Source organism: Euleptes europaea, chromosome 2 (genome assembly GCF_029931775.1).
Source record: "Euleptes europaea isolate rEulEur1 chromosome 2, rEulEur1.hap1, whole genome shotgun sequence".
NCBI classification, from domain to species: Eukaryota; Metazoa; Chordata; class Lepidosauria; order Squamata; family Sphaerodactylidae; genus Euleptes; species Euleptes europaea.
The window spans coordinates 103136501-103249020 of NC_079313.1; the positions used below are offsets into that span (position 1 = coordinate 103136501).

General features: G+C 40.6%; 2 protein-coding genes across 3 annotated transcripts; both read left to right on the top strand.

Moving 5' to 3' along the window:
* Positions 1 to 10398: 10398 nt before the first annotated feature.
* On the top strand, positions 10399 to 57885 carry IPO9 (importin 9). Its single transcript, XM_056844433.1, has 24 exons — positions 10399 to 10563; positions 25209 to 25270; positions 26221 to 26307; positions 26757 to 26958; positions 28256 to 28344; positions 29907 to 29993; positions 31161 to 31280; positions 32045 to 32145; positions 35759 to 35817; positions 36260 to 36411; positions 37819 to 37917; positions 39674 to 39780; positions 41743 to 41882; positions 42784 to 42943; positions 43102 to 43328; positions 44838 to 44986; positions 46078 to 46206; positions 49236 to 49511; positions 50200 to 50366; positions 53072 to 53205; positions 55125 to 55244; positions 55572 to 55676; positions 56835 to 56911; positions 57764 to 57885. Exons 1-24 carry the CDS (start codon positions 10425 to 10427, stop codon positions 57872 to 57874), a joined length of 3099 nt encoding a protein of 1032 aa, XP_056700411.1. The 5' UTR covers positions 10399 to 10424; the 3' UTR covers positions 57875 to 57885.
* A 6395-nt stretch (positions 57886 to 64280) lies between these two features.
* On the top strand, positions 64281 to 100518 carry LZTR1 (leucine zipper like post translational regulator 1). Of its 2 annotated transcripts, none has more exons than XM_056867493.1 (20): positions 64281 to 64474; positions 64593 to 64655; positions 69853 to 69909; positions 70459 to 70538; positions 71702 to 71810; positions 72256 to 72339; positions 73638 to 73695; positions 74503 to 74642; positions 75912 to 76113; positions 76815 to 76925; positions 78194 to 78286; positions 80111 to 80206; positions 81149 to 81332; positions 84629 to 84798; positions 86237 to 86393; positions 88344 to 88470; positions 90298 to 90447; positions 91415 to 91520; positions 96183 to 96263; positions 100346 to 100518. In XM_056867493.1, the coding sequence occupies exons 1-20, from the start codon at positions 64308 to 64310 to the stop codon at positions 100460 to 100462; spliced, it is 2352 nt and encodes a 783-aa protein (XP_056723471.1). In that variant the 5' UTR covers positions 64281 to 64307; the 3' UTR covers positions 100463 to 100518. The 2 variants fall into 2 exon arrangements, with proteins under 2 accessions (XP_056723471.1, XP_056723472.1); XM_056867494.1 differs by having other exon boundaries at positions 96183 to 96336; positions 100346 to 100473.
* The last annotated feature ends 12002 nt before the right edge of the window (positions 100519 to 112520 follow it).

The window sequence follows — 112520 nt, forward strand, 5'->3', positions numbered from 1 at the left end:
CAGGAAGTTTAACACAAACAGTATTCAGACATCATTAAAAAAACACACCTTGATTTGTTCGTGATGAGAATGAGCTAAGAAGTCCTCACTAGCATGCTTATTACCTCTTCCAAACAGCTGAAGAACTGAAGACTTCCTGGTTCAGAATGAACCAAAGTTCATTGTGACATCTGAACTGGGTTTGTTTCCTTCTCAGTAACTAGGATTCTAAAACTCAGTTTTATCCTGAGTACTGAGAAAGAAACACAATCCAGTTTGGCACCCAAATGAAGTGGAGTTAGATTGAAGACATCTTATATCGGAATGTCTTCAATCCATAATGTACAAAGAGAAGACAGTCTTGTTCACAGCACAAACAAATTATGGTTTCTTTGACATCCAAATGCAGCCCGGGATTCTGTTCGAAGATTTAAACTAGTACCCTGCACATAAGTGGCATGAGGGTGTTGACCCTACCCTCCTATCTCCATGCAATTGCTGGCTTGTAAACACTGTATTTACATGTAGATGAAGTTCGTGTATATGCTTCCATCCTGTGACCTGGGACACTGCTTTCCAAATATTCCTGATCACAGAGAGGAAGTGTATGAACACTTCTACACCATGTAGGTGTTGTATTCACCAGCTTGTGATTGCATGGAAGCAGGGGAGCATAGACAGTGCAGTTATGCCTGCTATTCAGACATTCAGTCAACACAGGTTGGGGGTTATGTGTGGAGGAATACTGTGATTTAGAATCTTGGTTTGTGGGCAGGAGAACAAACCACAGTTTGTTGTTTCACGCAATTGGGAGCAGATTTGACACTGAGAGACACTGTCCTTCAGTGTTACTACTCTGAAGATGCCTGCCACAGCTGCTGGCGAAACGTCAGGAAAGAAAATTCCAAGACCGCAGTTACACAGCCCGGATAACCTACAAGAACCAATGGGAGCAGATTGTTCAATCGTACATACTCTCTCACATTATCTTCACATTACTGTTAGCTTTTCAGTTAACAGTATACCCAAACTGCATTTTAATCTAGGTTGGCAACAGTCATACAATTAGATGAAGTTCACTTGGAGGTTTGAACTGGCCTAAGAAATTAAGACTAAACACTTGATTCATATTTGTATGAAACAACACTACCCCTTTCCCCAATTACTATACTGTAGGTAATTGATTCTTACCAAAGCTATAGAGCACTAAAAATTAGACATAGTTAACCAGCTTGTTGATAACTAGAATTAATTGAACACCTAGTCTTCACTTTTATAGCATTTAATTTGAAATATACTTTTGCCTTGTTCTGCATTATACGTTAATTCTCTGTATATTTTTACTGCAACAAAGACCCTTTAGTACCTGATTTGAAAAGTGGACATCCAGAATTGGCTTTCTAGGGGTGATCGTCTCTGGGAAATGTCTCTAGCTCTGTTTAATTATTAAAAGGTTATATCAACCCTTGTGCAGCATTGTAGAGCTAATGTTCACTTGCTTGTTCTGTTAGGAGTATCAGTGTTCTTTTGTGTGTTATCTCCTGGGATATAGTTGCCCATCCTTTCTTTCTCTAATGGACAATCTTCACAATTAAATTATTTTTCTCTATCCACTCACCCACCAAGGGACAAGACAGGCCAATTGTTCATATCTCTCCCATCAGTCAAGAGTGCCCATCTTCTGAGCAATACTTGCCTTTGCGCTTAACAGGCTATTATATTATTTACAGTTCTAACATGACTGATCTACATTTTCTTAGGTACAGGACCAATATCTGATTTTTTCTAAAAAATTGTTCCAATGTTATCTACTAGAATACAAGTAACTCTGGTTAGTTCCTTTCTTATCTAAATCTCTGGCCAATTTTTCCCTGATAATTTAAAAGCTTAGAACATCTGAGATACTCTGTCAAACACATCCTGATGGAGGTGACTTTCCTGTTGGACAGAAGCATTTGTATGAGATAGGATCCACTCAAATATTCTGGTTCTACAAATTTTGCAGCCCTTAAGGTGACACAACATCTTGTACTATATAGCTAGAAACCAGTATTACAGAATTAGGGTAATGATTACCAACTTACTAGGCTGTGTAACTCTTTTTAGGTCTACCTTAATGTACCCTCTCTTTAAAGCAAGAAATACCCAAGAACCACATTAATGTGATCAAAATCCACATTCCCCTTTTGTTCTTGCTAGGTCTTCGTTTCTCACTGCGTAGCTGGGAACTAAGAAACGAGACGCGTGTTTCTTTGACTTGTGTTTTTTTTTGGGGGGGGGAGCACAAGTTGGTGTGGAGGAGCTGGAGAAAGAGCAGCTACTGTTACAGGTTTTTCCTGTTGTAGAATACATTCAAAGCTCAGTTTTAGAAGTATTGTGGGATGAAAAAAAACTTAGTTGGTAGCTACCAGAAAACCCAAAGCTTGCCTCAGTTTGGGTTGTATACTGTGGTCTCCTTTGCTCCTACAAGAAAAAAGTCAGTTAGAACAAGGAGAATAGTATCATGATGGGATTATAAAAGATTTGTGGAATTATAGAACACAAGTGTGCCAGTGTAACGAATTGTGTTATCTTACATGAAAATTTCAAAGGAACTGTTTTGTCTGTACAAAACAGTGTCCTCTCAAAAACAAAAACAGTGTCCTCTCCAGCATTCACTTTTCTGAATGTTATTGCCAAAATAATGGCCAAATAGTACAAATGTAGGTACCGACCAAATTCTTTCATTCTGGAATCACCATCTACATGACCTGTTTCTCTCACACACACCCTACCTGATCATCTGATCCTAATGTATATATTTCATTCTGCCTTCTGTTTTACTCTGCAGCCTGACAACCTATTTTACCTCGTTCACTGAAAATTAACTTTGCTGTAGGGGAGTGTGTTGTAGTACAAATATTTTCCAGGAACAACTGGCTGCTTTTTTTCAATATTCCTGCTACTGAAACCACTCATTTCTCTTACCATTCAGAAAAATCTGTAGCATACTGACCAAAGAGGAGCCTCTGATACATAACAAGAACCAGGACTTCAAACACGTAGTGGAGTGCAATATTTGGGGGGTGCAGTAGTGGATGGAAATGGTGACACATTGCTAGCATTTGTCACATTATAGAGGTTGGTGTAATGGAAGCAACTCATCTGGATCCACAAGACTCAGGTCCCTAACACTTGCCATCTGTAATCAGTAAAGCAGAGAGTACTTTTGGGCAAGATCTGCAGCCAGGGTTTGCAACACTCACTTGATTTTGTGTGTAAGGACAATTTATATAAACCTTACCATCATTTCCTCAGGGTTGTACTTGGAAATAGCAGCTACCATCCCCCATGCTTAGTAAGGCCCCTTTTTCCTATGACACCCAGAATGTTTTAGGTGGTGTCACAGCAATTACCACTGTGCTTTGCAACTAAGCAAGAACTTCTTGGCAGTGTTATCCACAAATGCAGGCTGCAAGTGTGGACAGATGCCGAGAAAGCAAAACCCTTTATGTGAGATCACAACAGGGCCGGGTTGATCTTGGGGCTAGGGACATCTCTATGAGTCTGACATCCATATTTATTACATGGTTGAATGGTCTTTATTACATATACAACTATAGACTATCAGTTATGGGTTTAATTGTGGGCATTCTGACCCAATAAGAGCTGAACAGAAGAGAAACAGAACTGCGAAGTATTGTGATAATCTTGGATCAAGCTGTATATATAAAAACCACACAAAAACTCTTTGGGTGAAAGGAAGACACCAACGTTAGCAAATGGGAAGATTCCATACTGTCTGCAATGCCCTACCTATTCTAGAAAAATGATTTCAGGAAACTAGACTTGAAGACATAGAGAGTTAGAGAGACTGGTATTCCTGTGGAAGGATCTATCAGCTCTTAATGGAAAACAACTATGGTGGCAGATTACATAAGTACAGAAAAAGCAAATATGGACTGGTGCGGACAGAGTTTATTCCTGTGACACAAGGAAAGTCACATTGACACAGTTTTGAAGGAAGTGAGCAGCATGGCTGAATGCACCAAAGCAACTCTGGCAGCCTAATTCACAGACAAACGTTTTTTGACTGGATGGGTCTATGTAAAAAATAGCCTGGAGGGCCCTGATGTCACCAGGAAGACTCTTCCACCAGGCCAGGGCCAAAAAAAACCTGGCCCTTGTTGAGGGCAGCCACACATTCTTCGGGCCAGGGACCACCAGCAAATTTTTACTAGTAGAACACAAAGCTCTTTGGGGGGCATACAAGGAGAGGAGGTCCTGCAAGATATCTGCCAACATACATATACTATGCACAAATTGCCACTCTTACAGAGGAATATTTAGATGTCTACAAAGCTGCTCTGTTCTCTGCCAGTAATTCCCCTTGGGCACACCCATGTACATGAAGCAACTGAAGTTAAGCCGCCTAAGTCAGTATGATCTACAGTAATTTAACTGCACCAGACTTCCACTGTCTCCTGGAGTTTATGTGTGCTTTTTAAACTCCAGGAAACAGTGCTAGTGTGGTGCGGTTAAATTACAGTAGAACATACTGACCTAGGTGGCCCAGGGTAGCCCAATCTCATCAAATCTTGGAAGTTAAGCAGGGTCAGCCCCTGGTTTACTATATGGATGGGAGACCACCAAGGAAGGCAAGGGTTGCTATGCAGAGGCAGGCAATGGCAAGTCACCTCTGGAGCATTCCTTGTTTTGAAAATCCTACAGGGCCGCCATAAGTCGGCTGTGACTTGACTGCACTTTCCACTACCACCACTACCAGGACACACTAATGCTTTTATAGGGTCTAGCCTGTTTGATAAGGACATAAGAAGAATACTGCTGAATCAGGACAGTGATCCATTTAATCCAGAGACCTGTTTCACACTGTGGCTGACTAGTTGCCCTGGTGGCCAACAAATAGGTTACAAAGGCCAAGGCCTTCTGATGTTGCCTCCTTGCACTGGGTATTCAGAAGCTTACTGCCTTTGGATATGGAACTTTCATTTAGTCGTCATCATAGCTAGTAGCTATGGACTGTATTGTCTATGAATCCGTTGAATTCCACAATTTACTTACTCAGTGAGAAAAGAAGCACTTTCTTTTGTCTGTCCTGAATCTATTGCCCATCAACTTCATTCAATGGCCCCAAGTTCTAGTTTTATGGGAAAGGGAGAAAAAGTTCTCTCCATCCATTCCCACACCGTGCATAATTTATACACCTGAATTACATCTCCCCTTAGTTTTTAACTGAAAAGCCCCAGACTCTCTAGCCTTTCCTCATAGGAAAGCTACTCTAACCCATCTGGGTTGCCCTCTTCTGCACTCTGTCCCACTCAGTCTCATTCATTTCAGACCCATCATCATATATTATTTTTATTTTTTTGTTCCAATGTGTATCTCTTTACACTTACCTACACTGAGCTTCTCTTTAGACTTACCTACACTGAGCTTCATTTGCCATGTTGTTGCCTACTAACCCAATTTACAGAGATCCTCCTGAAGCTCTTCATAGTCTGCTGGGGAAAATGTCCCCATTGAAAACAGCTGGGCTGCGACACCCAAAAAGGTTCTCAGAGACGCTGCACTGGCGTGGGAGCCCAGCGTGGCCCTGCAGCACCCAGGCGCCGACAGGAATACCCCCCATGCCTGTGTAAGTGCCCCTTATTTCGTGATAAGTGGGCACTTACACTGGTGCGGGGTCACACCGCCCCCAAACAACTTTCTCCCCCCACTTAGGAATGCGCTCTTGATCTGCATTCTGAATAAGTTTGTATCATCCACAAACATGCACCACTACACTACATCTTGCATGTATTTATGCAATATGAGCCCATTACAAGCATTCATCTATATTCTCTCAGTACTTTTAGTACAATAACAGAAGTGGTACTTATTCTGCCTATTATTAATCAGTTAAAGAGGGACTGTCTTGTAATAAACCTGGCAACCTGTGTACAAACTAAAAAGCTTTGGTGCTTCTGAAAAGATGCTCAGATAAACTTGATGTCAGGATTTTCTAGACTTGCTCATATCAACTAGCATTACTAAAATTTGCCTTTGACAACCATTCACAATCCCATAAAAGTATTAAAACATCCACAGAGATTGTTGTGCTTCATATGAGTTAGGGTGTTGGACTGGGATCTGGAAGATCAGGTTCAAATCCTCACATTCCTAAAGAAGCTTACTAGGTGACCTTGGGACAGTCGCACACTTTCAGCCTCACTTAACTGATAGGGTTGCTGTGAGGATAAAATGGAAGAGTGGAGAATGTTCTAAACCACTTTGTGTCTCTATTGGGGAGAAAAGTGAAATATAAATGAAATAAATACATACATATGATTTTTAGGTGAACTGAGGATGGGGCTTCTCTACTGTGATACCTTGAGTATGGAACTTTCTCCCCACATCAGTTGCTCTGGCACCTAGCCTTCAGAGCTTTAACATCAGATGAAAAACATCAGATGAAAAACATTCTTCAGGCTTTGTCAGATTGGTATTGATTTGTGTGATTGTTCTCTCTCCACTAGTTTGACTGATTTTCTTGTCCTCCTTGTTCATATTATTCTTGTATTATATTTCAGGCTCTATGACTGGTTTATGGGTTCATAAAGGATAATAAGTGGGTTCACCTTCCTTTTTTAGCTGCCAGGCTTGCTGGCTATAGTGTTCTTTAATAATGTTACTTATATATGTCATAAACCGATGGGTTGGGAGCTTATTCAGGTGATCACTAGGTAGATCACCATAATCATAAAGTGGCTGGCCTCTATGCTAATCATGCAAGCAGCAAAATCAGACTAACACAGACTGCATACTCAGCAGACTCCTTCAGTTTGCAGGAAAATATGAACCCAAAGAGGGAGAAATGGAGGAAAAACCAGTCTGATGAGGAGTGAATATACTCTAGGAAGTGAAATTGGAAAGCAATTGAAAGTTAGTTACAGGGAAAGGGAAGCAGAAAGAATTAGTCTGTTCAAGTCTTGGAGAGTAAACACATGAACATACGTGAATCTCTCTTATGTGGAATCAGACCATCATGGTCAGTATTGTCTATTTAGACTGGCAGCAGCTCTCCAGGATCTCAGGCAGAGATCTTTCACATCAACTACTGCCTGGTCTTTTTTAACTGGAGATGCTGGGGACTGAACCTGGGAACTTGTGCAGGCAAAGCAGAGGTATTCCCACTGATCCACAGCCCCGGGGGGACGGACATTTTTCCTTTGGCTTCTTGCTAACTCCCAATTTGTAAAGTCTTAACTTGGAAGTGTCTTTGGGTTTTTCCAATGAACTGAAATATTTGCCTGACTCATCTTTATTGATTTGTTTACCACACGAGTAGTGATGATATGGAGGTATATATTCTGTCCTGAATAAGCCCTCTGGAGCCCTAACCAGGCTAGCCTGATCTCATCAGATCTCAGACCTCTGTTAGACTCTTGCCTTGAAAACCCTACTGGGTTGTCATAAGTCAGCTGAGACTTGATGGTACTTTACACAAGCCCTCTGGAATTTGCAAACTAGCCCTTGGTTGCAGCTCTTCTCCTAGGGCTTGTCCCTTGCAAGAACTTCTTTAAGACCTCACAAAGACAACCACTTGCTGCATCTTCTGGGCATGGAGTAGGGGTCACTGGGGTGTGTGTGTGTGGGGGAGTAGTTGTGAATTTCCTGCATTGTGCAGGGGGCTGGAATAGATGACCCTGGTGGTCCCTTCCAACTCTATGATTCTATGAATTTATTTATCTGAAAATGGGCTGCCATTCCCTCCCCCATTAGCAGAGTAAAAATAACAATTGAACATATTTCTTGTCCACCTCTGTATGTCTTGTTTTTTAGTTTGAAAGTCTGAGGGCAAGAGGTGTTTTATTTACATTAATTGTAGTGTGCAACTAGTGTGTCAAATTTTCATTGAAGGGAGATTTTGTTTGTCTAAAAAGTGGGGGTGACAGTGAAGAAATCCAGGACTTTTATTGTGACTATGATATAATAATAGCATGCCATTATCCTACCTGGCTACCGAAATAAAAGCAGGACATGAGTCCATGCTTTCAAACTTAAATCTTATGTCTGAAAAATGTGGTAAAAAAAAAAACTAAAGAAAACTTGCCTTGTCAATTACAAACATAAATATGGCCCATGGTTGTCCTGGATTTGTGAGGACTCTGTGCTATGGTGAGAGAGATTGACTCGTGACAAACTTGCAATGTAGCCCATTGTTGACATGCAGGTTGGAGCTGGACCTGAGGCTGAAAGAGCATAGTTTACAGCAACCCTATGGTATTATTCAGTGTTCTTATCCTGATGTGGCAGGCTGCTTGGGGCGGAGGAGAGGTACCTAAAGAAGACAGTGGTATAAAATAACCTTGCAAAGTACTTTAGTGTCATATCCCTTCACTGAAAATTGCAGAAGTGATCACAACCACTATACTTCACTACCTATCACATGGGAATAGGGATGCCAGCCTCCAGGCGGGACCTGGAAACCCCCCCCCCCCAAGAATTACCTCTCATCTTCAGACTACAGAGATCAGTTCTCCTGGAGAAAACTGATTTTGAGGGTGGATTCTATGGCATTGTAACCACTGAGATCTCTATCCTCCCCTGGCTCCATCCCCAAATCTCCAGGAGTTTGCCAGCCTGGAACTGGCAACCCTATCACCCCTATCCCCTGCCAGTGGCAAGGGGAGACCTGGAAACCTTATTTGGGAGCTAAGATTGTTGGCAACTCTCTAATAAAGGCTACTAAACTGTCACAATATTTGTCTTTATTGGCACTTTACATCACAGCTCCACATTAGCCTTACTGCAGAGATAAATTGTACTCCTTCAGAAGAGCAGGTCAAGCAATAACGATATATTTACCAACAATATTTATTTAGACAGGTGCTTTCACTATTAATCTGTTTTGTGCCTTTCTATCATATACTTCCAGACAATATAGTAGTACCTAACTTACTGCGCCAAGTACACAATGTATTTGCCTGCCAGTTCTCATCAATTATTTGTGACTCTCATTTTCATTTGCTTTGAGTACACCACTAAAGATCAATGTGGATATCACGTCTATTTGCATTTGTAATATCAGATCGCCTCTTGACAATTTGCTATGATTCAGAGAGGTACTTAAGGAATTCCTCAGCGAAGGCGAGCACCTTCATTACATCACTCGAGGAAACAGCGACACCCCGCTTAGGTTATATGATCAATGAAGACTGCAACACAGGAAGAGAACAATGGAAGAGGCAAGGACACTAGAACGCCCCTGCCAAAGGCGGCACACATCTGGCACAGCTGCACTGTGGTTTAAGACAACGCAGTGCAGGCTGTTTAGGCACTTCGAACACAATGCAGCCACCACCCTTTTGTACAATAATCCGGGTTTCTAAGTAGTGCTTAAGAACGCTGCCTCTTTGTTTCAGGTTTCCAGTAAGAGAAACCTGTCACAGTCAAAGACAGCTCGGGGTGCAGCCAGAATAGGCCTAGCCAAGCGATCCCTCTCCGCTCCTTCCTCTGTCATAAACCTACTCCATTCATTTTCAGGAAGGACGTGCTTCTCTCTCTAAACAGCGTAAAAATGGAGCTTCCCGAATCAAAGCTGAATCCAGGAAGTGTGTGTGTGAGTGTCGCTCTAGTCCCTTTCTCTCTATGGCTAAGAGGTCGCACGTGGAGAAGTCCTGTGTTGCTAGAGCTACAGGAAGAAAGCCGCAGGAGGGCCGTTTTCTTTTCTCATGCTGTATCATTTCCGGGTGTGAAAGCTGGACAGTGAAGAATAGGAAGAAAATAGATTCCTTTGAAATGTGGTGTTGGAGGAGAGGGTTACGGATGCCGTGGACTGCCAAAAAAACAAATCAGTGGGTTATAGATCAAATCAAGCCTGAACTGACCCTAGAAGCTAAAATGACTCAACTGAGGCTGTCGTATTTTGGTCACGTTATGAGACGTCAAGAGTCACTGGAAAAGACCGTCATGCTAGGAAAAGTGGAGGGCAGCAGGAAAAGAGGAAGACCCAACAAGAGATGGATGGACTCAATAAAGGAAGCCACAGCCTGCAGTTTGCAGGATCTGAGCAAGGTTGTCAAAGATAGGACATTTTGGAGGACTTTCATTCATAGGGTCGCCATGAGTCGGAAGCGACTTGACGGCACTGAACACACACACATCATTTCCTCCGAGGGGAGAAGAAAGACTCGTTTCCCCATAACGCTGGCGCCTAATTTCCCGTGCAGCCTGTAGGGGCCGCTGTTCGGAAACCTCCCCTCGCTCGACTCTCGCCGGCGTCGCTCTGGGTACGCCTGCGCGTCGTTTGGCGCGCGGTGGCGGCCGCCGTAGCCCGCTCAGCGCCGCCTTCCCGCCCCACCCCCCTCGTTTCCCTCTCGCGCCCGCCGGCGGACTCCTTCGGGTTCCCCCCCCGTCCTCCTCCTCCTCCTCTCGGCGCGACGCTGCCTGGAAGGCGAGGCGGGATGTCGGGAGCGGGGCCGGGCCCCGTGGCTCAGGGGCTGAAAGAGGCGCTGGTGGAGACCCTGAACGGGATCCTGTGCCCGGTGCAGGGGGTGCGCGCCGCCGCCGAGGAGCAGGTGAAGGTGCTGGAGGTGACTGAGGGTGAGTGTGGGGGAGCCGCCGCTGGGGTCGGGAAGGGAAGGGTCAGTTCACCCCCCCACCCCACCCCACCCCACCCCACCCCCCGTTGTACTGGATTTTGGCCTCCTGCATCTCGGGTCTCTCTAGATGGGGCTAAAAGGCGAGTCGGTGCGGTTCTTGATCAGCCTGCCCCGCCTCGGCAAGGGGGATGGAGGCTGAAGCGAGCAGGACGAAGGGAGGAAAAACTCACGGCTTGCGTTGGTCGTGGCCGGCTCCGTATTTCTTTCAGGGGGTCAGGACGGCTTCCTCCCTCGCCGATGATCCCCAGACTAACTTTCCAGGAAGCTAATTCACAGTGGGTCGCCGTGTTAGTCTGTCTGCAGTAGTAGAGAAGGGCAGGAGCCCAGTAGCACCTCAAAGACTAGCAAAAGCACCTTAAAGACTAACAAAAATATTTTCTGGCAGGGTATGAGCTTTCGTGAGCCACAGCGTATCTTGTTAGTCTTTAAGGTGCTACTGGACTCTTGCTCTTTTCTACTACTATAAATTACAAGGATGCACAGTAATGTTTAACATCGCATATAACCTTATATATCTCTCTCTGAAGAAGTGAGCTGTGGCTCACGAAAGCTCCTACCCTGCCAGAAAATATTTTTGTTAGTCTTTAAGGTGCTATTGGACTCTTGCTCTTTTCTACTACTATAAATTACAAGTATGCACAGTAATGTTTAACATCACATATAACCTTATATATCTCTCTCTGAAGAAGTGAGCTGTGGCTCACAAAAGCTCCTACCCTGCCAGAAAATATTTTTGTTAGTCTTTAAGGTGCTACTGGACTCTTGCTCTTTTCTACTACTATAAATTATAAGGATGCACAGTAATGTTTAACATCGCATATAACCTTATATATATATCTCTCTCTGAAGAAGTGAGCTGTGGCTCACAAAAGCTCCTACCCTGCCAGAAAATATTTTTGTTAGTCTTTAAGGTGCTACTGGACTCTTGCTCTTTCCTTTCCAGGTCCTGTTGGCCTCTCAAGGGGTACACGCTGTATCTCTGTCCGTGGCTGTGTTTCTTGTCCTTCCGCCTACCTTGTATGGGTTGACACCTTGGACTGTGCAGTTCCTGGTTCCCTGAGCTGGGGGTTCCTTGCGGTGATAGAGGATGCTGGGCCTCCTTGAGTAAATGGTGGGAGTCACCCATCCTAAGAGTCCTTCTTATCTTCAGAGTACAAGGAACTCTCATGGATTGTCATTATGGCAACAGTGAGCTTTTTCTGTGGTAGGTCCATTCCCCTGGAATAGCCTATGAGGGTGATTGTGGAGGGGGCCTTCACTTGCTGCTTTTATTAAGAGGTAGAAGACTTGTTTTATTCCAGATGGCATTTGGTGGAAGTAAACAGTTTAGGCAATTTGGCTACTTCATTATCTGTGTAATGTTTTCATCTTGTTGATGGATGGTAATTATGCTTTTGTGTCCTTGCAGCTGTTGCTGCTTTGTTAGTCACCTAGAGTCTGGGGAGATAAGGCAGGATATACATATTTTAAGTAAAGTAAAACTGGAATGAACTTTGTTTTACACTTAGCACACACTTACCTCCAACTAGGGAGCCAACAAATCCTGGCACATTTCTGACTGATCCAAAGTGGCCAAGTCATGTAGATGCTCCCAGCTCCAGGAGAAACTATTCAGACTTAGTAGTAGTAGCCATGAGAAGTTGATTTCTGCTCAGAAGATCTGAGAACAGTATTCCTGTTAAACAATAGCTGAGGTTTGCTCATTCTGGGAGTGGCTTCTTGAGGAGCTTGGAGACACATCACCTTTCCAGTTTCAGTAGCATGCCCAAGCTGTGTTCCATGAGGTAATGTTATAGTGTGGAGGTCACTGTGAAGTACTCCGATCTGACTAGCCTTTACTTTGCTTGCTTAAGAGTCCTCACAGGTTCATTCAGATGCTTCTGGATAGGTGACCAGCTTAGCCTCTGAGATCTGACGAGATTAGACTATCCAGGTCAAGTCTGATTTTCTCAGTAGCAGAACCAAAATTGTGATGCTCTATAGTCTTGCCTGAACTGACCCTAGAAGCTAAAATGACTAAACTGAGGCTATCATGTTTTGGTCACGTCATGAGACGACAAGAGTCACTGGAAAAGACAGTCATGCTAGGAAAAGTTGAGGGCAGCAGGAAAAGAGGAAGACCCAGCAAGAGATGGATTGACTCAATAAAGGAAGCCACAGCCTTCAGTTTTCAAGATCTGAGCAAGGCTGTCAAAGATAGGACATTTTGGAGGACTTTCATTCATAGGGTCGCCATGAGTTGGAAGCGACTTGACGGCACTTAACACACACACACACACACAGTCTTGCAGACTTGCAGAGTCCAAGCTATCTTTTTCATAAAAGTTTACTTGTTTTTAAGTTGGCTTTTACTGACTATATGTACAGTATGTTATTAATTATACAGTAGTATATTAAAGCTATTTTATTGGTTTTGTTTGTTCAAGAAATCCTTAACTGGCTAGAAATCTAAATAAATACATAATGTTGTCGAAGGCAACATAATGCTCCCCATTGGAGTGTGCTAAGTCTGAGGATGGAATAACTGGCTGTAAAGAAGGAGTGTTGTTTTAAGGGGGCAACTGTGTTGCTATGGCAGCATCTGCACACCATTTGTGAAGGCAGTTTGCATTCCCTGCACAGAGTTAAATCTACCTTTTTACCTACCTGGTACCATTAGAATGCAGTAATAGGCCTGGAAGTTTTGATAGGGGAGGTGCTGAAAGAGAAATGAACTAATTCTCCCAAATCTTAGTTGCGTTTCTGACTCATTTAAATAGAACAATGTGAAAGCTGTCTACCTCCATCCTGCAAATCTTTTACATTTGAAGGGAAACCAATTCCAAATATCTCTGTATATAAGAAAAATAACAAAAGGAAGAATTGGGCAATAGATAACCCCCCCCCCCCAAAATAAGACTCATTTCCCCTCCATCTAATATTAAGAATGCTACTTGATTTGAAAGATACAGGTTGTTCTGATGCCTGTCTTCCCAAAGGCAGAAGAGACTATGTTTGTGAGACTGGATATCATTTTTTAAGGTAAGACAATATTTATATAGTGCTTGCTGAATATTGAAAGCACTTAATTTTGACATATGCTGTCAGCAGTCCTCACAATGACCCTGTAAGGTGGACCATTATTCTTATCTTCATATTGCAGATGGGTGTTGAAGTTGAAAGAATATGGCTTTATTTATTTATTTATTTTATTGACATTATTTATAGTCTGCCTTTCTCACAGGGACTCAAGAGGGATTACCCATAGTGAGTCAGTACAGTTAACAAAATGGGACATTCAATAATACGCTAGGATTGTAGAAGTCTAGAACCAACCAGAAAGAACTGAAGCATAGCGTAAGTATTAACATGACACATTAAGTGGTGCAAAAATTACATAATAGGATCCTATTTACAGTAAGGTGTACACGGCCGTATAGACCAAAGTCCCTAATCATGTAACTAAGTAGTCAACCATTTTGTACAGTGCATCCCTACAACCTGTGCTGAAAAGCCCTCTTGAATAGTTTTGTTTTGCATAGTTTGGGAAAAGCCAGGAGAGTGGGAGCCTTCCTGACCTCCTCCGGCAGACCATTTCATAAGGTGGGAGCCACAGTGGAGAAAGCCTGTGTATGGGCAGTTGTTAGCCCCTGTAGAAGCCCTCCTGACATGAGTAAAGCTGTCATGGGGGAGTGTAGGGGGAAAGGGGGAGAGGTGGTCCCTCAGATAAGAGGGATCAAGGCCATGATTGTTTGTGATAGCCAGTACCTTAAATTGAGCCCGGTAACAAATGGGCAGCTAATGAAGTGTCTGCAGAATGGGAATAATATGCATGCTTCATCCATCTCCCGATAATAGCCAAGCCATGACATTCTGCACCAGTTGGAGTTTCTGAGTTGATTTTGAGGGGAGAGCAATGTACAATGTGTTACAGTAGTCTAGTCTCGATGTTACTGTGGCATGGATCCAGGTGGCCAGATCAGCCATATCAAGGTAAGGGGCCATCTGACAGGCTAGGCTGAGTTGGTAAAAAGCCATTTTTGCAGCTGCATTAACCTACTTCTCCAATAATAAGGTTGGATCCAGTATAACCTCAAGGCTTTTAACTGAGTCAGCAAGGGTCAGTTGAACTCTTTATCAAAAGTGGGAAGAACAATGTCCTTCATGACCGCCACCTTCCCAGCCAGCATTACATCTGTCTGTTCAGAGTTTAGTTTCACTTTGTTCACTCTTAGCCAGTTAACCACAACAGCCAAGCATCTATTTAGGACCTCTATCGCATCATCAGGAGATTTGGATAAAGATATATAGAGCAGGGTATATTTAACATATTGATGACAACCAACCCTCAAACTGCAAATTAATCTAAGGGCCTTAGAGATTGAAAAGCATGGGGGATAGAATTGCACCCTGTGGAACTCCACAAGATAGGTCTCACACGAATGACAACTGGTTTCTAATAGCAACATTTTGGAATGATTTGAACCAGTTCAAAGCACATGCCCTATACCTATTTCTGCCTCCAACCACCTCAACAGAATGGCTTAATCTTCTGTATCAAAGATAAATCCAATAAGAGCAACAGAGAGGCATGGCCTTTGTCTACACTCAGATGGAGGTAATCAACTAAAGCTAACAGAGCTGTCTCTGTCCCATAGCCTAGCCTGAAGCCAGACTCAGAAGAGTCTAGAGCAAATGAGTTATCCAAGAAGACTTGGAGCTGGTCTGTGCCTGCTCTCCCAATTGCTTTGCCCAGAAAGGGTAGATTAGAGACTGGTCAATAATTTGCCACGCCATTTTTCTGAAGGGATGGTTTTTAAAGTAGTGGATGGATGACTGCATTTTTGAGTGGCTGAGGGAAGGTGACCTGAGTTAGTGACCAATTTATAATAGTTGCTAAGGGTTTGTTGATGTGGTCCTTACATGATTTTAGCAGCCAGGATGGGCAAGGGTCTTTGGTACAAGTAGCGGCCTTCACAGATCCCACGATCTTGTCAACGTCTATCAAGGAAACTGGGTTAAAATGATCCATAAATAGACCTTATGATGTATTAGGCCTTTCTTCTGGTGTATCTATGTACACCATAGTGGCCTAAAGTAACCTAATGAATTTGTGTCTCAGATGAGATTTGAACAGTAGATTACTGGCCACTAATAACTATATTACACTAGCTCTTATAATCAAGGAGGGGGATTCTCTCAAATAATGGACTACAGAGAACTTTAGAGCACCAATTTCAGTTTTTTGTGCTCAGTTAGAATCTCAACCGTTTGCCAGTTCATGCTCAGGATCTCTTAAGGTGTAACTAATGGGTGATCCTAAGAGTGTTTCCTCTTGTTTTATAAATTTAAAACCTTTTTGGGTCAATTGGTTTAGCGTTGTTTACAAGAATCTCAGCAGTCAGAAGGCACTAAGTGATCCACCAGAAATCGTTTGGCCCGTGATCTGTTCTCTGCCTGCCCTTATTTAGACCAATGCCTGAAGTTACAGTCCTAGTTATGCAGTGAAGTTATAGTGCTTGGCATGATTTAAAACAGTTTGGAAGCAGTGTCAGTTCTCATCAGTAATACACATTTTGCTTGTTGCAGATGTTTGTTGCTTTTGCTATGATAACAATTGTTTGACCTTAGCTTAGCAGTAAATTATATTATCTTGTTTTTTGAGAGCCATTTTGCACATTATATTTTTAGATGTGTACCTAAGACAGTTTAAAGTATACAGTTAAAATGTCTTAATGGTGACTGTGAAATTTGTTTCATACCGAAATGTCGACCTGGCTGCTGTTCCCAGTTTGAAGGCACCTGGTAGCATCAGACCAAATCAGGTTCCATGGCAAGCCCAAAGTGGCTACCATATAATGGGTGAATTATTTATTGTTGCTGGAAAAGAAAGAAGTTCAAGGATAATTTTGGTTTGCTTTGAAGGACCCAAGATATAAAAGGCTATTCTTAATGATATAGCTATGGACTTATTATGGGCTGTGTCCTGTACCAGGTGCAGTGAAAGGTGATGTGTTCTGTCAATTGAATGCCGTCCTTATCTGCACGTGGTGGTAAGAGTTCACTCTAGAACTTGGGGAAGCTACCCACAATTATTCTCATGTTCTGTTTCTTTGTGAAGATAGTGGCATTCATTGGTTGAATATATCTGGTTTATGTAGCTTTCTGTTATTAATGGTGCTTTTTTGGGAGTAAACGCCTTGGTGGTTATTTTCAAACAAGTCAGTAATATAGTCTTGTGTCTATAATAAGGAGAAAATTTGGCTTTGGAGATAGTTTTGCATTTTATAACTACCCTATGTACTTTGTATTCAGAATATGTAGTGACCTGTCATCGATGCTGGAAATATTATTGAATATCATGTTTTACGTGCTACCATAAACTTTACCTAGGACATCATAATCCTCTGCTAAACTTTTTGTGTCGATATTTGTGCTGAATAAGTGTGTTTCCAAGTACAGGTTGGCTTGTAGACCAGCTAATTTGACAGTCTGCTTGTAGTAGAGGGTCAAGGTAGATAGATTTATCTGTTATTAAGAACTGTGAACTGTACTACCATCATAGGTATCTGTTATTCCATAATCTAGGGTTGTATCCACTGTCATATAATTATTCCATTAACTTGGAAGCTGACAGAGAAAGATTATTGCTTTCTAATTCTTACCTGAGGTTTTCTGGATCTTTTCCAGTATAGCCTAGACATGGTTCTTCTGCGAAGGGGGAGCCCTCGGGGGACCAAGACTCAGTCCTGAGCATGTGGTGTTCACTGAGCCTAGCTGATGGAGCCCGCATTCAAATAAAGGCCAGTTGTGCAGTTTGTTTGTTTTTACTAATGGTCTTGGCTTTGATTCCACAAGTAGCTTGACTAAGTATGAGCCATTTTGAACCTTCTAGATATTTCATAGTGAGAGAAACTTTAATGCTGCTTGGTATATGGTCATGCTTCTGCAAGGAATAGTGTCCCATCATAATTCAGGAGCATTTTAAGGAAGAAAACAAAAGGTTTTAAATTGCATTCTTTATATTGTACCTCATCAGCGTTATACACTGTGTGCTTCATTTGTTGTATTTCTAATGAAGTGAAGTAGAGAGGTTCATGAGAAGAATATAAATATGGGTTTAGTTGGCAAGAAAGTTCAAAATTTTGACTGATTGTACAAACTGGCAGTTCAGGTCCATTATAGTGCCAAAGAGCGAATTTACAAGGTTTTTGCATAATAATTTGCTAGTTGAAATTTGGCACAGGTTTTTGTGGCATTTGACCCCTTACTCCTAAAATTATTCAGTTATACCACCAGTTGAATTAAAGCTAAATATGTATAGTCTCGGCCTGATCAACAGATGGCACTTATGAATTAATGTGTAATTACTATGTGGATTAAATTGAAAATGCTTGAAAAATTAATCTTCTTCAACTCCACTGAGCTATATGTAAACTGTTGACTCTGTAGGAATCCTAAGCTGTTTCTGTAAGATGGCTTGTAAGTAAAAGGACGGACTTTCTGCAGCGACATCTACTACATCGTGCGGCTTTAGTAAAGGGCAGCCTCCAAAAGTCAGTTGTCTCACAGAGCTCTTTCTTTGAATTTTTTTAGGACAGCTCCACATTTTGTGGCAAATGTGGTTGCTGCATGTACAGTGTTGTTGTATCTTTTGACACAGAAACACAAAAACTACTAATGTCATAACACACTTGTCTGTAAACGCTTGTGTACATTTGCCTGAGAGCTCCGATTGGCTCAGTATTCCCAGACACATAGTAGTACTTCTTTGGTTTGGAACGCCCAAGAATGTCTACATTCAACATTATTACACAGTCAACTATGAGAGGACTACACTGTCAAGAAGTCAATATTGTATGATTGTAGAGATTGTCAAGTGGCATAAGGATAACAACTGTCTCCAAAATATGTAGAGCCCAAGTTATTAGGCTTTAAATTGGCAGTTTGAATAATGTTGAACAGTCTACCAAGCTAATGTGGACACTGGAACGTTAGTATGTGCTTGCAGTAGCTTGTAATGGAGGCAGTAGCTTGTAATGTAATGTAATGCTCTATACTACATTAAGCTTCAGAACAACCCTGCATAGAGTGTTGTACAATAACCAAGTCTCAAGGCTATGAAGGCATGAATAATGGTTGCTAGTTCTGAACTGTATGGCAATAGAGGACATTGCTTCTGGGAACCAAGTGTGCATGTGGTACACTAGAGAGAGGTGAACTGTAACACTGAGGTAATGGAAACATTTGTCAGGGTCACAGGGCGAACCAGCTATCATTATATTGGCATTGTCTTTGGATATCTTACCTGGTTCTGTTCTCTTGCTGTAAGAATCCACTGAGTAAGAACAAACACAGGTTGAGTATCCCTTACCCGGATATCCAATATCCAGACTGATCCGAAAACCAGACCTTTTGAGGTGGCATGCGGGCATTACTCACAGGTCCTCAGCAGTGCCATTGATGGTTCAGTAAGCACAAAATTATTAAAATATTGTTTAAAATTACATTCAGGCTATGTGTATAAATTATATATAAAACATAAATGAATTTAGTGTTTAGACTTGGGTTCCATGCCCAAGATATCTCATTATCTATATGCAAAAATTCCAGAATATTCCAAAATATGGACCACTTCTGGTCCCAAGCAGTCTGGATAAGGGATACTCAACCTGTAACTCAAAGCCAGATCAAATGAAAACGATTGTGTTGGACATTAGTGCACTGGAAGCACCTTACTCCAGACCTTGCACAGTGAATTTAGCTGAAAATTAAATAAATCAAGGCAAACTTGTCAGACTTCAAAGGGTGTTTTAATGTGATGAAAAGGTGTTCCCTCATAAATTTGCACAAGTGAGCACAACTGTAATCAGTGTTTTTCCTAACTTAGGAGTCTGTATCACTGTATTAATTGTGGGAAAGCATTTTCCATTAAAATTTAACGTCTGTTCCTTTTAACACATCTTTGTACCTTATTGCTTGCTCCCTTCTCTCTCTGGTCTGCCATGGCTCTTTTGGCATCCCTTTCTTTTGTCCCTCCCTTTTTACTCTTTCCCTAACCTGCTAGTTTCTCTGCACCCCATCTTTACCCCCTTTTTGCTCTATTCCCATCTTTAAGTCTCCCCTTCTTCCTTTCCTTTTTGTTTTCTTTCTGCTCTTCCCTTCCCCACCATCTGTATTCTGCCCCTCTGCCTTCAGTTTAGGAAAATGCTACAAGTCAATGCAAAAACAGTTTGTATTGGAAGAACCAACCAAACAACAACAGTGAAGTACTATATACATGGGAGAATGATCACTTCAGTGAAGTGCTATGTACATAAATTGCTGTCAATGTGTACAACAATATTAGTTCTTATTTTGTATCCTAAATACAGTTAGATGTCCAATGGATGTTCATCTTGCTGAAGAACAAGGTGGAATGCTGGGATACGATTGTTTCGGAGTCTTCTTCAGTCCCACATAATTCACCATAAGTGTATGCATTCACTTCAATAAAAAATTGATAAGTTCCTCATGTGGATACATGGTGTTGCTGCATTCAGTTTTTTTTTACAAAAATCAGTAGTTCAATAGACTCAAAAGATTCAAAGGCGGATTAGATGCACAGCTTCTTACAATGGCTGTAACAAGTTCCCCGAGGGATACAAAGTATTGCAGCTGCCTGAAGTGATCATTCACCCATGTATATAGCACTTCACTGTTGTTTGTTTGGTTCTTCCAATACAAACTGTTTTTGCATTGACTTGTAGCATTTTCCTGTACTAATTTCCTAACCTATGGTAACGGTACAGAGGTGTTTGTTGTTTTGGCCTCTGCCTTCAGTGGCCGTAACACCCAAGGCTTTCACTTTCTCAGTAATACATACATGAAAGGGTTATTGAGTACTAGACAGCTGTACAGCATAGCTGTTCAACTGCAGCAAACTGGAAAAGCAGGCGCACCATGCACTTTTTGAATCCATGGAAAGGAAAAGCAATGTGGACATAAAAGGTTCTTTTGTCTCAACCCACACTTAAGTGTATTTTGATGGGCTTTAGACATTCTCATAAATGGATGGCAAATGGCTGCAAATGATAAGTATTTGGAATTAATGGGGGGAGGCACAAAGCCAGAGAGGGGGCTACAGTTGACCTTTTGGCCTGCTTTTGCATATTTTTGGTGGGAATACAAGCTGCTTAAATGGTCCCTTGAGTGCCTGCTAAGTACCACATTATGTCAACGTGAATTAACTACTGAAAAACTAACAGAGTGAACTTTTGAATGAGAGAGTTTGCCGGGTGGATTTCAAGATAGAGATTATTGACCTGGGCTACAGATACAGTCTCAATAGAAGTCTTTGCTTGAAAACTGAACTACTTGGGTCTGAAGCACTGGACTACTGAAGGTCCTGTACAGTCTGCCAGTTAAGATCCTCTTCACAAGCCCTATTCTGTGTGCCTCCACCTGCAGAGGTGAGGCAGATGGTGACCAGAGAAAGGGCTTTGAGTGGTGGTACCTCATTTTTGGAATGTCCTTCCCTTGAGGCTTGCCTTGCACCTACCTTACTCTCCTTTAAGGTTTTTAACTGAGGGGTTTTAGCTGTTTTATGGTTTGCTGAGAGTCTGAGAACTGTTTTATGTCTATCTTTTTAGGCTGTTTTGTGCAGTTTTTATGTCATGGCTTGTTTTATGTCTAATTATTGATAATTTTATGCTGTTTTATTACCTTTTGTATTGCTTTGTAAGCCACATCAAGCAGATCTGTGGAGAGGTGACAAATGCGTTTTCTAAATAAATAAGCAAGCTGCATGCCAGCTGCCCATTCTACAGCCTTCCCCTAAAGACAAGAGAAAACTAAAGAGGTCATCTGCTGTCCTGGAAATCTGACTAGGAAACAGAAATGTAAAGCTGTCCAGTAGTGTGGCGACAAAGGGGCTGAGGGAAGTGAGGGTTGCTGGAGATGGAAATACATTATAGGTGTCTGTATGCCAGTGCTAGAAGTCTTCAAGCCAAGATGGGGGGAGCTGAAGTGCTTGGTGCTCAATGACAATTTAGATATAGTAGGTATCTGAGAAACATGGACTAGATGGATCACTAGACTGGCCAGCAGGGCTCTTCTGATGTTCTTATATCCGTATGCTCAGTCTGTCATTGACAGTCCCAGCTCTGACAATTTGCAAGTGGTTGCACATATGCCACAGGGTGGATAATATCATTTGCAACTGATCTATTAAAAATGGCTAGGGTAAATCATACATAATATTACAGTATAATGCATGAAGCCAAATAGTTATGTAAGTCTTTGCTTTAGAAGACTTGCAGTTGTTAAACAAAGCACTTGTTTGAGTATAACAATTAGTTTGCCCTTGATAAATAACTATTATGTGTTTGATTACAAACCTTGAGGAACCAGCTTTCAACATAAACTTGATATCCATCTTTGTAACATGAATTGCTACTGTTAATGATTTTTGCACTTGAAGCTGTTGATCGCACTTTCTCATTTACCACCATTATATTTAGGTTTCATGCTACTGACAGCACTTAAATGTAACACTTGCCATAGCAAACTTCCTAAATTTGGTAAGCATGTGATAAGCACAGCAGCGAAAGTTATCTACCCATTTACTCAGTGCACACAATTTAAAATGCCAAGTGTTAGAGATGTAAAATTTCTGGAAATTTTGAAGCCATGGGGAAAAAACATGTTTTTTTTTGGGGGGGGGGTTGTTGTTTTTTAAGAAAAAACAAATTTTGCAGGAAATTGAAATATATGCAATGCTTACTGTTCTATCAAACCTAAACTAATTTTACTGCTTTAACAACTTAAAATGCATAATTTACAACTTGCTTAACATATAAAATGGCAATATTTGACATATTTATAGGATGTAAATGTTATAAATGCCTTAGGTTTGTACAAGCAAAACTGCAGATATACCCTATGCTTGAGAGAAAACTGCAAGGTGATGCTGCCTGTGCTGTCTTAGGCTATGTACCTAAATTTTTGCTATTTGGTTATAGAGAGCTACGTTCTGGTTGAAACTTTCAGTTTTCCTCTGAGGAGTTGATGCAGTTTCTGCCCCATCTCCTTCTGATCAGTTTTTGACCCTCCTGCAGGGTAGGGCACTGAGCTACTTTTTACCCAGCCTGGAGTAAGTGTGTTAGAGTGGTTTGAAGGAGAGGTGAAAAGGTCAACCACATCAGGTCAAAAGAACAACAGAAGGCATGCAACTGTTGAGAAGCAATGAAAACCCTTCATGCTCCCCTCATGAAGATTTAGATTATCCCTCTAGGTGCAGAAATGCATTTGGATTTAAGAGCTGTATATGTCTGCAGCATGCCCACCTTGTCTTTAAAAGCATTTGATTCATTCATTCTAAAAGTATTCCCCAACATTTCCAGTTTTTCAGTTACAAAAATTGGGGGGGGGGAAGGCTTTGGGGGGGGAAAACAAAAATCAGTTGTTTTTTGTCCCCAGGCCTTCACCTCTCTACCAAAAGTTAGTAATTATAGGGGAGGGTGGAGCAGAGAGAGAATAGTCTCAAGGCTGTGTGATTGTACTATGATGAGTCTGAAAACACATTTCCCGTTTTTGGCTGTAGAGAGTCTTGAAAAGAAGAAGAATCTTCTAAAGAATAAGTAATTACATTGGAGTGGTAGTCGCTTAAGATTGTCAGCTCAGGTTTTGTCTCCAGTAGATAATGCAACCCGATGTTCCTTTCCTTGATCCAACTTTGTTCCTATAAAAAAGTGCAAATATAGAATTAATCTGGGGCTGGTGACAGAAAGAGAAGTTGTAGAGGTCATTAGGAGATGTCACTGTGGGAGAAAAGTAATATAATAAGGGTTCTGGTATTGACCTTTAAAGCCTTAAATGGTTGAGGCCTGCATATGAACCTACCTGGCCATTTTAGTCATCTTCAGAAGCCCTGCTACAGGTGCCTCCTCCATCTGAGGCTAGATGAGTAGCAACCTGTGATATGCCTGTATTATTGTATTAATTCCCAATGACAATAACACAGTAGGAGGTTGAATGTTCAGAGCAGTTTGTTTATTAGGCCCAATATACATACCGGGTGAGAACTGCCCCAAATGCGCAGGACAATTCACACACCAGAACAAAGGACTGCAACAAAGTTTATAACTTCTGGTCAGGGGTGTTACACATACGTAGATTCACAAAGACCCAATAATGGACACATTTAGATTAGCATAACCTATCAGTGTGGTTTTGAGGTGTGGATCTAGGTGGCTATATGATCTGTAATGGAGAAATGAAACTTAACATTCCTATCTGACACCCCTAAATCACTGCCTTGGGCCTCATTAGGGCTGCTAGCTGTACCAGGCCTGCAAGGATGATCTCACTGGCACCTGATTCATAGTGTATGCCAGTTTATGCTAACTCAGTGATCACACAGGAGTGAATAGGAACCAAAGAATAATACTTGACCCCTTATACATGGGGTATTGCCATTTACATATGTGTGCAGAATATGGTATTGTGCTAGATGCTAACCCTTACACCCCGGGCTTAGCATCTTTATAAGTGTGAGTATGCGGACTGAGTATAAAAGCATACATTTCCAATAATAATGAAGATTATAGGCATTTCTCAATTGTGGCACCAAAACTTTGGAACTCCCCAGGCAGATGAATCGGTCTCCCTCTGTCGTTGTGTTCTGCCAAGTGGGTAAAGACTCTTTGTGTTTTGTTTGGCATTCCCCCACTAACTCTCATTAACCCTCTGCCCTGTTGGTGTGTTTTTATGTGTTTATATTTTTATGTGTTTGTATTCTGCTTTAATCGTTTTAAATATTTTATATATAGATGTATTTTAAATAACTTTAAATTTCTTAAACGTTTTAACGTTTGTTACCTTTAAAGACCCTGAATAGGGTGGAAAGGCAGCATAGAAATGTTGTTTTTTTTAAATAGTATGCTAACTCTGGAAGGATGAGCAACAGACAGATGTTTTCATCCTGCTATATGTACATTTATTCTCTAGTATCTTCAAAGTAAATGTATGTAGGATTGCATCCATAAAGTCTAAGTTTATTAGCTGCTTAACAGTTGTGAATGTCTTATTTTTAAAATTGTTTTGTTTAAATATCTAACACTTTAAATGCATTAATAGATTTTACTTTGCTGTCCTTATGTGGTATTGCTTCTGTCTTCTTGATGAACTGAGTGTGTAGTTAGAGCTCACTAAAGTCCTTAGTATGATATCTGTCTCACTGGAGATGTACATTTCTTACTAACTTGGGATAGTGTATTTAAATAACCTTCTTATGGGTTTTAGTTAGAAACATGGAACAGGAGAATGATGTGAGTTGTAGTCTGGGGAATTAAATTATTAATCCATGACAGTAATTTTTATAAATCACATTACACCCATGGGTGTCTTGAATCTCCATAGATAATCTGTGACACTTTCTTATTTTTTAATGACTGTTACCAATTACTGAATTGAAAAATCGTTTTTGACCATACAGATGTTTTCAGTTAGTTGATGAACATTGTAGGAATGCATTGTGCACCATATTGTCACTTGTTGTCTGTTTTCACTGTGATCTTTTATACTGGTATCCGTCTTATTGGCTTGTTATTTTTTTTCCCCTTTCAGAATTTGGTGTTCACTTGGCAGAACTGACTGTAGACCCTCAAGGAGCACTAGCCATTCGTCAGGTGACTGTTTTTCAACTGAAGTGACCAAAGGGAGTTACAATAATAGCTTGGGTTACAGCATACTCTCATGTTTTCCTTACAAAAGACTGGTCAGCCAATTTAGTGCGGACTACGCTCTCTTGAACTACAAGTTCTCCCTCACCCCTTTCAGAATTTTTAAAGAGGCTAGGTTGTTGCTTTGAGCCAGTAGATGTCCAGGCACTGTAAAGGTTATGATGCTCCTCACCCATTTGCTCTAGTGCAGTCGACAAAGTTTTGTTGTTTTTATTGCTATAATGTTTTAAAGCATTTGAGAACAACATGGCAATAATGGAAGCTATTAGTGACATTTCTAAACTTAAGGGTGAGCTTCTAACTTTGAGAAGATAGCATAAGCTTAGGTCAGTAGACTGGTTTTGGTTTGCTGAGGTAAGAAAAACAACAAACTCCTAGCCCCCTCCTTTTCAGAGATAACATCCATTAAATTTCCCTGTGTGTGGAAGTTGGAAGTTGCTTCTGAACTTGCATGTTTCTATAACTTTTGAGAGTTTTGTTTGTCATATAACCCAGGGGTCTCCAACCTTTTTGACCCTTTGGGCACCTTTGGAATTTTGATACAGCATGGTGGGCGCAGCCACAAAATGCCTCTCATAGGAGGCAAAGCCAGCCACAAAATGGCTGCTATAGCTTATCTTCAGTCATGCAGTGAAGATCCTTGTGCTGTGTAGGCAGTTGCTGCCAAAGCAACATATTTAAAAATCTGCACAGCCAATCAGAAGTCTTGCTGGACAAAAGCTCACCTGGCCCCGCTCACTTTCTAAAAATACTTGGTGAATGCCGGGAAAGGTGTTGGTGGGTTCTGTGGCACCCACGGGCACCACATTGGGGACCCCTGGTTCATACTATTAAGAATGCTTGGAATGTATCCTGAACTTGAGCACCTTTTCCTTCTTTCTTATCTCTGTCCACAGCTGGCGTCTGTGATTTTGAAACAATATGTAGAAACCCACTGGTGTTCCCAATCAGACAAGTTTAGACCTCCTGAGACTACAGAAAGGGTAAATCTTTTTTTTGATATTTGGTTTCACGCTGTCTCAGTTTAGAAGCTACTTTTATCTGCTTGCTTTTCCAGGTAAACTTTATTTAAATGCTCAGGCTTGGATCCAGACCTTGTTTTCTGATAGTGGAAATGCCCTTCAACCAGTAGAGGAACTGGAGGCAATTTTTGCTGATTTTCTGCTCCCACTTCGGACCCTCATATTGCTCTGAATGTTGTTCTTGGGAGTCCCTTGACATCTGGATGGGCGGGTGGGTGGGTTTGTGCAGAGAGAGGCAAAATTCTACTTTTTATAAGTTCTGCTTGCACAATGTTGGATCCAACCATAGTATTTTCGTTAGGACTTACCTTTTTGGCATTTTCTAGTATGTGACTAGAGACATTAGCATTTGCAAATAGAGTACTGTAATGTTCAGAAGTGTTTCTTGCTAAGGACATCTTTCTCCACAGGCAAAAGCTGCCATTAGGGAACTGCTTCCCAATGGATTGAGAGAATCAATTAGCAAAGTGCGCTCAAGTGTTGCTTATGCAGTTTCAGCAATAGCTCATTGGGATTGGCCTGAAGCTTGGCCTGAACTCTTCAATCTGTTGATGGAGATGCTGGTTAGTGGGGATCTGAATGCAGTGCATGGAGCCATGCGAGTCCTTACAGGTATGTGTATGGTACAGTCTTAATTGAGGGGTTTTGCTTTAATATGAGCTTGTGGGGAAATTTGGTGCTCTACTTGTTCTATTTCCTTCAGCTCATGCTGAGATTTGCAATGTAGAAATAGTTTGAAGGTCTCTATTCTTACCCTTGTACAAGATTATGGAATAATTTGGATGTAGTAATGAATGAGGACACAGTTTTTTCTAGTAAATCTGCAATAAATGGTTCACTTTAGCCATTTCCCTTTCAGATATTATAATTTCTTAAGATTATCATGCATTTTACTCAGTGGTTCAGTTTTTGGCAGTAGGTGTGCAGGTGTAAGACTGTTGTGTTTATAATGCTAAATGAAAACAGAAAAAGTATGTTTAGCTGGGACAGAAAAGAAACTGAATCTTACTCTGGAAAATGTTTGACTTCATAGAACCAGGTAACTATGTCTCACTTGTTCAGATAATTTTAAAGCAGGATCAGACCGACTAAATTTCTCCAGGGTTAGAATCTCAAATGAAATGTTGCAGTCCACAGTACCTCTTCTCGGAAAAACCCTTGATTACTTGTGTCTCTTTGGGGGTGAGATGAGAGCATTAGTCATACGAGACGTTTTTGAAATGGGAGTGGCATATGTTGTTAAGAGACAACGTAGAAGGTAACTAGCATCTGATGGCTGTGTTCATGTACTCCACTATCCTGGATGTTGGGTTATTCACCATGATATCTCCAGTGTCCGTTAGTCTGTCAAGCTTCTGCCAGGCAAGCAGAGAAGTGGGATGTTGAGTAGAGTGACGGTTTCACTGCCAACGCCCAGAGTTTTATTTGGGCCAGTCATTCCCTTTCAATTATGTCTGTATTAGATACAGGCCCAGTTTTCACTGAGGATGCAAACTTATATTTGGGTTGTATCAGCAGTGTGCAAGTTAAGGCCCGATTGACTGAATTCTCCTTGCACATCAAAAACTAGATGTCAAGGAAAAGGGTTTCATCTTGCCTTCTCATTGACTTCTAATTTTCTGTGTGCTGGGGATTATTTTATATAGAAGAGGTTTTATTCTTGAGAGGCTCTACTTGCAAGCTGAAGTGGTACAACTAAAATTCAGGTCTTCCCCCCCAGAGAGGACTAGGCCTTTTGATGCATATGATTCTGAGGAAACACTTAACTCTTCTCATGTCTATTTGTAAGTGTGTGTGTGTGCTATCTGAATGGGGGGAACAGTGTGGAACTGCTATCCGTGAATAATCTCTGCAAAATATGTTATGATTATATGACCATAATGTAGTTACTTAGACTGTTGTTTCCTAGAGTTCACTCGGGAGGTGACAGACACACAGATGCCCCTTGTTGCTCCTGTTATTCTTCCGGAAATGTACAAGATTTTTACGATGGCAGAGGTATGGGGGGAGCAGGGGCAAGGATTGCCTTCCCTTTGTCAGGAATAAAATAAATAAGTCTATGTTGGGGGACCCTATCCTACCAAATATCAGTATCCTTAGGCATTTCTGTGCTCTTGCTATGTTTTTAGTTCATACTTGTCACTGAAAACAGATACTTTTTTAGTTTCTTTCCTGAGTATTTCCTTGGAGCTTATGCAGAAAAATTTAAACATGATAGTGTAGCGAAAACATTTACTAGGACCTCCTGGCTACAGATAGCGGGTGATCTCTGTATGGATTCTGTTAGATCCCAACCTAAAGAAGAGTAATTAGTGTTGGAGACATCGCCTTCTAGTTCCATGCCTAGAGTAGAATGTAAACTGCTCCATTAGCTGTGTGCTATACAGGAGTCTGTGAGCAACTGTCCATGTGCTCTGAGGGATAGAGCAGGTATCACAGCTCAAGATGTGCAAGAGGAAAAGAGAATGAGGTGGAAGCATAGGAAAGAACCAGAACCAGTAGTGAAAGTCAAATGCACTCTAATGTACCATAAGGATATCACCCATTGGGTAGTTTTGTCATAATGGTAAAATAAGTTAGCTTACCTGCAGTGCTTGTGAAGTTCTCTATGCAGTTACCATCTTATCCCTTTCTTCTCTAAACCTTAGCAGTCACCAGGGTATTTTAGAATGCATTTCCTACCATTAGAACTTCTGTTCATGGTCAATTAGAAACTGAAGAAGAAGGTACTGATTCTACCCTTCACTGTGGAACATGTGAGAGGGGAGAAAGAATTGATCACCTTTCTTCAGAGCTTTTTAGATTTTTCTCACCTGTGACCTGCACAGTGACAATCCTGTGTATGAATGCGCAGAAAGCAGTTTGAAGAACAATAGGGTTAGCAACCCTGCACTGTAATGACTGTCAAAACTCTGTCTACCTCCTTGGCTCATACTACTGCTTCTGGAATCTGTATTTCTGCCCCCCCCCCCAGTCCCTCAGCAGCCCCTAAACTAACATGTGTGCTGGGGCAGGGAAAGACAGTGCGCATCAGATGGAGCAGATACAATTAAACATGTTTTTCAATAACTTAGCAAATGTCAGAACATTTCAAGTAGAGTTAAGAATGTGCTTTGAGAGTCCATTATGTAAGTATGTACCTAGACTAGAAATGCTATTGTGAAAATATATCTAAGTCTGTCTTTTGACGTCATTATTTACCATTTTTCCTCTGTGCCCATCTGCTAGTCCAGGACATGCTTCATGCTTATGGAATTTGCTACAATAAATCACTTTGTCAGTAAGGTGCCACAAGACTCCTTTTTGGTTGGCTAACATGATTACTTCTGTGGAATTCATACATTTCTTTTTTGTTCTTGTGCCTTAAACATTAAAATACTGATATCCTGAAACAGAAATATTGGGTTAATTTAGATTCTCTGTGCAGAGGAAAACTTGGCTTTCCATTTTACACAGACTTGTGGAATCATTATTCAGGAAAAAATGCTAATGGGGATGGCAACTGTTGATAAGAACAAATACCAGCCTCTGTCATATTTTAACAAGGTATTTCTTACTAGGTGTATGGTATTCGTACAAGGTCACGCGCTGTGGAAATCTTTACCACATGTGCCCACATGATCTGTAATATGGAGGAGTTGGAAAAGGTATGCTGTACCATTGATTTCCGGTCTGTGAATTTATTGTTGTGCCGGTATGAAGGTATAAAGACTTCATACCTCATCAGTCACTGTTGTATTATATGTTGTTTTTTGTATGTAGAAAATGCATGTACTGTGCAACGGGAAGAAGAGTTGTATAGTAGACACTGGTAATTAATTTTGCTATTTTACCCTGATCTGGATGGCCCAGGCAGTGGCAAACCACCTCTGTTAGTCTCTTGCCTTGAAAACCCTACAGGGTTGCCATAAATCAGCTGCAACTTGACGGCTCTTTACACACACATTGCTATTTTAATGTTACTTGAAAGGGTTTTAAGGACTTTTGAGTTGCAGCATGTGGCAAGGAAACACTCTGAGCAGCCTCCATTTTCCATCCTGCTTTAGAGCATTGGTCAGTAGGTACCTGTGGAGGCTGGCTAAAACAGACCTACTGATATATCATTAGAGGCAATTTCTGTTGGAGGGGAAAGCCAGTTTCACTAAGGGGCTACAGAGATAGCTTTGTATCAAGAAGAACACAGAGAAAAGAGCAAGTCCAGTAGCACTTTAAAAACTAACAAAATTTCTAGCAGGGTATGAGCTTTCATGAGTCACAGCTCATGTCTTGCTCTTTTCTACTGCTACAGGTAGTCTAACACGGCTACCCATCATGATCTAATACAGAGAAAGGTGCAGGTTGAGCAGCTTACTGGCTATTAGTGGGAGTGAGAGTTGTATACCCATACCCATTTGAAGATGACCTCATTGTTTTGAAACCTGAGCCTACTGAAACTCAGCTTTGAAAATGTCGGTCTTTTAATTTGGGATATGATCTACAAACTGAAAGCTGTATATCAGAATGGTTCTTATTAGAAACTACCTATTATTTATGAAAGCGTGTTCACTAATGAGTAGCTGGAGTCCAACAAGACATTTACTGCTGAACTGATTGCAAGACAGCTAGTGTAAACACTCATTTAAAGGTTGTGTGTGACATTGAAGTTGATAGCAGCTGTAATCAGCTGGTTCTTTTTTAGGAGCAGGTGAGAAAATGAATCTGTATTAGTAGATACATGGCTTCTTAGATATTTCTTCTAATGACAAGCAATTTACAAGGTGCCACATCTATAGCCCTAAGGACAACTGTTGTTGTTGTTTTTTAAATTCTGATAGGGAGCGGCTAAAGTTCTGATTTACCCTGTGGTGCAGCAGTTTACTGAAGCCTTTGTTCAGGCCTTGCAGATGCCTGATGGCCCTACATCAGACAGTGGTCTTAAAATGGAAGTTTTAAAGGTAAGAGTGCAGAATGCATCACCATATTAGCATGTAAAGATATATTGTTTTCTGTTAACAAAAAGAGAACTCTTAATCATAATATCTGTCTACATGGTATCTCCCATTTCTCCCCTTAGCAACTACTCATTCTGATATTACCGTATCTTCCAAGCAAAGAGAGAACTGCTGGTAATAAAATGCAGATACCTTTGATTTGGCTGAAACGGAGCTCCAGAAACTTTGAAGGAAGTATTTTCTTTCGGAGCCCGTTAATAAGAGAAAAATAGGTCTTTGGGAATCGAAAGACACTCTTTTCACAAAATTATATTAGTCTGGAAATGGTATATATGCTTTGTAACAAATTGCTCCAGGACGTTTTATTGTATGGTAAATTATCTCTGATGAGTTCAGGTAGTGCAAGGCTAGAAGTGCAAGCCTAAAAGTGCTTTTGCATATCCTTCAAGGTTGTCAGACTCCCATGAATTAAAGGTGTTTATTTTTTTAAAATCCATCTTTCCAGTATAGTTCTCAAAGGTAAATGAGGATTTATATCTTACATTCACCTGTGTTAGCTGCTAGCTGTAATACAGATAAGTATATAGATTATGTGTTTGTGGAGATACATTTAATCAGCAGTATTATTATTGCTACTCACTGGTTAATATAAGAGTATTCTGCAGAAGAAGAAATATTAATGTATCAGTACCTAAGTGAAAATGATGTATTTTGTGAATGCAAGTATGTTAAATGATTCTAAAGGTATTTTTATTTTCCTCTTCTAGGCAGTGACGGCCTTAGTAAAGAATTACCCAAGACACATGATTTCTTCCATGCAGCAGATTCTTCCCATTGTTTGGAATACCCTCACAGAAAGTGCAGCATTATATCCTTTTTTATAGCATTGGAATAACAGAGGTTTCCTACAAAGAACATACTTATGGCAGCAAAAAGGAAAAAAAAACCCAGTAGAGGTATAGGTTCTAACACCTTAAAACAGATATTTGCAGCTGAAAAAAATTGTTGTCTGGTTTTTCTGCATTATGACTGTAGCCAGAATGCAGAAAACACTGTAGACATGCACAAAGCATTTCCACATGGTCAGGGTTTGCTAACTTTCTTTGCTGGCTTCAGCCCCTCCTGTGTTATGAATGCTGACCCGGAGGGTTCCCAAACTTTGGGGGGCTCTGATGCCAGAAGAAGAAGCCTGTATGTGTTTGAATGACGTTATAACCATTATTCTAAACCTTGCTTTAATCTCTGTGTGGCAGGAAACGAGCTGCATTTTGCTCAGGTGCTTGCTTCTTGACATCTTTCCAAATTGGAACTTGATTCAAGGCCTCCCAAAATTAGGAAGTCTTTGATTGTACTTCACATGCAAGGGGAGGAGAGGTTGGAGAGAGCATATGAACCTGAGAACAACCTTTATTTATATCCATCAGATAAACAGAGATTTATTTTGATGTATGGAGCCGGCCTTTATATTTCACTAGTTTGAAAACTACACGTTCTTCAGCATAGGTATTCGAAGGAAATAATGGAAATACATTTCTTATATGTCCAGGTATTTGGTTGTAGGGATAAAATTTCAGTTAGTTGAGTAAAGTGGGTGGTGTGATGTGAAGAATGTATAATTGTCAAATTCTTCTACCTTTTTTTTAATAGACCGGGTTTACCCTCCTGTCAAAATGGAATGTATTCCAAGATGGAAAAAGGAAATAGTATTTCCTTCAGTGTAAAGAATACTGTAGTTACCTTTCTTTTGAACACATTGTTGCATTTAGATGTTTAGTTAAATAAAAATGTGCAGGGGGGTGGCATGTGAGGCTGGCTCCTCCCTCTTCCCTTGCACAGGGTCTCATTCAGGAATGGTGCTTTAAGGCTAACTTCTGGGATCAGCAAAGTAGCTGCATGACTTAGCCAGAGTTACTTTTCCATCCACTAACTGGGATCCTAAACCGGGATTAAACCCTAGTTAAGAACCTTGACTTGTGGTTGGAGGACTTCCGCTAGGGACGCTGAGCTGAGCACCACGTCTCTTGGGGACTCCCAAGGGAACCTAGATTCGTTTGAATCTGGGGTATAATCTTGCACCCCTACCCGATCCTAAATAGTGGATTGGGAAACAGGATCTCTCCTGCTGCCCACGAAGTGCGGTTTGACCCCCAGTTTTGCCGAGAGAGCCATCGGGCGACTCTTGGAATCCTGGATGAGGTCCCATCTGGCCTGAGGGGAAACCATTGCCGTGAACGTCTCTTTGGAACTAGGCTCATCTCTTCCCTACCTATTACCATCTAAGCAACGATACAGAAGCAAGAATACCTACTCTTCTAAAATCTGAGTAATTAACAAGAACTCTTTCGTTTTACCTGGAATTGGAAGTTCCGAAGGAGTGGAAAAAATATCTGTAGAATCTGTATCTCCCATCTGAGGTTTGGATGACTCTTTGACATTTAAAAACATTGGATAAGCCGGCAGGATCTTAATCAAATTGATCAGTGGATAGACATAACAATTGGGACTTTTTGAATGACGTTATAGCCACCAATCAGAAATCTAGAAGTGTAAAGGGGAGGGACGAGCAGATTCCCCCCCACTTCCGGGAGGAGGCTTTTCTGAGTAAACAAATTCCTAAGCCACGTCTTATCCGGAAGTATCAGCTATTGTCTGCCAACGCGAGAATACTACGGGATTTGAGACTGGATGTGTGGCACCACTGTGTAACTGGCATATACTTCCCAAGTTCCTAGGCAAAAGGAAGGAACAGCAGACGTGCAACCTCTTATCCTGCCCCCCGTAATACCATTTTACAACTTACAACGTATACCTGTCCGGATTTTACAAATTAAACTTCAACAAACTACCAGAAGTAGCAACCATGGAAAGTGAAACTAAATTCACGGATCGACTAGTCTCTCTGACAAACAATATCTACGAACTTGTTAATCGGAAATTGGATGTAATTTCGGGAGATCTCAAGGATATAAAAGACCGAATTATGACAATGAGATCTGAGATGAGAGAAGGAAGCTCCCCAAATGATAAACCATTAAAAGAAGAATTAAACTCGGCAAAGGAGATGGAGAGCTACGAAGGACTACCAAAGGATACACATCTGCAAGAAGAAATTGAACCAACCCAGTTGACAACCATGGATATGAATGTAAGAGACTTTGATTTTTGGCTGTATGATTTACCTGATGAACTTTTCAAAGTCAACTGGGAGAATTTAAAAGGGCAAAAAGCTGGAAATACCGGGATTTTTCTTCTCACCTTAGGGATGGAAGAAAACATGTTGCAGATTCACTATCTCCCATCAATTTTCACAGAGGGAATTGCACTAACAACTTCCATGGATGACCTTCGACGTTTAAAGCTACTGGGAAAAAGAGGAAGATGCTGGAAATTTAAGATAAAGAGACTGGGTCAAAGGGTTTAGTTTTTCTCGGGATTTAATCAAAAAGGACTGATCAAATGGCTTGGCTTTGATAAAAATAGAATAATTAATGGCATTAACATGACTGATACTTATTAGATATGTGGGAGAAATGGAGGAATTAGAATATTCATTCTTAAAGGAAGTTAAAAATGATACTTACTATCTAATCCATTTTTTATTATAAAAATAATGCTTTTTATATCTGTTCTTTCTTTTTTCTTTTTCTTTTCTTTTTCTTTCAATATAGGTAAATGAAATAGCAAACATTATAAACGTTTGTAACAATATTAGGATTAGAATCTTAAACAGGAGATTACAAATAAATGACAAGATTGAGGGAGGTGTAGGGGAAGTCTATATTTTATTTTTTATATATGTATGTATTTTCAACAATTATTAACTAGAATTTATACTCCGGTGTTTACTTATATTGATTGTTGAATACTTTGTCTAATCAGTATAGAAAAATAATAAAAAAATTATTAAAAAAAAAAGACTTGTACTTGGAAAACTAACTCTGGTTAATCGGTTTGGCTGTATTTGTATGGTAGTGAGTAAATGGAGTTAATCTTAAACTACCGTCATTTCATCACAGTCCAAGCAGGAAGGGAAGAGGGAAGAACCAGGTGTAGACATGGACCTAGCATTTGTGCATATCTTTATTGAACTACTGTTTCTGAATGCAGTCTGATATCACCTGCAGAGCCTGATTTTGACCTTGCACTAGCTGTGCACTCTCTGTAGATATACAAAGACCTCTGTGTCTCACATTTTTACTAGATACTAGATCCAAAATCAGATGTTCGCATCCTTTTAAGGTGGGTAATTTGTCAAAAAAATTTTTAGAATTTACAAGTGGTTGTGGATTGGTTGTTCCAGTGAGTATTAGTCTGCACTGTTAATTTTGTATCTTAGTTCAGAGATAATTTTGTATCTTAGTTCAGTGATTTTCTTTCTTTTTTATCCTCACTGAAATGCATCAGAGGATTTGAGCTTAAGCTAAGGCACTGTTATCTGTGAGTATTTTGATAAAACACATTTCCTTAACTTGTTTTTATACCTATGTGAGAACAGAAGTAAATTACACAGAAGAGGTAGAGGACCCAGTGGATTCTGATGGTAAGAAACAGTCCTGTTGCTTTTTAGTTATTGCTGTAGGTGTGACTGAAAATCTATGTGAGCAAATGCAAGAAAATTAATAGCATATGGCTAACTATAAGCAAAATAATGTTCTTGGAAAACATGCTGTGAGAATATTACAGGATTCAGTGTTATCTGCTGAAATAAGACAGGTTTCATTGGACAGATTCAAGGACTGTATCGTCCCTTTAACAAGATTTAGAGCTCTTCTTTTAAAAGAACGTATAAGTTCCTTTTAATGTAAATGCAGGGGTAAAACAGCAACAAAAATCTTCCTGCTATAGAAGGCTTTGCAGAATTTCATTTGGCGGACTAGTTCTTGCCTTCTCTTTTGCTTGCATGATAAAATAACAGTACAGCTGTCATTCATTACACTAAAATAACTATTTTAAGACTGTGATTTTCTTTTTTCTAAATTTAGGTGAAGTTTTGGGCTTTGAAAACCTAGTATTCAGCATATTTGAGTTTGTTCATGCACTGTTAGAAAACCCCAGATTTAAAAGCACAGTAAAAAAAGCTTTGCCAGAGCTAATATATTACATCATTCTCTATATGCAGATCACAGAAGAGCAGGTAAGTGAATTTTATGTGCTCTTTTGCATAGGAAATTTTGTTAAAACTTTATCTCCTATACCTATTGAGTCTAAAAGTTATAGAAAACTTTAGATCCACCAGTTATTGTGACAGTCTCCAGTGATTTTTATAGCCCATGTAGGATAAAGTGTACCATATGGTGAAATATTTATACACACACACACACGCCTTTTGTTGTAATATAGAGATGGCAGAATATTGGCATTAAAATAGTTCTCTTTCTGAGAAACATTTCTAATGGGAATGGTATGTGATACTGTGGGAGATGCTTGCAAGCACTGGATTTTTATTTGATGTTCATTTACTGTCCATATCAGCTGCATCACTGAAGTAGAACTGTTCAGTTAATACTTTAGTTGTTTAGGACTGTAAGAGAAAAATCTTGATGGGTGGAAAAAAGTGTTCTGCCCATGCAGTCCTAAGGACATATCCCCTCACTCTTTGCACCCAGAACAGAGAAGACACAATGGTTTCATCTAGAATGAGTAGATTCTGCAACAAAGGAAAACAAAATAGGACACTATTGTCAAATAGTACCAGTGATAAAAGATGAATCTTCCAGAAGCAATATTAATCAAAATAGCCCAAAATTCCACTGGGATTTCACACGAAGTATAATTGTTTAATCCTGGTATAACAGTAGAAGACTGCATTGTAGACTAGCTGGTAACCGGGACAGTTTTTAAAAGCTGTTTTTTAAATCATCTGTAATTAGTTTTGTGAATCAAGAATATGATCCTAGTCAGCATCTCTATGTCCTTCATCAGCAGATATTTATCTGTGGGCCATCTTGAGTTGGGGTTTAAAAATCCAGGTTCCTGCACTTCAAAGGAACCCATTGCTCCTTGGGTGTACATAACCCATACTAATAGGTATTAGTGGTGATGGGGAGACCACTGGCAAGTAGGGGAGGTTCTAACCAGCATGATCTGATCTTAAAGTGAGCTGGAACAAAGTTTGACAACAGTGGAAATCTTCCTTTATCTAGATCACTTTGATTATTTCCCAGGAGTAATTCAGATGAAAATGCAGATCAGATTCAAACAGCACCTGGGGGATCTGGCATGATTGCTTTTTGAATAGCAAATTACATATGTACATCTCCCTTCTGAAAATTCTTACACCAGCAGTTTTGAGTGCTTTTGAGTTTAGCTTTTGTATAATGGGGAAACAGACAAGAAGCTTCTTGGAAAAACTTAAGCTGTATGTACACCCTGTGTATGCAGCAGTGTATAAACATTTTTCACTGATCAAGTGTGGGGAAAACAAAATTGGAACTGTTCTGTATATTACAGTTCTTTGGTTTAGTTAGTTACCTTTAGTAGTCCAGGCTGGACAGAGATTTTTTACAAGTTACTGATCTGTTGTGATTTCATTACTTTTCAGATAAAAGTCTGGAGTGCAAACCCACAACAGTTTGTTGAGGATGAAGATGATGACACATTTTCTTATACAGTTAGAATTGCTGCACAGGATTTATTGTTGGTAAGAAAAAATGCAGTGTTTGAATCTAAATAGCAATAGTGAATGGGGTTTGTCTTTTACACACAGCTTCCCAAAATTACAGGACTTTTGGTTACTATATATGCGTTTTGCTCTTGAGAGCCGGTATGACAGTGGTTAGAATGCATCATTTATAAACCAGTTAGTGTATTAAATCATACTATTTAGCATGTTTATGGAAATTAGAAGTATAAATATCTTCATTTTGTATAAAAAAAATTGCAAGTCTTAAGGCTGAGCCCTAGGATTTGTTGGGGTGCAGGGGAATACAAGTATTTTGGAGGGGTTCTTAAGGGAATGGTTCCAGGATAGAGATGCTGCAAATCTCTCCACGAATATGTTCAAAAGTCGAACTTTACCACGTTCATGTCACTGAAATGTGAGCTGATCATGCAGTCTCTTGCATTTATGCCAAAGAGCTATAAACGCTTGCTGAGCAGATTTGCATCAGGTTTTTGCAAAGGTGCACATGTGCAAAGCTGTTACTGATTAGCAGCAATCAGCATCACTAGGAAGTACTTAGACAAACATTAAAGAGTAGGATTTTATTAAAATACAGCATTTATGATTGCTTCGTCTGTGCCAATTGCCTGCTGAGTGAGCAGTTAAACAGGAAGGATGGGGGTAGTAGAACTCAATTGGGCTGAGTAAGAATGCATGTGCAAAAATCCGGTTGTTCTCTACTGCATGGTCAGGAAAGAATACCATGAAGCAACATTTTGAATGACCATCAACAGGTCAACAAACAGTCGAATGATCATAAAAAACCCAGCTCCTATTCGTGACTGGCAAATCAGGACTTAAACCAGCAGGTGTTTACATATACTTAGTCAGGGGTCATAAAGGCATGGGGAGGTTCAGCCTACCTGTTAGCCTGACCTAGGTGATTGTCTAGGGCACCAGAAGGGTGTGGGACAGCAAGTTGGCAACCCTGAGCACTCCTCTGGCTCCAGCACTGCCCCCCATGAGGGAGGGATGGAGGATAAAGAACCAGGTGGCCATCAGTCAGACTGCCCATCCACCTGGCTCCTAGGGTAGACACTGGCAATGGCTCCTTTTCCCTGCCCAGGTCCGGGCGCAGTGGCTTGGGGTTCACCTGGGTCCAGGCACACCCAGGCCATGGCAAGGGGGGCACTTAGCTGCTGTAGGGTGCCTAAAGCTCTTGAGCTGGCCCTGGAGGTGGAGTACTGAGACATCCCCTGAAATTGCCTCGTCTTATCTAAAGATGCAGCCGCTTATTTGGAAATCATGAATTTTTATTCAAGATATGATTTCTGGAAGTATGTCCATGGGCTGGGGCCTACTCTTAACGAGACATGGGGGGTGGAGCTTGTGGCTGTTCCAAATCTTTCTGTTTGGTTGCATGGAGTAAAAGCGATTCATGATGGGTCATGTTGTGCTCAGCTTTTTCCTGCATCCTTGCAAGCAACAACCACTGAATTGGGGTGGGGAGACTCTGAATGTAATGTAATACATTTGTTTTGCTAGGCCTTATTGGAAAGATGTAGGTCAGCAGCAGTCACATGTACCCTGTAACGTCTAAATACTCCTTATCTGAAATGCAAATAGAAGAGAAGAGTGAGGGGACTTCTCTTCTGATTTCTGGCCAGATTTTCTATGCTCTGGAGTCAAATGTTATGTAATTTCTAATCGGAATTATTTGTAAAATAGGATTATATGAAGCTTTTGTTTTTTTGTCTTGTCTGAAATTGCCAGCTATTGTCATACTTCTACCTAGGCTGTGGCAGCTGATTTTCAGAATGAGAGTGCAACAGCTTTGGCCGCAGCAGCTACAAGACACTTGCAGGAAGCTGAGCAAGCTAAGAACAGCGGCACTGAGCATTGGTAAGACATTCACTGAAAAAGAGAACACATTTACCATGAATAATATCTCACTATATCTAACACAGTAAAACTAAATTGGTTTATTTTCATTGTTGATTTATCGGGTTGGAAATGGAATGTAGATAAATGAGTTTAGGTAGATAAAACGAGCCCTTGAAAGTATGGGTTAGATTAAAGGGTCCCATAATACATTGTAGTCAGATGTCACAAAAATGCACAATTTGTTTGTGATCTGAATGACCCTGGAATCTTTGGGTTTGTGCATTTCCTCCCTACAAGTGCCAAGCCTGAAGACTTGTTTTGTGAAGTGTTCTCACATCTGAGTTTGGGCATATTAAGAAATTGAGCTTTCTTACTTGCCCACAAACTGGGATCTTAAACCAATGTTTCATCTTAATCTGTTGCTAAAATATAGTATAATACATGTAACAGAGGAAGAGTACTATTTTTAATTAATCGATCATTTGGCCAGTCAAATATTGTCAGATATTACATGAAGTCAAAAATTGCCTTTTGTACATGTTTATTGCATTATAGCACCAGTTGATAATACTTACAGAACTGAGAGTCTAACATTGTTTGGCTCGATAAGAGTCAGGGTCAAAGAACAACTTCATTTAGAAACACACACCATGCCCTACAGATCTCTGCAGAGAACTTCTGTCTCTTTCCTATCAGTTAAGCCATTGAGCCAAAATTTTACTCTCTGTGTGCTGTAAATATAAGCAAGTAACAGGTACACAGGCTGTAAGAAGAAGCAGTCATCACCATGACATAGGCCTGGAGTCAAGACTGCAATTAAATCTGCTCTTTCACACACACTGAATAGTGTACTTTCAAACCACTTTCAATGCACTTTGCAACTGGATTGTACCATGTGAAGTGGCAAAAGTGGATCACTAAAGAGAAGTGCATCGAAAGTGCATTATTCAGCACGTGTGAATTTGCTGTGGAGAAGAGCCTTTATGTAATCTGGCATGGTACTTAAAGCACCTGAGAGGAACTAAATAAGTCATCTATATGACAGTTTCCTCTAATAGTAAAAATCTCTCTTTTGTAGTAAACACTTTACATATCTGACAATATTTAGCTAGTTAGCTGACAGGTTTTCTGCTTTTGACTTACCAAATGCCAAGCCTATTTGAAACATGTATAAATGACCAACGGTGAGATACTTACAACACTTGTAAGATTCAGAACATATAAGGTTCAGCTAAGGGTCAGCATCTTGTCTATTTCAATAGATTATAATTGATTTCTGTTATATAAGTATTAGCTTTAGGAATAAGAAATGGGCTCAAAGAACGGCAGGGGAAGGAGGAATTCAGAAATGTATTTATTTATTTAAATTATGTATATCCTACCACTTTACTATTAGCAATCATGATAACTTGGCCCACAACAAAATGTTGCAGAGTATTATACAATCCTACCCTTGTTTAAACTGTGATTGAAGCTTACTTCCAATTAAGTATGCATAGGTTTGTGATAGCAGCTGTCCTGTCAAACCTTAATTTTCAGCTGAGTAGTTTGAAAAGGACTTTTCCCCATTGTGATTCTTCTGGAGAAGGTGCGTGTGTGAGGGGTGGGGGAGGAGGAAGTCAGGAGCTTGCCGCTTACCCTGCTTGATCCTCCCCAATGGCCTCCCTATGGGAAGAATGGCCCTTGAAATTAAAGATTGAGGTTTAGAAGGCAGCTGTTGTTAAAACAGAATCTGCATGCGAATGTCATCTCAAAGAAACATTGGAATAATTGAAGTAGACTTAAGCTTATAAGAGGTAAAATGCCAGATTTACAGCTTTTCATAAGTTCTCTCTCCTGCTTTAATTTGAAACATACAATACCCCATGTTTGCAAATATTCACCTTTTGTGTTCATGATGATGACACAACTGTGTTCATCATTTCCCCTGGAAGTTAATAAAAAAAGTAAATTCTGAAGTCATTTATTGGTATATTGCAGGTGGAAGATACATGAAGCTTGCATGCTGGCTTTAGGTTCAGTCAAATCTCTTATCACAGATAGTGTGAAGAATGGCAGAATACACTTTGACATGCATGGATTCCTAACAAATGTTGTTCTTGCAGACCTCAACTTGTCAGGTACTTAATTTTCTTCTTTACTGATCAGTGCCCCCAGATAATAAATAACAGAAATTCAAGAGCCTTCTGGGAAGGGAGGGACAACCATATAGGAACCTTTATTATGCCCATGGCAGTATTGTGGCTGCGAATTTTCTGAATGTATGGGATAAAACATGTAGTAAACATTCAGCACCTACATCACCTCTGTCTCTGATAGCAAGGGAGTTGAGGTCCAAGTGGCCTTTAATTCAAGAACTGTAATGTTAATTCTTGGGCTGAAAGCCGGTTGGTTAGATATAAAGATCTAGTAAGGAAGGATAAAAAGGAGTTTTTTCTCCTCAGTCATTTTTCATTCATGTGGCAAATAAAATTGTCATATGATAACTGCTGTTAGACTGGTTTTTGCAATGGTGTGGCAGCAAAGAATTACTCCGAGAAAGAAAGAATGGTTGGCTAAAATGAAGGATTTTTATATTTTGTTTAAACTCATGGGATTATGGCAGTCAGTACCTTCAGAGTGGGAGAGGCAGTGGATTGCATCTGTCCTTCATCCCTCCCTTCCCCCAGTTTTCCTGCAACTTCTGGAAGCATTATACTTCTTCCTCCTTCTTAGCCAGCCTGGAAATATAAAGGGGCGTATAAAAGTTGGAGAAGAAGTCTGGCTATCAAGCTGTTTTGTGTAACCATTATTCCCTTCCCTCTTCCTGCCCAGAGGGAAAAGTCTTTCAGGTGCTGTCCATCATTAGTTTATTTTAACTGTCCGGGATAGTTTCAAGGGAGCAGACTACAAATCCAAATGCCTAAATAGTGAAGCATCTTATATGTTCCCTGTATCCCAGAAAACAACTCCTTCCCCTTTTATATATAGGACCATGTACCATAATAGGAATTGCAATAATAGTAACTCGGTTTTTCCCAGTGTCGCCTTTCCTGCTCGGTCGTGCTCTTTGGGCTGCCAGTCGCTTTACAGTTGCCATGTCTCCAGAGCTCATCCAGCAGTTTCTGCAAGCCACAGTTAGTGGTCTTCATGAAACCCAGCCCCCTTCTGTGCGGATTTCTGCAGTAAGGGCTATTTGGGGGTAAGTACATTGGGAATTAAGGCTGGTTATGCGCCAGTATGAAGGAATGTCTAATAATCAGACAGCTTCTTGGTAAAACAGAAAAAAAGAAAAGTTTTAGTAAAATAAGTATTGCATTCTTACTAACTTACTGACCCTGTTAAAACTTCTTTTTCTAGTTACTGTGACCAGCTGAAGATCTCTGAGAGTACACATGTCTTACAGCCTTTCCTTCCCAGTATCCTAGATGGACTAATCCACTTAGCAGCCCAGTTCAGTTCAGAGGTCCTCAATCTTGTGATGGAAACACTTTGCATTGTCTGTACGGTAGATCCGGCTTTTACAGCAAGCGTAGAAAACAAGATCTGCCCCTTCACCATTGCCATCTTCCTCAAGTATAGTAATGGTATGTGCTCAGATGCAGATTCATATTCAACTACAGACTAATTTTACAGTTGGCTTTTTCAGTATTCTTTTGTGAAAGACAATAATGATGCCCAGTTTGGGTGGGAGAATTTAATATATTGAATAACTATGCCATTTCTTAATCTAACCCCCTAGGGAAGGGTACAACCAAAGTAAAGTGGACTCTTAATCATAGGAAGAGGAGTCTTAGTTTGACCCACAGCAAATCTGTAAGCCACTGTCTGCATTTTTTACACCTAGGCTGGCTGTGGATGTAATTATATACTAACTTAATGTTAAATAGGTTCTGTGCAACCAATTCACTTGCATAATTTAAACACATGCTTAGGATCAGGGCTAGAATAACTGGTTTTGAAAGGTGTGCAGATCTGAGCTATCAACATTTCAAAGACTTTGAAATATAGTCACAGAGGTCAATAAAAGTGAGAACATAGACTTAATCATTTCCAGATTTGTTATAGTCATAAAGTATTTTTTTACCATACAGTCTTGTTCCTTATGTAAGTAGGATGGTATTTGTTAAGTTTGGGGCTGATCCTGCTCACGTGGCTAGGAAGTAGGGTCACCTAATTGCCTTAATGTTTATGGCTTTAATTCCTTACATGCTAATTTATTTCCCCATAATTCAGACTTCTTACCCAGACTCTAGTATGGGTTCCTACATTTATCCCCCCATCCAACCTATAGCTAAGTGCCATGCAAGAAATTTACTCTTGAAGGTTTTCCTGATGACTGTCACTCCAGCCCACAGTATCTCAGAGCTAGAGACTATCATCCAACCCAGAATTCTGTACTAGCTAGATAAGATGGCTGGTTTTCATAAGTTACAAGAATAACCCTAGTGGTATGGGGGAAGGGTCCGCCTGAAAATTCAGAGAACCTCTGGCCTACTAAAGTGAACTTCAGTTCCCATGACTCTGAGTCCATCCTACTCAGATTCTCATTTTTGTACTATCCCTGATTGTTGCAACAGAACTGGCCATACATTTTTCAGCATAATGAATGTGTCTCCAACTTCCCTTTTCAGGCACTCATAAATTTTTCAGTTTTCTGGATTTCCAAAGTGAAGCCTAAATGTCACATTTAAACAAAACATTGAATATAAACATACTTTCTCCACCATTTAGTCCTTATTTTTAAGCTCTTGGTCTGTACTTTTAGATAACCCTCTGGATCTAGAGTCATACAGATTACTTAAATATTTTGTGGGGTTTCTTCCTGTCTGCATAAGAGATGAAATACATTTTAGATAGAAGTTTGAAGTTCTCATTGTAAGTGTGTGTTTTATCCAGCATGGAACACTAAAGAAGAGAATCAGCCTTTGGAGTTGTCTTTTCTTCCTAACCCTTTAAACTAAAAATTTGTTATACTGAAGTGGAAAGGAGACATTGTCAATCCAGTTTAAAATCAACCTACTGAATTGTATTATTATTGAAATGGTGCAACTTTGATCTAAATATCCTTAGTAATTGTTGTTTTCTTGCGTTAGATCCTGTAGTTGCCTCTCTTGCCCAAGACATCTTCAAGGAATTAGCACAGATAGAAGCATGCCAGCATGCAATGCAGATGAGATTAATCCCAACTCTGGTCAGCATTATGCAGGCTCCTGCGGATAAGATACCAGCAGGGCTTTGTGCAGTAAGTATGAGGGCACCTTCTCAAATTGGGAAAGCGTTCATATAGTTCCCTATTTCTATGTGTAGAGAACAAAAACATTTATTCCTAACTTATTTTGAAACGTCTACTAAATTTTAAAGGGAGATTATGTTTTGGGCCTCATGGTAAACTTCATTTCACTGACTGTTCCCTGACTAAACTGAGCTTGTCCATCAGAGCTTGTTTCCAGTTTAAGAGGCTTATATAGACCTAGAACATTTTTCTACTACTGAAGTGATCATCTTGAAGTCCTGCGTTGGTACTTTGAGGGTGACAACTGGCCAATCAATTCCTTACCTCCTCTGAAGGATTGTTTCTGTTACAACAAAGATTTTAGGAATAATTTTTCCATTATGCTAACTTTCACTTGCTTAACACAGGGATAATGCTCCAAATAGAGAAATAAAACCAGCTACTCTTTCTATCCTTGTTTTAGTAAATATGGGATAAATTCGCATAAAACAGGCAAAGGGCTGTGGTAGAGCATCTGCTTTGCATTCAGAAGATCTCAGGTTCAATTTCTGGTATCTCCAGTTAAAAGGATCTGCTAGCAGGTGATGTCTCTATCTGAGATGGTGGATAGCTGTTGCCAGTCAGAGTAGATGGTACTGACCTTGAGACACCAATTTTTGGATTTAGTATATAACAGCTTTGTATGTTCATGTGGTTTAGATGGAATGCTAAACCACTGTTCAGGATTGCTTCTCCCCTTACATGCTGTAAGCTAATTAGCTACTTTCATGACAAACCTTAGTTTGCCATTCCATCTGCCAATTATGGTTTGGCCTGATCTATAAATCAGGGTTACAAATTTGGGGGAAAAGCAACTCTTTGGAATCCTGATCTGCAGGGCAAACACAAACCATAGTTCGCCAATTAAGATATAGCAGCAAACTGGAGTTTACCACAGAAATAGTGACATGTGAGGGGAAGGAAGAAATTTTATGTAAACTTCAAGCTTCTTATTCTCATTGTGCAAAAATACTGTCGGTGTTGCACCTGAACCAAGCCACTGTTGTTATTCTACGCCCTTACTCCAAAACGACTCACATCCTGTCTCTATTTTGTTTCAGACTTCAATAGATATATTAACAACTGTTGTGAGACATACTAAACCACCTCTTTCAGAGCTCTTAATCTGCCAAGCTTTTCCTGCTGTGGCTCAGTGTAGCCTGCATACAGATGACCATGCAACCATGCAGGTAATCTTCACTGGGAACAGGAGAGGGTGGTTAAAGGTCAAATGCTGTTTGTAAACTTTTAAATTTAACGTAATCCAGAGATCAATTGAACTGTATATTACAGTTTGAGATTTTTAGATAATTTGTCTGCTTTATCTATAATAGATGAAATAGAAACAAAAGCAAAAGACTGTTTGGAGAGAGAGTGTTGCCTTGGTAATCTCAAAGAGAAATTTGGGACAAATGTCACTGCCTTTACTGATCTCAGAAAAGTGGCTTATGTTCAGATAAAAAGAACTGCCCATAAAGCTACATAAATGTACAAGTAATTTATGTGGAATCCTTTAAAATGTGTTTTTGTCTCTCCTAGGTGGTGTTAATACTGCCATGCAGTTATTTTAGAGTAGCTCAATGTTTAAGTAAAAATTCCCCAGTGAAGTCCTTGGCTGGCTGGCTAGCTAGCTTATCTATTTATCTATCACACCCATATCCTGTTCTTCCTTTAAAGACCCGAATGCCAAACTATGGTTCCAGATGCAGCTTACAGGGCCAGAACCATGTTTAAAGCATGAGTTCAAAACACTATAATAACTACTCCCTAAGTGTAAGTCATCACCAAATGGTACCCATGTGCTTTACAGAGATAAAATCATTCATGCCTACTCCAGCTAGTATACTACTGTTGTGGCACGATGATCTCCAATTTTATCAGAACCTGTCCTAGTCACAGTTGTCTGGATAAAATTCAGCTGCTGTGGCTTGAGGATGTGGATGAATATTTTAGAGGGGTGCAGCACACCACAGCTATACCTGCCCTAGTTAATTACAGTTCATGGGAAGAGATTGCTCTGTTGGGTCCATAGGGACAGGTAATGCTTCATTAAAGATGGGGGTGGTTGTAACTACCTTGAAAAAGCAGTTTGTGAAACCACTGCTGAAGAAGCTGTTCCTGGGCCCAATTGACATGAACTATTTGCAGCTGGTTGATAATACCCCATTTGGGGGCAGATTGAGCAGATGGTGGCCATTTAACTCCAGAAGTTTTTGGATGAGATAGATTATCTAGACCCATTTCAATCCAATTTTCAGCCTGATATAACTGAATCTGCCTTGGTTGCTAGGAGAGAAACAAGGGAGTGCAGTCTGGTTGATTATCCTGCACCTCTTTTCAGCATTTGCTACTGTCAACCATGGTATCTTGCTGTACCGATTGGCTGAGATGGAGATTGGGAGACATGCTTTGCTGATTTCATTCCTTTCTGGCCTCCCTTTACCAGAAAGTGGTGCTGCTTGACCTCTTGGCACTTATGCAATTCCCTCTTGTCCCCCATGCTCTTTAACGGGGAGGGTCCATGGCTCAGTGGTAGAGCATCTGGTTTGCCTTCAGAAGGTCCTAGGTTCATTTCCCAGGTTCTCCAATTAGAAGGATCTGGTAATAGGTGATGTGAAAGGCCTACTGGAGAGCTCCTGCCAGTTGGAGTAGACAGTGTGACTTCGATAGACCAATGGTCTGACTTTTGCTGGGAGAGGTCTTCCAGAGTTTTGGAGTGAAGTGTCACTGATATATACTGGTGACATACAGCTCTGTCTCTCCTTTCAGCAGAGTTGGGTAAGGCAGCAAACCTGAACTGAACAGGTGTCTGAGGGTGGTACTGCCTGGATGAGGGCCAGTATTGAAACTAAGTCCAGACAGGAGTGATATCCTGTTGTTTGATGTAGCTAACCGGTTAGCCTGGTCTATATGGTGTTGTGCTGTTAGATGTGTGTCTTCAGATGGACATTCAGGTATCACCTATAGCACATAAGCGCCTTTAATCAACTTGTGTGCCATCTGTAGCCCTTCCTTGAAAACTGAGATTTGGCCACATATCCATGTACTAATTGCATCAGGTTAGACTACTGCATTGTGTTTTATGTGGGGTTGCCCTAAAGACTGTTCAGAAACTTAAATTGGTTCAAGATGCAACTGCAAGATTGTTAGCTGGTGAAGACTATAAGGGATGTATCTCACCACTATTGAAAGAAATATTCTGGTGAACAATTTGCTTCTAGACACAATACAGTGCTTGTTCTTACCTTTTAAGCCATAAATAAGTGAAGTCATTATTTACTTATTTCTTTTGTACCCTGCCTTTCTCCCCAATAGGGACCCAAAAGGGCTTACATTGTTCTCTCATTCATTTTATTCTCACAACATCCCTGTGAGATAGGTTAGGCTGAATGTGTGTGACTGGCCCAAGGTCACCCAGCAAGCTTCCATGGCAGAGTGGGAATTCGAATCGAGGTCTCCCAGATCCTACTCCAATACTCTTAAGTACTATACCATACTAGCTCAAAATAAGTGTGCCTATATTTTGTTGATTGAAAGTTTTGCCCTTTGAATAGGCAGGTCTATTCTCTTAATTCAGAACAAATAAAAAGAGGCGTAAGTATATACTAGGATTTATTACAGTTAAGGCTACCTTAAGGAAGCTTTCTTTGCCCTTTAGCAAATATGGCTCCAATTAGCTACTGCTGTGAAGTTTTGTGTACTAGCTATACTGACTTAAAAAGGTAAAGGTCCCCTGTGCAAGCACTGGGTCATTCCTGACCCATGAGGTGACATCACATCCTGACATTTACTAGGCAGAGTTTGTTTACGGGGTGGTTTGCCAGTGCCTTCCCCAGTCATCTTCCCTTTACCCCCAACAACCTGGGTACTCATTTGACTGACCTTGGAAGGATGGAAGGCTGAGTCAACCTTGAGCCGGCTGCCTGAAACCAACTTCTGTCGGGATCGAACTCAGGTCGTGAGCAGAGCTTGGACACTCTGCGCCATGGGGCTCTTTCTGTTACCATAGTTCTAAAAGGCAGATAAACAAAATAGCTGGTGCTTTGCAAATATTTTAATTTTTGAACTCTTATCACAGAAAGACTTTTGGAGTTTATTTGTTGGCTGCTTCTATAGTCTCACTAATTTAATTTTTTCCTTATTATGCTACTTGAATGAAATGTACAGAACTCTCAGTAGGTTGAAGAAGAGTTTTTAAAAATTGTTTTTGTCTGTTCAGAATGGTGGTGAATGTCTGCGTGCATACATCTCGGTAGCCCTGGAACAAATTGCACAGTGGCATGATGAGCAAGGCCACAATGGACTGTGGTACGTGATGCAGGTGGTGAGCCAGCTTCTAGATCCACGCACCTCAGAATTCACAGCTGCCTTTGTAGGCAGATTAGTTTCCACGTTGATTTCCAAAGCAGGGAGTGAATTGGGAGAGAATCTGGACCAGATTCTGAGAGCAATTCTTAGTAAAATGCAGCAAGCAGAAACACTCACTGTAATGCAGGTAAGGAAGTTGGAAGCTAGAAGAAACCTTGATTGTCATTTGATGGAATAAGAAGCCATATCCTTGTCACTTCATGTTTTTCTGTAGTTTTACACCTGAAATAAGCCATAGAATTAGGTCAAATTTGGCCTGTTTGGTAGTGATTGCGTTCATTAAATATAGAGCAAGATAGCACTGTGGTTGTAAGCAGGTGATCTCTCTGAATTGAATTGCTTCTGAATTGAATTCATTGCTTCTGTGTAATATTCCCTGTGTTTCCCAATAATATTAGCATGCAGAATAGTGTGCCCTTTAATGCTTAGAAATGCCCTTAGGACAATTGAGAATATATAAAATGTATTCATTATTACTCTTACTGAATAACTGGCGAATACCTGAGGAGTACATGTAGTAAAATTAAAATTGGGATGCACCATAAGAGGTGGCTAGGACACTTGCTTAGTTATTCAGCAGGAAGATGATCTTCAGAAGAACAAAGTGGTATAAGGAGACTGGATACTTCATAATGAAGATATAATTTCCCCCCTTTATATGTGTGTTTGTGTTAAGTCCTGCACTCACTTGGTCATTTATTTTTTAATTAAAGAATACTATGTGTTTAATTCAGTTTTATGCATTGGTAAAGCTGTTAAGCCACCAAAATACAAGCATGCATAAAAGTATCTCCATTATTTTGTCCCTCTTGCAGTCTTTGATCATGGTGTTTGCTCATCTAGTTCATTCTCAGCTGGAACCACTACTAGAATTTCTTTGTAGTCTCCCTGGACCAACAGGCAAACCTGCTCTGGAGTTTGTAATGTCGGAGTGGATGAGTCGACAACATTTGTTCTATGGACAATATGAAGGCAAGGTCAGGTAAGGAATTCCTTGATCACACTAGGTTCCCTAGAGACACAATCATGCACATTCCTTCCTTCTTAAAAATAATGATGTGTTGCTCTAGAGAAATCTGGGAATGTATCTGCATTTATCATTAGTATTCCACAAGACTTTTAATGTTAACTCATTTGACAGCTTGAAAATATCTCTTGTACTTGATTTGTAATGGTGTAAAATAGGGTCAGTCAACTGGTGGTGTTAGATAAAACCAAGTTCCCTGTAGGTTTTTGACAGTTCCCTTGCCCACTGCCAACCTAGAGACAAAAGGACCATGACATCTGAGACAACAGAACTCCTGGCAAGTTACTTTAGGGTGTGATAGATAGTGGCCCCTCACTCATCTTTTGCTTCTCTATTACTGAACAGTTGTTTAAAGCCTCTATGCACCAGGGATGTTTCATGAGGAAAAGTGGATTAAGTAGCCATTAAGATACAGAAATTAGATAATATCTTAAGTACCTTAATCATCATCTGCTTGATAATTTTCACATTTTCAAGGCTTAAACCCTTGAAGTTTGGTGGAAAGCTGAGAGAATTAGTATTGTGTTTCAACTACACGGACTTAAAACTCCCAGAGGAATATATTCTGCCTTTCTCCACAATGAGGACCTAACACAGCTTACATCATTCTCCTCCATTTTATCCTCACAACAACCCTGTGAGGTAAGCAAGGCTGAGAATTTGCGTTTGGCCCTAGGTCATCCAGTGAGTTTCCACAGCAGAATGGGGATTCGAGGTCCCAGTCTGAAACGTATCATCTACCCACTACACTGCAGTGGCTTTCATGGGGTGGCTGCTGTTGAACAGTAGCAAGCAGCCAGGCCTAGGTGAGTCATGCAAGTCAGGTGATATCAAATTGCCTGGTGGTTGCTGCCAAGCCTGGCCCCAATTAATCCCTCAAAGGCCTAAACACCCCAGAAAATCCCTGTCTCCTCCCCCTGCCTTTTACTGACAGAAACCAAGGCTGGAAATAAACCAAGGCTGGAAATGACTGGCAGTACAGTTGTTTTGCCTATCAGTGGCCACTGAGGGCATCTGCTTCTTAAAGCTAAAGGTACTCCTGATATAATTTTGCGTTTTTTTAACTCCCAGAATATTTTTTTAAATTTCAGATTTTTCTGCAAATTGTTGGTGTTTATTAGGCTTGTTGAAAGATCTATTTTGTATGTTTACCACTTCAGTCTCCGGATTTAAGTATCATCAGAATTGGCTGGGTTGATTATTAGAATATACAAGTGGAGACCTTTGAGAATTGGGGGGGAGGGATTCTATCCTGCAGCTCCCTCACCCATCTGCAATTTGCCACCAATGTGGGGATAACTCCCCCGCCCTCCTACAGCTGCTTATCCACTTCATCGGTGGCTGGCACAGCTCACTTGCCTACCTGCAGTTAGCTGCCACTGTGGGGATGGCTCCTCTGCCCCTGCAGCTTCACCAATTCCGCAGCGAGGGTGGTTTCTTGGCCTTGGTGGCAGCAGCTCATATCCCCTGCCTGCTTGCAGTTTCATCTCTTGAAGGAGTGTTGGAGCATTGCAGACAACACTCTTGGGGGAGGGTTTAAATCCCCCCTCCATATTTTAAGTTTTTAGATTTTTCTGCCAACCTGAAGGGTTAATTATCTGTTTACAGTCAGCGTGGCCCCAAGCTGCAGATTGAAAGATTCACAGATAAGGCCGCACTTCACTATTAGATATAAGATGATGATATGCTACAATATCAATATGCCAAAACACCCTGTGCAGCTGAGCCCTGCTTCATGTTTTTGTTAAAATTCTCTTTCTTTGAAAGATCCTAGCTGAAAGAAGTTACTTTAATTAATGGTCGTTGCTTTTGGCTATCTCATTCATATAATTCTTCAGCATTTGTATAGCCAATTTACAAGTTTGGCCAGTTACACTATTCTCCTATTATGGATGGGGAGGGTCATGTAGTTGGTTCATAGCAAAAGATGGATTTAAATCTAGGACCTTTTGGACTACAACTGTTTATCTTAGCCACTGCTCTATACCAGCTCTCATCCTTAAGGGATTGGATCCAGTGATAGATGTTGGCTAACTGAGGGGGGGGATCACCTATTTCACCCCCTCGTTGCAGATCACCAATTTTTCCTCATGCTGATCATGGGGATCCCCTGTCCCTCAGGAGTAGCATTTCAGGGATCATTTAGAAATGCAGCTGGACAGGGGAAGCACAAAAATTCTGCTCCAGGGACAGAATGGATTCCTGTCCGTGGAAGCCACCACCAGATCCAACCTAATGACTTAGTTCCACTCTTTTCAGTCAATAATGTCTTTAAAGCAGTGGTTCCCAACCTTTTTTTGACCAGGGACCACTAGGACTTTTTTGTTCGGTGCAGGGACCCCAACGTTCAAAATAAAAATTCTGAGAATTTGAAAATAAACTTTAATCATAACTGTTAGTTAAACATTAAACTTAGAATAATATTTGAATATATATTTTTATAATAGATAACTTTTAATTGAAAATATTAATTTATTATGGGTTTATAACTTTGTTTCGCGGACCTTAATTTAGTTCCCGTGGGCCCCTGGTTGGGAACCAGTGCTTTAAAGAGAATGATGTTCCCAAAATGGTTACAAGAGATCTTGATGGAATTCTCCTTGGAGACAACACTAGGCTATGAATGAAAGTGATCTTCAAGTAAACTTATTTTCCTTCAGTTCTGTTGCCCTATGCAAACTCCTTCAATATGGCATCAACACAGATGACAAGCGGCTACAGGATATTAGAGTAAAAGGAGAAGAAATATTTAATATGGAAGAAGGAATACGTACACGATCAAAAGCAGTCAAAAGTAAGTAATCAAGGCAGAATCAGCCAGGTCTAAGAGATATAAGAATTCCCTTAAAATAGATTTTGAAGGTTGTAACCCTGTACACACAAGCCAAACCAGTGGTACTTAATATGCATGTAATTTTGTAGAGAATTAAGTTGTGGCACTATGTACTTGTTCGTAATACTCCCTGATCGTTTTGGCTTAGTTCAGGCTAATGGACAATAAGAATAGCAGTGGCCAATTAAAATATTATACATAAAAATTGAAATTATGATAAATGTGAATGTATGGCAAAAGCTTAGTCAGGTTCAATAAACAATTTCCAAGGTCTAAATACACACATAGTACAAAGCTACCTCTTTATATAAACATAAGATCCTTGCTGCATCACAGTGGTCCATTTAGTCCAACATCTTGTTTCACACAGTGGCCAAAATCAGTTGTCCTGGAGGGCCAACAACAGGGCACGGAGGCTAAGGCCTCTCCCTGATGTTGCCTTCCAGGATTCAAAGGTTTACTGCCTCTGAATATGGAGGTTCTCTATACTCACCATGGCTAGTAGCTATTGATGCACCTATCCTCCATGAATCTGTCAACCTCCTTTTGTCTCTATGTGTGTTAAGCGCTGTCAAATCACTTCCGGCTTAGGACTACCCTATGAATTAATGTCCTCTAAACGTCCTGTCACTAACAGCCTTGCTTAGGTCTTGCAAACAGAGAGCAGTGGCTTCTTTGATAGAGTCAATCTATCTCGTGTTGGGTCTTCCTCTTTTCTTGCTGCCTTCGACTTTTCATAGCATTGTTATTGTCTTTTCCAGTGACTCTTGTCTTATCATGTGACCAAAGTATGATAGCCTCAGTTTAGCTATTTTAGCTTCTAGGGAGAGTTCAGGCTTGATTTGATCTAGAACCCACTGCTTTGTCTTTTTGGCAGCCCACGGTCTCCATAAAACTCTCCTCCAACACCACATTTCAAATGAATCAATATTCTTCCTGTCCGCTTTCTTCATTAACCAACTTTCACACCCATACATAGTATAAGGGAATACTATAGCATGAATTCTCTTGATCTTGGTTGTTTTCTTCATTGTTCATCTTTCATACCCATGCACAGTAGGTGGTCAGTGACACATCCTTACACTTAAGGATCTTTTCTAGCTCCTTTGTGGCTGCCCTTCCCAGTCTCAAATCTCCTTCTGATTTCTTGGTTGCCGTATCCCTTTTGGTTAATGATGGAGCCAAGGAATAGAAAATCCTGAACAATTTCAGTTTCTTCATTGTCAACCTTAGAATTGTGTAATTCCCCAGTAGTCATTACATTTGTTTTCTTGATGTTCAGCTGTAATCCTGCTTTAGCACTTTCTGGTTTAATCTTCATCAATAGTCATTTCAAGTCTTCACTATTTAAACTCCTTTTAAAACTACCTATGCTTGTGCCCATCACTACCTCCACTGTCAGTTGATTCCTCAATTTAATTACTTGTTGAGTAAAGAACAATTTCCTTTTGTCTGTTCTGTATCTGTTGCCTATCAACTTCGTTGGGTGCTCCCAAGTCCTCGTATTATGGGAAGGGGAGGAAAAGCTCCCTGTATCCACTTTCTCCACCACCTGCATAATTTTCTAAGCCTCTATCATATTCCCCTCTTAGACTTCTTTTTTCTAAACTAAAATGGCCCAGTCTGTTAAGCCTTTCACCATAGGAAGTCATAAATACACACACATAGTACAAAGCTATCTCCTCATAACAGGACACAATAAGGAATGTACAGAGGATCCACATAGTCAAATTATCTAACTTCTGCAAGCACAAGGCCTCAATATGTTTTAATTATAAGCACATGGAATATATCTTCAAATCAGCTATTGGAGTACTCTGTATTACACTAATTTTTCTGAGTTTTTAACAGTTAAAAAAAACTTCTTCTATACCTTACAGATCCTGAGCGCTGGACAAACATTCCCTTGTTAATTAAAATCTTAAAACTGATAATAAATGAACTTTCCAATGCAATGGAAGCAAATGCTTCCCGCCAAACTGCTGCAGACTGGAGCCAAGGTATTATGTTGGTGTGACTTTCTACTTTTGGTGCTGGTAACCTTTCAATAATATGTTATTGCTGCTTTTTGAACAAAACTTTTATCGAGATAGTATATTCCTTTGTCAATGTCTGGAATATCTTTTCATATATTTTGTACAGGAATTGTAGCTTCATGGGTAATATGATTCTTGCTTAAAAAAAAAACACCCTCTGGTCAAATTGAAATATTTTTACTGTACCTCTGTGCTAAAAAAACTAAAATATAAAGTATTTGTGGCGAACATTAAAGAAAAAATTGTTGTAGTCCTTGTAACATAACACTGTTTGTCTATTTTAATTAATAGATGAATCCAATGACATGTGGGAAGATCAGGAAGAGGAGGATGAAGAAGAGGATGAAGGTTTAACAGGACAGCTACTGTCAGATATTCTTGCCACAAACAAATATGGTGAGCAAAGCATTTCTAATATGGAATTCCTTCCCCATGGAGATTTGTCTGTCCTCTTCTATCTCACCAGCAGGTGAAGACTTTTCCATTTTGGCTGGAGTTCCTTCACTTTGGCTGGAGTTGATCCTCATTGACCTTTCCTTCTGTTTATGTGTTCTGCTTTCATTGTTTTAATATATGTATGTGTGTTTTTAATCTTGTTTTAATGTTTTCATTTTTCACTTCCTTGGGGACCCTACATTTTGTGGAAAGGCAATTTTAAGATGTTTAAAATAAAAATAAATAACTGAATTTATGAAAATTATCTCAAAGGATACCTATACAATAACACTTTTTATAAGTACAGGTTGAGTATCCCTTATCCAGACTGCTTAGGACCAGAAGTGGTCGGTATTTTGGATCTTTCTGTATTTTGGAATATTTTAGAATTTTTGCATATACATAATGAGATATCTTGGGGATGGGACCCAAATCACTTTATACACCTAGCCTGAATGTAATTTTAAGCAATATTTTTAATAATTTGGTGTACATTGAACCATCAATGGCACTACTGAGGGCCTGTGAGTAATGCCTGCACGCTGGCTCAAAAGGTCTGGTTTTTGGATCAGTCTGGATATTGGATGTCTGGATAAGTGATACTCAACCTGTACTGTACAAATATTAGTAGCCAGTAGATGGATTCTCAGTGTGGCAAACCAGGCAAACTTAATGGCAAACCATGGTTTCCTGTCACATGAACATAACGGGATGGGGGTGTCCTCAGATTTGTGCCTTCCTTCTCCCTTGCCCTTGTTTGTGGGTTCCTGGTTTGCAATTCTAGTTTGCAAAGCAGATGCAAAACACAGTTTGCTGCTCCAAACATAACGGCAAATTTTGTTGTGATGTGAACCTGACAATAATCTAGTTATCTGGCTGCACATTAGAGGAGGAGGTTGAGGTTACAAACCCTTAAACTTAAAAAGAGTTGGCTAACACTTACACATCACAATAAAGTGAGGAATGGATGAACTTTATGAACACAAGAATATACAAACGTGCATTTTCAGTATAGTTTTCAAAAGCTGGAATATACCAGCATTTGGTGTTTCACTCTTTTGTTGTCCACTGTTCTCTTTCACGTGAAAATAAAAATATGGCAATTCATTTCAATAATAGATGATGATTACTATGAAGATGATGATGAGGATGATCCTGATGCACTGAAGGACCCTCTGTATCAGATAGACCTACAGGTAGTGTTAATGTTCTCTCTCTGTGTGTGTTGCAACCTACATCCCATTGCCTATTTTCTTGCTTTTTACTAATTTTATTTACATTAATGGCTAAAATAGTAGTATTAAAGATTTTTTCTGTTTTAAAAAACTCCTCACAACAATAATTGAAAATTGAAATTAATTTAAATTATTACAGATAATACTGAATAAAATTACATGGTAGTCATCAATAAATAAGAGGATCCAGATGGGAAAATACTTCAATAATATACAGCTGGATGATTGCAAGATAGTTGACTCTGATCTGTATTCTGAATAATGCCAGTACTCCTGATGGGAAGGGGGAGTGTACATCTACAACAACAAGAAGAAACTTGGCTGACTAGATGCTAATGCATACAGCATGTTGGATTTTCAGACAGTGTAGCAGCCTGAGAGGGTGAATTCCAGATACGTGTACCTTTTATCGTTCTGCTTCTGGATCTCCACATTGGAACAGCTGAGGGTTGGGATGTGGGGACAGTGGTAATTTTGAGCAGAAAAAAAAGTGCAGAGAGGAGATGCAAGAAAATGTTATATTTTATAGAAGACCAGATAGCAGTAAGGAAACTAAGCTTCTGAATTTGAGTTCATTTAAAAGTTTAATAATGTTCAGAGTAGTTAAAAATATTAACGCCGAAGTAGGTAAAACGAATGGAACATTTTGATCATTTAAATGGAATTCTTGGAATCCTGCATCATGCAAACTAAACACACACCTCATGACTATCGTGGTTGTCAACTATTAATCTTTTTGGTGTTATAGAATCTTTGTATGTATAGAGAATCTCGTGGAAGTGAAACAAACCAATTTTTCCCTTTTTCTTTTAGGCTTACCTTACAGACTTCCTGTGTCAATTTGCACAGCAGCCTTGTTATGCAGTGTTCTCAGACCACCTCAATGAGAATGAAAGAAGAGTGCTTCATGCCATTGGCATATAACGCGAGATCATATCTAGACAACATTTTTCTGGTTTGCTTCATGTTTTGTGACTTAACATGAAACATCTTCCATTGTTCACCAGATATTATAGATGTGATCATCTTTATTTTGAAGTATTGCTCCTTATCACGATGTGGGTTAACAGAAGGATTGTTCAGAAGGCAACAAAAGTTGTGCATTAAGTTATGCACACTGGATTCGCACAAGGGGAACATTTTATTCTTCAGAACAACTTTCCAATAAACATTAAAACAATGTGTCCTAACATCAACTTTCTGTCCACCCTTGAAAAGGCACTGCACTGACTTTTCACAGCACAACGTAATGGAACGAGGAAGGCATTGTGGTTCTCTGTAGTTTGTTTGGAAGTGTATAGAGTGGGTGGTGGGTTGTCCCACTTTGCACTTGTGTAACACAGGGTAAATTATCTCAGTCTTACCATATCACATCTTTTTACAGAACTATGGATCTTTTTAACGAAGAGACTCTTGAATGAAATGGAATCCTCTTACAAAACAAGTGTTTGGATTAAAACCTGAAAAACAAAATTAATTTTTTCCAGTCGTAAATGGAAGTAAATGACTTCCACCTGGGTTCGGTCACTTTCCCAATTCTTCACTAAATCTGTCATTGCAGAACTTGCTACGTAAAACTCAGTTCCTGTGGTTACTGATGTCTTTGGTTTTGCAACCAAACAAACTTTTTTATATAGAATCCTGGTGGTATTTAACATGTCTGTTTACTTCATGAATACAGTTCTCTAATACCTTTGCTTCCTTCTCACATAGGAATTATTTAAAACAGCTCAACTCATAAATTAGTATGTGTATTTTTATAGGGGAGTAAAATTAACATTTACTGACTAATCTGCAGGTAATGTTTAATGCATCTCACAACACCTCTTTGCCTTTTTCTCCCTTTTTGGGAAAACTGAAATAAAACTATTCAAATATATGTTATCCTTCTGGACTGAAGGGAGTTTCTGCATCTTTCATTTGTTCTTCTCAGGCAGGACAAGGACCACTGGATATGTACAGTGACTTCTGTTTTTTTTCATTACATGCTTTAAAATTTAAACTTTTTATCCATCAAGGGTGTGGAAGTAAAAGTTCTATCAATCAAGCTGTACTTCAGTATGATGGCTATTTATAACCTTTCATTAATGCTTATGGTGTCTTGGGGGCCTAGAATGCCCATCTCCTCCTCCCTTCTTAATTTAAGCAATGCTTGGCATTTTTTTTTTATCTTGGAGTAAACCGTATTACAACGTTTCTATTTCACTGGTGTTCTGTGTGAGAGGGTGTCATATAGGTGTCTTGCAAAAACAGGCACAGAAGCTTAGACTTCATGAGCCACCCAGTTTAACTGTGATAAACTCCACAGATAAAATCAACTTGGGTTTGATGCTGCATGCTACAGTAGATTCATTGCTGTAAAATCTGAAACTTGTATCCATACTTTTTCAAGTCAGTTTAGCTACATATAATGGCTGCACAATTAACACATGAAGGTGTTAATTGTGTTAGCACAAAGGAAGGTGGAGGTTTTTAGTAACTTTAAGTACATCTTCGTGGCCTCAGTGCAGTCCCACATGGGATCTGCGCAGGCCAGCTGCTGAGATTTTTTTATGTAAAAAGCTTCTAGAAGGGACGACTCCCCCTCCTTTTCGCCCCGTTTTCCGCCCAGCAACAGCTGGCAATCATTTCAGTTTTGCACTCTGGAGACTTGGACTGGGCCAAGCATTTCTGTAAGAACTGGAAAAAGGAAAAGTGTGGGGGTGAGGCTTAACTTTAGGGGGTGGTGTCTGTGAGTATGAGAAAAACACTGTTAATTGATGGACCAAATAAATGTGTGTGTGCATTTCCCCCCCCCCATACTTATTTTAACTGTTGGCCCAGATTAATGGATATTTACAGGCCCTTTGGAGTATGCCAACAGGCAGTTCTGAGTTGAGAAATTCCTGGAGAATTCCTGGGTGGACTTTGGAGAGGGACCTCACTGAGATATAATGCCATAGAGTCCTCCCTTCAAAGCAGCAATTTTCTCCATGGGAACTGGTCTATATCGTCTGATCAACTGTAATTCTGAGAAATATCCAGGCTCCACCTGGAGGTTGGCTACCCTATGTTGCCAAGAGACCCGGCATCTCAACGTTTTCTTGTTTTTGATATTTGACTCTTAAAAGGCATGTTTACAAAAATTTAGGCTTCGTGCTTGAAGAGAAACATCACACACAAATACCTCTGGATGTTAGCATGCTGGAACCCTTTTTAGTGTGATGATGGCCTCTTGGATCCCTTATATGCACTTGCCAGACACAAAGCCTCACGAGCTGAATTTTTTTAGTTAGCTTTTAATGTTTTTTTAGATAGGTTTTTTTTTATGCTTTAAAGGCTGTTGCTGGAGTTGTGGGAATTCAGCCATTTTAAATTCTGGTACAAGTCACCATTGTCCAAATACAAATCCATGACCTTTGTAATTCTCTCTGCTGTGTAAGAAACCAGTTTCACTCCTAACCCAGTCTATTACCATTGTGGTGTTTCACTCCTAACTCAGTCTATTACCATTGTGGTGTTTAAGGCCATCATATAATTACAAAACAATCTCCTATTAAACTTCTATTGTATGAAAATGTTTACAGTTTTGACTAACTCTGGTCCTTAGTCTGTGGCAGAAGATTTCAACTTGTTGTAGAACAGCAGTTGGCTACATATTGGTCTTCATTTATATATTTGCCTTGCCTTGGGCAAAGAAGCTGAAGAGACAAAACATGTGAATCACCCCCTTCTGTTGGGTAATATAAAACCCATTGCAGTTTTGTAGCTTTCACAAATGCTTTATGCAAGTTCTTATAGATCAAGATCTTATAGACTGGACTTTGTAAGCCATTTATGTTAAATGTACCTATACAACAGGTTATTAAAGCATTAAGTACCCCTCTTAAAAGGCTTTTTTGCTAGGAAAAATATTTACGTATGTTAGATGTAATAAGAGGAGTATTGCTACCAGTTGTTCCTGTCATTACAGCCCATATACTAGGTTGGAGGAAGGCAATACCAAGATTTGATAGTTTAAAATTGTAGCTGAACTTGGAGTATTTTGTGGAAATTATGGCTTATCTGTAAAATTGACATCCTTTTGAAACTTTGATTTTTTTTATGAAATATTGCACCTGTTGAAATGAAATTTTGTTCTGTCAAAAATGTTTGGGTAAATTGTCAACATAAATGCCTTGAGGACTATTTTTGCTCACAGTGGGCAAATTTTAAAAAGGCAGTTAGGCTGCATCACAAAACAGGGATTTCAGGTTATCAGTTTTAAGACTGAGGCTTGGTTCAGGTGTAACAGCAGACCCATGGTGTAAGAAGCTTTAGGGTTGTTTATCCCTCTTTGTTTGCATACTGCAAGATAAATCATCTTTTGGGGCAAATCATAAGCTTGAGTATATTTCTGCAGTTCAAGAAGCCTTCCAACAATGTAAGAGGTGCTTCGCATGGCAGAGGAGGCTCTTGCATTGGAGGAATGCACCAGCCGAGGAAACTGGTAGGAACTAAGCCATGTTTCCTGGAGTTGGAGTACAGTTTGCACATCTGGTTGCACTAAAGTGCAAACCAGGATTCCAAAATAAGATTCCGCCATTGCTGAGAATCATGGTTTGCAGGGAAAGAGAAAATTATAGTTTGCTCATGTAAATTTAACAGCCAGCTATGTTTTCTATGAAAATGGAAGTAACTAAGACAAGAGGGTTCAAGCACATGAGTCTGAAGCGCCTTTATAATCGTGGGAAACCATGGCTTGGTCTTGCATGTTAAGTAATTAAATTTTTTCACATTACAGTTTCCTGTTAGAATTTCTAACACATCTGTACCCTACCAGAAAATATTTTTGTTAAGTCTTTAAGGTGCTACTGGACTCTTGCCCTTTTCTACATCTGTACTGTGTGACCAATGTTTTACTAAAAATTAAAAATCACAGTAGCTTGTCATCTTGTGTTTTGAAGTACATGAAATGAAGGCACACAACTTAGGAGACAAAAGCTCTGGATAGCATATTAATATATTATTTAGGGTACACATTTAGGGCACCTGTCCAATATTACAGATGTTTTGGTTCTGTTTAATTGAACATTACAAATATGAGAAATTCTCTTTGCACACCAAAGAGTGGATTTAGAGTACCACACTACTTAAAACGGATGCCTGATATACCTATGACAGACTTCTTTACACAACACATGGTTAAATTGTGGAACTCCCTGCCCCAGGATGTGGTGCTGGCTGCCAGCTTGGAAGGCTTTAAGAGAGGAGTGGACATGTTCATGAAGGATAGGACTATCCATGGCTACTAATCAAAATGAATACTAATCATGATGCAGACCCATTCTCTCTAGCATCAGAGGAGCATGCCTATTAAGTGCCGTGTAACAGACAGGATGCTGCTGCAGTCATTTTGTTTGTGGGCTTCCTAGAGGCACCTGGTTGGCCACTGTGTGAACAGACTGCTGGACTTGATGGGCCTTGGTCTGATCCAGCATGGCTTTTTTATGTTCTTATGTTCTCTTTAGCAAAGGAAAATATCAGTAACACTCCTAATTTTTATGGATTTAACGCAGTTTTAGAATTTGAGCTATAGATCCATAATATTTCTTCTGTATATAAATTAATAAAGCTTTATAAATATATAAGTAGTATGCTTAAATACATAAAGGCATTTGTTTAAATAATGCAAGAATTGTTTCCTTTCAAAGTGCTGCAAATGACTGACTTGGCCACTCAGTGACTAGGCATAAATCTCCATCAAGGGTTCATCTACTAAATGTGTATGTACCACTGTATGCTTATCATAAGCAGGCTATTGATAAACCATAATACATTATTAATTTATAAAAATTAATTGTTTATAAGTTGCTTTCATGCTTGCTAACCACATGCTTGTAAAAAGAACGAGATTTTCATTATAAAGAGGCATCTCAGTATTAACTGCTAAAACTGAGTCTCCGTATTTAGGGGCAGATTTCAAACACTGTCGGTAAAGATGGCTGTTGTGCTGTTTATGTTAGAAACAAGGCTGGAATGCTGTTTTTTTTTGAGGGGGGGAGGTTCTTCCTAGACTTGATTCTTCCTTTGGAATTTGTAGTAAAATCTGCAGGTAACATGGGTGAGTGTAGCAGAGGAACTGCCAACTATCACTTGCACTTTAAAGGTTCTCATTGGACTAATTCTTCTTTACCACCCTGATAACAGGCTGTTTCTTGTGTGCTGTTGACTAAAGAAATCTACAGTCCACCTAGCACATTTAATTCTTTTGTGAAAGTTTTCCCTACAGCTAGATTCGAGTCCAGTACCATCTTAGAGAGCAACAAGATTTTCAGCGTATAAATGTTTGAGAGTCAAAGCTCCCTTTGTCAAATTCAGCATCCCTACAGCATCGAGGTGCTCTCATGCACCTCTCAGATTTCCTACTATGATTGCAGCAAATGCAGGGTTACTGCCATGTGTATTAGGATGCTGGAATCTTCTGAGATTCGTTCACATCGGAGCCCTTTTCTATGCTCCAGTACCCTGCAGCTGCCATTCTCCATCCCACCAGGGATCTTTGGTTTTTTAAAAACAAAATTGGTAATTTACATATTGATAACATATTTCTATATCAATTGCCAACCATTAAAAGCCCCCCTGATGGTGAGGGTTTTTTGAAAATGGTAGCAGGGGACAAGGGCATGGAAAATGTAGGGAACCCGTGGAGAGGCAATGAGGAAACTACTGAAAATCATGAAAGTGCATAACAGGTCTTTGTTCCTTTTTTTAAAAAAAAGCAATAATTTGGTATATTCTGAAGCCTCTGTAAACTAGATATCCAAGTCTGGCCCAGAAAACTGGGCCTAATACGGGAAGGGGCTGAAGCTCAGTGGTAGAACATCTGCTTGGCGTGCAGAAGGTCCCGGGCATCTCCAGTTGAAGGGACTAGGCAAGTAGGGGATGGGAAAGACCCCTGCCTGAGACCCTGGATAGCCGCTGCCGGTCTGAGTAGGCAATACTGACTTTGATGGACCAAGGGTCTGATTCAGTAAAAGGCAGCTTCATGTGTTAATTGTGCAGTCCAATTAGGAGTTCTGAGATTTTCAATTCCATTATTTTAAAATTCTGCATTTTCTTCTGGTGGGCAGATTTCTGGACAGTTACTACATCTCTTCAATGCGGTATCTGCAAAGAGACAAAAGGTGACATCGCACACTAGCTAAGCGATCGTCGTCCTCAATCGATCTAGCGGCAGCCGCGGAAACGTCCTTCAGGGCGAAGCATGTCGGGATTTGTAGTCCGAGCTCCCGGCCAGAGGCGTCAGTGCCTCAGAGCCGGAAGGGAATGCTGGGAGTTGTAGTTGGCATTGGGCCCCGGCGTTGGCTTCTCCCTTTCCTCCACTCAAGCCTGGACCATGGCGGCTGCGGCCGGCGCGGGCGGGCGCTCCAAGGTGGCCCCCAGCGTGGATTTCGACCACAGCTGCTCGGATAGCGTCGAGTACCTGACTTTGAACTTCGGGCCTTTCGAGACGGTGCATCGGTGGCGCCGCCTCCCGCCCTGCGACGAGTTCGTCGGGGCCCGGTGAGGAGGCTGGAGCGGCTGGGCAGGGGGGCGAGGAGGGGCCGGCCCTGTGGGCGAGCCCCGTGCTGGTAAGCGGAGGGTGTGAATCCGTCTGTTTTCTCGCCCCTTTTGCTCCCAGCCGCAGCAAACACACCGTGGTCGCCTACAGAGATGCTATCTACGTGTTCGGTGGAGATAATGGGTGAGTCCCCAGTGGCTTCCTTTAGAGTGCGCCTGCGCAGAACGAAGTTGTCATTCCTCTTTCCATCACAGTACATCCAATACCAGGAAAGCCTCACTTGATGAAATTCTGCTTATCCCTTTGTTAAAGACGCAAGAACCCTGTTCAGAGTAGGGCAGAGAGGGTGGGTAGGAAAAAGTAGTAACGTTACTCTTTAGTAACGTTTTAAGAGAAAACATAGATATAGTGAGCATTAGAGAAACCTGGTGGAGGGGAGAGAACCAGTGGGATACAGTCATCCCTGGTTACAAACTGTATAGAAATGACAGGGAAGGGCGTATTGGAGGGGGTGTTGCTATGTATATCAAGGAAGGCATAGTGTCTAATAAGCTAGAGACCATAGAAAGGGCAGACTCGTCCACAAAGTCCTTATGGGTGACGATTCCAGGCCCCAAAGGAGATTTAGTACTGGGGACGTTCTACCGGCCCCCTGACCAAATGGCTCAGGGTGATCTTGAGATGGAGAATGAAATTAGGGAAGCATGTAAAGGTAACGAAGTAGTAATAATGGGAGACTTCAACTTCCCTCATATTGATTGGATAAATGTATGCTCCAGACAAGCCAAAGAGATAAAATTTTTAGACATCCTAAATGACTGTGCCCTCGAACAGTTGGTCATAGACCCAGCCAGAGGGGAAGCAATCCTGGATTTAATATTCTGTGGTGCTGCCGGTGACTTAGTGCGGGATGTGGATGTAGTTGAGCCAGTTGGCAATAGTGATCACAATGGCATCAAATTTAATTTAGATGTAAGTGGGAAAGTGACTGAGAAATCTCATACAATTACCTTTGACTTTAAAAGAGGAAACTTCTCTAAAACGAGAAAACTGGTAAAGAGGAAGTTGAAAGGAACAGTTAAGAGGGTTAAATCTATTGAAAAGGCTTGGGGGTTACTCAAGTCCACATTACTAGAGGCTCAGCTAGCTTGTATACCACAGTTCAGGAAAGGTAGTAATAAGTCCAAGAGGTCACCACCATGGCTAACGGGTAAGGTGAAGGAAGCAATTAGAGAAAAAAAGTCTTCCTTCAGAGACTGGAAGGTTTGCCCAAACGAGGCGAACAGAAGCAAACACAAACTTGCACAAAGGAAATGCAAGCAGATAATTAGAGATGCAAAAAAAGATTTTGAGGGGCTTATTGCTAAACACATCAAAACAAACAATAAGAAATTCTTTAAGTATATTAGGAGTAGGAAACCAGCTAGGGAAACGGTTGGACCATTGGATGACAATGGGAGTAAAGGAACTCTAAGGGAGGATAAAGCGCTTGCTGAAAAACGAAATGAATTCTTCTCATCTGTCTTCACTGTTGAAGATACAGGGCAGATTCCTTCTCCAGAACAGAGATTTTGGAGAGGGGAAAATGAGGAACTGAGGCAAATAGTGGTAACAAGGCAGGAAGTCCAAGAACGTCTAGACAAACTGCAAACTAACAAGTCACAGGGACCAGACGGTATTCATCCTAGAGTTCTTCAAGAACTCAGATGGGAAATTGCTGAACTTCTAACAAATATATGTAATATGTCCCTTCTATCAGCCTCTGTACCAGAGGACTGGAGAATGGCCAATGTAACACCCATTTATAAAAAAGGTTCCAGGGGGGACCCAGGAAATTACAGGCCAGTTAGCTTAACGTCTGTTCCGGGTAAATTAGTGGAAAGCATTATTAAAGATAGAATTGTCAAGCATATAGAAGGGCAAGGTCTGCTGGGCAAAACCCAACATGGCTTCTGTAAGGGTAGGTCCTGTCTCACTAACCTATTAGAGTTTTTTGAAAGCGTCAATAAGCATGTGGACAGGAATGAGCCTGTGGATATTGTGTATTTGGATTTCCAAAAAGCTTTTGACAAAGTCCCCCACCAAAGACTGCTAAGCAAACTTCATAGTCATGGGATAAGAGGACAAGTCCTCTTATGGATTGAGAGCTGGCTGAAAAATAGGAAGCAGAGAGTAGGAATCAATGGTCAGTTCTCCCAATGGCGGGATGTGAGCAGTGGGGTGCCCCAGAGATCTGTGTTGGGACCGGTGCTTTTCAAGCTGTTCATCAATGACCTGGAGTTGGGGTTAAACAGTGCAGTAGCCAAGTTTGCAGATGACACTAAATTATTTAGGGTGGTTAAAACAAAATCGGACTGTGAAGAGCTCCAAAAGGATCTCTACATACTGGAAGAATGGGCATTAAAATGGCAAATGAGTTTCAATGTGGGCAAGTGTAAAGTGATGCATATTGGGGCAAAAAATCCCAACTTCACATATACACTGATGGGATCTGTGCTGGCAGCGACAGACCAAGAAAGGGATCTTGAGGTGGTGGTGGATAGCTCAATGAAGATGTCAACCCAGTGTGTGGCTGCTGTAAAAAAGGCAAATTCCATGCTGGCCATAATTAGACGAGGAACAGAGAATAAAACTGCTGATATCATACTGCCCTTGTACAAATCTATGGTGAGACCACACTTGGAATACTGTGTACAGTTCTGGTCACCACACCTAAAAAAGGATATTACAGAGCTTGAGAAGGTGCAGAAAAGAGCAACCAAAATGATCAGGGGACTAGAGCAAGTGTCCTATGGGGAGCGGTTAGGACGCTTAGGGCTGTTTAGCTTGGAAAGAAGGCGGCTGAGGGGAGACATGATAGAGGTCTATAAAATTATGCATGGTTTGGAGAGAGTGGACAGGGAGAAGTTTTTCTCCCTCTCCCATAATACTAGAACACGGGGTCATCTGCTAAAGCTGGAGAGTGAGAGATTCAAAACAGATAAAAGGAAATATTTTTTCACACAACGCATAGTTAAAATGTGGAACTCCCTGCCCCAGGATGTGGTGATGGCTGCCAGCTTGGAGGGCTTTAAGCGGGGAGTAGACATATTCATGGAGGAGAGGGGTATTCATGACTATTAGTTAGAATGGATACTGGTCATGATGCATACCTATTCTCTCTAGTATCAGAGGAGCATGCCTATTATTTTGGGTGCGGTGGAACACACGTAGGATGGTGCTGCTGCAGTCGTCTTGTTTGTGGCTTCCTAAACGCACCTGGTTGGCCACTGTGTGAACAGACTGCTGGACTTGATGGGCCTTGGTCTGATCCAGCAGGGCCTTTCTTATGTTCTTATTAATAACTGATGTCAGCCTCTAGTTTTGATTTTTGCTGAAAGTGAGGATTCAGTTCTGACAGTTGAGAAACTGAAGAAAAGGAGTAACAGTCTGCCTCTCCCTAGATTGTGGTATTGCTTCGATCTTCACTGATCTTGGAGTGATCTTAAAGCACAAGTTGTTAGAGCAAGGGTGGCTAAAGCCCCTTCAATTTGATCCTCAGCACTGGCAATTTGGGGAATAAAGTGGTATTTCAGATCTTACTTTTTTTCAGCCTTATCACTTCTCTACTGTGGGGGGAATTCCCCTTCCCCCCTTCTTGGTTCTTTGTGACTGGTTTCTCTGCCTGCTCACTTACCACAAGCAAAACTCAGAGAATGTGATAGAAAAGATAGACGCTCACAAGATATCTTTTAAACAGCACACCAAACATATATCAGTAAACCATGCAGTTTTATTTGGACTTACAAGAGAATATAAGGCAAAGAAAGAAGCAAATATTTGACTAAATATATATGACAGAGTTTAACAATCCCACATACAAGTTGACAGACAACAAACAGCTAACAGAGTACTCTGGGTCTTTCCAAAGAAGAGACAGAGATGGCAACCACAAATTGTGGAGCCTGGTCTCTCCTTGAGAAGGACAAAGGACTGGACAACTGGACTAGCCTTTTATAGGCTAAACCGTGAGAAGGGGGTCCCAACCGGACACCTCCTTTCAAATTCTTCAGGAGATGGGTTTTCACAAATCATGCCTAATCTTGTTTGGAAAATATCCTGTTCCAAAATAAGTTTCTCATATCCAGAGTCCCTGACAACTGTTTGTTCGTCAGTCAGCCCGTGTACAAAAATAATTTCCCCCCTGTGTAAGCAGACAACTTGCTGCCTGTCTAAATGACCTTGCTATCCCTAAACATGATTTGGGGCACCTAATGTGCTTTGGTTGACTAACTCTTAGCAATGCAATCTCCTGTACCTTTTAAGGTCAGGGGCCTAGTTGAAGCTGGGGTCAGCGGAAGGTCTCCCCCCTTGAAAGCCATAGTCAGGCCTGTATGTGGTTTCTAAGCTACAGGTTATAATATTAAGGTATAAAGATGGTTCTTCTTAAGCCAAACTAATGTTTAATATAAAAATTCTCACCACATCTACTCCAGTCTAAAATATGCAGTTATTACCATTAGGCTGCATTACAGTCTCATTGCCTCGGCCCCCCATCCTGAAAAATGGGTATAATGGGTTGTTCACCCTTGTACCCACACTTGTCTGCAATACGGATCTAAGGAAGCTGGATATTTTATTTCTTTTTTATTAGCTTGCAAATGGCTTAAAACACATTTAACAAAAAACTCAAAATATCTTTATTCCACAAAGGTTTTCTGAATCTGACAGAATAAGGACTTTTCTATTAGTTTCTCCTCAGTGGGGAGAAGGAGACATGCTGTCAAATCATTACACTGATAACTCTTAGATTTTCAAATGGTCTGTGAGCAGCTGTCATTGTTACTGCTGTAATAAGATATTAAAAAAGAAACAGGAAAGCTGGTCTGTAAACAAAATAACTGTCTCTTGACCCACTCCTGTGAAGTTCAGATGCTGGTGGAGAAAGTTCTAGCAGAAAATGATGTTAATAAGACATTAGACCTTCATGATAGACTTGAAGCAGATGATGGAGTTACTGGCAAAGGGTATGTTTTTAAATTGAATCTGTACAGAGAGATGGCAGATATTTGTTCACTAATATTGACAACCAGTGTGAGGCCAATAAATCAATAATAATACCATTTCAACGAAGGTAAATGTTTAATCTTGGAACAAATCAACATAATTGTCGGTGTGTATGTGTATTAAGACATACATATACCTTATACAAATACTATAGCCAATGTGAATTAAGGTTTTAGCTGTCTTTCATTCTGGTTTCAAAACATTTCCTTTCACTCTCTGTCACTTGTCTTCATTAAAGGCAAGATGCACTTTAGTGCCTGTAAGAAAACTTGTAAATAAATCTGTGTTCATATTGTAGCTGAATATAACGTGTCTTCTTTACTTTCTCCTGTAGAAAAACAATGTTGAATGACCTGTTGAGATTTGATGTGAAGGACTGTTCTTGGTGCAGGTAAAATAGGGTTTTCAGTACCTATATATGTTAAGATTTATTGGGAAACAGAACAACGGTATTGAAATCCCCCCCTTTTAAACATCAGCAGGCAAGCCAATGGAAATAATTTCCTTCTGCTGAGCTCCAGAGCTGGGAGCAGCCAGTCATTTTGCTGTTTAGCAGAAAGGCAGAAAGCAAGGTCTTTCTACTGGCCTGATTGTCCTGGCTGCCACCAAATTCTTCCTTCAGTGGGTAGCCACTCTGCTGCAGGGAGAAACAGTGAAGCCCTTTCTGCTGGTCTGCTATTTGTATCATATATTTTCTTGTTAGCTCCTTTGATTTGTTTTTTGTAACACTGATGCACTCTGCATGTCTACTATTGCAACATGGGCTCATACAAAATATTCAAGATGTCTGTAGGTTGTATATGCCTGAAATAGTGCGTAACTTACTCCTTAGTCAAGAATAGTAGGACCAATAGAATAGTGGAAAATACTATTTAAAAAAACCTCACCCAAATAGCAATATTTGTGTCCCTACAAATAAAATATTATAACTACTACACAGGGCTTTTACTACAGGGACCCCTCCAGCACCCAGGTATCATCATTCAGCAGTGGTCTATGGAAGCAGCATGTTTGTATTTGGTAAGTTATCAGAAAGCTACCTAATTTTCAAAGAATATCTTCAATGTCCTACCAGACTGTGCAAGAGTCCCCATCAAACATAACCCGAACAGTGTAAGATTTGTCACCTTCAGTGACAGAAAGGTTCCAGTTAGAGAACACTATTATTGTCATTCATTATTATTTTAATATTGTGCCTTCTGATGTCAGATTTGATGGGTGTGTGCCTATCAGTGGGGTGGAAAAACAGTGCTAGTCATAGACAATGTAAACGTTTCTGTTTATTTGAGCGGCTCCCAAGATGCAGAAAAATACTGCTTCATAATTTAAAATAACAAAAAAGGATTACACCACCCCCAATGCAACATACCACATTGTCCTTATGAGGACTGTGCCTGCTTTAGAAAGCTCAGAACACTGAGGGCCCTTGAGCATCGGTTAAAGGGGGGGGGGCAAGAAACAGAGAGATAGAGTAATTTGCCAGCTCAATACTTTGAAATGTTATGGCATCCTGAGAAGAAATTCTGGATCAGGGCAAATCTGATATGGAGCAAGCATCTCATTTCTTTTAAAATGCTGAGAGCAGGAGTCAGTTGAGAGAAGAAAATCAGAGGGATATGGAGTAATTGGCCTGCTCCTTATCCTGTGGTGGGGGTTTCCTAATTATTTAGGAATTCCATGACTCCTTGCAGACACCCAGCTTGTTTACCTACTAATAATCTGTATAGAAAATAGTGTTATTCAAGGCCTTGAGTCAGTTCATATTGGAGTACCCACAAATTGCCTTCAGTAAAATGTATGATTCCCCTAGGAAGTCTAAGCAAGTTTGCACCTTTCCCACTCACTAGGGCTTTGAGCATTCATGATATTCAGAGTCTCCAGCTCCCAGCTTGATTAATCCAAGGCTGAGCTGGGTGGCTAGCAAAGAAGCGTTGCTTTGATTCCTGCCCGGTGGCTTCTGGCATGTAGGGCTTGGGGGAACCTTGTCTTGGTGATCTGCTCCCTGCAAATATTGAAAGTGAAGTGCATCTTTTTGACTGCACCTAGAGGTGCCAGTTGGAGAACATGTCTTGGAGTTTGATCAGTGGCTGTTCTACCTGCTCCATTTTATAGGTGCAAAAAATAGAACTTCCTTTTCCCTCTGAATTCTGCCAAATATCCCATGTTCTGCTGTTGTTATCCAGGTGGCTACACTGGAGACATTTATTCCAATTCCAATTTGAAGAACAAAAATGATCTTTTTGAATATAAGCTTGCAACTGGTCAGTGGACTGAATGGAAGATTGAAGGAAGGTAAGAACATAAACCTTTTTAAAGAAAAGAGATGGATTAAAACGGCATCCTGGTAGTAACTGTTTATATGATCGTCCAGACCTTTTGCCATATCCTGTTCTCAGCTGTTAAACCAGTCGCTATCAAATGTTGATGACACTGCTTTCTCCTCACAGTGGCTTGATGAGGACTGAGTGTGCTCCAAGAAGTACAGAATGTTGAGTTGTTAGCGGTAAAAAATTGGTATGGTTGGAAGGCAACCAGGGTGTGTTCATGATATGGAATGACTTTATTAAAGTTAAAGAGGTACTGATCTGGTTGAACCTGGATGAAAAAATTCCTTGGTTATTCAGTATGCATTGTTTTGAGTTTCATGATGGAAGAAAGTTTGGATATCAATGTAATAAGCCGGTAAAGAAATGTCCATCATCAAGTGAGGTGATTGGTTGGTCTGTTCTTGTTTCAGGCTGCCAGTTGCTCGGTCAGCTCATGGTGCAACAGTGTATAGTGATAAACTGTGGATCTTTGCAGGATATGATGGGAATGCACGGTAGGTAGCTTTCTTGTGGTTATTATCCTAATTGCTTTGCTGTTGTCAAAACTAAAATTTCAGGTTTGTTAAATACAACATAAGTGTTTTTCTTAGAGAGGAAAATATAAATTGTTATAATACCCACCTACCCCCATTCTCTCAATACATCTTGAGTCCTATAAATATAGCATTTGGTTTGGTAATGGAGATTACAGTTCTCCCGATCATCTTAGTCGTTTTTTTAGTTCAATATCAGACCATGATGACATTTAGAAACTCCAGAAGTACTTAATTTAAAATGTTTATCATTTATTAAGTAGCTGAAATGAATGTGGAAAAGCACAAAATCAACCCAAGTTTAAAAGAGTTCACTGGGGAAAAGATAACACAGTTTTTGCACTCCAGCATGCATTGAGAGGGCAGCTCTAATAAATTTTAGAACACAGGTATTGGCTGCTAATTTTCTCCACTGTTCTGATAGCTTAAGTGCAGGAATTTTTAACATAGAATGTCAGATAGATATGTATCTAAAATCTGTCAATTTTACCTTGCGAACACAAAATATAGAGCTGACACTAGAGAGCTGTTTTCAAGAAGATCATTTTGAACTAGTTTGTAATGGAGATAATCTCAGATACTCGTGGCCTTGCACGTCTCTTTTATCGGGGGGGGAACTCTTTCGGAGGAACTTGAAGTTCTTTGGGAGTGGACATGGACACATCTTTCTGTTTCATCTGCAACTCGCTTTGTCAGTATGGAAAGCAGAGATGAGTGGATTATCTCACATGCTTCCTTGGAGAAGGGTGTAGGCCAGTTTTCTATGGTGAAGATTTAGAGGCAAATCTTTGGCAAGGAAATACAACAAAAGAGTGCAGTAGTAAAAAAAAAATCTGTAGAGCTGTTTTGTGGATATTTATTGTCTTACTGGATACGTTTTTCACTTCGTAGAGAGCAATGCATAAGAACTTCCCACAGTAGCCCTACTTTTGGGGGCAGTCTCTTTTACATAGCTTGCTTGTTGCATTTGTGGTATGATGTGTTTGGAATCTCATGGGGAGGAAGCAGTGGGGGGTAGCATTATTTGGAGAGGGGAAATGACAGGCAGGAAAAAGATTAATCATTTTCCTTGCTTCTTTTTTGTGGAGAGGGAAAGGGGGGGATTTTGCATACAGATGTGTGTAATCTTGAGATCAGCATTCATTCATTTACCAGTGGGAAGAAGTCTTCTTGCGTATATGGATTGCAGTGTGATTCCTGGTTGGCTGTTATAAAAATCCAAAATATTTTTAATGTGTTGTCCTTTTTTGCTTTACTAGGTTAAATGACATGTGGACCATTAGTTTACAAGACAGAGAGTTAACTTGCTGGGAAGAGGTAAGAGTAGCCTGATGTATTTGTTTTTAAAATGCAACCTTCTATAGTATGTACCGTATTTGATCTAGAAATGTAGTCAAACAAAATTCCCTGGTTCTTGCAGGGGTTATTAACCAGTTTTACTTGATAAAGTAAGAAATATTTGGGTAATTAAAAAAAAATTAAAGAGAAGCTTCTTACCAGTGAAATATTGACTGGTAAGATCTTTACTACTTGGAGGGCTCCTATTATATAATGATTATTCCATTCCTATTTGTAGTCAAAGGCCAGGATTCATTGAGTTCCTTCAGCCATGTTTGTGCTTATGGGAGGATTTGGGGGGCTTTGTAACCTCAGTAGCAGGTCCCTACGGTAAATCACAAGATGTTTTCAAACCCTCTCATGTTTCAAAGGTCATGTGGTGCTGCACTTTAAGAAACATTAGCCCAATTAACCTAATTAACCTAATTTACAGGGCTGTTGTGAGGCTAGAATAGAGGAGAGGAGAAAGATGTAAGCTGCTTTGGTTCCTCATTGGGGAGAACGGTGGCATATAAATAATGTAAATTAAATAAAGCTACTAGTATTCTAGGTGAGTTGTACTGTAAATAAAATAAGATATTGGTTAACTAAGAGTTTGGGCACATTTCTAATTGTGTGGTTTGGTAAGAGCATGGTCTTGGTATGGATTCAGGTAATATGGACAAGATGCAATGGATTTCAAATTTAGATTGAAATTAGCAATTTTTCACCTATCCACAAGTGCATGTCTAGGTTTTTTGCCTTTCAAAATGAAATTTTTGTAATTTTTTTATTGCTGCTTTTCAGATTAAACAGAGTGGCGAGATTCCTCCTTCATGCTGTAATTTTCCTGTAGCTGTTTGCAAAGAGAAGATGTTTGTGTTTTCTGGCCAGAGCGGAGCAAAGATCACCAATAATCTCTTTCAGTTTGAATTCAAGGAAAAAATGTGTGTGCCAGAAATAATTAAGCAAAACAAAATTGTTGATAAATGGCAAAAAATTAACCCCACAATAGTTTGAAATACGGGCAGCGCAATCCTAAGGGAGGGTAGTTGCGGCAGGTCTGGAGACAGTGCAGCCATACCGCCTCCGAAAATGTAATTTTCTTCAAACCCTGTGATATTGCTCCATGCAGTTTCATAGGGCTGTGCCACCATTTTTGCAAGCACAAGTCCGCGCCGGCAAAAGGGGCATACCTTGGGTGAAAGGGCTCAGGGAGCTGACTAAAGTCAGCCCTTACCCGGGAACGCCGCCTTTGGTGCCAGCACAAGTCCTTGCACCGGAGAAATACTGCCACCATAGCTGCACCCGTGCGTGGTACTGCCGCATGGCTCCCCAGCACCAGCGGCTCTGCACCAGTGTTAGTGCCCATTTAGCAGGCGCAAGTGAAACTAACGCTGGCGCAGGGGTCATGTTGGCTCCTAAGGCCATTTGGGCCCCCCTTCAGGATTGCACTGTTAATATGATTTTCATAAGGTGGCCAGGAAACTTTTAAAATTTAGTAGAAAAAACAATGAAATTCTAAAAAATGTGAAAAGATGGGGAGAGCAGGCTACAGCAATAAGTTGTAGTATTATTGCTGGTTGTTCATGCTGCTGCAGTGTATGCCATGTATCTCATATGCATCTACTGTAGTCAGCAGACTAGACCAGAAAAGGTCTTGCAGTTGTTTCCCATATATTGCAATATCTACTTTACTTTGTTTACAAAACCTGTTGTACCAATTCATCCAATGTAGAAGGGGCATAAAATATTGTATGAAAATTATAGTTTTAACTAAAAAAAATTAAAGTACTTTATCTGCACAAATCATAGAGATGATGAATGAAACTGCTTCTTGCAGCCCATGTATGTAAGGAGTATTTATATAGGTTCTTGTAGGTTATCCGGGCTGTGTGACCGTGGTCTTGGTATTTTCTTTCCTGACGTTTCGCCAGCAGCTGTGGCAGGCATCTTCAGAGGAGTAACACTGAAGGACACTGAGAGACACTGTCCTTCAGTGTTACTCCTCTGAAGATGCCTGCCACAGCTGCTGGTGAAACGTCAGGAAAGAAAATACCAAGACCACGGTCACACAGCCCGGATAACCTACAAGAACCGATGAACTCTGACCCTGAAAGCCTTCGACAGTATTTATATAGTTGGATATATTCTGATTTGTACATTTGTGTTGAGTAACTGAAAACTCATTTGTGGCTATTCATTTTCTGTGTTAGTTGGACTCGAATTCCTACTGAGCATTTACTGCGGGGCTCCCCTCCCCCTCCACAGCGGAGATATGGTCACACAATGGTTGCCTTTGATCGCCATCTTTATGTGTTCGGTGGGGCTGCAGACAACACGTTGCCTAATGAACTTCACTGTTATGATGTGGACTCTCAGACCTGGGAAGTTATCCACCCCAGTCCAGACAGTGAGGTAAAGAGTGTAGACTTTGAGTAATTCTTCATTTCCTTTCAAATATCACTTATCTGTTATACATGAAAACAAAAAAGGCAGTTTCATGTATTTACGTGGGTGGAGGAGCATGTGTGGATACTGTTTCATATAATCTATAATATAATAGATTGCTTTTGCATGAGTTGGTCTGGACAAACAGGTGGATTGTCAGTGCAATCCTATGCAGAGTTATTCCAGTCTAAGCTCAGTGAAATGAATGGGCTTAGACTTCAATAACTCTCCTTAGGATTGCACTGTGTGTCTTGATCGAGAGCAGCTCTGTCACTCTTTGTGTTGCTTAATTTTCTTAGGCAAAGAAAGACAGGATGACCAGATTCTCCCTTACCTTTGATAGATGTGCTCAAGAGAGAATATGAAGGGACTATCCTTGCTTACATTGGGTCACCTGTTCTTTTTTCTCTGCTGTTTTCTTTTTTAAAATTACTATCTAAAGTTATGGTTATGTTTTGTAGATTTCTGCACTTGGATAAAATTATTCCTTGTGTCATTTTCTAGATGCAAAGCACTGGAGTAATTTTTTTCTCTCTAGGCACAAAGCCTGTCATTTTTCTGGATCAGTGTTAACAATCACTAAGGGAGGAAAGAAGAGAACACAACATATTTCCCTTTATTTGGTGGATGTAATTTTAGTTTTAGTGTTCTTTCCTTTTGATTTCTAGTTGCCCACTGGACGGCTCTTCCATGCTGCAGCTGTCATCTGTGATGCGATGTACATCTTTGGCGGGACAGTGGACAATAACATTAGAAGTGGAGAAATGTATAGATTTCAGGTAAGCTAAAAGTTTGGTATTTTAAAACGTTGTAGATTTAAATATTTGTATTTACTCGTTTCTTTAAAATATTTATGACCCACCTTATCTCGTCTGAGTGAAGTCAGCTAACAAAATAGTGAATGCCACAAGGACGGAGGCACCCTAAGCATCCAGCAACAAGTTAAAAACCAATTCACACTGTTAAAAACAGTTATGTGACAAAACCTTGTTGCTAAAACTTGAACACTTGCCTTTTTAAAGTTCTGCTTGGTGCTGCATTGCAGTGAAAAGGGTTAATCAAAATAAATCCAGAAATTATAACAGTATTTTGAACACTGTTCTTAAAGAACTTTTTTGAAGCATTGTCCTGTGATCGTGAAAATTGTGTTATGAGTGTGTCAAATTCCGCTTCGTGTGGAAAGCCCCACAGAAGAGAGTGTTAGAGCTTGATTTATAAGGCTGGAATGAGCTTGTCCTACATGACTGGACCTTCCACAGGTGACAGAGTTGCTCACAGCAGTAGTACTCACTGCCTCTTTTTAAGTGTGATAGGAACTTCATGTTCATTTCTGCTGTAACTGACTGACTCATCTGAACATTATGAGCAGTGGATCTAACCTTCTACCTAAGCCTGTGGCATCTCATCATGGATCTTTGAGTGGAAGTGCTTAGAGGCCTGATTCGCAATCACAAGAAGTGTTGTGGGTGGCTGTTCGAATAGAGCTGTTTTAAGGCAGCTTGCTGTGTCTAGCTGTTTTTGTCAAGTGCCTCTGTTCAGTTTCATCTGTTGTTACCAAAGTGGCATTACTCTTGTTTTAATGTGTGAGGAAAATTACTAGCATTATATGTACTTCACACAAACATTTAGAGTTGTTCCATTCAGTTGTGTTTCAAGCAGCCATCCAGATCTCTACTGGCATAGACCAGTATGGCTGTTGAGAACTTTTTCTTTTTTGAAAATTAATATTTTTTATTTTTAATACATAATGATAGATGTAAAGAAAAAAATACAAAAAATATAAAGACTACAAAACATATAGAAAATACAAAAATTGGGAAGATAACTTTTTCCATGTATGCATTAGGCTTCAATATTTCACACCACTCCTGCCTATGCAAATGTTATATTGCAGAGTGTTTTTCTACACCTGATTGCCATATACTGGAACAACCCCATCACTGCTTCTAAGAACTGTGCTTCTGTTATCTGGCAGTGCAAAGTTACAGCTGACTGCAACATGACTTTTTCAGTTCCATAGTACAACAGTTTTAATTCTTGGTTTCAGTTTTCCTGTTATCCAAAATGCACTTTACATGACGACTATGGAAGACTGTGGGAAAACAGACAATTCAGTGACCTGGCGTTTGTCCTTGGTGAGGTGGGTAGTTCAAATTAAAACACCCAAACAGAAGTTGTCTTTAGTTCTTGTAGGTTATCCGGGCTGTATAACCGTGGGCTTGGTATTTTCTTTCCTGACGTTTCGCCAACAGTTGTGGCAGGCATCATCAGAGGAGTAACACTGAAGGACAGTGTCTTGAAGGAAGTTGTCTTGCTGCCTGCTAAAAAGATGTGGTTCTGTTATTGCTAACCTTTCTTTTTAGTAATGAGATCATCCATTGATGTCCAGATGGTTCTATTTTTTAAGATTAGGTTGGTGGCAGTGAGTGAGAATGCTTTGGAAGTGCCTCAATTATGGAACAACCTTCCCAGAAAACATTATTTGGGGACCTGTCATTTACCTTTAAGTTGCTAAATAAATACTTTATTTTCCATTCAGTTGCCTTTCTGAGTGATACAATGTTCATGTATTTTACTACAACTGTTGATCCATTTCAATTTAATTTTAATTGTATGTATTTGTATTGTTTCTATGTTATTTTAATTATTTTATTTTATATTATAAACTGCCTTGCAGACTGTGGGACAGAAAGTTGGGAAGCAGATGTTTTAAATACATACCTCTACAGACACTTAGTTCAAACTGCCTGCTTAAGTCCTGTCTGATGTGATGAGAAGGGGGAGAAATAGAAGTTACAAACTGGCTTTTTGTTTGTTTTTATTTATATAATTTAAGTGATTAAAAATAATGCCAGTCACGTGCAGTTTTCACTGCTTTCTGGTTGAGCCTTTTAAAATTATAATCATTGATAAAAACATCGTTTTTGTCATAGTATATTGTCCTGAATTCTTCATCTCAATAGATATTGGGGGTGACATTGGTAAGGAAAAGATCTGTTACACCTACTCCATACAAGCTTGAGGTAGAACTACAAAGGAGGCCCAGTCTTTACTGGTGGGTAGAATCCAGAAGGTGGTTCTGGTGGACTGCTTTATCCTATGGCCTCTTCACCTATGGGATTCTGAAAGATTCCATCTCCTCTCCTATGTTGTTTAACATCCATGTGAAACTGCTGAATGAGGATGTCCTGGGGTTGGGACTACAGTGTCATCAATAAGTAGTTGATTCCCAGCTCTGTCTTTTCCCCCCTTCAGTTGAGACCCTGAATTTACCCACCAAAATACGTGCCTGTGGTTGAAGTGTCATTTCATCACAGTTGCCTACTGTACTGTGATTTTAAAAGAGTGGAAGTGGAGAAATAAATTTTACGCGGTGTCATCCCTTTTCATTTTTCCTATCTCTGGTTTCACAGTCTTTAAGATATCAACAAGATTATGTTTTAGTCAGGCTTGTAAATTGTGAACATGGCTGGTACAATAGTATTAATGGTTTATTAATACAGTAGTATTAATTACTGAATTAAGACCATGCTGAATTTGTACTGGCCATTCTGCGTAAGCCATATCGCCCACCCAGAACAGCAACAATTGGCCAGTGGTGTGGTAGTTTAGTTTAAAATTTAGGTATTTGATAAATTTTATGAAAGGGTTGGATCCCATGCACGATTTCTGCAGATGGAAGGGATTTCTGTCCAATAGTTGACTTTTGCACCTCCCTCTCCCTCTGCAACCCCAAGTGAAATCCTGCTTCTGGAACAGAAAGGATCTCCAAAAAATTGAAAGTCAATATGATGTGTGTGGTTAGTGTGATGGACTAAGATCTGGAATAACTAGGTTTGAGTCCCCACTCTGCAATGGAAGCTTGTTGAGTGACCTTAGGTCTGTCATACTCTCTCAGCCTTACCAACCCAAGGAATATCTAAAGAACTTTCTGTGTTAAGTACTGTGCTCTGTTTCTCCACAGAAGGAAGAAAGGGTTCAAGGGCATATAGCCATTGTCACAGCTCGCTGTAAGTGGCTCAGGAAGAAAATTACACAGGCAAGAGAGAGGTTGAAACAGGTATGATTTGTACTTTTTCCCCCAGAGAAAATTACACAGGCAAGAGAGAGGTTGAAACAGGTATGATTTGAGATTTGTGTGGTGTAGTGTGGTGTAGTTGTTAAGAGCGGTGGTTTGGAGGGGTGGACTCTAATTTGAGAACTGGGTTTGATTCCCCACTCCTACACATGAGCGGCAGGCCCTAATCTGGTGAACTGGGTTGGTTTCCCCGCTCCTACACATGAAGCCAGCTGGGTGACCTTGGACTAGTCCTAGCTTTCTTAGAGCTCTCTCAGCCCCACCTACCTCACAAGATGTCTGTTGTGGGGAGGGGAAGGTAAGGTGATTGTAAGCCAGTTTGATTCTTCCTTAAGTGGCATATAAAAACCAACTCTTCTTCTTGATTATGATGAAAAATTATTCTTGATTATTTATACACACATATATATTTTCTTTTAGTCTTAGTGTGATACTGTTGAGAACTGAATTGGCTGTATGAGCAGTATCATTAAAGTAAGGAAACAGCTTTTAGGCTGATCTTGCAGTTTACCTCTGTGGAATAATTAATAGTGGTCATTATTGTTGGTCGTGTGCACACTGAGGAACATATCTGGAAAACCAAAACTGGAAATGATGAGTTTATCTACAGAATAATTCACATGACATGACCACTTCTATCTGAGAGGAGGAAGAAGTGACAAATTATTTCTGAGTACCTAGTTAGCAGCTCTTCATATGCAGTGGTTGACTTTAGTTAACCTAGATAAATACCTGTGTCAGCAATATGACTTTGGTTTGGGGATATGTTTTGGTTTAGTAACAAGCATATGCCACATAAAAAAGAAGTTGACTTGCTTAGAGATTGTATGTATGTGGTTTGGCATGTGAATTAATAGAGTTTAGAAGGTGCTATATGGAGGTACGGCTTTATGCAGATTTTACTTTCCCTTCTGTTCTAATCAGAAATCTAACCAAGAGATTGATGAGGAAGGACAAGAGTCCCCCCAGAAAGAGATGTCTGGCAGCAACATTAAGCTGTGTCACCTGCAGCCGCCGCTTGAGGTAACCATCCGGGAAGCTGAAGCCCAGCCCTTCGAGGTGCTCATGCAGTTCTTGTATACAGACAAAATCAAATACCCACGCAGAGGTAGGACAGCAGACTTGTCCCTTCTGTAACATGTTCTGTACTATATCACCCTCTTCCTGTATGGCTACTTTTATTTGTGTTTTATTTTTTAATAATTCTACCTATACTCTCCAATAAATAGCCCTCAGGGCAGCTAACAAAAGCTGAAAACTATAAGTGACAATGGAAAAAGACCAAATTGCTGAAATGCCAACTAAGCAGTAAAACAGCAGGGCCGTAAACAAATTAAATCAATCCAGTGCTTGGGAAGCTAGTAAGCGAGACACCATGTGAATATTTCTGGAGAGAAAATTCCATAACTGGGTGTCACCTTAGAAAAGATCCCAGTGCTGGGTACCACTTGTCTAACTTCTGAAGGTGGGACTTAACTTCCAGAGATAATCTCAGATGATGGGCAGGCATGTTGTACTCGAAATCCACAAGCATGCTGATACTCATCAACTTGCAATACTCTAAAGCAGCTGTACTGATGTCTGACTTATACCAGGTGTTCACAATTCCAAAGCCAAGTACAGATTTAAATCCATTCATGCCTATGCTATAAGTAACATACCAACATATTGGGCAATGATTCATTTTTCCCTAATGTTTTTGAAACATTAAATACAGCACATACTGCTTCAGGATTCCTTAGCCATCTGCTGAGATAGCTGCTCACGAAGCGAGAGCCTGCCCTCGTGCCATAGGAAGCGTTTATAGCAAGTATACAGGGAATCCCCCAAGAGCAGCCAATTCATGAGGCAACCATCACAGACATACTATGGCTACTATGAACAAATAGAAATTGCCAGCTGTTAAATTTATATTTAAAAATAGACACGTAGGTCTATTTTTATAGTTCTCTGCTGCTTCTAAAATGACAGCACTGTTCCTTCTTCTCAGTATGGTCATGCACAGCAGCTATACAATACTCTTACATTCTCCAGTATTGCTTTTTACAATGTTTTCCCTCCTTGCCTGGGATTGCGGTGCTTGAACGACTTTGTGCCTTTGCATTACATGGGGATGGGGGGAGAAAGGGGCAGTTGCGCAACAAATGTCAAGGGGAAAAGGAGGAGACAGCATATGAGATATAGCCTTCTCAGAAGAGTATAGCTGGATTAGCATGACTGTGCCCTATTATTCATGACCCTATTGTTCACCCTGCTTGTAGGATAGGAAATGGATTGGTTTTACCAAGTAGCAGTATTTTTAAAAGCTATACAACTAAAAAGATTGTTGACTTTTACACTCTTAATTGACTGTTGTGGTCTGTGCCAGGTACTTCACCAGGAAGCTTGGGCCCTTCTTGTCATGTGGACTAGAAATGCCACAAATATCTCCTCCTGTAATGGTACATCCTTTTTAAAAAAAAATTTTTTTATTGGTTTTTATATTATAAATTTTCCATGTTAACAAACAACAATATACGTAGTATTAAAAACTAAATCATAGGTAATGTTGTTATAATTGTTTAAGTGTTAAATAAAAATAAAAAATAAAGGAAAATTTATTGACTTCCCCATCACCTCCGTCCGCCTCTTAATAAAGTATTCTATCCCATCGTGATATCGTCTGATCTTAATTATTCTTATATCTCAATTAGGTTTCAATCACATTATACTATCAATATAATTGATTACATTTCTTTATGTTAACAATGTCATCTAGATCAGATTAAAAGGTATTCTTCCATTTTCCCCAGTCCTAGTTCATATTCACAATATTTCATCCACGCCTCCCATTCCCCCATAAATTGAACATTGTCTTTTTGATTTAAAATAGCTGTAAGTTTTGCCATTTCCACCAGTTCAAACATTTTCATAGTCCAGTCTTTTTTCCCAGGAGTGTCTGCCCCTTTCCATTTTGCTGCATAAAGCAGTCTTGCAGCTGTAGTTGCGTAAATCAAAAAAGTCCTGTGTTTTAACAAATCATCAGGTATCATACTTAATAGCATCATTTCTGGTGTTTTGGGTATGTTTTTTTGTACTATTAGTCTTAATTCGTTATAAATCATATCTCAAAAATCCTTAGCTTTGTCACAAGTCCACCACATATGATAAAAAGAACCAACTTCTTTATTACATTTCCAACATTTAGGGGATGTCAGTTTGTAGATCTTTGCAATCTTCTTAGGCGTTAAATGCCATCTATACATCATTTTATAGATATTTTCTCGAATTGACTGCGCATTTATTCCTTTCAGGTCTTTCGCCCATAGTCTTTCCCATTTGTTTAGAGCAATATCATGTCCCACAGTTTGAGCCCAATTAATCATTGTTGGTTTGATTATTTCCTGCTCACAATAAATTGTTAAAAGAAGATTATACATTTTAGAAATCAGTTGATTGTTATTATCTAATAGCATCCTGTGAAAAGATGATTTTTCTTTAGAGAATCCATTCTTCATATCTTGTGTAAATACTGATTTAATTTGATGATATTGAAGCCATTGTAAATCGTCTTTAAGTAACTGAAAGTCTTTTAGTGAGCTTTTCTTTCCTTCCCAGTTAATTAACTCTTGGTAGGTGATAAATTTGTCCAATCTAAGTGGGCGTAATGTCAACATTTCTTGAGATGATATCCACATCGGTGTTACTGGTTCAAAAATATGTTTATATCTCATCCATATATGAAATAAGGAGGACCTGATTATATGATTACGAAATGATGCTTGTATCTTAATTTTACCATACCATAAATAGCCATGCCATCCACTTATATTGTTAAAACCTTCAAGATCTAACAAACACAAATTGGATAAATTCATCCAGTCCTTTAGCCATACTAAAGCGGCCGCTTCAGCATAAAGTTGAAAGTTAGGTAGTGCTAAACCTCCTCTAACTTTAGAGTCCACCAGATGTTTATAAGCAATCCTCGGTTTTTTCCCTTGCCAGATGAAATTTAATACGTCTTTCCTCCAGGTATCAAAGTATTTAACATGTGATATTATAGGCAAATTTTGGAATAAGAAAAGCATCCTTGGTAAAATGTTCATTTGGATTGTTGATATACGTCCCAAAAGTGACAATTTTTTATTTGACCAAATGATCTGTAATGGTACATCCTTGATTCCCATTGCTTTCTTTTCTCTTTAATAGAATGTTATTGCACTCCAGGGTGTTACCTTGCATAAAAAGTGTCAGTTTGGGATCAGACTTTCGTTCAGAGGATATTAATACTAGTTAGTAGACACCCGCCCCTGCGCAAGCAATCAGTGTTAGGATCGGGGATCTTAACATTCTTCCCTTCATGCTGAAGTGACTGTCAACGTCTTAGCAATATGTTGAATGAATCGATTTGCTTTTGTTGTTCAGGTCATGTGCAAGATGTACTGCTTATTATGGATGTGTATAAATTGGCCCTTCACTTCAAGCTGTCACGACTTGAACAGCTGTGCCTCCAGTACATTGAGGCATCGGTAGATCTTCAGAATGTGCTGGTTGTGTGTGAGAATGCAAGCAAGCTTCAGCTAGATCAGCTAAAGGTAGGTTTCATGCAAGACTGTGAGTAAAAGCTGATTAAAAATGCTAAACCAGATCGAACCTAGTTAATATCAGATGTGTGCAGCCATAGCCATAATCATCAGGAGCAAGCATTGTTACCTTGTCTCCATTTTGGTTTGGTTTTGCTACCTCTGGCTGCAAAAGCACCAGCAAATTGTGTTGAACAGAATATATCTTGGAGAACCCCCCGTGCTTAGTTGGAAAGAAAAAGCAGTAATTGTGATGAATCTGGCTCCAGCTGTTGGAGCAGTTTTACTTGGCCTCAGTGAATAGAAGAGCCCTGTGGCGCAGAGTGGTAAGCTGCAGTACTGCAGTCGAAAACTCTGCTCACGACCTGAGTTCGGTCCCGGCGGAAGTCGGTTTCAGGTAGCCGGCTCAAGGTTGACTCAGCCTTCCATCCTTCTGAGGTCAGTAAAATGTGTACCCAGCTTGCTGGGAGTAAAAGGAAGATGACTAGGGAAGGCACTGGCAAACCACCCCATAAACAAAGTCTGCCTAGTAAATGTCAGGATGTGACATCACCCCATGGGTCAGGAATGACCCGGTGCTTGCACAGGGGACTACTGTTACCTTTTACAGTGAATAGAAGATGGAGATGCAGCAACTGAAGCATGGAGTTGAGAGCCAGCATGGTGTAATGGCTAGAGGGTCATACCCAGGTTCCAATCCCCACCTCTGCCATGGAAATTTGCTGGCTGACCTTGGGCCAGTCACGCACTGTTGACCTAGCCTGCCTCACAGGGTTAATTCACAGTGGGTAGCCGTGTTAGTCTGTCTGCAGTAGTAGAAAAGAGCAAGAGTCCAGTAGCACCTTAAAGACTAACAAAAATATTTTCTGGCAGGGTATGAGCTTGCTGAAGAATTGAGCTGTGGCTCACGAAAGCTCATACCCTGCCAGAAAATATTTTTGTTAGTCTTTAAGGTGCTACTGGACTCTTGCTCTTTTCTAATATCACAGGGTTAATGTGAGCATAAAATGGAGGAGAGGAGAAGCCACTTTGGGTCCTTACTGGGGAGAAAGGCAGGGGATAAAATGAAGTAAATAAATACAAAGTGTATGTTTAGGCTGTGTCCCTATAAATGGAGTCAATGGCAAAGGGCACGAAGGCATAACAAAGAGGTAAGGAAACTCACATGTAGTTAAAAGTTGACCTATAATGTCAGTCGAAGCTGTTGCTTTAGAGAAAGTGGTAGGAATGTTTTATTTTCAAACAGCCACTCTAAACATAGTGTAATACTTTACCTCCAAGAGAGAAACTCTTTGCAAGTAGGAGTATCATTATGCAAAGTAGTACAAGAATTTATCTTTGTACATTGGCATAGGAAATATTTACACGTCATTTGGTTATATAGTGATAAAATCTTTCTTTAAAAGTAGCAGTATGTCTTCAGATAAAAGAAATGGTTTGTTTCCTTTAGGAACACTGCCTGAATTTTGTGGTGAAAGAATCCCATTTTAATCAGGTAATAATGATGAAAGAATTTGAGCATCTTTCCTCATCTTTGATAGTAGAGATAGTACGACGAAAGCAGCAGCCTCCTCTTCGAACACATTCCGATCAGCCTCTTGATATTGGTAATGTATCATTTCTCCTTAATCAAAGTTCCTTGAAACTCTTGCACTTGCGTAGATGAGGATCCCAGTCTTGAAAGGAGTATCTGTACATGTTTCTTTGATGAGTTCTGCATGGTTTGTTGCCTCTTTAACTATTTTAAGAGCCTCAGATGTAGAATGACATTTTTAAAGTCGACTTTTGAAATGACAGAAATGTATCCCAGATCGTACTATGTTGCCGTAGTCATCTTTAAGGAGACCAAAAGGGAGCTATGATAGCTGGTTAGCTCTTACTAATGATTTGAGGAGGAATGAGTTAATTTTTGTAAGCAGGCCATGGAGGGACGAAGACTCAGGCTTTTGGCAGGTCTTAGTAGTTAGATTGGATGATGGTGTAACTGTTAAGCAAATTATGTGAGTTGAAACACCTATTGCTATATGCTTAACAAATACAGTAATCTTAGGTAGTCTTTCATTGCTTAATGCCAGTAGAGTGCCCTTTTCCCCACTGCTGGTGGAAGGTAGTGTGGGTGTTTTTGTTTCCTGCCACTTGTTGTACGGGCAGGGCTACATCAATCAAACTTGGAGGGTTTGTCCCTTCTGGCAGGAAGAGTACCCCACTCCAATTTCTTTGTATGCTGCAAGAACAGGGTTTTTTTAAGCTCTTTTCAAGGAAATTACTTTGTTTAGATCTACCTTCCTTTGCCTGAATTAGGCAGGGCAAGAGGAGGACCTTATTTAGGATGCCAGTACATTCTTATGAAGCTGGACATGCAACTTGCACAAGCGTTTAGAGAGGACATGAGAGGCCTGAAATGCCCAGTCCAGCTATAGAAAGGACTATCAGCAAAAGGCTGCAAGAGGCAGGTGCCACAAAAACTGGCTAACCGAGGAGCAGGAAGAGGCACCTTCTCTGGGCAAGGGAGGCTCAGCATTTGGGAGAGTCATGGAGGGATGTAACCATCCACACCCATTAACCCACAAGTTAGGGAACCGAGGCTGAAGTTGGAGTGAGAGGCTGCCCTGGCCAGGGACAGAACGGTGCAGAAAGAAAAACCTGCTCATTCTGGGAGGCTGATGGTGGTGCTTCTGAAATCCCAGAGGTTGATGAGGGCTATCAGGATAGTGGGGACAATTCACATTTGGATATTCCCTCCCCTGAGTGACCCGAATGAAGCTCTGGTGTTTAGCAGTATCTTCCTCTGTACTAGCAGCATCTGCCATTTGGGACCTGCAAAGCCTTGTTAGGAGGAGGCACTGGGGACAAACGGCAGGTTCCTAACCCCCTAAATGTCCCCTAGTTGAAAAGTTGTGCAGTGGCCACCCACCATCATTATTGACAGGCTTCCAGTTTTTTTTTTTTTAAATCAGTGTGGATTAAAAGGATCATGGTAACATGCATAATGCCTGACCTCACAAGTGGAAGGAAAGCAAAACATAAGGCATCAGATAGAGGCTTCTCAGCCTTCCTTTGTTCCCCATGCCAGCTCTAGAAGAGAAATTAAACACTTTAATTTCTGAAAGAAGGACGTACAGATCACACAACCTTGTTCCTTAGGTGTCCCTAACGGAAACACTTCAGATCCCTTCACAGATGGGAGAGGATTTGGAGGTACCAACTCTAAACATTATAATTTGCAAACTGCCAGAGTCTTGAACTCAAGAGAAGGACCCTTTGAAAAGGGGCCTTCAGATTTTATGTCTTTTGTGCAAGCAATGTAAAACAGGAAAAGAAGAGCTTCTATAGGACCCCCTATTCTTTGTAAATAATCTTTTCAGATTTGTGTGTTTTCTTTTACATTACTGATCATGTGTTTAGGATTAAAGGAATCTTACCCTAGGAGATGTAATTTAGCGTGTTGCCTATTAAACCGCCCCTAGACATGAACTACCTCAGTGTTTCAGCCTCATGTTAACTATAAAGTAATCCATATCTCTGTGTTACTTATTTATCTAAATACTCTTATTCAGGGACATCACTGATACAGGATATGAAAGCTTATCTAGAAGGTGCTGGACTTGAGTTCTGCGATATCATATTGCTCTTAGATGGTCAGCCAAGGCCTGCTCATAAAGCTATTCTTGCAGCTCGCTCCAGGTATGCCTACTCAGATTAGTCATTCACTGATACAGCATGGTATTAGGGGGTGTTGGAGCACTTTTTCCCTTCATCACTCTGAGTGGTAAGAGGAAACGTTTCATGTTGTTCATCTCTGCATTCCCCCACACACACCAGTGACCTCTGATTGCATGTGGAAGTGAACATCCAAACTGAGGGAGTCTGCTGTGGTTTGAATGCAGGCTATCCCTTGACTTCGAGCAATTGAAAACACAGCTGGAAGCAGTTTCAGTATTCAGGGTCAAGGAGGAGCCTATTTCGACATAAGCACAGGATCTTCCAGTGTCAGTCGTCATTTCTATACATAGTGAAGGGCTAGAGAAAAATTGTAGGAACCCAGAGAGCCAGTGTGGTGTAGTGGTTAAGAGCAGTGGTTTGGAACGGTGGAGTCTGATTTGGAGAACTGGGTTTGATTCCCCATTCCTCCACATGAGCAGTGGAAGCTAATCTGGTGAACTGGATTTGTTTCCCCACTCCTGCACACGAAACCAGCTGGGTGACCTTGGGCTAGTCACACTCTCTCAGCCCCACCTACCTCACAGGATGTCTGTTGTGGGGAGGGGAAGGGAAGGTGATTGTAAGCCGGTTCAAGTCTCCCTTAAGTGGTAGAGAAAGTTGGCATATAAAAACTAGCTTGTCGTCGTTGTCTTCTCCTGATCTTGCCAGGGAGAGAATGGGGGAGGGGACAGCAGGAAATAATGTCCATCAGTCCTGCCGAAAGGTATCTATATATAATAATGGGTTAGACTACTTTTACTGATTTAGTTTAAATTTGATGTGTTGAGTCCAGCCAGCTTTGGTGCTTGCTCTTGCCAAATTCTTTTTCCTATTACAGCCTCCGTCTCACGTGGCTTTGGTCCATGCACGTCCCATGGATCCCCAGCGTAGCCTTTGGGGGGGGGGGGGTCAAAGGAGGCCCGTCACTGATTTTCACCAGTACAAAAGCTGGTTGCGTGCAAGCATACATAATTATTAAATAACAATGGCTATTTAAACAAACAAGAATTACTGCAATGACACTAACGTTAACAGTTTATTGTACAAGATGCAATATGCTAAATCAGTGAATTTCAGTTCCAGGGTTGTGACCCTCAGGATGTTTGAGGAGCTCTGCCAGCTGGCCCCTATAGAGGTGCAATATTTTGCCTCTTTCTTGAAGGGCATGCTTGCTACGTCATATGCTTAGAGAAGAAGTGTGGCACACCTGCCTCTCTTAGCACACACACTAGTAGCCGAATGGTACCTGGGTCACTCAGCAGTAGGAAGGATTTTTTTTTAAGCTCAGGTAGATTCAGACTTCCCCGCTTTCAAAAGTTCTCCTTTGCCTTCTCTGCTTCCTCCCTGGCCCAATTGCCCCACCCCTACCCCCATCGCTCAGTCCTCCAGTGCTACACATGGATTTGCTGGATGGTGCACCCCATTGGTGAGGTCTTGTTTTACCTCTTTTCTGTCACATGCCTGTAATGTCGTTTGCTTGCCATATTTCCCATGCTCCAACCTGGGCATTAAAGGCAAGTTCAGAGTCAGGAAAGTTAGCAGAATACTGCAAAAAGGACACTTTGCTCCAAAATATTTATTAAAACATGGCGGTTGAGAAATTTGAATCCTGGCTAATTAATTTTATGAGTTTTTAAAAATGCCCTTAGAAATGCCCTGGTAGCTGTACCATGCTTCTCTGTCTTCTCTGCTTGTTAGATAACAAATGTGCAATGCAGTTATGTGAGAGCTGGACTCATGTAGAAAATCCAATTGATCATTACTACTTACCATGTTTCCTCTTGTATCTCCACATTTGTATTTTCCCAGTTACTTTGAAGCCATGTTCCGCTCCTTTATGCCAGAAGATGGGCAAGTTAATATTTCTATAGGAGAAATGGTTCCAAGCAAACAAGCATTTGAGTCGATGGTACGATATATTTATTATGGTGAAGTGAACATGCCTCCTGAAGATTCCCTGTATCCTTTATCTAGTCTGTGTAAAAATACACTGGTAGCATTTCCAGTTCACTTTTCTCAGGTATAAGGGTACAAAATCACATGCTACTTAGGTGAGTCAATCATTTTTTGGCAATTAGTCTATTATTCATCCAGTCTAAGGGCTTGGTGAGCGTAAAAGAGTTTGTGGGAAAGGGGTATCTCTACTTATTCAAGGAGAAATAACAAAGTATTGAGAGACCATGTTTTGTGAATTCAAAAAGCTCACATGCATTTTCCCTCTAATCTCAGTTTATACAAGCCAAGACTGGAGATTCATGTGTTGCTTGCTGTATTAGTTTTCCCCTTAAGAAAATACTCGGAGGAGCTTTTCTTTCCCAAGGTATTTTGCCTGCGTATTTGTCTGGTTCTGGTTTTCTGTCCTGGGCCAAAGCTGTTCAGACAGACAAACGGAGGGTTGGCTCATTTCCACCAGCACAAGAAGCCTTCCTGTAGCAGTCCAGCAGTTTCCCTCTTATTGCAGTCACTTGTATTTTGTCCACCTGGGTCCCTCAACCATCAGCATTGCTCACAGATGGCTGCTGGGCCAGCTTCTTCAGTGCCTTCCACTGTTGGAGCATAGGATCCGACCCTGTACTGCTTAGGAATCGACATGTTGCTAACTTACCCAGAGAACGGATCATCTTCAAGGACATTGTGTTTGTTTGTTTTGCTTACAATGTCTTTTTCCAGAATTTTTGAGTTCACAGAAAATTAGGCAACAGCTGCTGCATATAAAGCACGGTTGAAGCAGCAGCGGTGTGTATGGCCCAAATCCAAAGAAAACTTTCAAGGAGGCAGCCAGCTGCAATTATAATGAGAATACATTAGAGAGAAAGCAGACAGAGGTCAAATCTCTGTTCATCCTTATTGCCATTCCATTTATGTTTATGGTACCTTTGTTCCTCACAACTTGAAACATGAATTCTCTTTAACTGGCTTTTCTTAGCTACCTCTTTGCTGCCCCTTATTATTATGGATTCTACAATAATCGTCTGCAAGCGTATTGTAAGCAGAACCTGGAAATGAATGTTACTGTGGAAAATGTGCTCCAGGTAATTGTTACCACCGAATCAGTTTAGAACTAATTATAATTAGTCCCCTAAATGATTTTTTTGCTATGGGAAATAGTCAATTTAAAAGCCCATAAATTTTTGTCTAGAAGGTTTATAAAGATTAGTTCACGTTCCCTTACAAAACATTATGGCTGGAGGAAGTCAGTGCACTCCTTCCTATTAAAAATTGTGTCTTAAGCCCCTGTGAAATCATTTGTATCTAAGGAAACATACTTTGCTGTAAATGTAAAAGTATGCTACAAAATTGGTTCTCTGAAGATGCCGGCCACAGCCGCTGGCGAAACGTCAGGAAAGAAAATACCAAGACCACGGTTACACAGCCCGGATAACCTACGAGAACCAATGAACTCTGACCGTGAAAGCCTTTGACAATATGCTACAAAATACTCATACCTGTTTTTTTTGGGGGGGGGGGTTGAGATACTGTTACTTCTAAAGATGTAGCAGAATCTTCAAATTAAGAACAAATATATATCACATGAGATGATATATTAGGGAAATCTCCAAAATCATGAGGGTGCTTTCAAAAATGTTGACACTTCCCCTGTACCACAAAAGACAAAGGAAAGGAGTGATCTTGTGAATTTAGAATTTTATTTTTCTTCTTTGTGGTGGCTCTGCCTTCATACCATTGGGTTCCATGCCTGCTCAAAGTCTTGATTCAGAACATTCTAGAGTTACTCTTTTAGGTGTGAAATCTTCCAGTCCAAACCCATGTGCCAGCACACATGCACAGGGGGGAGTTGCAGTTTCATAGTTGGTTCTCTTTTGTCTACTGCAGTAGTAGCATCTCTCTCCCCCACTCCCCCGCCCCGTGAAGTGGGAATTTTACTTTTGTTGAGTCATGCACCTTTGGTGTAGAGGCCCACCTTCAAAAGATGTTGCCAGTATTGTAGAAAATTATCCTTCACAAACAGCCATGATTGGTGTATCCTCTGGCATGGCAAAGAACTCAGGGATGAGATTTGCATCCATTGCTGGAATTTCACCAACAGGCAATGCTATGACAGAGGCACTGGCAATATTTTCAACCAAACTTGCCCGCTCATTGTCGGCACTCCTAATCCAGTTTCTGACACTGGAACCATCCACCTTGACCATTTTTGCCACTTCAGGTTCAGACTTGACCAGGCCACTGAAACAGAAGTATTGAGCCCAATCCCAACTTTCATGGAAGAGGAAGAAACTCAAGGAGAATCACAAGATGTTCCGTTGATTTTACCCTTTTCAGAAGGACAAGTGTATAAAACCGTATAGAATCAGTTTCTAGAGTCCTCTTCTTGATCACATCCATCCTGTGAGTAGCTGTGCCTGTTAGGTCTTCCAGGACAGCTCCTTCATCAACTCATGTGTTGTTGTTGTTGTTAAAAAAATGTGCCCAGGTGCACATGTGCAGAACATAAGAAAAACCATGCTGGATCAGACCAAGTTCCATCAAGTCCAGCAGTCTGTTCACACAGTGGCCAACCAGGTGCCTCTAGGAAGCCCACAAACAAGACAACTGCAGCAGCATTATCCTGCCTGTGTTCCAAAGCACCTAATATAATAGGCATGCTCCTCTGATCCTGGAGAGACCAGGTATGCCTCATGACTAGTAGCCATGAATAGCCCTCTCCTCCATGAACATGCCCACTCCCCTCTTAAAGCCTTCCAAATTGTTAGCCATCACCACCTCTTGGGGCAAGGAGTTCCACAATTTAACTATGTATTGAGTGAAGATCCACTCTCTCCACATCATGCATACTTTTATAGACCTCTATCATGTCTCCCCTTAAGTGCCTTCTTTCCAAGCTAAACAGCCCTAAGCGTGTTAACCACTCCTCATAGGGCAGTTGCTCTAGTCCCCTGATGATTTTGGTTGCCCTTTTTGGCACCTTCTCAAGCTCTGCAATATCCCTTTTTAGGTGTTTTGACCAGAACTGTACACAATATTCCAAGTGTAGTCTCACCATAGATTTGTACAAGGGCAGTATGATAGCAGCAGTTTTATTCTCTATTCTTTGTCTAATTATGGCCAGTATGGAATTTGCCTTTTTCACAGCAGCTGCACACTGGGTTGACATCTTCATCGAGCTATCCACTACCACCCCAAGATCCCTTTCTTGGTCTGTCGCTGCCGGCGGGAGATCCCATCAGTGTATATGTGAAGTTGGGATTTTTGCCCCAATATACATCACTTTACACTTGTTCACATTGAATCTCATTTGCCATTTTGTTGCCCATTCCTCCAGTTTGAAGAGATCCTTTTGGAGCTCTTCACAGTCCAATTTTGTTTTAACCACCCTAAATAATTTAGTGTCATCTACAAACGTGGCCACCTCGCTGTTCATCCCCAACTTTGGGTCATTGATGAACAGGTTGAAAAGCACCGGTCCCAACACAGATCCCTGAGGGACGCTACTGCTCACATCCCTCCATTGTGAGAACTGACCATTGATTCCTCCTCTCTGCTTCCTATTTTTCAGCCAGTTCTCAATTCATAGGAGGACGTCCTCTTATCCCATGACTATAAAGTTTGCTTTGGAGTCTTTGGTGGGGGACTTTGTCAAAAGCCTTTTGGAAATCCTTTTTGCATCTGTGCATCTGTTAGATCACCTCTACCACTGCAGTATGCTGCTGATGGTTGGACCCATATGTCAGTTCCATCTGCTATTGTTTCTCAGCCTGTTCAAAACTGTAATCTGTGGAAGCAAGTACAGTGCTTCCTTCAATACTGATCCCATCTTCATCCACTTCAGCACTGTCTGTGCCTCCTTTGCCAGCTTCTAAAGGGCTGCTGTCGGCTAAGTAGCACAGCCCAGAACTGGCTCTTCCACGTTGTTAGGACAGTTCCTGCTTCTTTGATCAATCAGAGGATGGAGTTGATAGTTCTTGGGATTCCAAGAAGTCAGACAAACTATTGGACTCTTCTTCCAGCCAATTGGTATTTGATACCAAGCCTCCATCCTCTTCTATTAGAGATTACAGAATATTAAAATAATGCAAACAACAAACTAAGGCATAAACAACGCATAAAGTGAATTATAAAGGTAGAACACTATGCAGTAAAAGCAAGATGATACCTACAGTAACCATTGCAGTAGGCTACCAATCTGTTCCCCTTATAAAAGTACCCTCCTGAACTGTTCCATTCTGCTAAATTCTAATCTCTTTATGAAAATGCCTTGCTGAACGTATCTGTTCTGCACATTCTGTGGAATGATAGAAGTGTGGGACCCTTCCTGGCCTCCCCAGGCAGGCCATTCCACAACGTGTGAGCCACCACAGAGAATGTGTGCGCATGGGCAGTTGCCAATCTTATCCATCTCCAGTGTGACACCTTCAGAAGGCTTTAGTCAGATGAGCGAAGCTGTCACCACAGAGCATAGGAGGAGAGGCGGTCCTGCAGGTATATGGGTCCAAGGTAGCAAAGGGCTTTCTTGTTGGTAACCAGTACCCTGAATTGAACATGATAACTGATCAGTAAACAATGGAGTAAATGCAGAATGAGTGTGACCTACATGCTCCACGTACTACCCAGTAGTAACCGGGCTGCAGCGTTCTGTACCAACTGGAGTTCCCAACTTTAAGGGCACATCCATGTACTACTTTTTCAAAAGAAGATGGATGGAAGTATGAGGGTTGGGTGGAGGGGGTTATTCATCCTTCTGCACATGCATGGAACCTTTCATACGCCCAAAGGGACTACTTGATTCCTTTAATCATACTTGAAGAATATAAAGAAAACCCTGATGGATCAGACCACCCTGTTTCCAGTACTGGTCCACCAGCAGGGTATAAAGGGCCACCTTCCACTGCAATCTCTGCATTGTTGTCACTGGGTTGACTGGTTTTCAGAAGTCTACCCCACATCTGAACGTTCGTATTCCATCTAAGTATTATGACTAATCATGGTTGAAAATCCCAAGAATTTGTCTCATCATCTTTCAAAGCCGCCCAAGCCAGGCAGCATCATGATACCTTGTGCCAGCTATGCCCTTGGTTTGATTTTAATAAATGTAGGGTAGCACTTTGTTTCTTCTGACACAAGTCTTTAACTTTCTTGGCTCCATTATCTCCTTGAACCATCATTGCTGAGGTTCTCTCATGTTCTCAGAACTATGGCACTCTCACAAAACTACCTCTAAATATATAGCATGGGCTAGCTCCCATCACTGTAGTTTCCTATACTGATTCCCTTACAAGAAATTAACTTCTAAGTAGTAAACTGTGTAATGTATTATATAACATGATGTATTTGTAACATGATGACCACACATGTAAATTGTTGTATAGATGGTCCATACAAGCAGAGAAAGCATAGCCAACCTTGGAGGGATGTTTCACACATCTTACAGGATAAATTCAGGTTTGCCAGTGATGCACGTAAAACTTTTATGGAGGTATATACCTAAAATGAACACTGCATGAAGAGACCTGTCGAAGAGTCAGGTCTTTCCTCTGCATTGGTCTAGAGCTATTAAACATCCTAAAAGATTAGGAGTTTCCCCAAATATTTTCTAACAAGGAACATAAAATTAAAACAAATGCAGAGTGGTGCATAATCCATGCTTCCAATTCAGCACACTAGTCTTCAAAGCCTGTTCCTATGGATGTTAAGTTTTTAACCAGTTAAAACGTACACATCTTGTTGTGTTTCAGATTTTAGAGGCAGCTGACAAGACCCAGGCTCTGGATATGAAGAGACATTGCCTGTATATCATTGTTCACCAATTCACCAAGGTTGGTTGGATGTTTTCTGGGGTTCTGGGCATCTGCTGTCCCCTTTCACTGCCATGGCTGAAAACAGCTTAAGGTAGCCCTCCATTTCATTCTTGTTCCACCCTTTGGACTGTATGCTATGCTTTATAACCTGCCTTTAATACTAATAGCGTTGATGACACTTTTTTTAGTATTTCTGTTGCCTTTCAGTTTCTTCAGTGACTATTACCTATTCGGAGGTTTTCTTTTAAATATTAATGTTATATGTACCATGATAAGGTGATGTGTCTGTATATTTATTAGTAATGTACCATATAACATTTCTCCTATAGTAGGATATAAATAAAACATATCTTTCTGTTCAGATGGTAAATTTGGTAATACTAATATTGCCTAAGATCCAAAGAACAGTATAAGTCCAAGAAAAACAAGTCTAAAGCCTCCTCAAACAGCAGTTCTCCCCATATTCCATTGCATGGAGAAGAGTCATGCGGTCCTTGAAAAAATGGAAAAATTTAATTATACCTTCACAAGCTCATTTTGCAAAACTAGTTAGGTAAACAAAGATGTAAAACTTTTAAAACAAAAAGAATAATTTAGAAGTGCCCCTTCCGCATTCAATCCACCATACCTTGGTTCTGATTGGATTGGCCGGCACATATGTGTCACCAAGAAAACTCTCCTTTGTCCGCAAAGCAGTTTTGCACTTTAAAAAAATCATTCCAACAAATGATTAGCTTAACATATGGCTATCACATACAAAGCCCTTCATGGCCTTGGCCTCTATTATTTACGGTACCCCCTCTCTCCCTATGCTCTACCATGACAACTTTGCTCAAGTCTAGGTGCCTACCTGCAGATGGGCAAAATCAACAACTGCCTGTACATGCGCTTTCTCTGTTGTGGCTCCTGCCTTGTGGAATGGCCTGCCCAAGGAAATTTCCCACTCTCCTGACCTTCCACAGACTATGCAAAACTAAACTATTCAAGAGGGCTTTTCTGCACAAATAATAGGGTTGCACTGCACCAAGTGGTTTTACAAAGTTGCTTGGATAAACAATTGACAGTGGTCTATACTGCAGTGTTTAGCTTATTGTAAATAGGATCCTATTTATGTAATGTCTGTACCACTTAATGTGTCATGTGAATACTATGCTATGCTTCAGTTCTTTCTGTTGTTCCAGACTTCTAAAATCCTAATGCATTGGTTACTGAATGTCCCATTTTGTGATTGTTCTGGCTCACTATGTATAATCCGCCTTAAATCCCTGTGAGAAAGGCGAATTATATATAACATAGGTTCTTGTAGGTTATCCAGGCTGTGTGACCGTGGTCTTGGTATTTTCTTTCCTGACGTTTTGCCAGCAGCTGTGGCAGGCATCTTCAGAGGAGTAACACGGAAGGACAGTGTCTCTCAGTGTCAAGTGTGTAGGAAGAGTAATATATAGTCAGAAGGGGGTTGGGTTTGAGCTGAGTCATTGTCCTGCAAAGCATTAAAGGTAATGTGCTAATCATTGTCCTGTAAGTGTCAAGATAATGTGCTAATGAGGGTGTGGTATGTTAATGTTGAACGTTGTATCCTGAAGTGATCTGTTAACATACCACACCCTCATTAGCACATTATCTTGATACTTACAAGACAATGATTAGCACATTACCTTTAATGCTTTGCAGGACAATGACTCAGCTCAAACCCAACCCCCTTCTGACTATATATTACTCTTCCTACACACTTGACACTGAGAGACACTGTCCTTCCGTGTTACTCCTCTGAAGATGCCTGCCACAGCTGCTGGCAAAACGTCAGGAAAGAAAATACCAAGACCACGGTCACACAGCCTGGATAACCTACAAGAACCAATGAATTCTGACCGTGAAAGCCTTCGACAATATATATAACATAAATAAATACACACACATGGTGTTTGAAAAGTAAAAAAGTAGACTGGACAGCCTGCCTTACCATAGTAGGGAATGTCTGAGTGAACTAGTGTTTGATTTGTTGACATGTACCTAATTTCAGTTGCCTGCTCCCACTAAGGGGTGCCATGAAGGCACGGGCGCCAAACACTGGCATAAGAGCAAGATACTGCTCCCCACAAAATGGATGCCTCTCAGAGAGTTTTGGGATCCATCTTGTGTGTCAAAGCCTGGGGAGGAAGGCTATATTTCTGAGAATATGCCAATAAAGGTCATTTGATTTGATTTGCCTGGGCAAGGAGGCAGTTGGCCGCTGAACTTTTCCCCTGGCCCTAAGGTGTGCCTGGTTGGCCAATAGGGCTAGCTCATCCCCATTGTATCACCCTAATCTGCGCTCTGAGCAGACCATTACTCATCCTATCCCACCAATCAATCAGTATTCAATCAGTATTCAAGAGAATAGTCCAGGCATTCTCTTGTGTCCTGATGACTCATCAAGCCTCTTGTACTTTATTGTTGGAACTCTGAAAAAGCAATCAATTCTTTGTCTCTGGCTTTCCTGCCAACTTACCTCATACCGCCTCAGGACCCATTTTGTGGCATCAACATTGGTCCTTTGGCCATCCATAGTATGTGTGTGTGTTCTGGATCTGCGCACACACACACACCCCATTTGCATGTCGGCTCTTTCCTTTGCTTCTGGTAACGCTGATCATTTTCCTCTTCAGTGCTGCTTTCCCTCGACATCCCTTCAAGACCGGTAACTATCACCCATCCCTGAAACCCTATTCAACTTCCACCCTTTTCTCTTACTCAGCTCTTGCATTGCTCTACTATTCTTATTCTTTAATAACACTAATTTTAATTGTACAACTGCCTGCTCATATGAGAGTTTTCACCAAAGGACGTGGTATACATATATTATTGATCCCAGTTACCCCCTCTCACTCTCTGCCTCCAGCTAATTCCCCCAACTAAAGTGGAGACTGCTACTTAGGCTGACAGAATCAGTGTTTTTGCATAGTTGTTGAGTCACCCACTGAGTCGTTTTAAAAAAATACCAGATCTATCATACAATGCTGCCATATTCTGAGTCAGACCAGCCAGCTCAGTATTGTCTTTTCCAACGAGCAGCAACTCTCCTGGGTGTCCAGCAGAGAAAAGTATTTCTCAGCACTAGTTACTGATACTTCAACTGAAGATGCCAGGGATTGAACCTAGGACCCTCTTCATGCCAGGCATGTGATCTGCCATTGTACAGCAGCATATCAACATCTTAACTCTTCAAATCCTGACCATTGTCTTTGAGTCATCTACATTTTTACAGTGTTACAAAATACAATTAAACTTATCAAATTAACTATCAAAATCAAGGAATTTTTAAATTGTTGTTCATTTAAACCTGAATGCATTTACTGTTTTAAAGAGGGCCTTTGTTGATCCCAAGTGAAAACTTTGTGCTTCTTGGAAAACTATCCCAGAATTTAAGATTTCCCATAATGCTTAGTAATGTTACATGTACCATTTTTTTGTGAGTGAGTTAAAGTGTACCATTTTAAAACAAAGTGCTTGGGTTGGTTCTAGCAAAACTAAGCAAAATAGCTTCTTTGTACAAATGGAGTGCAGTGAAGCTGAAGGAGGAATGCATTACAAAGCTTGTTCAAGTGCTTTTACATGTATTTTAGGCATGACTATACTTGCAGCCTCCAGTTAGATAATTCATCATCATTCTAGTTTTGGCTAGTCTGAAAGCACTAGTTTGGAGAGTTTTATTTTAATGGACTATGCAAATAAGCATTTGCTCTAACTTTTTTTCTTTAAAACTTTGCTCAGTAGCTTATGCCCTGACCTGGATGGCCCAGGCTAGCCTGATCTCGTCAGATCTCAGAAGCTAAGCAGGGTCGCCCCTGGTTAGGATTTGGATGGGAGACCACCAAGGAATGCCAGGGTTGCTGTGCAGAGGAAGGCACTGGCAAACCACCTCTGTTACTCTGTTGCCATGAAAACCCCCAAAAGGGGTCGCCATAAGTCGGCTGCGACTTGATGGCACTTCACACACACACACACACACACAGTAGCTTATACCATTAAAATAATGCCTTATTATCTGTAAATAGATTTATTCTGTGTCTTTCAGACATGAGTTGGAGTGATAACCAGATTTCCCCCACTTTTCTTTGAAGGTCTCCAAGTTGCCAAATCTTCGATTCCTCAGTCAGCCTCTCCTTCTTGACATCATAGAATCATTAGCAAATCACATATCAGACAAGCAATGTGCAGAGCTTGGCTCGGATATCTGAGGATTCCTGCATTCTACATATTTCTCTTCAAGAGGTTGTACTGTTCCTTATGTGTATTGTCATAATTTGTCTAGCTTGTTGCCTTTCCACGTTGACCAGATGAGAATTTCCTCAACAGTCAAACCCATGGTCCAGTAAAATAATGCCCTGAAAACTTCAGAATGTGCTGGGAAACTTCCTAATCTTCTATAGAGAGAATTGAACTTGAATCTGACGTCTCAGTTGCAAAGAAGAGAGGTGACAGTTTCCACTTGCCTTTTAATATCAAGCAGGCCAACATGTACATTATGCCAGATGAATATTGAAAAAAACCACTTCGTTACTCAGATTGTCTCCAAATCTGCACCACCAGGAGATGTGATAAACTTTGTTCGCTTTCTGATCAGTACTTTTCTTCTGCCTCACATGATCCCTGTTAACCATGAAGGTGGGGCTAAGAGATGGTCTCAGCGACTGCTGTGGGTGGTTTCAGGTAATAATGAATGCAGTGAAACAGCCAAAGCTGTGGTGTTCTCCTGCAGTGTGTCAAGTCACTACATAGGGCATCTGTTAACAAAGTGCATCCATCATGTATTTGCTGACTGGTAACTGTTCTTCCTTTCTCAGCGTCTAAGCAGATGTCACCAAAGACTATCTTCAAAATACGAATTATCATTCCTTTTGCTGTATGTTTGTATAAAAGAAATGTAAATTTAAGGAATATGAAATATCAATATGCATGATCCGTAGTAAACCGATGCTGCTTCACCTTTGCAATTATTAATGCAGATGGCTGTCTGACATTTCATGCCATTAAGTTCAGAGTGTAGACTATACATGGCCCTAGAAATGGATCCAGTAATTGATGTTTACCCTGACATAGTAAAAACTTAGCCCATGTGTCGATAGTAATGTAAATTTTCCCAAAAAAGTTAATTGAGCTGCACTCATGCTGTTTACTGGATGCCAGTTGCTTCTTGACAATTACGGCGTTACTTAAAAAAACAAATTCAAATCCGGAAGTACTTAAAGACCAACAAAATTTTCCAGGACATAAGCTTTCATGAGTCAAAGCTCATCATATATGCTTTGACTCATGAAAGCTTGTGAGTGTGTAAAGTGCTGTCAAGTTGCAGCCTACTTATGGCGACCCCTTTTTGGGGTTTTCATGGCAAGAGACTTGCAGAGGTGGTTTGCCAGTGCCTTCCTCTGCACAGCAACCCTGGTATTCCTTGGTGGTCCCCCATCCAAATACTAACCAGGGCTGACCCTGCTTAGCTTCTGAGATCTGACGAGATCAGGCTAGCCTGGGCCATCCAGGTCAGGGCTTCATGAAAGCTTACACCCTGGAAAATGTTGCTGGTCTTTAATGTGCTACTGGACTCAAATTTTAACCACTACTACTATTACACACAGCTACCCACCTGAAAATATTGTTTTTAAATGTATCTGGACTTTTCAGTTAACTAAAAGAATCTATTTTGGGGATGAATAAAAAAACTTCACTGTAGTTTTTAGCAACAGTGGCGTGCCTACATATGTCATGGGGGGGGGGGGGAGAAACGTAGAACACTAAAGTGTAACTTTGGCTGCTTCCAAGCCTGAGTGATTTTTCATGGTTGTCTGGTTGCTGATGCGATTCTGTGTGAAATTGGCCTTGCAACCAAAATTCCAGACAGCAGAGACTCCTTTTTTAGCAGCAGTTTCCCTTTCACACCTAATATGGATTGACACCCCCCCCCAAATTATTCTCAGGATTATCCCCCCCATCCTGTTTTTTGTTTTTTCCCCCTCAAATTTTGAGGAGCATGGATAATGCAGCACTTCATAGAAATAATGCAGTACCTTTTTTAAAAAAAGTCCAGTGGTCTCCTACCCCCTCCCTAAAAGGCAGGCTGAGCTGTGGGTGATTTTCTTCTGTGGTCAGGAAAACCAAGCATGAGTAAAGCTGGATAGGAATAACATAATGAGAGCATTTAAAACAAAACCTTACATTTGCAGAGCCTCTGTCTTTAAAAGACAGGCAATTCTCCTCTGTTATAGTTTCAGAAGGTAGCCATGTTGGTCTGCAGTAGAACAGCTAGATTTGAGTCCAGTAGCACCTTAGACCCCAACAAGATTTTCAGGGTATGAACTTTCAAGAATCAGTATCTGAAGAAGGGAGGCGTGACTCTTCAGAGCTTATTCCCAAAAAATCTTGTTGGTCTCTAAGGTGCTACAGGACTCAATCTAGCGATTCTTATGTTATGCTAATCATTGCCCCTTGAGTAATTGTAAATGAAAAGATTAATTTACTAGCTCTTCACTGAAGTCCTGCAGTTCTGTTGTTTCTCCTTTAGACACAGGAAACTGGTTCATGCTGATAGTGTCCTGCCTCAGAAATACTGTTTTTTTTTACTGGTTTAAAATAACACAGGGGTGTTTTTTTTGTTGTTGTTTTTTCCGGGTGTGTGTGTAAAGTACGGGCTGTTAATGGTTTGTGTACAAATACAGGATGACATAATGTGGAAATATGAAAAAAAAACACCAGTTGTGTGGTTGAAATGTGGGCAGTGCTTAGTGTGGCCTTTGTGAGAATGGGAATATAGGTGGAATAAAAGTTTAGTAGATAGGCACTAGAAAGATAAAAGGGATCAAACATTTCTGCACATGTACCACTCACCGCTCTTGCATTTGTAACAAAGTTTTCACAGTTGTTTCATGTTGGTGCCACAGAACAAAAGAAACAACATGAGATGATTAAACTTACTGGTAAAGAAGCGTGCCAGTTTGAGTTACATGAAATTTTTATTTTCTTTTGACTACATTGTTAAACATTTTTGATCCAACTAAAAGTCACCTACATTTGTTTTCAGAAATGTAAGTAAATGAAAAACAAAAGCAGAATTGTGTAAAAACAATGTTTAGATATTTTGGTTAACTATGCGGAGCCAATACCCCCCCCCCCACGCGCACGGTTCTTTGGATGAGTTGACAAATGACTGGCATAGCCATCTTTCGGAAGCCATTGACAGGATCGCTCCCCAATGTCCTTTTCGCCCCCACTTCAAATTAGCACCATGGTATTCCTTGGGGCTAAGGGAGAAGAAACAGGAGTTTAGACGAGTAGAGCGTGCTTGGCGGAGTACTCGCGACAAGGTGGCAAGAACATCTTATATGGTGTTTATGAAATCCTATGAGATGGCAGTGAAGGCAGCTAAAAGGGATTATTATGCAGCCTCCATTGTGTCTGTGAGCTCTTGACCAGCACAATTGTTTAGGGTAATTCGGTCACTTATGTCCCTATCAGAGGGTTCCCAAAATAATAGTAAATTGGATATCAGCTGTGAGGCATTTGCGAGCTTTTTTTTTCTTGTCACTCCGCCGCGATTTTTCCTCCAATTTGGATACAGTAAGTGAACTAGAGGCCCCTTGATCGTCTTCGGGTCCAATGTTAGATAATTTCAGGCACCTCTCCCGGTCCAGAGTAGACAGGATCCTGTCAGCTGCGAAGCCAACCACATGTCTCCTTGATCCATGCCTGTCCTGGCTGGTCAAAGCCAGTACGGGGGGAGGGGGGGAACGAGCTTCCCTGGGAGACATCATGAACCTGTCCCTGACTTCAGGGGTCTTCCTGGGAACATTAAAGAAGGCAGTGGTGAAACCGCTCTTTAAAAAACCATCACTGGATCCACTCGATCCAGCCAACTACCGCCCAATCTCGAGTTTGTCATTTCTGGGTAAGGTAGTTGAGAGAGGAGCAGCAGAACAGCTGCAGGAGTTCCTGGAGGAAGCAACAGTACTGGGCCCTCACTTCCACTCTTCTCCCCTCTTTCCTTTCCTGTCTTTTTTCCTATCTCCTTCCCCCTAAAGCATGACATCATGGGGTGGCTGTAAAATGAAAAAACCATGACTGACAGCCACCAAAATTACATCACTTCTTGTAGGAACTAACATGGCACCATGTAGATGTACTGTTATATTCAGTGTTATTTAAAATTTAATGGTTTTAAAGTTGTATGTATATTATATTATTTATCATTGTTTTATATGTTAGCCTATGTATATTGATGTTAGCCACCCTGCACCCGGCTCTACTGGGGGATGGCAGGATATAAATAAATATTATTATTATAATATTATTTTTCATCAAAGCAATCTATTGGAATGTTTGATGTTACACGAGATTGTATTTCTTTTGCTAGTGTCATGGCTCTTGCAAAGACGGCTGTGAGTTGGAGTATCTCAAATTAATCTTTTATTTTTGCAAGAAATTGCAGCCAGTTGCTCTGCTTGGAATTTTTTCTGTTCCTCCAAATTGCTCTTACTTTAGAAATGGTGAAATGTCCTACTGTGAAGAACTGAGTACCAGAATTCATGCTGTGCAGGTCTGAGGGTGAAAGACCACAGGCTTCTTAATGGGGTTTTAGTATTTCTTTAAATTCTCCCTGTAGGCTTAATATTGTACTACAGTTTGTGGTTCTAATCTATTTGCTTGTGTTAGGAGAATGACTGCGGGAGACACTTGCACAATTATTGGTAGCTATGATTTATGTTGTACGTATTTTGAGAATGAGTACCTCAAACTGAGTGAAATGTATCTTCAGCCTGTGTAGTCTGGTTTTCATTCTGTCTATTCAAATTGGGAGAAGAGTGCAGATCAGAGTGGACTTGTGGTATAAGCCTTTTGGTTTCTGCAAGAAGGGTGGATTATAAATGAGGTCAATAAAATTAATTTTAGAGCAGTCATTCTGACACTAGCAGTAGTCAGATGGTTTCTCCGCCAAATTTAACAGTAGATCCCCTGATTGTTCAGAAACATGCCATGCCTCTCTTAGCTCCTCAGTCGGTCTCAGTTTTGCAGTTCATTTTAGAGGTTAACTGTAAAACATGTTTTCTTTCAGATGTTCCTTCTGCTTGAAAAAGTACAATAAATGTAGACCTCTGTGTTAATGACATGCCTTGATCACAGTCCACTCTGTGGATTTCTATCTCATCACTTGCTTTCATTTCCCTGTCTCTAACTACTATACTACCACCATTATGCTGGTCTTTTAAGGAACAGCAGGGTCACTTTTATAACGTATTTTACTCATGGATTGTACCCTAGCAATTGGCTTGCTTTATTCTGCTGAATTATGCAGAAATGAGGGTTAACCTCACTGACATCAAGGGTCAATACATTAGTAGTTACAGATTTAGTTGAAATTTGAAGCCATTCCAAACTGACTTCTAATTAAAAGTGGAGTGACTGTAAAATGGCTAATTACATTTTTCAATTATCATTTAGTTCACTAGTTCTACTTACAATTCAAATGGAGTACATGAATAGGAACCTTTTGCAATGTAACAATGCTCAATTGATGTCTTGCTGCCCTGTTTTTTGCAAACTACGTGACTATATTTTGCACATTATCCAACTATAACCATTACTTCAGCAAATGGATATTTTTAATACTTATGTGTACAGCTTATGTGTACAGCTGACTTTGTGATATATACAAGGCTGCAGAATATTTCTAAAGTACCGCAGTGTCCCCTTGCAGTAGAGACAACAGGCTTTCCCCTGGTACGTGCATTTCTTGAGTCTCCAGGTGAGACAGTGATGATTAAGTTGTATAATACATCTAGTGTTGATTTCATAATGGGAATAAAAGCATATTAAAATGTATGGGGCTAGTTCTCAGGAGTGGACTGGAAAAATGAAAATGTCCCTGGATCAAGCGAAGCTGAACAGCCTCTTGCAGCACTACAAGCCAGCACTGAAGGGGCCTCTCGGCTGCACCAGCAGTGGGCATTAGCTCACCAGTTGCTGCCCTCCTGCAAACTGGTAGCTGTGGGAGGTGGCAGTTGATGGGTTGGCACTGATTTTTATTGCTGCTGAAGAGTCTGTGCCAAGTGGCCTCTGAAGCACTGGCAGAATTGTGAGGGCTTGGTTCTGCTTGCTCCTGGCACTGGCCCACCCAGAAATTTCCCTGTAAGTCAAATGGCACTTTCAGGCTAGCACCTGTAATTAGCCTGAAAGGGGCTTCTTGGAGTTTACCAAGAAAGATAGGGTCCAAGAAAATCAACTGGAATTAACTTTTCTGTGCCTTAGTTTGACACATCTTGTTTTATACCTGTATGTCAAAAATATGGTCTAGATAAACTAGCTGAAAGCTGATCTGTAGAACATCCGGCCCTACTGGGATTTGGGTTTGGGCTTGAGTAATCTTCTGACTATGGGTGTGAAAGCTGGACAATGAAGAAAGCTGACAGGAAGAAAGTAGACTCCTTTGAAATGTGGTGTTGGAGGAGAGTGTTATGGATACCGTGGATTGCCAAAAAAACAAATCAGTGGGTTATAGATCAAATCAAGCCTGAACTGACCCTAGAAGCTAAAATGACTAAACTGAGGCTATCATATTTTGGTCACTTTATGAGAAGACAAGAGTCACTAGAAAAGACAGTCATGCTAGGAAAATTTGAGGGTAGCAGGAAAAGAGGAAGACCCAACAAGAGATGGATTGACTCAATAAAGGAAGCCACAGCCCTGCAAGACCTGAGCAAGGCTGTCAAAGATAGGACATTTTGGAGGACATTGATTCATAGGGTTGCCGTGAGGAAGCGGCTTGACGGCACTTAACACACACACACAATCTTCTGAACCTTTCTAGTTCTGTGAGTTCAATGCCTTGATTCTATGCATGTATACTTGGAACTGAGTTTAATAAAAATGCATCCGTGTACTTGTGTTCAGGATCTGTGCATAAAGCTTTTTGCAGGTGTATCTCTTCATGTGTTTTCATCCTGTTTCTTGTTGTAAGGGTGCCTCATATTATCAGGGGGCTGACTTACATCTTTTTATCCAGTTTTTAAAATAATAAAAACTAAAGAGTTTAGAATAATTCAGTTAGCATAGAAAATACATAATGTGCTACACAATTCACAAGATAGATGATTTATGTCTATTATTTACTGACAAGATACATAAGATAGATAAGGATTTACAAGATAAATTATTCACAAGATAGAAAATGGTTGAAATGCCTCCAGAAATCATCTTCCTGGGTGTTCCCATACACTTGGAGCAACACTGCAGAGAGCATATCAGGCTGTCATGGAAATGGGGACCCACAAATGTCTCACACTACAGCAAAACTCCTTTTGCCCACAAAAATGTTGTGCTGGATTCCAACACATTTTGTTGTATTTTCCATTTCCAGTATTTTATAGAATTTAGATATCAGCCCTTTCAGATTTATTTTTTACCTATTCAGAACATTAATGAAGTATGTACTTTGAAGACCTAACACAATAAATGAGCTTCTGCCCTTGTCATCAAACCCAACTTCAGTGATTCCATGTTTATTTATCACAATTGTACTCCATCCATCTTGAAATCTCAAGAATAAAATGGGATAGCCCATACAAACTCCCTTAACAGCACTCTGATTGGCTGAAAATCATGACCTCTGTATAAGAACTGGGATTTGAGCCCAGATCTCCCCAGTCCAAGTTGGACAAGGTCTCCATTACACTACTGTGGCTCAGAATCTGTTGCATTCATACAGCTTGTACAAAGGAACAAAGGTGCAATCTAGAATTCTGACCCATAATGTAATTATTGGATCTGGAAAGTAGCATGATGAAGTGCATAAAGTTTTGGTGGTCTTTTATTTTCTGTAATGACTGTTGCCTAATTTATGAGTTATAAAATGGTGTAGGACATTTACATTGCTGTGTGAGGTCATTGTGGATTGCATAAAAAATATTACCGTAAATAGCAGTGGAGATGTGATCACTACCCTATAGTGGCAGCATAGATAAAACATACCTTAGTAAAAAAATATGCAGCACTTGCTTGATTATCTCATTTCATTTGAATTAATTATTAGAAGGCCATCAGAAGCGCCCAACTTTCTCCTCCTCTCTTTGTTCATATTTATCATCATAGTAGTGATATATAGAGATCATCTAAGTAACTATGATAGTACTAGGCAAGATAGACCTCAGAAAGGGCTTTATCAGTCGTGGCATCAAAACGTTGGAACTCCCCAGAAGATTTGTCTGTCTGTGTCTATTGGTGTCTTCCACCAGTGGGTGAAGACTTTTCTGTTTTTAACATAGCCCCAATAATAGTTATTGGCCCTCCTCCCTGGTTCTTTATTTAATTATTTTATAGTTTTAATGGTTTTTATTCTTATGTTTTATGTGTGCCGCCTTGGGGACCCTGGTTAGGTAGAAAGGCAGCATTAAAATGTTTTAAATACATAGAAACATAGAGTTGGAAGGGACCACCAGGGTCATCTAGTCCAACCCCCTGCCCAATGCAGGAAATTAACAACTGCCTCCCCCCCCCCACATCCCCAGTAACCTCAACCCTCCCCCCCACCATGCAGGATCCCACAATCAAAGCACTCCCGACAGATGGCCATCCAGCCTCTGCTTAAAGACCTCCAAAGACGGGGACTCCACCACCCTCCGAGGCAGTGCATTCCACCATCGAACAGCCCTCACCGTCAGAAAGTTCTTCCTAATGTTTAGGTGGAATCTCTTTTCTATTAGTTTAAATCCATTACTCTGTGTCCTAGTCTCTGGAGCAACAGAGAACAAGCTAGTTCCCTCATCAACATGAATGGTCTTGCCAAATTCTGTCTTCTGAGTTAGACAATTTCAACGTGTTTTATGGCATGGTAACTTCATTTATATTCATCTAGTCTTTCAAGTGCTTTTTTCTTTTTTACAATTTGGACCAGTTGGTCAAGGTTGATATACAGTTCATTAATGATCTTGACATAAATTTTATTTAGTCAATCTTAATTTGCAAATGCAATATTCATTTTGATTATGACTTTAGTGTTACTTGTGTTGGAATGTGATTTGTACCTGAGGGCACTGTGCCTGCATTGGGAAAAGGGGGAAATAAGGGAGTAGCTTAGAAAGAAACATGCCACACCTGAATAGTAATTTATATATTTTGGTAGCTGAGCATACAAGGCAAGGAAACCCAAACAAAAGAAACCCTCGCTTGGCTGCTGGGATAGCCTAGGAGGAAATATGGTCATTCAAATACTTGATATAAGTAGTTCCCTACTGCCATTGATATTCCCTGTGCAGAATTTCATTACAACTTCTGCTCTTGTTAGAAAGCCAGTCCTCCAGGTCTCCTGAAAAGGACCCCAAGAAAAAACTGGTGCACACCCAGTCTGTTTTTCTCCTAAAGCCATGTCTGAGACAGAAGCTACCATAAAGAGGAGAGCTACATTACACTTACTGCATCTGCAAGAAGCCTAGGTACTGTATGCCTCTGCCACCTTCTAAAGGCCATGATGTTCTTGGGATTCTCCATGTGTAGTTATCCAGTTCTTCAAGGTAAAACCAATGGAATGACAGCCCCTGGGATTAGCAGAAGTATTCTGGGACTACTCGTCCCAGGGGCCGTCATTCCACCCCTGGGGATGTCAATCCAATCCCCACTTCTGCTGGTCCCAGGGGCTGTCATTCCACTCTGGGGGGCTGTCATTCCAGTCCCAGAACATTTGTGCTAGTCCCTGGGGCTGTCATTCCACCTTGGGGGCTGTCATTCCAGTCCCAGAACGCCTCTGCTAGTCCCAGGGGCCATCATTCCACTCTGGGGGCTGTCATTCCTGTCCTAGATCACTTCTGCTAGTCCAGGGGGCTATCATCCCACTCTGGGGGCTTTCTTTATTATTTATTATCAGTAAATGTTTGGTTTGTATACCTATTTTATATACCTATATACCCGAGGTCCCATAAAAATTTCTCAGGCAAAAAGGGGTTACGACTGTAAAAAGTTTTAAAAGCTCTGATGTAGAGGATGGTGCCGAGTTGTTTTCTGTTGCCTCAGAAGGTTGGACCAGAACCAATGGGTTGAAATTAAATCAAAAGAGTTTCTGTCTAGACATTAAGAAGAATTTTCTAACAGAGCAGTTCCTCAGTGGAACAGGCTTCCTCAGGAGGTGGTAAGCTTTCCTTCCCTGGAGGTTTTTAAGAAGAGGTTAGATGGCCATCTGTCAGCAATGCTGATTCTGTGACCTTAAGCAGATGATGAGAGGGAGGGCATATTGGCCATCTTCTGTGCATGGAGTGGGTGTGGGGGGGAGGTAATTATGAATTTCCTGCATTATGCAGGGGGTTGGACTAGATGACCCTGGTGGTCCCTTCTAACTCTATGATTCCATGATTCCAAATGTATTGACAAAAAACGTTTGTGTCACTTTCAGTGGCGGTCCTACGTTTTTGGGGCCCTGAAGCTTGAACTGTTATGGGGCCCCCTTCACAACCAGGAACAATAGGGCATCGTCCAACAAGGTCCAAAGGGCCTTGCTGCCCTTGCAAGGACCTTGAGGCTGAATTGGTGGAGAACGGGAGTGGGTGGGGTTGGAGTCCTTGAAAACGGGCCATACAATGACAAAATAAACTACAGAACTATTGAGGATCCAGCTGCCAAAATGTAGGCTGTGAATAGATTCTGGCGAGCTCAGTGAGCCCTTACAGCTGAGGGTTTGAGCGCTGCAAGTCCCCAAGAAATTTTTAAAATTTGACCAATTACAGGGACATGTTCAGGCCATGTAAAATGGGTATTAGAGCATATTCTAAAGTCAATATTAAATACTTCAACCAATTGGCTTATGATTCGATCACTAAAAAACTCCATCGATTTTGTTGAGAAATTCACTAAAAAAAGTTGCTTCAGGGGGCCCCTCCGGGATTAGGGCCCTGAAGCTTAAGCTTCATTAGTTTCACAGTAGATCCTCCTCTGGTCACTTTATAACGATGGTGTACATGTCACATACTCACACCGAAAAATGATTTTTATTCACAGTTAGGAAAAAGGTCATGATTTCTGTAATAATATGACTAAATGTAGAAGGGGGACTCATTCATTCCATTCTGTTTGGGCTGGTTTTTAATGGCTATTGCTAAACTTGGATTTGTCAAGAGGAACTGTAATTGACATTTTAATTATGTTTGGATTTGATGGCTTTCTTTGTTCTAAAATTGTGTATACCGCCTGACAGCTCACAGTAACAATAAACAAGGCAATTCAAACAACAAAGCAGCAGAATAATTTTTAAAAAGTTTATAGTATAGAATACTAACTACCACCACGGAAGACAAACACAGGGAAGAAGATAATTCACAGTGGGTAGCCGTGTTAGTCTGTCTGCAGTAGTAGAAAAGGGCAAGAGTCCAGTAGCACCTTAAAGACTAACAAAAATATTTTCTGGTAGGGTACCAGAAAATATTTTTGTTAGTCTTGAAGGTGCTACTGGACTCTTGCCCTTTTCTACTACAGGGAAGAAGGGTGGGGAAGGGAATTAAGAACCAGAAGTGTAAGCAATACCCCAAACCACAAATATGCCCCCAGGTGATCATTTATAGGGAGGGACTCCACAGTTGTACCATTTTAGATGACAAGATGTCTGTCAGGTAGCCTGATCCCAGACTGAATGTGTTAATAAGGAGTTTCGTATTAGGTCTGTGTTTTAATTTCAAAGGGCCCCTGGGAACTAACAAAAAACGAGCATACTTTAGACTGCTTTTGTTAGCTGTGTGTTCAAAACTGTATATGTTGAAATTCTCAGTTTTATCTGCCTGGTTAATTTTTTTTGTACATTGCAACGCTGGGGAAAGTATAGTAACAGTTTCCCGCAGTTCTTGTTACGGTTCAATGTAACCCTGCGTGACTCTTGCCCCAGTTACTAGCACACAGAGATACCCTGCCCAGCAACAAGCTATTCCCTTGCTGTCCTAATACATTTACAGAAAGGAAAAGAGATTATTACAATTGGTTCTTGTAGGTTATCCGGGCTGTGTGACGGTGGTCTTGGCATTTTCTTTCCTGACGTTTCACCAGCAGCTGTGGCAGGCATCTTCAGAGGAGTAACACTGAAGGACAGTGTCTCTCAGTGTCAGGTGTGTAGGAAGAGTAATATATAGTCAGAAAGGGGTTGGGTTTGAGCTGAATCATTGTCCTGCAAAAAGTAACAAAGGTAATGTGCTAACCATTGTCCTGTAAGTATTAAGATAATGTGCTAATGAGGGTGTGGTACGTTAATATGGAACCATTGTATCCTGAAGTGATCTGTTAATG

Excerpts from the sequence above, each read along its gene's own strand:
- LZTR1 (XM_056867493.1), top strand. The coding sequence starts at position 64,308 with ATGGCGGCTGCGGCCGGCGCGGGCGGGCGCTCCAAGGTGGCCCCCAGC. Across the intron at positions 76,926-78,193 it reads GAGAAATGTATAGATTTCAG|TTTTCCTGTTATCCAAAATG; the intron begins GTAAGCTAAAAG and ends TCTTGGTTTCAG. Across the intron at positions 91,521-96,182 it reads CTGTGGAAAATGTGCTCCAG|ATTTTAGAGGCAGCTGACAA; the intron begins GTAATTGTTACC and ends GTTGTGTTTCAG.
- IPO9 (XM_056844433.1), top strand. The coding sequence starts at position 10,425 with ATGTCGGGAGCGGGGCCGGGCCCCGTGGCTCAGGGGCTGAAAGAGGCG. Across the intron at positions 37,918-39,673 it reads CTGCACAGGATTTATTGTTG|GCTGTGGCAGCTGATTTTCA; the intron begins GTAAGAAAAAAT and ends ACTTCTACCTAG. Across the intron at positions 43,329-44,837 it reads CTTCCTCAAGTATAGTAATG|ATCCTGTAGTTGCCTCTCTT; the intron begins GTATGTGCTCAG and ends TTCTTGCGTTAG.